The 122842-nt window shown below is 39.6% G+C and overlaps 3 protein-coding genes and 1 long non-coding RNA gene across 31 annotated transcripts; 1 reads left to right on the top strand and 3 right to left on the bottom strand.

The window, feature by feature from the left end:
* Nucleotides 1-2710: 2710 nt before the first annotated feature.
* DNAJB4 (DnaJ heat shock protein family (Hsp40) member B4) lies at nt 2711-28741 on the bottom strand. 4 transcript variants are annotated; one of them, XM_072997828.2, is made up of 5 exons: nt 28398-28704; nt 11747-12341; nt 7171-7745; nt 4193-4334; nt 2711-3082 (listed from the first exon to the last, which is right to left on the bottom strand). In XM_072997828.2, the coding sequence occupies exons 2-5, from the start codon at nt 11955-11957 to the stop codon at nt 3066-3068; spliced, it is 945 nt and encodes a 314-aa protein (XP_072853929.1). In that variant the 5' UTR covers nt 11958-12341; nt 28398-28704; the 3' UTR covers nt 2711-3065. The 4 variants fall into 4 exon arrangements, with proteins under 4 accessions (XP_072853929.1, XP_020650384.2, XP_078249151.1 ...); XM_020794725.3 differs by lacking the exon at nt 2711-3082 and having other exon boundaries at nt 3609-4334; XM_078393025.1 differs by lacking the exons at nt 2711-3082; nt 28398-28704 and adding an exon at nt 23226-23354 and having other exon boundaries at nt 3609-4334.
* A 162-nt stretch (nt 28742-28903) lies between these two features.
* FUBP1 (far upstream element binding protein 1) lies at nt 28904-67188 on the top strand. 7 transcript variants are annotated; one of them, XR_013544992.1, is made up of 24 exons: nt 28913-29140; nt 31099-31189; nt 32014-32076; nt 32851-32892; nt 37839-37878; nt 40175-40224; nt 40311-40382; nt 40630-40687; nt 42657-42819; nt 42903-43001; nt 43093-43194; nt 43730-43832; nt 43922-44022; nt 45784-45925; nt 47443-47603; nt 48263-48414; nt 51855-51934; nt 53950-54075; nt 56464-56538; nt 62185-62244; nt 62330-62475; nt 63939-64031; nt 64854-64899; nt 65730-67188. XR_013544992.1 is itself a non-coding variant. In XM_020794712.3 (22 exons), the coding sequence occupies exons 1-22, from the start codon at nt 29027-29029 to the stop codon at nt 62849-62851; spliced, it is 2049 nt and encodes a 682-aa protein (XP_020650371.1). In that variant the 5' UTR covers nt 28904-29026; the 3' UTR covers nt 62852-67188. The 7 variants fall into 7 exon arrangements, 5 of the variants coding, with proteins under 5 accessions (XP_020650371.1, XP_078249137.1, XP_020650373.1 ...); XR_013544993.1 differs by lacking the exon at nt 62185-62244; XM_020794712.3 differs by having other exon boundaries at nt 28904-29140; nt 62843-67188.
* On the bottom strand, nt 57667-58617 carry LOC144589091 (uncharacterized). Its single transcript, XR_013544994.1, has 2 exons — nt 58467-58617; nt 57667-57895 (listed from the first exon to the last, which is right to left on the bottom strand). It is a non-coding gene; the product is annotated as an uncharacterized LOC144589091 (long non-coding RNA).
* Nucleotides 67189-67288: 100 nt separating the features above from the next.
* NEXN (nexilin F-actin binding protein) lies at nt 67289-118557 on the bottom strand. 19 transcript variants are annotated; one of them, XM_078393013.1, is made up of 14 exons: nt 118370-118557; nt 92597-92680; nt 89935-90126; nt 89709-89787; nt 88469-88617; nt 84909-84953; nt 81743-81940; nt 81368-81547; nt 80206-80394; nt 77329-77526; nt 76322-76543; nt 70521-70706; nt 68563-68923; nt 67289-68476 (listed from the first exon to the last, which is right to left on the bottom strand). In XM_078393013.1, exons 2-14 carry the CDS (start codon nt 92621-92623, stop codon nt 68463-68465), a joined length of 2040 nt encoding a protein of 679 aa, XP_078249139.1. In that variant the 5' UTR covers nt 92624-92680; nt 118370-118557; the 3' UTR covers nt 67289-68462. The 19 variants fall into 19 exon arrangements, with proteins under 19 accessions (XP_078249139.1, XP_020650375.2, XP_078249140.1 ...); XM_020794716.3 differs by lacking the exon at nt 118370-118557 and adding an exon at nt 116959-117100; XM_078393014.1 differs by lacking the exon at nt 118370-118557 and adding an exon at nt 103862-103954.
* Nucleotides 118558-122842: the final 4285 nt, after the last annotated feature.

Raw genomic sequence — 122842 nt, 5'->3', positions numbered from 1 at the left:
GAAGGATACAAGGCTGAGTCAACCTCGGGGTGGCTACCAGGGATTGAACCCTGGGTCGTACGCAGTTTTGGTTACAATACAGCAGTTTAAGCACTGCACCACAAGCCTCTCAGATGTAGTCAGCAAATTGTATGCAAGATGTCTTTTGGATAAGTTCAAAAACTTGGTGTCCTCAGAGAACCTCGTGGCTCTGGAGCAAACTGGAATCCTTGAATATAGATGATAGGTCACTTTGGAGAATCCAAGGACTATGAGAATACCACCTTCTGAGTAAGCCCCAAAATCCAGCCCCAAATTTTCCCACACCATCTAACGGGCAGGAATATATTGGTACTTTTGTATGCGGGTGATGCAGTTCTCCTGTCCAGCACCCATGTGGAGATGTGGAGACTTTTCAGGGCTTTAGGTGCTTATTGTGTCAAGGAACACCTCCAGGAAAATGACACAAAAACCAACATTTTATTCCTTGCCCTCAAGGAGACACTCATTAGGCCCATTTGACAGGGGCAAAATGTCTTTGTTGGTCGTTCTCGATATCTCAGCCGACCATGGTATCCTCCTGGGGAGGCTCTCCAAGCTGGGAATCGATGGTCTGGCATTGGCCTGGCCCCAAACCTTCTTGGAGGACTGTCCCCAGAGAGTACAGCTTGGGGACAGTGTATGGGCTCTGTGGAATCTCAATTGTGGGTTTTCAGAAGGCATGGAGTTTGGCAAAAAGGAAAGGGAGCAAAGGCTCCCCTTCCTTTTTGCTAAAGCCCCATGCCTTTGGAAAAGGCAGTGGTAAAGAGGTGCCTTCTGTGTCTAAAATGACCCTCATTTTTTCTCAAATTATTTAAGAAAAAGGTGTCATTTTATACACAGAAAAATATGGCATCTTGCTCTACCCACTGCTCTCTACAGTCTTCCACTGAGGTATCTACCTCTTGTCCAAATCCACCTTTTCTCTGGTATGTATGAATACATGAATTTATGTCAAGTATGGGTTTTGTAGGTATAAGCTAGCAATTTGACCATATCACACATTCACTGTCACTGACCTGCTCTCCTCTGAACATCTGCTGCTTTCAGCACATCTAGTTCTCAAGGCTTCCCAGGGTAGAACATGTCACCTATGATGGCTAAAGGCATTAGAGATACAACACGTGATTTTTATGAAGGCCATTTTAAACAAAGATTTGTGAAATTATGCATTATGAAAAGTGATGAGAATGTTTATCCTGCTGTAATAGTGCTAAATATTCGTATTATTCATGGATACCTAACACAGCAACTTGGAAATATACTCAGAATAAAGTGATTCTATTGCATACCTTTCAATGTAGTGGAATGATTATTTGCAACAGCTTAGTACTGTAGCCAGAATCACAGTGGGGATCTATGCTAGCAAAAGCATAATTGCATAAATGGCAGCAGCAAATTGCTTCTAATTAATGAGTATTCACTTGTCCTCAAGGCCATGTGCCAGCCACGCACATGATCTGGAATGTAAAGAACGGCTTATTAATTAGCAGCAATCTGCCACAACAACATACGCAATTATACTGATACTAGCACAAATCCACAATAGGATTCTGGTCACTGTCTTATATTATTCTTTGCTACTAGTCTTGATCAGATAAATAACAGGATAGGTCTAAATGACTATAAGATATTTCATGAAACCTCCACATTCAAAGACAGGATTACTCTGAATTATCAGTTACTGAAGAGAAACCATGAAATCAGCTTCGTGCCATATTTCTGAATTTCCTGGAAGAAGAATGCTGGCCCTTGATCAGATCCAGCAAAGCTTTTTGTATTCTTAAGCAAAATGAATCCTACCAATTGTACATGGTGGTCCACCAGGTGCTCAAAACGATTGTGTGCATCTTCTGCCCAACTGGTGGTATAAAACCACAGGACATGAGTGTACTCAGTAGGCTAGAATACATGGCAGGTGGCTTAAATTCAGTTTGCTATGTCACAAGATGGAGTAGACTAGGATCAAACACAGTGTTCTAGTTCCTAAGACAATATTGTTCCAGGACACTATAACTAGGCCATCTATATACCCTACCTAGCTATCTAATCTATCTATACACAAAATGTATGTGTGTGTGTACATATACAGAGAGAGACATATATAAAATAGTATTCAACAGTGTATTTAATTATATTGCAACTACAGCAGGGGTCCCCAACCCCCAGTCCGCGGACCAGGGCTAGGTCACGGAGACAAATCTCCTGCCTCCTGCACATGCAGACACATGCACGCCCCTCCTATGCACCCAAGGCCCCTCCCACGCACAGCCCCTCCCACGTATGGGCACACATATGGCCCCTCCCACACATACACAGACGCCCACCCCACGTGCACGCTAAAACGGTCTGTACAGGCAAAAAGATTGGGGACCACTCAACTACAATATTAAGACTATATATAATTTGTTGCTGGAAATTATATACTCATTGTACTTCACTTGATCTTATAACCTTTTTGTTTTCATTTAATATATAATTAATATAAAGTTACTACTGAATACTGAGAACATGCAACTAACACTATGCATATTTCTTCAGTGGTCCAACTTAATTACGTAGCACTTGAATATAAAATGCACAGGAGTGATTACATTCTTAATACTGTAGCTACAATATAATTAAATACACTGTTGAATACTATTTTCTCAATTCAACCACCCAACTGCTATTAAAAAAGAGAAAGAGAGAGTTTAGAAACAATATTTTTAATTAAAAAACATAAGAAATGCAATACAGACCATAAAGGATTTTAAAATGCATTTAACAATATAAGTAAAGAAAAGCATTAATTTTTCTACTTTCTCATTTACAACGTCATGAACAGCATTCTAGATCCTTTCTGGTTTAATATTTTTCATTTTTTTACATCCTTGCATTGAATTGTAAAAAAACAAAACAAAACCCAGTTATCTTAATTGTGTGCAATTTCTAATATGATTCACCTACTACCATCCACAGGATTGATAAAACTGTTTGGGGTTTTAGATGTGCTAGTGCATATTACGTTCCTCTAAAGAAGCACAGAGTGTTGGTTAACTGCACAATTATCTCGCAGATCTGTCTGTAAATAAAAATACATATTTTCTTAGGAACAAAAATGACTTACAAATATTAGCATAATAGAAGATATTTAAAGGGCAAATGCTGAAAGCATGTCTAGTAGTCTTATTTTTCCATCCAAAAGCACCAGCCCTATAGACAGTTTTGGAAAACTCCAACTGGGTATTTTCTTGCTTGCTCTTCCCTTAAATAATTCATGACAGGGCTACAAGTCCTTTTTTGACTCTGTTACAGCCACTTAATGTTTACAGAACCTGTAAGAGGATCACACTTGTGAATTACTGACATTGTGCTTGACAAAGGCCAAGTGTCTTAATAATTGCTCAAATGGCTTTTCCTCTAAATACTGTATGTTGTCACAGATATTAAATATATCTTATCTGTAGCTGCTTCTATCTGGAAATCTGTTAAACCCAGAACTTTGGAACAGTGTGTCTATTTTCTATCAGACCAGTAAACTCACTAACATAGAAATGAGCAAAGGAATCCATAAACAACTCCAATAATGCAGAAAAAAACTTAATGTCTTTGGGTTTATGAACATTTTAAGTGACCTTTCCTGCCTTCCGCTGTGTGCAATATAAACAGAGCCCAACAATTAAACATACAACGTAAATACTGCAAACCTTACAAATATTCATATCACAAATTCTGATTTCTGATAGTGTTAATATAATACCCTACGTAGCTGAAGAAACATCTGATATAAAGTGCTTTGAAGGTTAAGCACTTTATTATATATGCCCCACAGGAGCTCCCCCATTACATTTTACACGTAAGCAAAATATTGGATAAAATGTTCTGAAAGAGAAGCCCTGATACACAGCAAGTGGTTTTAGCTTTATAATTGATTGCATATCCTCTGTATGTTTCCTCCTATTCTCATGCAGCACTGCATAATTACCTTTCCCACCCCCACACAAGATAAAAGTTCCACAGTTAAAGATTGCACTTTTATAGCATAAACCTGAAAGTCTTCAGTTTTAAGTGAAGTGGAGCAGTCCAGTGAAACTGATTTCTTATGAAACAGGAAGATTTCTCCTGAGCACTTCTTTTGATGCTGGAGCTATACTGTCAGGGAAGGTTACTTCAAATTCTATAATTAAGTCACCTCGTTGGTCAGGATTTTTTGGAAATGGTAAGCCATATCCTATAATTCTTCTTCTCATCCCAGGCTTTACAACTTCATTTACTGTCATAGGTATGGTTCGACCTTCTATTGTCGGTACATTGATTGAAGTGCCGCATAAAGCCTAAAAATATTTGAGAAGTCAGCAGCATGTAGGTATTGTATATAAAGCACTTCAATGTTTATTATGTATACAATACAGAAAGACACATATATCAAAAATACATTATGGTACTCCTACATGTGCACTGTGCTGCAGAGTCAGAAGACCAAGCAGTCATAAGATCTAATCCACGCGACGGAGTGAGCTCCCATTGCTTTGTCCCAGCTCCCGCCAACCTAGCGGTTCAAAAGCATGCAAATGCAAGTAGATAAATAGGGACCACCTCAGTGGGAATGTAACAGCGTTCCGTGTCTAAGTCGCACTGGCCATATGACCACAGAAGATTGTCTTCGGACAAAATGCTGGCTCTATGGCTTGGAAACGGGGATGAGCACCGCCCCCTAGAGTCGAACATGACTGAACAAAAATTGTCAAGGGGAACCTTTACCTTTACCTTACATGTACACTATACCGGATGGATTAGTAAGAATAAAAATATTACAAATAAAAATTACAAATAAAGCCCAGTGAATGGTTGCTAGAAGTAACTCCTGTGGGCCACTGACATGAAGCTTCATGGACAACTAGCACCCCTTATTTCCTTCTTGATGTCAAAATGGCATACACACACGAGTAGAAATTCAACTGGATTCATTCTGTGACAGAGTCCAGTAAAGCTTTAGATGACTCTCTTGGACTTCAAACAACCTATCTGGGGTGCCACAGACTCACACATTCTCTGTAGCATAAGCCCAAGGATAATTTCCCACCTGTTCCTCTCTGGTAAACACACAGCCACAGCTGTGGTTCCCGGTGGTGCGTGCACCCTGAAAATCACAGCAGTGGCCTTTTTCTTTTTTACCAGGGAGGAATAGATGGAAAATTATCATTGGGCTTATGCTATGAAAAGGAGTTTAACCACTGATTTCCTTTTTTAAAAGCACATAGTGATAATCTGTATCAAAATTAACATTAAGAAAAAACATTTGCTTCGATTTGTATGGGGAGAAACTACAGTGGTGCCTCGACTTATGAACATCCCAACTTACGACCATTTCGAGTTACGACCAGCTCTGGCCGCAAAATTTTGCTTCTACTGTACTTGCGGCCGGAGCTTCCACTTACGAACAGAAAAAGGCAGGGGGGAAAGGCAGGAAATTCAAATTGCTAACTGTAGGTGGCGACAAGGCTGTTTCTTTGTAGCACTTTCGGCCCAGCAGTTAGAGAGTGTGCGGCAGAAAAGGCTTGGGACTACCGTGTGTGTGTGTGTGGGGGGGGTTTCGGGCTGCCTGGTAAGGTAAGGTGCTGTTTTCTGCTTTTTAAAAACTGTTCTGGGTGTTTTTGCAGTGTGGTTTTGAGCTGGGGGGGTTATGTATCTGTGATATGATGGGAATTGGGGGGTTGTTTGTTTGGGTTTCCCCCATTTCTGATGGGTCTTGGGGGTTTGTTTTTTGGCTTCCCCCCATTTCCAAAGGGTCTTGGGGGGTTTGATTGCTTTTGGGAGTTTTTTTCCAAAGGGTTCTGCATGCTTCCCTTGCTTTTTCCTTTGTTTTCTTTACATTTCCGACCTGCCCCCTTTGTTCCCTGTGCACTTCCGATCTGCTCCGTTCTCTGTGCATTTCCAATGGGTCTTGCATGCTTGATTGCTTTTCTCCCCCCCACCTTCAGCCGGAATGGATAAATCGTGTTTCCAATGAGGCTAGCAGTGATTTTTTGTGTGTGATTTTTTTGTACCTATCACATCATAGGACACCACCTCTCTTTTTTTAAGTACTTGTTTCTACTGTTTCTTTCTTTGACTCCACTTTGTTCTGAGGGTGATGATCTGTCTGCTTGCATGTTTTTGTTTTGCATAATTAAAAATAGTATTACAGGACATTGCCCAGGTTAGCTGCAAATAAATTATAGATAAGATTTTCACCAATTTATTTACAATGGTTTTATTTTTCTTGTGCAGTTTTAGATGCAACATAATGTGCATACACAAACACAGGCTTAAATCCAATACAATGCTGAAAAATACCAGATATTCCTTCCTTTCCCTGTTTCACCTAACTGAAAAGCAGTGTGTGTGTGTGGGGGGATTTCTCAGCCCTTTAGAGGACATTTTTGGGGTGCTAAGAGGACTGCAATGGGAGAGATTACACACATGCGCACAAATTTAAGCTGAATTCCACTGTTGTGCCTGTGGACATCCAGGAGATCATACAGCAAATAATGAGACTGTTTTACCACACTGGCTTAAAATTAAGTCATTATAGTCCAAGATCAGTGTATCACTGTTCAAGCACAGGGCTAACACAGCGCTGGTTGGCAGAACTATAGTACTTTTGCAGTTTCTGCTTTCTATGTATGTGTGTGTTTGGGGTTTTGTTTCGTTATTCAGTTGTTTCTTAGGAGAATGATTAGGAATAGCAATAGTCTATACAACATTGTAACAAATAACACACTATCAAATTGCAAATTTCCGCAATAATGGGAGGTGCAACCTCAGAAAACCAGTTTCAGATCAGCCAAAAGCAGGTTTAACCAATCAGAACAGGTACAAGAGCTAACTGCAATGGGGAAATCCAAGGATATAACAAGGACAGACTGCTTCATCTATGGATAGCCACCAGAATAATGAAGTATAGGGCTAACATAGGATACCCCCCCACTTTTTTTGGAAGAGCTGCTCTTCTTCCAAATTGTATGAACTGAACTATTCAACACAGTGCTGGTTGTCCATGCAGGTTTGCTTACTTTCATTTATCAACTATATATCAAAGCAGTTTAACTTATCTTTCAGTGCAAAACAATGTAAACAAATCCACACAACTACTAGCAATATAGATCAAGAACTTGACAGAATGCTCACCTCTCTTAAGCTGATCTTGACAGGGTACACAATATTTGAACCATCTCTCTTGAAGTGAGGATGCATTTTATCTTTAATAACAAACACAATATCGGCTGGGATTGTATTCGGTGTTTCATCACCCTCTTTGGGAAATGTAATTTTGGTACCCTCTTTCCATCCTCTCTTGATATCAATAGTAAGGATTTTATCCTCTGTTCTGACACTTCTGCCATCTGGGTTGAGTCTCTTCCGTGAAATTCTCATTCTTTTTGTGCAACCATGATAAATTTCTTCCAGTGATACCTTCAGTTCATGAATGACAGGGGGATCTTGCTTACGCCGGGGTTGGCTACCAACCGTGTTTCGTTCCCTTGGAAAGCCATTCATATTAAAAGTAGTAAAGGAACTAAATGGATCTCCATCCACTTCCATGTCTTCAGTATCCCTACCACCAGGCATTCTTCTACCAAAAAATATCTCAAAAGGATTCGCTCCACCAAAAAATGCTGCAAATGTGGCATGTGGGTCTCCATGAAAGGAGTACCGGAAGGTACCACCCTGCCCATCTGGTCCTCCAGCTCCTCCTTTCAGACCTAAAAATAAAGAACACATATATTTAGCAATTCCCATCTTGAAACTAATACTTGCTAAAAAGTACAACAAATGCAGGTTGCACTCCTATAAAGACTTTCCTTGACAGAAGAAAGAGATCTGTTTAACAACAGACCTATGGCCTGGTTGCCATTCATCAAAAGGAATTTCACACCAGGCTGATGAAGTACTGATCTTTCGCTGTTCCCATTGGTAGCAAATCTTTTTCTTCTCAGCAGTAGCCTCTATTTCCATACTGACTACAGAAGGAGGATTTCTACTCCTCTGCTGTCAACGTGGAAACACATGCTAATAGAGGCTACAAAATAATTTTGCAGGCAACCAACTCTGGCAGAGTTACTCATGTGACTGTACTGAATGGAAAACTAACTTGTAAATAAACAGAGGACTGGGCAGACATTAAATTTTTTTAAATCCAGTTTTATACACATTGATTTGATAATAAGCTCAGCTAAATTTAACTGGACGTATTCCAAAGCAAATGTGAAAAGAACTTTAGCCAAAATGTTCCCAAAATGATGAAACATGGCAAATCATATAAAATAAGCCTTATAAAACACTCTTAAAGTTATGCTATCACACATACGCTGACGGTTACCTAAACTATTTCAAGTCTGGCATTTCTTTCTACATTATGACACCCACCTACCCTCTGTGATTAATTTCGCCTACGCTACTTTCCTAAATTTAAAGTTTCTCAGCTCTCTATGTACAGAACAAGCAGCAGACTTTTCTTAAGACTCAAAGACATCTTAACCCTATAGTGAACTCAATCTATGTCTTAGCAACAGGCATCCTTAACTATCGCATATTAAATAAGGGGCCAGATGCTGTTCATTTGAATCACTTTTAGAATGGTGGACTGCATAAGTGGTTTAACACTTTAAGGGCTTTTGGAAGGAGACATCATATGCAACAATCCACCCCTCTGCCTTGTTCAAGCTGAAGCTCTGTTAATTAAAACAGGCTCTCTTCCTTTGCACACCAAGATGGAGCAGAACTACGTGAAAACATTTACTTATTGAAATCTATGCATTTTCATATTATGAAAATACATGTAACAGAGTTTAATATTGCACACCACACTGATTATACATATACAAACTCAAATGCCTACCAATAAGACCCTATTGCCTTGGAAATCTATAGAACCTGCTAGTCAGTCTAAATTGCCTTTTTAAAAAAGGACTGTTTATGACTGTATCTTGCTTGGACAGTGAAGCAGAAATGCATCCAACCCTTTGAAAGAACAAAAAAGGTTCAAACAAAAGATCCTTTGCAGGAATCAGTGAGAGTTAGAATGATGCAAATGTTAAGTATACTGTACGGACATCTCTTTCTACTTGTTCTAGTGCTTCTGTAAAGGTCACAACAACCAAAAGATAATAACCATTAACTAGTTAAACTTTATTACAGTATCTAGTTCAGTGAATCTGAAGAGGTTTCAGTGCACTAAAACTATTATGTAGCAGGGACTGGTAACAAAGACTAACCCTGTACAGTACAGCAGAGGTCGTCAACCCCCAGTCCGCAGTCTGGTGCCGGTCCATGGCCAGAGTCGGACTGGGCCGCGGAGACAGACCTCTCCCCTGCATGCACTCCCCTCTCCACAGATGCTTTGTGCACATGCACGCATGCCAGCACTGGCATAAGCGCTCCCCCAACCCTTCACGCATGCGTCTGATTGCCAGCGCGAAGGGGTGGGTGGGTACATGTGCAGGTGCTCCTGCGCATGCGCGAAGGGGTGGGGGAGCACTCGCGCCGGTGCTGGCAGGCATGCACACACTCCCCCACCGCTTCGTGCATGTGCCCGATACTACGTATGTGCCCAAGCGAGCATGGGGAAGTGCCCCACCTTCCTCAGATGCTCAGCCGGTCCGCAATCCCAAAAAGGTTGGGGATTACTGCTATATAGTATGAATGAAGACACTGATGCACGCCACTGGAAGGATCGGTTGCACTGGTCAGAGACAGGGGGCACTATAGATGGTAGCAGGGACACCTACCCTTCCACTGACAGAAGCTGTTCTATCAGTGGAATACATTAGACTAGATTCCACCCTTAGTGTTGAACCAGGTGGATTCACTGTAATTACACTTGTAGCAGATCCACTGAAATCACTGGCACTTGGGTACATATTGCTTATTTACACACACACACAAAATAAACATACACAATCATTGTCCAAACAATCTATGCTGAGTATGCTTAAACATGTTTATATCTTGTTTCAAGAATAAAATGTGTGCAATTTTAATTTCAGAAGGGCAGATTGTTGCGTATGTTTATGTTCTCTCTAATACTGCAAGAGGTTAAGAGTTTGAAAGAGTTTAGATTTCCGCAATGTTTATATTTTATCAGAATTAGCAAAACAGTCTTGACAAATTGATGCTTTATCAATTTTGCATATGCATGAGACTGGCCAAGTATATACATGTGGCGTGATTTTAGGATCTATTTTAAATACAGTACATTATATTTTTTTTCAGTCAATATTTCCAAAACCTACTAACACAAAAACTCTTTCCTAGATTCAGAAACCTGACTATAAAATAACACTAATAAAAGGACATTTCAAGCTTAAACCCAGCCTTAGCTGTGATAAGCATGGTGCTATTCACATCTAAATTTACAGATGTAGTGCTAATGGATAATGCCAAGCTTGCTGACAAACCATACCATGTGCTTGTTCGAATGTCACTTCCTAGAATAGATAACAGCTACCTTTTGCTGAAAGGACATCAGGTCTCATAGCTATTAAAAAGCTTTAAATCTACTGCCTCAGTAGATTCTGGAGTGCAGTAAATACTGTCACTAATGTTTATACAAAAATATCTGGACTTTATTTAAAATCAGTGATATGCTTCTATTACTGTCGCCTTTATTATACTAAAAAAATCTGTGTTGCTGTTTGCTGAACAAGAAGTGATTATAGGAGCTTGAACACACAATGGCATACTAAAATGGAAATAACAATGTATGATTACAAGTACTTATAAGATTAGAAAAATATATGGAGGGCTAAAGAACACTCATGTATGCTTTTAAGAACAAAAACATTTATTTTCATTGTGCTGTTTCCTTCCCAAAAGTACAAAGACAGCAATTTTGGAACTGTAAAATCAGTAAAGCAAAACTAGCACATATAATAAACACATTTTTTCAAGAATCATCAGCTTCAAGTCATCAGTAGGATTCATCTATTTAACAGCTACCTATATCTTGAGCATATTTTTGGGAAATGAAAAGTTCTTGTTCCATTTAGAGAATCTGCTACTAAAACACTAGAATCCAATGATTATAATGAAGCTAACTTTGTCAATAGAACAAAGCTTGCTCAAAATCTCAAACAATATTTTAATCATGAAGGCTATAGCTCAGTTCTCAGAGTTCTCAGAAACCATATAAACCATAAATAACTCTTTTAAAGTAACTGTTTTAAACTTAACACACTGTTTCTGGGCTTCATTCCCTTGGCACATTACACTGTTTACAATTAAGCTGAAAAGTTGTCCTGGTATTTCATGACATCAGGCAAATTCTTTCCTTTCCAGTAAAGATGCCAATATTAGCTGAGATCTGGACACTTGGACTCTGGCTGAAGAAAGATAATCTTTTTCATATAAGATTATTTTAATAAGTATATTACATGCCTGTAATATTTTGTGCCACTATGAAACAATGGGACAAAATAATCCCATTCAGCAACTAAGTCATGGCCCAAAAAGGCACACCAATGCAGATGTCCTTAAAACAAAAAACTAGGAAAGAACACGGCATTTTAAAATACAAGAACAAAATAAAAGCTTCATAACCAGTTCAGAGCAAACTCTCAAAGGATTATTTCATTGGATCTTCAAACTATGTTACGACCAAAATCCCAAAGCTGCTCCTTGAACTGTCTTGCACATTTGACATCTAACTAGTTTCTATTTTAAGCCAAAAAAAAAAAAAAAAAAAAAAAACAATAGATCATCTTACCTTCTTCTCCAAACTGATCATAAATCTCTCGTTTTTTGGGATCACTCAGCACCTCATAGGCTTCTGCAATTTCTTTGAATTTTTCTTCTGCATGAGGGGATTTGTTTTTATCCGGATGCCATTTAAGGGCTTGCTTTCGGTAGGCTTTCTTGATGTCTTCCTCCGATGCCCCCTTTTCAATTCCAAGAACAGAATAATAATCCTTTCCCATGTCGACGGTTCAAAAGTTTATTTCCTTTGATATAAAAGAGTCCTATATTTCACCTATCCAACACAGCTGGAAACGGGTAACCAGACGTCACAAGAGCTGTAGCTGTATTAAGCAGCAGGCAAAGTACTCATCGCTTTCTCCCCCTCCCTAATTATTTTCTACAGATAAATATACACAGTGGTAGAGCACTCCCAATTGCACTACGTGTCTTTGCTTCTTCTAGAACAGCAAATGGTATAAGACGTCACTTCCCAAGCTAGCTACACCCAAAAAATCTTCAAGTCTTCTCTCTCTATACAGTTAACTATTCAATGTCCATCTCTCTCTGATGATGAATGAATTCCTCATTTAAGACAGTGTAACCACTTCATCTTCTGTGAGGACCTGTAGATTACACATATTGGTCAGATATTAGGCACTGTGATGAAAAAAATAATCAGTGCTGCAAGATTCACAGTCTTATGCGGTGACAAAGGCAAGACAGAGAAGCCTAAAGCATCATACTGCCACTCGCACAAAACTAGTATGAGCCGATATCCAGCAAAAGCACCTGATAACACCAATGATCTTACTAAAAAGAAAGTCACAAATTAACCAACTGCCTTAGCACAGAAGTGGAAATACAGGTCAAAAACTGGAACATTTAATACTGTAATGCAGCATAAAATGTAGATAGGCTGAAATTGGACAGTCTGGGGATGATGTGATAATAGAAGCGTGATATAGACAGGTGGTGGGGAGATTGAACTGACTGGAGTTTGGGAAGAGAAGAGAGGCAAAAGAGTAAAGCAACAAGAGTCAAAAACAAGACATTGTGAGACAATCTGGTGTATGTGTAGACAGGAGATACGGTACATCCCAGGACATCCAGCGACAATTTATCTTGTGTCTGGATAAAAATATTGGGGTGATTAATTCAAAACAGGTCAAATAAGCAAAAACCAATAACAAGGATGACTCTGGAACAACTGAGAACAACACCACTGTGTGAACAAACTGAGTTATGAGAGCCAGTTTTCAACGTAGACATACAGAATAACTAAGATAAAAACAACCATTAGATAAAAAGCTTTATAGGAAGCACAGTAATAAAGATACAGTGGTGCCTCGCATTACGACATTAATTCGTTCCAACGAAATCGCTGTAGAACGAAAACGTCATAATACAAAATTAAAAAGCCCATAGAAACGCATTAAAACCCGATTAATGCGTTCCTAGGGGTTTGAAACTCACTGTCCAGCGAAGATCCTCCATAGCGTGGCCATTTTCGCTGCCTGTGTAGTGAGGAATCCATCCCAGAAAAGAGTGGGGAGCCGTGTTTTTTACCCAGTGGCCATTTTGAAACCATCGATCAGCTGGCCGAAAATCATTGCTTTGCGAGAATCGGTTCCCAAAGCAGGGAACCGATCATCGCAAAGCGAAATTTCCCCATAGGAAACATTGTTTTGCAATCGCTTTTGCGATCGCAAAACCTTCAACGTAAAGCGATTTCGTCGTAAAATGGAGCGCTCATAATGAGAGGCACCACTGTACTAAGAAACCCTGACTGTTTCCTGCTGTCTACGCAGAGCTCATCAAGATTGTACTGATGGCATTCAAGCTATAAAAAAATTCTTCATAACAACTTGATTTAAGGATTATCTCTGAAACAATATGAGTTGAGAATTATCTCTGAAAGCCCATGGTAACCCCTAGACCAGTGGTTCCTAACCTTGGGTCCCTGGATGTTCTTGGACTACAACTCCCAGAAATCATGGCCAACACACCCAGTGTGAAGGCTTCTGGGAGTTTTAGTCCAAGAACATCTGGGAATTCAAGGTTAGGAACTGCTGTTCTAAGATACTAACCAAATTGGTTCAGTGCAGGTCTAGGGAATCTGCAAACTTGTCCATATAAGCCAAATGTTCAAACAGCTCAGTCTGGGGAGCAAAAAAAAACCAAGTTGTCCCATATTTCAATGCCATTTTTCTGCATTAAGCAGCAAAATAAAAGAATGAAATTTGGCAAGAATATGAAAGCATCCTCCACCACTATGCTGGCTAGGGCTCACAAGAAATGAACTTCAAAAACGTTAGGAAAGCCACAGCTGCACACCCCTGCTGTAATAAAGCTAATAAAGCTCATGATTATAATCAGGAGTCAAGTACTGACACCATTATCACAATTTGCAATCACTTTTCCTTTCTGACAACAGACGATTTAATTTGCCAGTTTTACTACCACTCAACAGCAACTTCAAAGCAGGTTTTCATCTGGCAAATAAAAAAATACGCTGAAAAGATGTCATTCAACAAACAGCTTGGCAAACAAAGCAAGCTGTGTAGCCTTGATAATTTTTTTTGCAAATGTGCTATATTCTTCTCTAAAATGTCAGTTGACTTGACAAAAACCGTGGTCATTTATTCTATCTCTACACTTTTTTGTTGACCTGAATTCCTGCATGCTTGTAGCAAAATGTGCACTTTTCAAGAACATTTTAATGAAAACTGTATTAGAAACAGGCTAACAAGAAGCTTACAAAACATAATCACATAACTACAAACATTGTGAAAATTATGTTCACTCTATTACATTTACTAGTGAGGTATTCAAGCATTCTAGCTTATGTTTCTTTGTTTATTCCAGTAAACATAGGTTCACCCCTGTTCTCTTCCATTACTTCTAGGACTGTCTTATCTTCTCAGAATACACTTGCATAAAGATCATAGTATACAATCTAATGGAAGCCATCATATTCTAAATCTCAAAATAAGGGAAGGATCATACAACTTTCATGGAGGCAAATATGTTCTTATGAGTTTGACTTTGTGTTTCTCTTAATACTCACTGTTATCAAGACGAGAATTTCTTTCTATCAAAGGTAGCAGTTCCTTTTTTCTAAAATTTACAGTGGTGCCCCGAATAGCAACGATAATCCGTTCCAGATTCATCGCTATACGGAACAAAAAAGCCCAAAGGAATGCATTAAAACACGTTTAATGCGTCCCTATGGGCTGTAAACTCACCATTATGCGAAAATCCTCCATACGGCCGCCATTTTCGCTGCCCGGTAAGCGAGGAATGGGCGCAAAAACACAGCAGGCAGTCATTTTAATTACCCGGTGGCCATTTTGGAACCACCGATCAGCTGTTCCAAAAACATTGCTATGCGAAAATCGGTAAGCAAAACAGCTTACCGATCATCGCAAAGTGATTTTTTACTTCCTAAATCATCGCAATGTGATCGCTTTTGCGATCGCAAAAAAGCCATTGCTATGCGGATTCGTCATTAAACGGGACGCCCGTTATGCGGGGCACCACTGTATTTTATTAAATGACCATCAAACATAGACAATTAAACCTATCATCACAATAAATTATAATTATATAATACACCAGTGCCACCTTCACCCTTGGGGTAGTATTAACAATATTTTTAAATTTCATTTGATTCATTTTCTCTCCAAAAATTCATTGTTTCCTCCCTCGGCATATACCCCTTCCCTCTCCAAAATACATATTCCAGAAATACATTCCATGTTTTCTTAAAATCATTGTTTTTTGATAGAGCTCTTCTTATTTTCCTATCACATATCAGTTTATCATTAATTGCCATATCCCATAATTCTCTATACCAGTCCTCTAAATTAATTTGGTTATCATTTTTCCAATTTCTTGCAAATATGAACCTTGCTGCCGTAACCATTATTACAATGAAATCCTTATTTTCTTTCAGCAATTGATCCTCCTTGACCATATTCAATAAAGCCATTGACAGGGACATTTGAATATTTAATCCAGTTATTTTACTTATTTCTTTAAATATTTGCTTCCATTCCTTCTTACTTCACATAATCACTACATATGTAAATAGGTCCCCTTCTATTTTTTTTACACCTCCAACATAATGATGATAATTTTTTTATTTATTGTAGTCAGTTTTACTGGTGTTAAATACCAAATGGTAGCAGTTCCAAGGGGTGTTTTAGGAACCTGTCCCCAACAGCTGTTCCTTGCCAAAAGAGGCAGCTTGCTGAGTCAGTCCTAAACATAAAAGTCCTTGAAATAGTTATCCCTTCCCTTGCCCATGTCTCCTGTTATATACAATCCTTGGCATGTTCTTTACGAAATAAGTTCAAGTGGGTTCTCCAATGAAATTTTGCAGTGTGGAGCACTTCTTCTGAGGATACTGTATTCTAGTCCTCTTCTTTCTTCCCACCTCAATCAATCCTCCCTCCCTGCAACACTCTCCCAGCATTACAAGACCAGTAAGCAAGATAATTTAGCACTGGCTTCCTGGAGGTGGGGCTGTGCCCCTCCTAAATTCTCTTCCTGAAGACTTTTTATACATCTACAAATGTCAGTTCTTGTGCAAGGACATGTGACTTTTGGCTATGTGAGCAATGGAATTCATGCCTGAACATGACAAAATGATTATTCATATGCTCAGCGAGCCCCTATGATTCTAAAAGACAATAAATTCCACTATAGCTTGTTAAAAATATTCTTTAATCGCTCAACATAGAGATTTCTGTACAATTAAGGGAGCTAGTGTATCTATCATCTGTGTTTCCTTCACAGGATTAACACAAAAATCTGTTTCTCATCTTCGATATCCTGAACTACCTGATTCCTTGAGGTGTATAATCATGTTAAATTGATTCATTATAAACATAATTATTATTATTATCATTATCATCGTTATTACATTAAACATGTTCTTTCCACTACTAAGGTGGTTTGCAATCCTACCATGATAAAAACAATAGAAACACAATCAGCCATCAGATCATCAAAATCAAATAAAAACCAAACCAAACAATACAAACTACTAAAATAATCTCTAAACTAAAACAATCCCAGAACATTTTCACGGACAGCTATAAATAGTTCTGATGCAGAGTGGCCTAGAATTCTGTTAAACAAACAGGCATACTAGTAAGAACATAATTTAAGCCTGTGTGTCAGGTATGAATCAGAAGGCCAAAGATCTGTGGACAGTTACTTCTTCTCACTCTGGAACACAGCATTTTTCAAATGCTAGGTATCAGATAATGCATTTCTAGTGAAAGACCCGTACTATTACAGTATTCTGTTGTTTCCATGTTTTTTCAATAAAGGTTTAAAAAGAGAGAGAGAGAGAGAGATGATGATGATGATGATGCTAGGACATTCTTATTTGAATAGGCTTTTCAGATCAAGGATGAAATCTTTTCAGTGGCCAGCAACATGAATTAAAGAGGCATATACTGTATATAACAAGAAGCCAACAAGCCACAAGCCAAAAGGATCACAGCTAAAAAAATGTACAGATAATGAGCAATGTCATGGCAATTATACTAAGAATGAGAACATATCTAAAAGTTCTACAGGTATCTATAAATTCTAATCTATTATGATGACCAGTTATGTAAAAAAAGGTGGTAGGTAGGGGTGGGAAAGTATGTGATGTTATCTGAAGAAATGTTTGATATGTATAGTATTCTTTCTACTGAAAATCATTAACTTTTGGAGAGTAGAATTGAATGACAGGGATCAACAGAAAATTGACAACAAAAAACCCAAACCATATTGAAAGATAGCCTATCACACATAATTGTGCAAAAATGCCCCAGGTGCTTGCAGACAGAGTCTATCCAGAATCACAGTGTGGATTTCGAGCTAATAGATCCACCACTGACATGGTATTCTCCCTCAGACAGTTGCAGGAGAAATGCAGGGAACAACAGTCACTCTTTGTGGCCTTCATAGATCTCACAAAGGCTTTGATTTGGTTAGCAGGGATGGCCTTTTTAAAATACTTCCCAAGATTGGATATCCACCTTGACTCCTTAACATCATCAGGTCCTTTCATGAGGGAATGAAAGGCACTGTAGTTTTTAATGGCTCAACATCAGATCCCTTTGACATCCGAAGCAGAGTGAAACAGGGCTGTGTTCTTGCACCAACCCTTTTTGGGATCTTTTTTGCTGTCATGCTGAAGCATGCCTTTGGAACTGCAACAGAAGGTGTCTATCTCTGGACAAGATCAGACGGAAAGCTTTTTAATCTCTCTAGATTGAGAGCAAGGATCAAAGTCCAACTGAAATGTATGCGGGACTTCCTCTTCGCCGATGATGCAGCCATTGTTGCCCACTCTGCTGAAGACCTCCAACAACTCATGAATCATTTTAGTAAGGCCTGCCAAGACTTTGGACTAACAATCAGCCTGAAGAAAACACAAGTCATGGGCCAGGGTGTGGACTCGCCTCCCTCTATTACCATCTCCACACAAGAATTGGAAGTTCTTCATGATTTTGTGTACCTTGGCTCAACAATCCCTGACACACACACTCTAGATGTCGAGCTGGATAAACACATTGGCAAAGCAGCTACCATGTTCTCTAGACTCACAAAGAGAGTATGGCTCAATAAGAAGCTGATGACACATACGAAGATCCAGGTCTATGGAGCCTGTGTCCTGAGCACACTCCTGTACTGCAGTGAGTCCTGGACCATTTGTGCATGGCAGGAGAAGACGCTGAAGACGTTCCATACGCATTGTCTCCGATGCATTTTTGGTATCACCTGGCAGGACAAATAGACTAGTTCCAGAACGAGCTGGGATTTTTAGCATGTATACATTACTGAAACAGTGACGTCTATGTTGGCTTGGGCATGTCATGAGAATAGCTGATGGTCAGATTCCAAAAGATCTTCTATATGGAGAATTACTGCAGTGAAATTGCCCCAGATGGAGACCACAGCTGTGATACAAGGACATCTGCAAGCGGGATCTGAAGGCCTTAGGAATGGACCTCAACAGATGGGAAACCCTGACATCTGAGCTTTCAGCCATCACGGCCTCTCCCAATTTGAAGAGACCCTTGTCCAGCAGGCCGAGGCAAAGAGGCAGTCACGAAAGCAGCCAAATCAGGGAGCTGGATAGGGGACCGATTGTATTTGTCTTCAGTGTGGAAGGGCTTGTCACTCACGAATTGGCCTTCTCAGCCACACTAGATGCTATTCCAAGTCCTCCATACAGAGCACGTTACCATAGTCTTTCGAGACTGAAGGATGCCTGATCTAATCTAAATTGCAACTGGTACTTCTATGCCAAGTAGTTTAAAACAACAACATTCCCTACAAGGGAACGGGTTCTTATATAGACACTGTACATAACAAATATTAATAGAGAAAAAAAGATACAAGGATGGCATCTGTGCAGAACTGTATAACAGGATTTTAACAAATAGTTGTAATTATCTGAGCTGATCCCTCACCCTCACTATATAAGACATGCAACCACAAGGTACAGAACCTTTTCAACGGTTACATTCACTTTGTTTGATTCTCTGCCAAAAGGAGTTCACTGGGCTACAAACATAGGTCAGTAACCTGTTCATTATTCATATACAGTATCTAGAAATACAGAACATGCCAAAGCCTTGAAAGTGCTTTAACCCCTAAGAGTTAGGTACACTTTTTATAATGTATTTAAGTTTTTGGGAGTGCTGACTCTGCCAACTCTTCTCGCCATATTGAATACCCTTCCAATGAAATAAACAGTTTTCGAAAATGAAAGAAATAAAACAAAATTTGCACTCAAATTTCTAGAGACATTCCCCCATTTTTCGCAGAGAAATATTCGGTACCTTACAGCATTTGTTTGAGCCTTTCAAAACAATTTTTAAAAATCACTGCAAAACACATTTTCAGGACACTTTGGAATAAGTAAACAATATGTTTACAGAATAATTCAAGGTAAGTAAATACGTATTTCAGTAAGACCCAGATCTTTCGAGACAGTATCGCAACCAGAAACCATTGTAGAACGTGTTAAGTAATGCTCACTCTGCCAACAGGTTTAAATAAGTAATTGTGTGAGGATACAGCAACACAATTGCCAAGAAATAGGCATCACTCAAAGATATACAAATACATTAAAAGATCAACAGAAACATGTAGTTCCAGATGTTGTCAAAATATAACAGTACTAATCAAGCCAACCAATGGTAAAGGAGGTTGAAAGTTACAGTCCAACATCACAATGTAAAGAGCTACATCTCATTTCATTAAAGAAGGATGACATATTGCTCTTTATACAGATATTTCTAAGTGGACGCTATACACGGAATCTTGTAGATTAAACTAAAATGAACCCCTAAAAAGGATCTCTAGAGCAGCCATTCTCAACAGGGGCCATATGGGGCCTGGTATATTTTGAAGGAGACCACAGACTGAAAACAATTCTTCACCTTCCCCCCCCACCCATAAACATAAAATGAAAGGCATATAGGTCAAAGCATAATAGTATAAGTTGCACAACAAACCTTATAGGGTAGTATATGAAGAGTTGTTTCCAGTCTGTGGCCCGCTTCAAATGTGCCAGAGGTTCCCAGGGGGTCATATGGCCCCTGCTGAGAATGGCTGCTCTATAGGATCCTTTCTATACAGAAAGGATCCTATAGAAAGAAAAACAAAGTCCTGTACTATTTTAAAGGCTGAAAGGGTGTTTTTTTTTTATGAACTGCAGCCCATTTCTTCAAATGCACCCCACAAATGCTTATGCCAAATAAAACACCAGATGCAATCTACAAATATTAATCAATTAATGCTATCTATTCCAACCTAACGGTGATCCCTTTCTGGTTTTTTTTTTACATACCAAGTAGCCAGAAATGATTTACGAATTCCTTCTTTAGGGGGCACTCTCAGACTGGGCAGCTTGTCTGAGGCTACACAGGATCACTTGCTCCTGGGAGGCGCAGTGGAGAATCAAACTCTGTCAAGGACCCAATTCACTGGGCTCTCCAGCAACCTACAAAAGCTTATGCCAAATAACACTTTTTAGATTTTAAGGAGCCACAAGCCTTTTTGTGAAAGCTGCATTTTCAAAAAAGCACGGGCATGTGTAATAGTATCACTTATCATGGTTAGAATCGTTATGTTCAAGAAGTGCCTTCTATGCTCTCAGGAATATATCTGCCATTGCAGAAGCAATGGCTAAAAATGCACTAAGGAAACACAACACTGAGATACATCATCTCGATCACTGGTTCTTAACCTTGGGTTACTCAGGAGTTTTGGACTGCAACTCCCAGAAGCCTTCACCACCAACTGTGCTGGTTGGGGTTTCTGGGAGTTGCAGTTCAAAAACATCCGAGTAACAAAGGTTAAGAACCACTGATATAGATCATGTTCAATGAAACTGATAACAAAAGAAAAAAAATCCCAATCAGGCCACGAACTGTTTTACATTGTGGCTTCTAATAACCGCTGTACAATTATCATTTGTATGGCGTCAACTATGAAGAGATTTTTATTTTTGATTCAAACTTACAAAAATAAAAGATCAGTTCCCATTTTCCATTACTGTGCTCTATAATAAAAATTTAGGTGCCATCAAGTCAATTCTGACTTATGACAACCCTTTTCACAGTTTTCTAGGTAGTAAATACTTGGAAGAGGTTTACCATCCCCTTCGTCTGGTGGTGCCCTGGGTCTGTGCAGCTTGCCCAAGGCTGGCTCTTCTAGGATGCCCAGGGAGGAATGGAACTCCCAACCAATGGCTCTGCAGCCAGATACCTAGCCCACTGAGCTACCCAGGCAGCTACCAGGTACTACAGGATTCCAATTTTTGTTTTGATATTTCAAGCTTACTCTTGTCATTAGCTAATACCAATGATCAACTGCAGGCAGGGATTTATACCTTTATAGCTAACAGTGTCGAGTGAGAGCAGGAGGATGTGCTCTCCCTCTCTCTTTCTCTAAAGAAAAGGCCTTGATCCTCTCAGGTTGCTGCTGCTGCTTTTGAAAGCAAGTTGGATTGCATACCTGCATCTTACTGAGAAGGATGTAGAACCCCATGAAGGAACAGGTTTTAGAGAACAAGTCATGTTAGCCTGTTGCAGCAGAAATGAAGAGTCTTCTGGCACTTGAAGAAAAAGTTTTAGGATCAACTTTCGTGAACCGTAGCTCACTTCAGATACAATGTAAGGAATCAGACAAAAAACAAAACTAACTTATGACTTATTTTCCTCTAGTCAGATTTTGTAAATAGGAGTTAAAGGATAGAACACTAAATACTATTTCCTCCATTACCACTCTGCTTCCCCACATCACCGTGTTTTCTATTATCTACTTCCTGCACATGCAGAAAGAAGGAAATGGATTTAGGATGGCAAGGCTCCAAACTGCAGTGCTAATAGTGACCACCCTCTATCTTGCATACACTCTACTTTAGATATACAGTAGTACCTCAGTTTGCGAACACCTCAGTTTACGTAATTTTTGGTTAATGAACCGAAATTCGTAAGAAATAAAGCCCCAGTTTATGTTGTGGTTTTTTTTCGCACTACAAAAGGGTTTTCCCGGGGTGCATTGCTCCTGTAGCCCCTTTCGTAGCACAACTGGTTTTTCTATTTGAGAAATTTCTGTACAACGTAACGTCACGTAGAACAGATCCGTTTCACAAACGGAGATACTACTGTATACTAAATAAGGATTTGTTCTATTAACAGCAGACTTAGGATTTTTCATCTAAAGCTTTAAAAACTAAGGAGTAACAGAGTAGTCAGTTCAAAACTTGGTCTGATGTTTGAGAAAATCAGTCAGCATATTCTGTTCTGAGATTCATCCTCTCTTTGATTTTCAATTGCTAAGTTAAAGCACAAATCAGAATCTTTCAAGATCTTTGTTCACAAGTCTAATTTAGAGGCTGACATATCTAATGGTCTTATAAGAGAGTTGACAAATAAGTGTGTGGAAGAGGTGCCTTACTGTTGCTGCTCATGCTATTTGTGTACAGGGCAGAGAATTTTTACTGAGGCACTCAGCCCAATGTCACACAAAGGATACTGAACACTGAGCAGCTGAAATTAACATGACAGAACAACTGCATGGAATCCATGATCAGCACAGAAAGGTTGTGTCCTGAAAGCAAAGAATTTCCCCTTGTTTTATTTTTGGTTGCATGACTGTCACATCACAAAGAGATACCTAGTGAAGAAATTTCCTCTTCCTGCGCTACTGTTTGCGAAGTACTCTTAAAAATGTCAAGACAAAGAAGTAAAACTATCAGGAGAAATGACTTACCTATTTACCTTAATCTGCAAGAGACTGTGTGTAGGCAACTTGCAGTCTCGAGACACTATGGTAACGTGCTCTGAACAGAGGTCTTGGAAGAGCATCTATTGTGGCTGAGAAGGCCAATTCCAGAGTGACAATCCCTTCCACATTGAAGACAAATACAATCTGTATTGCAAGAGACTAGGGCTCTTGGAAATAATAATCCATTTTGGAATTACCTGCTTACTCCATCTTTTTCCACCACCAGCATGGCTGCATAAAATCCTGAAACTTCTCTTTATCATTGTAGATAGCTTGCAATATCATCAGACCTTGGACACAATGAGATTAATTGTACAGTATCCTATGTTTTGAAACAAGCCAATTTTGAGTCATAGTTTTAGGAACTGGTGTGATTCAACCAATCACACTTTAAAGTTCTGATGGTGCTAAACTATGGTTGATCTAAAAACAGAAATATACACTTAGGGTGTTCTTATGGTAACCAATAGAGAAGAATGGGGGAGTGCAAAATCCTCAAGGATTTTTGATGCTCTATTTTGTAACACAAAATTGTGATTCAGCACTACATGCAAATATAGTCAGTGCACATAGGTAAAGGTTCCCCTTGACATTTAGTCCAGTCGTGTCCAACTCTAGGGGATGGTGCTCATCCCCGTTTCCAAGCCACAGAGCCAGCATTTGTCCGAAGATAGTTTCCGTGGTCACGTGGCCAGCACGACTAGACTCTGAACGCCGTTACCTTCCCACCGAGGTGGTACTTATTTATCTACTCGAATTTTAACATGCTTTCGAACTGCTAGGTTGGCAGGAGCTGGGACAAGCAACAGGAGCTCACTCTGTCGCACTGATTCGATCTTACGACTGCTGGTCTTCTGACCTTGCAGCACAGAGGCTTCTGTGATTCAGCACTACATTCAAATACAGCCAATGCACATATAGGAGACTAAAAGTATGATGGCCAAATATAATAGGACTGCAGAAAACATCTTAAACTAGCATGCCACAGGGAATGGCTGGAGCTATTATTGTTTAACTTTTGGATTATCTTAAAATGGCATTTTATAAATTTTATCCAGAAGCACTAAATTTGAAGTATATTTAGGCCATGATCCTGTACATACTTCCCTGGGAACTAGTCTAATTGAACAAAGCAGAGCTGATGTCTGAAAAGGCCTGTGTGGAATTAGCATATAAAAGTGACAGTTTATCAGATAATTTTATTCAAACTAAAATAGTAGGAAATTGATGCTATTAATACTTTACTAAAAAAGGAACAGTATACATTTCATTTGTGGACATGTCATGTATTCCAGGAGGTGGTGTACATTTCTAAGTATCCACGCCAATTAGTTACTCTCAAGGGCTTTTCTCCACCCACACTGTAGAGAATGATTCACAGTACTGAAATTAAAGTTTGCAAGTGATCCAAAAACCAGATTTGGTTGTACTATTAAGTTCAGTAAGAAACAGAGCACAGTGGATTGTTTAAAACTAACGATTAGAAAACTGATAACATGTTACACTCAGTAACAGACAATTCTAGATTTTGAAGCACATTTTCCAATGATACCGCATATCGTCATACAGAAAGAAAAAGGAGTATAACCTAAAGTATCATTTGCCTATTTGCATGAGGTTGCCTGCTGCAGCATTTCAGTTTCCGATACCATTCCATATTATAATAATTAGTTGGACTGCGTTACTTGGCCTGCGGTGTAGATGTTTGTATTTTTAGTGGGGGACTTTTAGTGGGTGGGGAGTGTTTGGGGAATTTTATGTGTGTGCATGTGTCTGGTCTCTGGGTGTCTGTGAATTTCGTTGTATGGGTATACTGTGTATGTACTTACAATGACAACAAATTATTATTATTATTATTATTATTATTATTATTATTATTATTATTATTATTATTATTATTATTATTATTATTATTATTATTATTATTATTATATCTCATAATTGGCCTTACAGATGTTTCAAGAATTCTCATAGTCAGACACATAATAAATAAGAACATATGTTCAGTGCTAGATCTGTCTGAAAGTAAATATAATCCAGCATTCTAATTCACTATAGCTAATGAGATACTCCTGGAAAGACTTTAACCTGCAAAATCAGTGCCAAAGCACCCTCTAGTTATTTTCCCCAATGAGTGATATTAGGAAGAATATGTCTGAGATGAGATTAATATTTCATACCAGCATAACCAGTAACACATTCTGTACTTTTTTCTTTATTCAAAGATATTTCTGAAATCATCACAATAGGAATTTCTCATTATGTAGTGGCCAAAATTCTCTTGCATGACTACACCATCATAATGCTAACAGCCTAACTTCTGTTTTTAATGTTTGTAAGGTCTTATACTTTTTTTTGAATTTTATTTATTAAGCAATTTAAGTTACTGTAGTTGATCTGTGATTTGTTCTATTGATTTATTTTACGATGTCATATAAATTTGTTATGTTGTACCTTCTTATTATTAATTGTGTTTAGTTCTCTGTTGCACACTATCCAGTGTGGCCCCAGGCCAGATGGTGCAGTATAAAAGTATAACAAATAAGCAAACAAGCTGAAGTTATGAAATCGCTATCTGTTGCATGCTAATTCACACAACTGAGTACAGTATGCAACAGATAATATCTTCGCCAATTTTGTAACAATTTTCTTCATACAACTTTCAAAGAAAAGATCCAGCTGATGAGAATTAGTAACAAGACTGCACTATGAAGAGTGAGAAAGAGGAAAACGGGCAGATGCAAATCAACAAATAACCAAACTAAAGGAATTCCTCCTGTGACTGACTTTGCTGTTACCAACACAACCATTTAAATCTTGGGAAGGGAGTAGTGCTCCAAGAGACAAAGTGAGAGAGCTAAACAGAATTGCCACACTTCAGCACTCAGGTCTACGGTCTACCAAAGAAAGCATTTTTGCAACAAAGCACAGAAATCCTTCCGTCTTTTTCATAGATTCTCTCACTTTCCCTTCTAAGACAATAAAAAGGAGGAAAATGGAAGAAAAAAAACCCCACAGAAATTTAAACAACAATGAAGTGGAATGTACTAGTTGCACAAGAAATGAACCCCCGTGACTTACGATATGTTGGAGAAATGTTCCAATCTTACTAACACAGCTTCCTTCTAAAAACAATTATGGCATTTCTGGACTAGTATCAAGAACATAAATGGATTTTACTTTGCTAAAGCACATGTATAAGTTAAGGCATTGTAAAATAGAACGCTGGCCCTTTACAAGACATTTATCCTTTCAGAGGAGGCAGTAGATTTGGCCATCTGTACATAATTTCATCTGTCCTGGCAACCAGCTGAACCTGCTTCCATGCTATAGCTCCCATGTTGCTAACATTCCCTATTGATGTGCATGGCAGGAACATGAATTCCATAACCTCAAACCAATAAAAAAGACCCTGTTTAACAGATAGTGTAAGTGCTTTACATGGCTGTTAGGAAAAACAAAGACAACAGACCTTGTTCCTGATTTAACAAAACAAACCATTTCTTTTAGGGAGTAAATCCATCTCGTACAATATTTGATATTCCCCTTTTCCTACGGCCTTCCACCTTTACAGGCTTTATTGTCTTTTCCACAGAATCCTGCCTAATTCAAAGTATTTTTTTAACTGACCACATGACACAAAGGCTGATGCAAATGGGCCCAGCCCTTTTTGCTCCCAAAGATACTTTTTTCTGTGCCATTGGGGGACTGTGTGTGTGTGTCTACTTTTTCAAGCCAGAACTATTTGAATGGGCTTTTCCCCATGTGGTTAGTTGTGATACATCCTTGTGAAGATGGAGGAGAGCCTGTAGGTGGTGTTTCCGTGACACAGGCAGTTGCAGTGTGATGTTGAGGACCACGGGAACCCACCACCATTCTTTCCTCTTCCACAATTGTCCTCCAATTTTTTTAAAAAAATTAATTACATACACAAGATTAGTGCTAGATCACCCTTTTACAGGCTCCTTATTATTTACACACCATAAAAGGGTCAGCAGGGCCAAGACCACAGAAAGAAAGAAACTGCAATGTGAAACATCTGATATGAATGATGAACATCCAAATCAATCTGTCGCCCCTGTGTGAGCACTGACTGTTATTTCAAATGTCATACAAGCTGGAAATCAAACTGCAGCAAAACCAAATTGCTCTGATTCAGCTTTCCCGTGTAGATGCACCCAAAACTGTACAAACCATCCTCAAGCCAACTTCTTGTGAACTGTCAAGTTTTAGATTGATCTGTTGAGCTATTTTCTGATTATAATGACTGGAGGCTGTTTGCATGACTTCATCCATATTACTTCAAAATAGATAAGATTCCGAATACATAGGCAGGAGGGCAAGAGCTATGTGGCTCTCGCTTTCAACCATCTGGTCTCTTGTGGATGTCCTGTAGAGAAAACCATTAGGCAGAAGAGTAATTTAATTACATGAAGGAATCTATGACATCTTAAAGCTAAAAAGCTTTAGTTAGTGTAAGCTTTGGTAGATTACACGCCAGCTCATTGGAGGTAACTCATACGTTTGCTCAAAGAGCAACAAGAGGGTAGGCTGTGTGCCCCGTCATGTTCTTTCAGCACACATAAAACAATTCATGTGAGCATCCTCAATCTGAAAAGCACTGCAGTGTCACACAATTAAGTTGAACTAAAGACAATGCCCAAAATAAAGCTTCCACAATCAACATGCATGGCACTTCATAACACAAGGTCACCCAACAAGCAAACAGCCCAGTTATTTAGAAAGCAAGTCCCAGCATAACACTTTTATTCCAGAAAAAATGGTTACAGTGGTATATCACAATAACACAGATCCACGGTTCATTTCCCCGTCTCTCCCACACTAAAAGCCCAAATTGGCCACCTATTAATATTGGGTGTTGTGTTATGAAACTCAATGTATTTCCTTGTCTCTCGCCCGCAAAAACCGAAGCCACACGTCTTTGCAGGATCGTTGATAAGCACTATTGATTTAAAAAGGAAAAAAAACCCGAGACCACGATTGCTTTTTAAAAGAGACCAGCGAAGCTGCGCGAGGAGAAACATTCTAGAAAAGCAAGTTGCAAAGGTTTTACTGCAACATAACCCATCTATCTACCCACCCATATTCATCTCTCTCTCTTATATATATACATATACACACACACACGTATACAGACATACATACACATATCCACACATATAGAAAACTCTCAATTTATTAGGGAAAATATAGCCTTGCGTGGTTGGTTATACACGCGTGTGATCCAGGCAGGCAAAATTCGCCCACTTGGGCTACCAAAGCTGGAACTACGTAGAGAAAAATGAGAGGTCCTGCTCGAAACCCAGCGCTGTAAAAACCGCAGCAAAATGATAACGGCAAACCCGAACCTGCAAGTTCCTGCGCCTCGGAAGAAAAGAAGGCGCCCGAGAAAGCGTCCCTCTCCCTCCACTGCTGTGACGCCCGCACTGGCGCAAACACGGTAGGCTAACGATGCCGCAACGACGACGTTTAGGTCTCTCTAGAATGCGGAGGAGGTGGGGAAACAACTCCCACCAATCCCCTCCCCCTCCGAAAGCTGTCCGAACGTGTCGACTGAAGAGACAGCCCAGACACAGAGGAGGGAGGGAGGGAGAGGCCTCTCGTATCAGCCGTCGCGAGATCCACCTTCCTTAAAAGGATTTGGTTGCATCTCGCGCGCTTCCTTCCTCCCTCTCCGTTACAAACATCCCACGGAGCCAACAGCCCCGCCCATCAAGCTTTGGGAAATCTCGAGCACATCATATCGCGAGGATACCTTTTTTTAAAAAAAAAATTGCCCTACTTCTCTCTCCTTGGGGGCCCTCGAACTCTCGCGCCCTTTTTAGAGGGCCATCTCGCGAGATTCCGCCGGCCTCCTCCTCCCCCCCCGTCTCTCGTGGAACACGATGCGACGCAGGAATGTGAAAGGCTCCCGCCCGCCGCCATTTTCTTTCTTTCTTGGCAGGCAGGGAGCGCGGTAGGCAGTGGCGAAGCGGACATGTCGGATTACTCTACGGTGCCCCCTCCGTCTTCGGGCGCGCCCGGGGGCGGCGGAGGAGGTGGCGGAGCAGTTAATGATGCTTTTAAAGACGCGCTGCAACGGGCTAGGCAGGTGTGTATTACGAACGCTGACTCTGTGGTTGGCTTGCTGGCCGGCCGGGCGCCTCAGGCCCTCAAGGAGGCCGCTGGTCTCCGGCCCGCTCTTCGGCGGCCTGCGCAAGGGCGAAGGGGGCACGCCCTACCGCCACCCCTTACGCCGCTGTTCCCGCTCTGTTCAGCCTTGGGGCGGGTTCTGTTTTTCGGACTTTTTTCGGTGCTGCCGCAGTGGGAGCAGCGGTTATCTCGCGGGCAACGGAGACGTGGAAAGAAGGTCTGAGAACAAGACCTTCGTTTCATCCACGTTCAACAGACGACCGGGTTGCCAGTGGGAAGCTTGGAGGCGCCTGGCCACCTAGGGGTGGGCCATCCGCCATCCCGCATCGCATATTATGGGAGAAGTTCTTCCCGAGTTCCTTTTTCTTTCCTTTTCCATCTTTTCCTAATGGCGGCGTCCTTTATACACGGACGAACTGAAGCAACGGCGAGGGCGGGTGTGTCCGCCTTTCTGATTCTTTTAACCGCCCTTTCTCCCTTCCTCGGCCCCCCTGATGGGTTTCTGAGGAAGGTCTCCGGATTTTCGTGCATTTAATTGTTCGGCTGGTTATGTTCTTCCTTATAAGCACTTCCGCCACATATTCGGAAAGGAATTAGAGCTGATAAACGATGCGAGGGGTTAACGTGCGTTAACTTTGAAGTTGTTAGGTTTTCAAGATATCTTCCCCGATTTTATTAAGAATTTCCTTTCTTGCACCCACCCGAAATAGAGAGAACCCAGAATATCATTAACGGACAGAAAAAAAATCGGCTGTCGTTTTTTCTTCCTTTGCTCTCCATTTCTTTCATGATATAATATTTCTTCTAATCCACTTACAGTTGGTGTTTGTGTGTGCTGAAATCACTTTTCTGCAGTCTGTAAAACGACAGTGAATTTCTAAACGAAAACGAAATACTTTTAATTTCCATAAGTACTTACATAAGTAGGAGATACCAGGGTTCTCAGAGAAAATGGAAATCACAGTTTCTGGGTTTATTTGTGGTCTGGAGGAAAAAAGATCCCACCATGCAACCGGAATAGTTGATCTCCATTAATTTCTGCAAATGGGTAATAGCTCAGTGACAGAACAGCATCTCAGGTTCAATTATTGGCATTTCCAGATAGCAGCACGAAAATATGCTAATTATAACTCTGAGAATATTGCTTGTCAGAGTTGGCAGCTAGATGGACAAATGGTCTTACTCAACATAATGATGGTTCTTTTGATCCTAAACACTTACGTTCCTCTGAAATAGTTGAAGCTGTCAGTATTCTTGAGAGTTCTTGATATTCTTCAGTTTATTTTTTTGTGAAATGTTCTTGATTCATTGGAATAGCAAGACTACCAATATCAGGGTGTTGAAGTCAGTACAGTATTAGGGAAGGAGTCCTGTGTCTGGGAATAGGTTGGATCTATATATCCAGAAATTACATATGGCACGCATCTCTCTTTGCACTCCTCATCTCTTGGTTAGATTTTGTAGAATTTTTTTTCATTCTGAAACCAACCATGAATGAACATATTAGCTATAGGTATTGTTGATGGTAATCATGTATATTTAGCACTTGCTTATCTGAATCTCAAAGTGTGTGCTATGTACCATCAAGTTGGAACCAACTTGTAACAACCCTAATAGGGATTTCAAGGTAAGTGAGATATTTAAGGAGTTGTTTTACCTCTCCACACCCTCAATGAAGGTAGCACACACACTAAATATCTAGTTCTTCAGGGAGCTCCCCTTGTTGTCAAATGATGAACATGCAGAACAACAATCTTCTGTCAGTACTGTACAGCTTGATAAGCACAATTTGATGCTTAATGGATAGTCCTTAATGCTAAAGCCGCTATTTGTTTTGTTTCATAATTATGCTTTTATTTGAACCATTGGTATGTAAAATACGAAAATTGTTATCTCTGCCTTTGTCCTTTTTTTCAGATTGCAGCAAAAATTGGAAATGAATCAGGGTCATCAGTCAATTCAAATGATTACAGTTATGGGGGACAAAAAAGACCTCTTGAAGATGGAGGTATGCTGTTAATATATTAAAGATGGTACTATAATGAGCAGAAATATGTATCAGAGTACATATTAATTATTTTCATGATAGTTTCTGAAAATAGTTGCATGATAAAGTGGAATTGTCCATCATAAATGTAGATCTGGTCTTCAGTATGAAGATGTGATAAAATTAATTGAATTATGCAATTATGTCTGTGACTAGAGAATTACATTGAAATGGATATTCATATAATTGATATTATTAGAAATATGTGTTAAGGTAGGTAACATGTATTGCTAAAATGTGTGAGTAGTATGTACTGTGTTTTGAAAATTAACAAGTTCTATAATGATTTCTGGAGAATTTGTTTTTTCAAAGATTAATGAGATTTGGTGTTTAAGTTGTATTGTACAGGTGGAGCTTTTTAAAACAGTACATTTCACTGGAAAGATGTGCATTAAATCTGTTCTCTGTTTTGGAGGAAAATGACTTTAGACTGTTTGAATCCTGATGATATCTTGATCTGATTTTTTCTTCTTCTAAGACACATAGCAATATGTTGCAAGTGTTTTTTTTTAATCTTGTAAGATTAACTGGCTTTAATATAGTTATTTAAAAGTATTGTGTAATATATTTTCAATTCATGAAGATGGTTTCTCATCTTGGAGGATTATGTAGGTTTTGAAGGATTATACTTTTGTTTACATAAAAATTTTAAGGCTCTTGAGAAGGAGTACTTGTGTACTTTATTTAAGTGCCTTTTTATTAGTAGTGAGGGTTTTAATATTCAAAAATGAGCTAATGATGCTTCAAATGATGTATGTAATGTATTCTTTTTATTTTATGTGTAGATGGCTCTTGGACAAGTCCGAGCAGTACAACACACTGGGAGGGAATGCCCTCTCCTTTTAAAGGCAGGAATTTTTATTTATTACCTGTGTTTAGTATGTAAACGTGAAATGAACTAGTGGATCTTTTGAAATGGATGACACAGATATTTCATGGAATATGTGTCTGACTTTTACTGCACTTAATCATGGTGGTTCATCATATATTCCTGAATATGGGGTGGGAAGTACACATTCAAAGTAATTTTTATCAGATATTGGTTATCTACGACTTTCACTCATACTAAACGTATTAGGATAATAGTGGCTTTGAATTTGCTGCTTTGAAACTTTATGCCATGAAATTTTTAGTATATGGCCAAGATGTCTGTGTGACAGTTCCCAAATTGAGATTATATTGCTATGTGATGGTTTGATTTTCTACTCAGTATTGTGGTTGTTGTCAGACTTAATTGTAAAATGATTATTTCTTACAATTGTGGTTGTTTCAGTTTTTGTTACAGAAGCATCATTAGCTTTAGTGTCAAATTACTAATCCTAGATAAATGTTTCTTATAGTTTAGGGAATGGATATTCTTAATAGATGGTGTAAACCCGTATGCTTTATTAAACTGTTGAATACCCTACCTGAGAAATGGAACCACTTTGTTTTTCCCTGACTATACTAACCAAGTGTTAAACATAAAAGATTTTTCCTTGTTTAGATGACCTATTCCCTGAAATTTCAAAAACTTGCTAAAATGCATTGGACAAGTTGCATTTTGCACTTCTGGAACAGCCATTTATTTCAGTAACCTATATTTGGTACCAAAAATGTTTTTAAAATCTTGATCGTTGCAGATCAACCAGAACCCAAGAAAGTTGCTCCTCCAAATAATGACTGTAAGTATTATTAAGTTTGGACTTCCTTTTTGGGATGCTTTTCAGAATTAGTGTGTCGTGTAGATAATGATTGGCATATTACTGTTTATTTGCATGTATTGGTTGCTCATGGGCATCAGACTTCCCCTCCCATATGTACGTATCAGCTTCATTGTAGGATGATTTTGATTGTTCTGCCTTAATTATCGTATTGTACATACTTGGATTCAGATCCCTGCTTGGCCATGGAAACTCTGGTAGAACCACTCCTTAAATTTCTAACTACGGATGAACACAATGTACTTTCTGCCCCTTCATCATAACTTGTCTATGGAGTAGTATAGTTGCTGCACATTCCTTTTCCCCACCCCCACCCCTTGCCAGCATCTCCTTGACCAGCTGGCACTTGTTGCTCATTCCCACTGCACAATCTACCAGTCCAGGCAGGAGCCCAGACTTCCCTTCTGCACCTCCTCCAGCAGCTGGCTACTCAGACAAGGAGGCGGGGAAGGGATTCCTGCAGCACTGCCTTTGAGTGGCCAGCTGCTGTAGGAAGTGGAGAAGAAAAGTACACGGTCCTGCACTGATTGATCATGCAACAGGGAGGGAAGAAAAAACACGTGCTTACTAGTGAGTGAAGGTGCTGGCAAGGGGTTGTGGGAAGGGAATGACAGCTTATGACAAAGAGACATGAAGTACTTCGTGCCCTCACTATCTAACATACTTTGAAAACCCTATTAGGGCATAAGCCAGAATTGACTTGACAGCACTTAACAGTTAAAAGCTTCAGATGACTCAGAGCGAGGCAGCTAGGTAAATATATCCCAAGACTCTGAATCACGGTTAATTTCAGTATTTTTAAAATCGGCATCTTCTTACATTTAGTACTTTTTCAAAATTTGTCTGATTGGAATATAATTGCACACTCCCAACTTTGACCCAGGATCCAATTCTAAGTAAGGATGTGTTCGCTCACGTAGATCCATATTAGATAGTGAAAAGTGCTAGTATGTAGGATTTTATGGGGAGCTGCCTTATACAGTGGTGCCTCGCTAAACGGAAATAAAAAAGCCATAGAAACGCATTGAACTTTGTTCAATGCGTTCCTATGGCTTTAAAACTCACCATTAAGCGATCTTCCTCCATAGCGCCGCCATTTTCGCGCCCTCGGTAAGCGAGGGCAGGGCGTGAAAATGCAGCGCGGACCTTCCGGCGGCCATTTTGGAACTGCCAATCAGCTGTTCTCCCCTGCTTCGTTATGCGATATTCGCTAAGCGAATAGCAAAGCAAAAAGACGCCATGGGGCCATCGCTGAGCGAATGCTCCACTGATGGCCCAGAGCCCCTCGTTAAGCGATTTAATCACTCAGCAGGGCGCTCGTTAAGTGAGGCACCACTGTACTTAGAATGATGCTGTATAGAGGAGGAGGTGTGGCTTTTCCTTTCTAGGGCATAGATGTAGGGACTTGAAAGTATAAAAGGGAAGGAGTATTTAAAATGTAGCACAGAGCTGTACTTTGGAAACTATATCAAAGCCATTATTTATAACTGATTGATTGCCTGAGTTTGCTATCAAGCACTATCCTTTATTGGAAAGGTGGGGTATAAGTGTAATTAATGATAATAATTTTAGGAGAACGACAATCTGTTTCTAGATGTCACTTCATCTCTGAAGGAAAGATAAAAATATAGCGTGAATGAAAAAATGCTGTTTTAATTAATGGCAAGGCAAAATTAACAAAGTAATGAGTTATAAATTTTGCACAGGAAAGTGGAGTCAACAAAAGAGTGACCACTTGTGTAAGCTAATTGTACAAATATTATGTCGAAAATGTGGTTTGTTTACAATGCTAGCTCCACTTGCAACCAAACGTATTACCTAATTTAGTCTAGCTGATAAGTTGCTGGAATTTAGCAACAATTCTTTCAAATAGCGAAGCTGATAATAAGCAATTTTTCTATGTAGTCCTGTCCTTACTCTTATTGCCAACAGTAATAGGTTTGTCAGCAAGAGCCTATACTGAGCAGTAAGATTATCCACTGACAGGAAGGAGTATATGTACCAGAAACAAAATCCCTTTCGGAAATCATACACAGGGTTTTAGGAAATTATGGTTGCTTTAACATTGCATAAATGGAAACTTAACATTTCTATTCTGATTTACTTCCTAAGACTATTATGTAATCCCTTTGCACATCAGGAAGATGTGTGGGCCACAGAAAGCAAGGGAGAAGTCCTCAATTTCTGAAAATTACTGTCATCAGTGAAATCATATTGGCACTGGTGATTTGTTTGGTAATTAAAGACTTTCTCCTGTTCCATTGGTTTCTGATTATGGAAAAGGATGACATGGGAGCCTCTGGATCATCAGAAAAGGAGCCAGAAATATTTAATTTCCAAAAAATATTTGCAGCTGATGACATTCTCAGCCTTACATGACATAAGTAACAGCAACAGGATTTTGGAGTATAGTAGGTCTTGTATATGTTGTGAAGTCTTGAGAAGGTAAAGAGGTTTCTGTGTTTATGCTCAGACTCAGAAGACACACTCCCTCCATTTGATGCTGAAAATAAATAGATAAAAAGATACCATCTGGGAATAGAGGATTAACTCACAGAAAAGCTGTTTTATAATTCATTTAAGAAGTGAGAGTCGTATTATTCCTTCATAAAGCTATATAATGTTACCAATATCTGTTATGAGTTTGAACTTTAATGGACTTTATCTGTCATCAGAACAATGTTTTGAAATACACTCAAAATCAATGACAATGTAAGAGCAGTGTAATATATAGAAAAGTTGAGAGATTCCTTTCGGTTCATTTAAATCTTCAGTGTTCTTAAGCCCATGAGCATCAAAATACACATTTACTATCTCAAGTTGTTTATTTTTTTCAAATGTAGAAACTCGAATGTGCAAGTATTTTCAACAGTTCGTTTACTGTTTAATCATACCACATGCTGATAAATAATTACTAGTAAATTCAATGGGGCTTGCTACGGATTGCATCTTACGTGATTTAAAGATCGCAAGTTCTTGTTATCTGCACTTATATTTATTTAAACTCTTAAAAATCTGAAAGGTTTTATTTATTTAGTGTTATATCCCACTCTGTCCAGAGATTGTTTGAGGCAGGTACGGTATGCAACCAGATGGGCATTGATATAATTGGAATAGAAGCTCTATTTGAACTTTGCTTTGTTAAATAGAATCACCATAGGAATTCCTAGCATCACTTTTTTCCATCATTTTCTCCATACAGAAAGTAGCACATTGCCAGAGGAAATATTTCTGTGTTTAGGCTCTCCATGCAAGTAAGATCTTCAGTATTTTGTGATCCTTATTTGTGTGGAGGGCCTTCACCCAAGCAAGAATGTTTCCTCTGCAAATGCATCATTTTTACACTTGGAGGAAGGCTACAGTAGAGTAGTGAGGAAGTGTTGTGGTGGTGATGTTTTAAGTAATGCCTGCTTAGAACTAAAATAGTTTATCAGAAATTAGAGACTTTCCTTTCTAGGATCATATTTTTTCAGAGGGAAGACTGTCTAGGTTTGCACCCCAGCCAGAATAATGCTTTTTAGTTAAACATTGTTGATAGTTTCTGTTGTCGACCCTTGGGACTGAATTCTGGTTGATTCAAATTTCTTTAACCAAACTTCGGCCCTAACAGCTGAAAACTGGAATTATCAAGGTTTTACAAAAAAGAAACTTATATCATTTTGGCTTGGGAACGAGTCCTACCTTTATTCAGAAATATGAAAAGCTCCTAGTTTGTTTCCATGCTCAAGTTTGAAGCATTGCCTGTAGATAGATTAAATAATGGACAGATATCTGATGAAATACGTCTTAATTAGAAAGCAATTATAAATAAACAGATATGAGCAGTAGAATGAATACCTGGCCAAGTGGAGGTTCTGTTTCATAAACAACAGAATTTTATTTTAGCATTGTAACTAAACATTTCTGTTAGGGTTTTATTGCCCTAGATTCCACCACTAGCTCTTACCGTGTTTTCCCGAAAATAAGACAGGGTCTTATATTAATTTTTGTTCCAAAAAACACATTAGGGCTTATTTTCAGGGTTTTTGGTTTTTTTTGTTTTTTCATGTACAACAATCTACATTTATTCAGATACAGTCATGCCTTCTCCTGGTTGCTGCACAATGGTGGAGGACAGAGTTTCAGTTAACTAGCGCTTATTTTTGGGGTAGGGCTTATATTACGAGCATCCTGAAAAATCATACTAGTGCTTATTTTCAGGTTAGGTCTTATTTTCAGGGAAACAGGGTAATCGTACTGGGTACCACTCTTTGTCACTGCTAGAATTTTCAGTGCCACAACAGCAATCATGGTTCCAGTGGGGAACAAGGCATGTGAGACATGCATGTTTTGTTTTGGTAGGTGTGAAAGATGTAATGAGAACTGAGTATACAAATGGCATGGAGTATGTGCATGCAGTCTGTAGATAGGATGTTTCCTACCTCTGCACTGTTTAGTGCTTTGTTATTAAAGGAGTCAGTCACATGCAAGTCCTACAGTTGTTTTAAAATGAAACTTTTGACAAGCAGGACTTTGGGTTAGATATGTATATGTAAACTTGTGTGGAATGACTTACATGCATGAGGGAGGAAAAGAAAATTTAAGAAGCAGCGAGTTCCATTAAAAGTGGAGATGTAAAGGGGTATAAGGGAAGTACAGAGTAGAAGCATTCACATGCCTTAAATCATAGGCATGTGCCAACACTAGTTTTATAGTTCTCAGTGATAATGTACAGACTCCAACTTCAGTGAGTTCAGTTAGATTACTCTCAGGTAAGTATGCCTTAACTTTTAAGCATGATATTTTTGATTGTTTAGGGAGCCTTAACAATGTCCATCTGTGTCCACATGGCATTCTGTATGTTGCATGATTAGTCATTTGTTAAGCGTTTGGTGAAGTTGATCTAAACATGTAATATTTAATTTTAGCTTTTGGAAATCAGTTACCACCCATGCATCAGCAGCAGAGGTAGGAGCATAAAATTTTTCCCCTTTGGCTTTTTCATTTGAATCAGTACTGCATTACACAAGAAATGACTCCAATATGTTGATATTACTGATCTTATGGATATATGACCTTAGGTTTTTTTTTATTAACAGAAGTATTTATGAATTGAGGATGTGGATGAAAGAATTAATGTATAATTATCTAAGACCCTTAAAAATTGGGAGGCAAGCAGTATTATACCTTTATTAGATCTCTAAAAATTGGACACAGAAGCTAATTTTTCATTCCGTGCAGAGCTGATGATGGTGTAGAAAAAAGTAAAACTTGCAACAACATGCTTGTGAATTTTTTTAGTGGTCTAATAAAAGGTCTCATCCTTACCTTCAGATTATATAAAATGACCAGTCCCCCCCCCCCTTGTTATATGTTGGAATATTTCTATTCAGTGTCTGCTGAACCGTGTATTTATTCAGTATTTTTTATTTTATTTATTTAAAATATTTTTATACCGCCTTCCACTTTAAACGGGCCCAAAGCAGATATAGGCATTGAATCATTGATTGATTGAATTTGTAGTCCGCACCATCTGGCAACCAGGCCACTCTGGGCGGTTAACAGTATAAACAACAACATTAAAACACAGTAAAAATAAATTAATTAATACAACTCAAATAGGGTGAATTAAAACAGACGGCAATAAAGGTGGTAAAAGGGGTGATGTAGAGGATGACAAAAAAGGATGGTAAAAGGGGAGGCAGAGATCTTAATGCTCCGGGAAAGCCTGATGGAAGAGCAAAGTCTTCAATTCTCGTTTAAACCCATCCAGCAAGGATGCCAAGCAGATCTCAATGGGCAGGTTGTTCCATAGGTATCCATTTAATAGGTGCTTAACAGAGTGAAGTTCAGATCAGAGCCTTTGAGGACAATCATAATACTACTGGAGAGTAAAAATTTATGGTGTCTGGATTAGTCTAGGATTCTGTACTGGCTCCCATCAAAACAAAATTAAGATGTTCTGCCATTAATTTGGTGTTAGAGGAGTCTACAGTAGTGCCCTGCTTAACGATTACCCCGCTCCACGATGAATCCACTTAATGATTAGGTTTTTGCAATCGCAAAACGATGTTTAGATAGCAAAAAAAAACCCCACTTTACGATGATCGGTTCCCTGCTTCGGGAACTGATTTTTCGCTTTACGACGATCAAAACAGCTGATCGTTGGGTTTCCAAAATGGCCGCCGCTGTTCAAAATGGCTCCCTGCTGTGTTAGGGATGGATTCTTTGCTCTATAGGGAGCAGAAAATGGCTGCCCTATGGAGGATCTTCGCTTTACGATGAAGTATTTCGTCCATTAGAACGCATTAACCAGTTTCTAATGCATTCTGACAGGCTTTTTACTTTCACTTGACGACGATTTTGCTCTACAGTGATTTCGCTGGAACGGATTAACGTCGTGAAGCGAGGCACCACTGTAGTTCTCTCATATCTGCTTGGGAACATAATATCAGTCCCTTTAAAACAGGGACATCAGGATCCTCCCAGAAACGTTCACCACTAGCTCTACTGGTCAGGATTTCTGGAAGTTATAGTCCAAGAACATCTAGAGTCTTAAGGTTGGGACCACTGGTTTAGAATAATGCAGGCTAGTTGCTGTCTGCTTTAATAGAGGTGTGCATTGCACCAATAACATTTAATGTTGCATGCTTCAAAGAGTATAATTTTTTTACAAAAACTTGTATTACTATGAGGCTTCAGTTTAGAAAACGAAATAAATTAACAAATCATGTTCTTTTTGAAACAAGTGTAATGTCCCTACATTGTAGGAATACAGGAGCCCTTCCTTATACAGGTATTACTGTTGCACAAGTGGAGTGTGCCATTACTAATATGCAGTTTGAACACTTTTGCAATGAGGACCTGAGTAACTCATTGCACTAGTTGTAAAAAAAACAACATACCATTCATACTGTACTCTGTCAAGGGACCTTGACAGTCTGCTGCTTCTGTAGGCTTCCAGCAGTAGCTGCTTCCTTTTGTTGTTGTTACTGTTGTTATTATTATTATTAAAGCAGATAGGGTGGTGCAATCTGACGGGCTGAAATACGATGGGCCTTCATGGGCTTCAGAAAGGCAACTACACTTTAACCCTGTCCTGTTTCATTAAATTTCTTTATGTATTTCTTTTTTCCTTTCCTAAAATATGAATATTTATTTGAGCTTTTGTATGATTGGTGTTGATTAATGTATATATACACAATCCTATATTTCGGCTGAGTTTTAAGCTAGGTGCAAATGGTTTTTGTTATATTTTGTTCAGGTCTGTAATGACAGAAGAGTACAAAGTTCCTGATGGAATGGTTGGATTCAGTAAGTAACATAAACAGACCACAATATGGTAAAAATTCTACCTAACACTGTCACTTCAATAATGACTTGTTTGTCTATTTCTTCAGTAATTGGCAGAGGAGGAGAACAAATATCTCGCATACAGCAAGAATCTGGATGCAAAATACAGATTGCACCTGGTAATTACTTATTTTCCTATTCTGTTGTTACTTTTACTTATGGAATTATAACAATTCATGTTGGAAATCATTCAGCGTATGGTCTTAATATTGAGGAGGAATGGATGGGTTAAATAGACTAAAATTTTGACACATTTTGAATGGTTAGTTTTGAATATCTTTGAAAATATATTTATATTTAATGTGTCTTTTTTGCTTACCGGTTTCTTGTTTACTATTATTGATAATAAGTTCCTTCATTTTATAGATAGCGGTGGGCTGCCTGAAAGATCTTGCATGTTAACTGGAACTCCAGAGTCTGTTCAGTAAGTCTCACATGTAGTGAACATCCGTTTTATAGTATGTGTGTTCCATATCTCATAGCCATACTAAGGGATTACTTTTCTGTAACAATGAGACATCATTGTTGATTCAAAAGGTATGATTTAAATCAGTGGTCCCCAACCTTGGGCCTCCAGATGTTCTTGGACTTCAACTCCCAGAAATCCTGGCCAGCAGAGATGGTAGTGAAGGCTTCTGGGAACTGCAGTCCAAGAACATCTGGAGGCCCAAGGTTGGGGACCACTGATTTAAACGTACATTATTTGCATTTATAGGAATATTCAGGACCTTTTCACATACTTACACTTCATCTGTGCTAGTCCGAAAATCTCAATGCTTGATTCATCTGTCTTCCAGTTCAACTCAGAGAGATTTCTTTCTATCTTTTAATCTGAAGTAGAAATGACAGATGGCACAGTGATTCTCTGAGTTTCCAGTTGCAGCTTTGCCCAGTTACTGGAATGCCAGTGTCCTTGCTTCAAATATTTCATGTTGGACAGTGCTTACAAAATCTCTGTTCATATCTAACACCTAGGCTGTAACTGTAACCATAACCAAATTTGAAATAAATAATTCCACTAATGGATCTTCTTATGGCAGCAGAACTGGAGGAATGGGATGCCCCATCCCCTCTGTGCTTCCCCAAAATAAGAACTAAAAAGAAGAGAGTCTTTCCAGAACTCGTTTTAGCATACAGTATTAAAAAATTGCACTGGTGGCCAGTTGTTTAAAAAAATGTAGACATTGATGCTCTTGAATTCTTTTTAATGCATAACATTTCTATATGTTATACTTATGCTGGAATCCAGCTTGTGTCTGTTAACCAGCTGAAGCCTTGTATCAGCTAAATGGAGCAGGAGAATTAATGAGCATGTACCCCTACATCTTATGCTTTCACATCAAATGTGTTGTGCAGATAGTGGACTCTCAGAAGCAAATGGGGGATGATAGTGGTGTTTGGAGATAATTAAAAAATCTCTGATTTCAGAAGAGAGATACTGGGTGGATTCTGGATAATTCAAGAGTTGTATTTTAAGGAGTGAATATCTGCTCCATTATTTTCATGTATGCGGTATTACATAATTATTGAAAAAAGAATTGATTTAAAAGAAAGATCCCCCCCAGTACTAGACGGCTGCATTTGTTTGGCAAAAATATGAAATTATATTTAATTATAATTAGAATCAGATAATATTTCATGGCAAAAAAATCACAAAATTGTTGTACAGCAGTAAGATTGCTGATGTTTTGATGTTTTAATTCAGTTATTACATACAGTCCCAAAGCTGAATAAACTTGTTATGAAACACAGAACACTGCATCAGTGTATGCTCTGCTATAATATCATGCTGTCGCTATGAGCAGACTTGTGCATTCTAACCACTCCCACCCATATTTTATTTATGTATTTATTTATTTATTTATTTATTTGATTTATATCCCACCCATCTGGTATATTATACCAGTACTAGTTTCACACACACAGCTGTATGAAAACATGGTTAAAAGACCATGTATGTTCTTAAGGCATCAAGTTTATACAGTGGTGCCTCGGATAACGAGCGCACCGTTGAACGATGAATCCGCATTGCGATGCGGATTTCCCCATCGCTAATGCGAGGGCATGCTCACATTACGATGGGGGAACAGCTGTTCGGCGGTTCCAAAATGGCCGTCGGGACAACAAAAATGGCCGCCGGGACATGGGAAAACATCAGAGAATGGTGAGTTTTGGGCCCAGTGGGTTTCCCTGTTCCGCTTAACTATGTTTTCCCATAGCGAAGGTTAATCCAGAACGGATTAACCTCGCTATGCGGGGCACCACTGTATTCAGAAAAATGCAGTTTTCAAAAAGATTGTTTGATGATTTTCTAACATTCTATTTCATCCTGTTTTCAGTTTGTTTGTTTTTTCCAGCCTTGTAACTGTAATAAAACATTGTCTTTTTTCAAGATCGGCAAAGAGATTGCTTGATCAGATAGTTGAAAAAGGAAGGCCTACACCAGGATTCCACCATGGTGATGGGCCAGGAAATGCGGTCCAGGAAATCATGATTCCAGCTAGCAAAGCAGGATTGGTTATTGGAAAGGGTGGCGAGACAATAAAGCAACTACAAGTAAGTGATAGGGTCTTATTTTTAAGTAGATGCATGAAAATTTTAAATTTGCATGATCAGTATGGATTAATTTTGTTAAATAGGAGCGAGCAGGTGTTAAGATGGTAATGATTCAAGATGGACCACAGAACACTGGAGCAGACAAACCTCTTAGGATCACAGGAGATCCTTACAAAGTTCAAGTAAGAAGCAATTTTGAAAGTAAAAAAAATTGTGTTCATGTGAAGTAATTCAAAGATTACAGAATGTAAATTGTACTTAATTCTCTTTTAGCAAGCCAAGGAAATGGTTTTAGACCTCATTCGTGATCAAGGTGGTTTTCGAGAGGTGCGCAACGAATATGGGTCAAGAATAGGAGGCAATGAAGGACTGGATGTAAGTATGACAATACGTTGTGCAGTGTGTCTTTTAGAATCTCTTTGACAAGGTTTATGTACAAAAAGTTAAGGGGGTAAGAGATGCAGTTTTTTAATCTTTTGTTGCAGTGTGAAGGAATATATAATTGTAGAACCACTTCTGTGCCCCTTACCAAGATATCTTACATGTACAAAATAATACTGGGGAGAAACCATGTTCAGTTGCGCAAGTGGTATACATCTGGCTTACCTCTTCTCACACAGCCAGGCACGCAGTCACCTGTAGATAGATACAAGGAAGTTGAAAAGACAGACAGCTGGAGAGGTTGAATTGTTTGCACATTAGCCATAGGAGATTATGTAAGGCAGTAAGATTTTAACTGTTGTTTTTTCTTGATAAACAGAGTATTAAGGGGTTCAGAAAATACATTGCCTTTTTTCTTTTGATGTCCTTGCTCAATTCTGTCCCATCCTCTTCCTTCTCATTGTCTAGTATGTGTGAAAATAGCGACAATTTCGTTTGAGTTGAAATATTAACTATTTTGTTTCTCAAGGTCCCAATACCACGATTTGCTGTTGGGATTGTAATTGGAAGAAATGGAGAAATGATAAAAAAGATACAGAATGATGCTGGTGTGCGAATTCAGTTTAAACCAGGTGGGCAGAAACTGCAAGACTGAAAAATACGGGGATTTCCTTCTGTTATTTTAAAAAAAACTCATAAAAATATCCATTCCTTTTTCCAGATGATGGAACAACTCCAGACAGAATAGCCCAGATCACAGGACCTCCAGATAGATGCCAGCACGCAGCAGAAATTATTACAGATCTTCTTCGAAGTGTCCAGGTTAGTAAATGATTGTTAAGAATGCTCTTCATAGGCTGTGTGCAAGTCTCTTTCTGATTTTTTTTTTTGCTTAAATTTCTTCTTTGGAATTTTAGGGTAATACTAATTTATTTAGTAGTAGCTTCTCGTAGTAACATTTTTATGACTGTTAAATCTTTGAAATTGGAAAAAATAGTGAGTAACAAAACTGTTTCTGCATTTATGATAATTGTTTTTAAAGGGGCTGTAGTGTAAGAGAATATTAGCTATTTAAACTAAGTTTTACTAACCTAACCTGTTTCCCTGAAAATAAGACAGGGTCTTATATAAATTCTTGCTACAAAACGCATTAGGGCTTATTTTCAGGGGATGTTTTATTTTTCATGTACAACAATCTATGTTTATTCAAATACAGTCATGTCATCTTATACTGGTTGCTGCACAGTGGTGGAGGGTGGGGTTTCTCTTAACTGGGTTTTATTTTGGGGGGTAGGGCTTATATTACGAGCATCCTGCAAAATCATACTAGGGCTTATTTTCAGGTTAGGGCTTATTTTAGGAGAAACAGGGTAGTTGCATGCCTACAGCTATGATAATACTTCTGAAGAAAAGAATCAGTTCAGAGTAGACGTGGAATATTTGCATTCATATCCCTGGGATATGAATATCGGCACCACTGGAGCCTGGGAAAACTGGATCCTCTCCCCCCAAACCAGCAGGTCCACTTACCACTTGTTATCCAGCACATGTGGCCAGGATCATTCTTGGCGTGCCTGTTTGGGAAGTAGCCTGGCTTTTCTGCCTCCTCATGGAGCCAACCACGCCATTGAGGAGGTGGGATGAAGAGTCTCCCCGCTTAGATGTTGAGCAGTTGACTGTGTGGGGAGGTGAGGAAGTACTGGCTACGCTGTTTCATGGATTGGCATGAAGTAAATGGCGCTGGTTGTGTATGCACATAGTGAGCAGTAAGTAGACTTGCTGCTTTGGGGTGGGGGAGGTCCGTTTTTCCCAGGCACCTATGGTGCCAATATTGGTATCCCCAAGGATGCAAATACGAATATCTCATGTCTAGTTCAGAGACCTATTACTGTCTAGTTATGATTTTTGCTCATCACTATAAAACGTCAGGAATTTTCACTTTCTGAATCCATTAAAATTATTAACCACACATCTCAGAAATATGAATGAATATTAAACAGGCGTTGAATCAGTTTTGGAGACATGCTTTCACATATAAAACCTAAAGTACTAAATTTTAGTTCTACCATAGGATTAGTTGAACTTTGTCCTTCATTTTCAAAAATTTGTTTTCAGTCAGAAAATGGATGATTTGTGAATGCTCAGTCTTCATAGTAGAGATTTAGCCAACACTGTCTTAGCAAACCAGAATGATAGGTTTTGGCAATACATTTTAAAAGGTGCTGAATGCCAGCTGTTGCACAGTTGAAATAAGATAGGTGTGTATAACTCAACAAGGTTTTTGATCATTGACCTATTTTTGGCTGCAGTGGTAAATCTGTATATGCTAAGTCACTTCGGGCTGCAAGTAAGTCCAACATGATCAACTGTTCTTTCACATGAAGGGCCAACATATAAAATATTAGTATACCAAAAAGATTAAAAGACAATGTACTTACATGACAGTTTTCTAGAAATGTGATCATTTTTATGTGTAGTTTTATATCAGTTATCTAAAAGTTGACATAAACCGAAATAGCCCATATCTCCCATGTTTGCAGTAATTTCTCAATATCAATAATTGGCCTTTTCTTCTCCATCTAGGCAGGCAACCCTGGTGGTCCAGGGCCTGGTGGTCGTGGACGAGGTAGAGGTCAGGGTAATTGGAATATGGGGCCGCCTGGTGGACTGCAAGAATTTAATTTTATTGTGCCCACGGGAAAAACTGGATTAATTATTGGTAAAGGTAATACATTCTATTTGTTTGGCGAGATGACTTAATTTTTTATAGTTTGTTTCTTCTGTTCTCTTATTAACATCTACTGCTTAGAAGGCAGTCACTACATTGTGTGTTTTTTTCTTTCCATTCCAAAGTGTTAGGAATATGTAGTCCATCAGATGTCAATAGACTGTAACCTCTATGAATCACAATTATCACAACCTATAGTGATGGGTGATGAAAGTTGCAGTTCAACTGTATCTTAGTGGGTCACATGTTTCTCATTTCTCTGCTATCTTCTCCTTGTGTATGCTTATCAGTTCTGCGTTGTTATCCAGCTTGTAGAAAAAGATGAAAAGGCTTTTAATAGTTAAATAGAGGCTGGGCCAAATTTGTTTCTGGCCATTTGGAGAAGTCAACATTTGCTGCTTCTGCCACTCTTCATAACTCAGTCCTCTTTTTCTCCTTGTTTTATCTCATTTCCTCACTTTCTCAAAGTTTTGCTTTCTTCCTTTAAAAAAAAGTTATTACTCTTCATATTTCTGCTTTGTGTCTTCTCCTCTACCAGTAAGGAAACTAGAAGAGTCTCGTGGCACAGTGGTTAAACTGCTGTACTGCAGCTAAAAAACTGTGCTCACGACTCGGGGTTCAATCCCAGGTAGCCAGCTCAAGGTTGACTCGGCCTTCTATCCTTACGAGGTCGGTAAAATGAGTACCCAGCTCACTGGGGGGGGGGTAGCCTGCATAATTAACTTGTAAACCGCCCAGAGAGTACTTGAAGCGCTATGGGGCGGTATATAAGCAACACGCTTTTTGCTTCTTTGGTTTGCCTGCAGGAAATTCCAGAAATACATTAGAGTGGGAAAGACATTCTCCCACCATTTCCACTATGGTGGAAGAAATTCTAGGCATTTGCCCTTCCTTCATTGGTACTTCAAATGGCTTGGATCTCATCTGCATCTCAAAAGATTCTTGAGAGGAGTATAGTTACATGTTCCACTACTGGAATTACTCCAAACCTCTCAAACCAACTTAACTTTATGTTCCGTCCATCAAGGTAGCCAATCTGATTATACCAGCTAGGATAATGTCAGAATTTAATTTTCTGTCAGTTTAACAGTCATCCCTGTATTTTTCTCAAGAACAAAGTAATACTCAAAATAGACACCTCCTTAGTTCCATTTTTCATTCATTTCAGGAGCTGATCATTCTCTTCTGCTTCCAAAGTAGTGGCCCTTTTGAGCATTCATGAAACAAGCTACATGTTTAGAATCTAATTAGCAAATGTCATTTAGGAGCAAGAGATTGCTGCTCCTGCATATGTTCTGTAAAATATAATAACATTAGGAGGATGGCACCTGAAATGTAAATACTGACTCATGTGCATGCAAAAAATATTGTAAACCTATCTAAAATGTCTCATTTTCATAGCTATGTTAATTGTCTTCTGGGAACTACAAGTTTATTTAACAAATTTTTACCCTACTCTCTTAATTTAAGACTTTGCATATATGATGTAGTAATTTGTACTTTTTTTATTTCAGGCGGTGAAACTATCAAGAGCATTAGCCAACAATCTGGTGCTAGAATAGAACTTCAAAGAAACCCTCCACCAAATGCAGACCCCAACATGAAATTATTTACTATCCGTGGGACACCTCAACAAATCGATTATGCTCGGCAGCTCATAGAGGAGAAGATCGGAGTGAGTGTTCTGGAAAACTAGATTTATTTGTTACACTAGTTAACAAATAGGTAGGATGAAACTTATAGTAGTTGTGCAGAATGGACATGGAGAATAACATCATGTTTCTAGTTTATTTTTGTGAAGGTTGTGTTGCCTTATAAAAGGGTCATTGGTAGCTTTGAACATAGGTACAAAATATATATTTTTGTGTTGGAATGTCAGGTAGGAAAAGTTGTTTTTCATAAAAGCAGTTGCTGTTCTGGGATAATGAACAACTGTCTTGAATACAAGGTTAGAGTATGAACAGTTATTAGTAAGCATCATATCCATACTTTAAAATCATAGCTCTATATGGGGAAAAAACTTAGAGAAATAGGGATGTGAGTTGTGGAAAATTCAAATTTACTTCCATATTAGAAGCGGTGTGAATAGGCTGTATAGAGGAGGGAGATGGGGTTTCATTTTATTTTTTAATATCTTTTTCTTGCTAGCAGTGGCTGTTTTGCTATCAAATAGACATGTTTGTGTATAGTCAATTGTAGAAGAACTGAAAATTCTGGGATTGCTTCCTTAATGGAAAAATTTAGAAAATAGAACTTGGCTGAATATTGGTACAAGTTTTCTCTTACTCTTAATTGAAAACTAATTCTGTTTTACCATTTTGTCTTCTCTTACAGGGTCCAGTGAATCCCTTGGGTCCACCTGTGCCACATGGACCTCACGGTGTTGTTCCTGGGCCACATGGGCCTCCAGGCCCACCTCCTGGGGCTCCAATGGGGCCTTACAATCCAGCTCCTTATACACCTGGGCCTCCAGGCCCTGCACCTCAGTAAGTAACTCTGTTATTACCTAGGTCACTTGCCTCCAACTATAGAATAGTACAGTACAGTGGTGCCTCACAGAACAATGTTAATTGGTTCCAAAAAAAATCAATGTTGTGTGAAACATCGTTCTGTGAAACACCATTTCCCATAGGAATGCATTGAAAACCGGTTAATCCGTTCCAATTGGAACAGATTGCCGTCCTTGAGCGAAAATCCCCATAGGAAACATCGTTGAGTGAAACAATGTTTCCTCCATTCAAATGTATTGAAGCCGACTCAATGCATTTGAATGGCATTCCGATGTCTTTTCCCTCATTTAAAAGTGCCTTAAACTGTTTGAAACCTGTTTTAAATGCTTGGCATTGATAGTCCAGCTTGTGAAACGTATGCAAACTTAATTTGGTGTTGTTCTGAGTCTTTGTTAATTTTTGGTGATTTTATGTTTTCTCCATTGAAAGCCATTAGACAGACCATTCAATGGCTTTCAATGGAGAAAACAAAAAATCACCAAAAATTAACAAAGACTCAGAACAACACCAGATTACGTTTGCATAGGGTTCAGGAGGTGGGCTAATGATTGCAAGCATTTAAAACCGGCTTCAAACAGTTTAAGACACTTTTACAGGAGCGAAAAGGCACATCGGAAAGGGCTCTTTTATCTCCGTTTCCCTGCTTTTGAAGCTCTTTCCGATGTGCCTTTTCGCTCCTGTAAAAGTGTCTTAAACTGTTTGAAGCCTGTTTTAAATGCTTGCAATCGTTAGCCCACCTCCTGAACCCTATGCAAACTTAATTTGGTGTTGTTCTGAGTCTTCTGTTAATTTTTGGTGATTTTTTGTTTTCTCTCTCATTGAAATGTGTTGGACGGACAGTTCAATAGAGTTCAATGAGGGAAAAACAAAAAATCACCAAAAATTAACAACGACTCAGAACAACACCAAATTAAGTTTGCATAGGTTTCAGGAGGTGGGCTAACGATTGCAAGCATTTAAAACAGGTTTCAAACAGTTTAAGGCACTTTTAAATGAGGGAAAAGAGACATCATTGTGTGAAAATCCCCCATAGGAAACATCGTTGTGTGAGGCGGCAAATTTATCAGAAAAAGCCATCGTTGTGTGAATTCATCGTGTGAGGTACCCGTGGTGCGAGGCACCACTGTAGTTTGCCTACTTATACATATATAAATTACTGAAGCAGTTCTGTGTAAGATACGTGGTCTGGTTTACTCCTGAAAAATATAATCAGAAAACAGTTTTCTGAGAACACAAGAAGAGGAATGATTAGGAAAAAATGTTTTTTTAAAATGGTGATTTCAGAAAGTTTAAAAAATAGGGAAATGATTGTTACAAATGGTTGTTGTAGGATTTTCAGACTGTTTGGCTGTGTTCTTAAGGTTTTTCTTCCTATTGTTACAAACTTTCATTTTTACTTTTTTAGGAGCCACATTTTTCAACAAAACAGTGGTGGAACTTAGTCTGGATGTTGGTTTTATGGATTAGTGCAGTAATATGTATCCATGGAAATTAACGTAGATACAGTGGTGCCTCGACTTACGAAATTACAGTGGTGCCTCGCTTAACGAGCGCACCGTTTAACGACGAATCCGCATAGTGATGTTGCTTTTGCGATCACAAAAGCGATCGCATTGCAACGTTTAGATAGGCAAAAACTCGCATTGCGATGATTGGTAAGCATTTCGCGTACCGATCTTCACATTGCGATGTTTTTTAAACAGCTGATCGGCGGGTCCAAAATGGCCGCTGGGTGCCCAAAATGGCCGCTGCAAGTGTTTTCGCGCCCTGCCCTCGCTTACCGAGGACGCGAAAATGGCGGCGCTATGGAGGAACTTCGCTGAACGGTGAGTTTGGGCCCCATAGTAATGCATTAAACCAAGTTTAATGCGTTCCTTGGTTTTTTCGATCCGTTTAACGATATTTCTGCATAGCGACGATTAATCCGGAACGGATTAACGTCGCTATGCGGGGCACCACTGTAATCCGTATTGGAACGGTGGCCGTAACTTGAAAATTTCGTAAGTCAAAGCACCATTTCCCATAGGAATGCATTGAAGACCATTTAATCCGTTCTGGCCAAAGGGAAAAAATCGCCATAAAAATAAAACTGCAAGCCCCTGAGGTGGCAAAAAACAAAACAAATCCAAAAATTTGCTCTGGACGCTTCCTGGGCTTCCAAAGCACTGGCAGTCGGGGTGGCTTTGGAAGCCTGGGAAGCTGGAACCGGTGGGGGCAGAGGGGACAGGAGGCAGAGGGCAGCGGGGGCAGCTTTGGAAGCCGAAACCCCCTCTGCGCCAGGTGCTGGCTTCCTGGGCTTCCAAAGCCATCCCTGCTGCCCTCTGCCTCCCATCCCTGCTGCCTCCTGCAGCACTGTTTCTTGGATTGGCATAAAGTAAATGGCGCTGGTTGTGTATGTACATGGTGAGCAGTAAGTATACTTGCTGGTTTGGGGTGAGGGAGGTCCGTTTTTCCCAGACATCTATGGTGCCAATATTGGCATCCCCAAGGATGCAAATACGAATATCTCATGTCTAGTTCAGAGACCTATTACTGTCTAGTTATGATTTTTATTTATTTTATTTATTGGACTTATTTATTTTTGCTCATCACTATAAAACGTCAGGAATTTTCACTTTCTGAATCCATTAAAATTATTAACCACACATCTCAGAAATATGAATGAATATTAAACAGGTGTTGAATCAGTTTTGGAGACATGCTTTCACGTATAAAACCTAAAATACTAATTTTTAGTTCTACCGTAGGATTAGTTGAACTTTGTCCTTCATTTTCAAAAATTTGTTTTCAGTCAGAAAATGGATGATTTGTGAATGCTCAGTCTTCCTAGTAGAGATTTAGCCAATCCAGGAAACAGCAGGGACAGGAGGCACAGGGCAGCAGGGGCGGCTTTGGAAGCCCTGGAAGCCCAGAGCCGCCCCAACCTCCACACCTGTGCTGGCTTCCTGGGCTTCCAAAGCTGCCCTGACTGCCGCACTGGGTGCCAGCTTCTCAGGCCTCAAAAGCACTGGCGTGGCGTTCGGGGTGGTGTTGGAAGCCCAGGAGGCTGAGCATCCCTTTTCCTAACTGTTGGGGCAAAGAAGCAGCCTCTTCGCCACCAACAGTTTGAATTTCACACCCTTTCCCCCGCCTTTTTGTTCTTGTAGGTCAAAGCTCTGGTCACAAGTCGAAGCAAAATTTTGCGGCCAGAGCTTTTCATAACTCAGAATTTTCGTAAGTAGGGACGTTCGTAAGTCGAGGCCTCACCGTACCTTTCTTAGAGGGTATTGTAGGCCAGCTAGTCCTGTCCTCAATGCTGGAAATCGAAGCTATAACTTTCCCAGCAAACTGCTGCTCAGTTCCTGCTGGAACACTCTTTAGTTGTCAGTAACAACAATTGTTGAATGATTTAACTGCATGTCATATTTCTGCTTTAGTGGGCCTCCTGCACCATATGCTCCACAAGGATGGGGTAATGCTTATCCACACTGGCAGCCACCAAATCCTCCAGATCCTGGTAAGAAATGGGGTTTGTGTATGTGTGTTCCTAAAAAAATGTTCTTCATGACTCTAAGCATTTTATAGGCTACTACTCTTTGTTATTTCTTGCAATTGTTGGTGCTATCTTTAGGTCTTTGAAACAAATCTAATCACTTAATGAGGGAGGGTTAGTTTTCTGTTGTTGTTAAATGGTGCTATTACATAATATTTTACTATTATTGTTATTATTGTATTCTATTCTGGTCAGTCTAAAACTAATGCATTAAGGCTGCAGTTTGTATACTCTTACCTGGGAGCAAGGTACACTGAAAATGCTAATATTTTCTTGTAGACTGTTATTATTTTCTTATTTTTATCTGTGATAAACTGCCTAATATATATAACAAACTCAGTCGATTAGTTAACTGCTAGTTAGCATAATGTTGATTAAATGGAATGGAACTGATCAGTTTATCTAGGAAACAGAAAATCTGTGAGCTGTTCTTTGTCCTTGCAAAAGTGCTTTCAAAATGCACAGTATCTGTCCAGGTGAAAATTTATGCCTAAATATGTAGGAAGAACTACAAAAATGGGTGAAATCCCATTGCCATTATTGCATATTGCACAAGCTGAATGGTGTCTTCATGCAGCTGTGGATATCTTTTAATTAAATTTTTAAAATTCCTATCTCCCCTTCCCCTTTCTGGTTCCAATGGTTTGTAGAGTGCCCTTTTGCTCTTGGGAAGCCTTTGAGAGCCTCAGGATGGGGGGAGGTTAATTTTGGAAAATTAGGGACTAGGCTTTTGAATATTAAAGGCTTCCAGCACCCATTGCAAACCTCTCAAAGTCTTCCTAAGGGGAAAAAGGTTTCCTACAAAATCATGGAACCTGACGGATAGGAATAGGAAACTTAATTGAATTGAATTGAATATATCTGTTACTGGATGATGATATAACCTGGGTTGTATAGTGTAAATTTGCTCCATCAGGATTTCAGACAGTGTTGTGCTTGGAGAAGAATATATCGGAACGGTGATTTTATGTGGTAATAGAACTAGTAGAATTGCTTGATAGAACATTCTCTCTGAACTTAATGGTATTTACTCCCAAGTCGCTGCATAGGATTACAACCTGTGGACAGGTCATCACATGGTTGTACTTAGAAACCAACAGTAATGAAACTTTTTAAAAATCAAATCATTGAAGACACCCTGATGTACTGAAATATATTGAGCATGTAGTCTTAGTTGAAATATGTGATACACTGAGGTACAAATAGTCTATATTGAAAAGTAAACAGCATGGCACCTTTCTCTCTCTTTTTTAAAGAGGATTGCATAGCTCTGTGATCCTCTGATAAACATCCTCTTATGGAGGATTTAATGTATGTGCTACAAAGCATTGTGCATGTGCTACATTGGGATTCTCTAACATAAGTGAATGTGAGGGTGCCAGACTAAATGCACTGTCCAAGTTGGACACTGTAAGTGCACTGGAAGTGTTAATTTGCTGTGGTCAATAAAGCATTAAAGGGTTTGCTGCAGTTGACCTAAAAGAGTTGTAACATGATCAGTGGTTCCCAAGTTAGGGTAATCCAGATCTTCTTGAATTTGCAGCTGCTGATGAATGCTTCTGGGAATTACACTCCAAGAACACCTGGGTTACCCAAGGTTTGGAACCACTGTTTTAGACAAACATAAGAGCACGAATAGGCATCCTGGTGTCCTCCAGATATTTAGGACTGGAATTTCCATCATTCAGCTAGCTTGGCTAGTGGTCAAGTATCACTGAAGTTGTAAGCCAGAGCATCTAGAGGGCTTCAAATTGCCTGTCCTGACTTGCAGCACTGAAACACACATACCAAAACAGTGGTGTGCGGTATTGTCACATGTGGTAGTGTACATTTTTGGCTTTTCCTATGTTGAAGTAATTTTTATGTTTAAAAACCTGATTGGAGCATCACAGCATCATGCTGAAAAATGTGCAGTCATATTGCAAAGGACAAAAGTTGTTCAAGATAAGTTGAACTGAAGGTAATGTTTAATTTCCTAGGTAAGCCAACAGATCCTAATTCAGCAGCATGGGCAGCCTATTATGCTCATTATTATCAGCAGCAAGCACAGCCGCCACCTGCTGCTCCACCTAGTGCACCACCAGCCACTCAGACCAATGGACAAGGTACTGTACTAAGCCGAATGATATTAACAACATAGTTTCTTGAGATGTGATTGACATTCATTGGCAAGTCTGTTATAATATTTACATTGAAGAGTCTGAAATTCACAGGATTTTATACAGTAAACACAAAAGATTTGTTTTCCTAAACATAGTACATAAATCTTCTCTTGGACCCTAGAATTCGTTCATCTAAATTCTCAGAAGAAAAGTTTCCAAATTCCCTTCATGCAAACTTACGCACTGTCCCTTTTAGCAGGGGTTTTTACACAAAAATTGGGCGGGAATCTCTCAATTACACTGTTAGCCACACTCTATTCAGGAGAAGCTCCTGTCCTCCAGTGAAATTACTTGAGGGATGCAAGTGTATGCAATTGAGAAATTTCTTTTTTATTGACATGATAAATTAGAGCCACTGTATTGAACAAGCTGTCAAATAGTGTGCAGTCATGCCCCATTTTGGCTAAAATTATGAGGATTGCTGCTTTAATACTTCCTTGCTCACAGTGTACAGTTATGCCCCATTTTGGCTAAAATCATGAGGATTGCTGCTCACACTTTTCTGAATGAAACCACTTTCTTTGTGGCCTCCGTGAATCACACATATGGGGTTCTGTTACGTGCGTGCATGAAGCTTCGAACATTCTGGAGCTTAACAAAGACCATTAAGTCTCCTCCCCCCTCCCGGTGCGGATGTATTTGTGTGCAAAAGACCAGCCCCTTAATTCCTTTTAGCTATTGCTGTGGAATCTAGGAAGATTCACTGAGCTTACTGTTGGTTTCCTCTTTTTGATTGCCTTTTCTCTTTGTTGTCTCCTGTCCTTTTTTCTGTTGAAGGGAGGTGGGTTTTTTTCATCCTGGCAGGACTTCTAATTCTTTCTTTTTTACTCCCCCTCTTCCCCTTTTATGGCCCCAGGGGGCCTGTTTGAGAAGTATATGAGTTGTCGTAGGAAAGTCCTTCTCACGGATGGGCACTCCCAGTGTCCTTATTGCCTGGGAGAAACACATCAGTCCTGCTCCGGCCCACATTGTCATAAGTTTTGCCCCTCCACCATTAAGAACTACCATTTTCATCCAAACCACCCACCTTTGGGAGAAGTCCCTCCATCCGAGCGGGCGCAAGGACGCGCGGAGGGGTGACCGGGGCACCCAACACCACCGCCCCCTTTGCTCCCTTGAGGCAGCGCTGGCAGCCAACTCCGCCCCAAGGCGCGCCAACGAGCGAAGACGAGCTGCGGCACTGGCCCCTGGGAGAGCTGGCGGCTATTTTGGAACTGCCGATCAGCTGTTTAAAAAAGTTCGCTTTGCCAGGATCGCTTACCCGCTATCCTCGCAAAGTGAATTTTAGCCATAGGGGCCATCGCTAAGTGATCGCTCCAGCAATGGCCAGAAGTCCATCGCTAAGCGATTTCATCTCAACGGAGCAATCGCTAAGCAAGGCACCACTGTATTACTCTAGTTTGCATTTTCTGCTAGCATTCCTTCCAAAACAAGATGATGCAGAAGCATGGAGAAGACCAAAATCACAAAGAATCTTAGATTCCAGTTCATATTTGAAAGTGCAGAAAGGAGAGCCGAAAATCACTCATTGGTTCAGGACACAGTTCTTGCATGAAATAATTGTCCTAATCTGTGCAATTGTGTTTTGGTCAGCTTGGCAATATGATAGTTTTGTGAGGTTCACTGCAGACCTAATCACTGGTTTCTTAATAACACAAACAGAATGAATATTAGCTGTTTAAGAGGGATATGTTTTTCCCTTACTCAGATTATGGCTGACAGTTTTCTGGGTTCTTTGGAAAATTCCATTGTGGACAAGCTTAAAAGCACATGTAGACACCACAAGATTTCCAGGCATATAGACCAAATATGGAGGCAAATCGAAAGCAGTGAGCTGCTTTCTGGAGATATTGGAGTAGAGGGTTAACCAGAAGAACCATTCTCCTCCTCAATCTTCATACACATCAATTGAATGGATTTTTTTGTTTCGATTTACAAGGAAAAAGGGAATGCATAGGTATTGATGGTATGGGGCACACTCTTAGAGATATCATATGTGATCTGTGCCTGAACCTACATTTGAAAATGAGAAACACCTTCAGGCTTTAAGTGACTGAAAAGAAAGTTGCTGAATTTCATATTAACTAAGTGTGAGAATTTATAAGCTGAAATATTTATCTTTGACAAAATAGAAAAGTAAATGTTCCCTATGAAGGTTTGTGCTAAGTATTTAAATGTATACAGTGTTGTTTACTTTTTCACATTGTATTGGAGGTGGTACTGCAGTTTTTTTTAAATTTCAGCTGTTCATGATTTGTTGTGTGTGTTTAAATTCTGAATTTGAACCTGTTTAAGTATAATGCTTTTTAAAACATTCTTTCTTTTGATTAGGAGATCAGCCAAATCCAGCACCAGCAGGGCAGGTAGATTATACCAAGGCGTGGGAAGAATACTATAAAAAAATGGGTATGTTTTACTTTTGTCTATGGGTGTTTGGGGTTTTATTTTAAGACATTTTTATTATTTGCTTGAAAAAATATTCCTGTTGTATGTCTAATATTAAAAAGCAGAAACAAAGCCACAGTGTACTCATAAAATTTACAATGTAGGCGCTGTTTTTGCTCTGTCACCTGTGGGAATTAAGAATTGGGATGACATTTTGTGAATTTTTCGGTTTAGTTAGGAAATGTCCATTCCATAATCTTATGTTTACACTTGGCATCTTGTAGCAAGAAAATTAGGTAGGAATAGAGTTCATAGTTTAGCTGTTTTACTGGGACAATAGAGTAAGATGTGCTTGGTAGTAAGCTGCATTGTTTCATCTTGTGGAGAGCTCGTGCTTTAACTTTCCCTTGTGGCAGCATCCATGCCTGTTGTCAATAGCCATTACACTAAACCTTCCCATTTCAATGCATTTCTTTCAAGCAGTATTCATGAGCTAAAAAAAAGTGGCAAGTGACACTACCTTGTATGTGATCCAGAATTTATATACAGTGGTGCCTCGCTTAGCGATGTTAATCCGTGCAGAAAAAATCGCTGCTAAGCGGTAACATCGCTAAGCGAAAATAAAAAGCCCATAGAAATGCATTAAAACGTGATTAATGCGTTCCTATGGGCTAAAAACCACCTTTAAGCAAAGATCCTCAATAGCGCCACCATTTTCGGTGCCTCTAAAGCGAGGTATCTGTGCCTGAAAATAGCGGGCACCATTTTGTTTACCCGGCGGCCATTTTGAAACCGCCGATCAGCTGGCCGAAAATGGGGGCTTTGCGATTATTGCTTCCCTGCGATCATAGCAAGGCGAATTTCCCGCATAGGGACCATCGCAAAGCGATCGCTTTTGCAATGGCAAAAAGTCCATTGCAAAGCAATTTCGTCAGTATACGGAGCGATCGCTATGCGAGGCACCACTGTAGTTGGGCTGAGAGAGAACCCATGGCTCCTCGCTCCATAGCGTCTCCCATTCAGTCTTCCTTTTAAAAACTGGGTTGGGAGTTTTTTCAGTCACTTCATGCACGAAAGGAGGAGTGAAGCATGCAGGTTACCAGTAAATGGAAAAACATCAGGGTAATAAAGAACAACTAGAAACCAGCTGGAATTCCATTTTCTCATTGTTTGATCAGAGGAAATCTACATTATAGTTCTAAGTTCATGCTTTGAAAACATAAATGGTGGGCCTAGTTGGCAAAATAGCAGATTGCAACAGAACATGGAGGAGTAATTTCATCTGTCCATTGCAGCCCTCTGTGTGTTCCCCAATACCGTAAATGCTGGAAGTCGCTCCTCAGTAATTTTTTGGGCAATGTAGAGAATTCCACTGCACCTAGGAAAAAGAAATCAAACTCACAGTTACAAGATGGAATATACCCAGCTCAGCAATACAAGTGAGAAGGGTCTCAGAGTAGTTGTAGATCACAAGCTGAATATGAGCCAACTGTGTGATGTGGCTGCAGAAAAGGCAAATGCTATTTTAGGCTGAATTAACAAAAGTATAGTCTCCATATCCCATGATGTACTAGTTCCTCTATATTTGGCACTGGGTAGGCCTCATCTTGAGTACTACGTCCAATTCTGGACACCATACTTCAAGAAGGATGCTGATAAATTGGAACAAGTTCAGAGGAGGGCAACAAGGATAGTCAGAGAGGTGAAAACCAAGCCTTATAAGGAAAGAGGGAAAGAACTGGGTGTGTTTAGCCTTGAGAAAGGAAGACTGAGGGGAAATATAACACTCTTCAAATACTTGGAAGGTTAGCATACAGAGGAGGGGCAGGATCTGTTCTCATCCCAGAGTGCACACAACAATGGGCTCAAGTTACAGGAAGCCAGATTTCGGTTGAATATCAGGAAAAACTTCCTAATTGCTAGAGCAGTAAGACAGTGGAACCAGTTACCTTGGGAGTTGGTGAGTGCTCCAACACTGGAGGCATTCAAGAAAATGCAGACAACCAGTTGGCAGATATCCTTTAATTTGTATTCCTGCACTGAGCAGGGGTTGGACTCAATGGCTTTATAAGACCATTCCAACTTCATGATTCTGTGATTCTAAGAGGAGAGGAAAAATTGCTTTGTGACTTCTAGTGCAATAATGGATTCAGCCCAGTGATCCTAAATTTTTGACCCCCGCCTTATGCTGTCATTTGTGTACTTGAAATCAATCATACGTGTAACTGAACTGATAAAAGGCCTTACTTTTTCAGGTTAAATGCAGCAGTTCAGTATTTTCTTTTTGCAGAGCAACTTTCACTGAGACCTAGTCAACTGTGTTCTAAATATTTTCATCCTATTATATTCATTATGAATATGAACAGTTTTCAATCTGTATTTGACCACAATGATATTCTTAAGTTATTTGAACTCCTTATCTTGCTATGTGACAGATTACAATGGTTTGGATCCAGAGGTCTAGCTAGGGAGGTGGAATGCTTATTCTCATGTAGTTTGGCTCTCATGAATTCATTTTAGAGTTACCTTTGGCACGTTTAGGTAGAGGGTCCAGCAATGTGCAGTGGACAAGCAGAAGTTCCTCCTACCGATGCACTGGAATTTTTCAGTTCATAATGCATTGAATAGTCATGGTTACACTGTGGGCTCCTAAGGCTGTAACTTTTAATTAATGCAAGGATTTTCAAGCATAGTATATTTCCTATCAGAAAGTCCATGTGTCTTGTCTGTTTTTATTTTGACGCCTCAAACTTGCCCTAAAACTGTGGATCATCTAATTTGATGAATTTTTTGCATGTCTCTTAACAAAAATTTACACATCTGCCACTTTAAACTGTGTTTTGCTAAGACTTGACACCAATTTCTTTGATCAATTTTGTGTTATTCATATATAGCCGCCTAGAGTGGTCGAAATGACTAGATAGGCGGGGTATAAATACAATAAATAAATAAATAAATAAATAAATAAATAAATAAATAAATCTTACTTTCCTATAATTTTTCAACATATTTAAAACTTATTTGTTGAAAAAGGTTCAAATTAATAATCATTATAGTTCAGAATTGGATGTAAATGCCTCCACTTACAACTGGAAATTAAAAGTTCTATCTTCTGATAGATATCACTTTAATGTATTTATTTATCTGCCTTTTCTCCAAGGAGTTTAGCAGTCTTTTGCCAAATACTAAATGTTCTTCTTTCTACCTGAGCCATGCCAGTACAGAAATGTTTCAGAAATGGAATTGAGAGAAGGCTTGCTGGCTCAATTTAAGATGCTAGAAAGCTTCAGGACAGTTATCTGGCCTATATTCAGTGTGAATTCAGAGCAGTGGTTCCCAACTTTGGGTGCCCGGATGGTCTTGGACTACAGTGGGGTCTCGACTTACGAACGACCCTACTTGCGAACAATTCAACTTACAAACCCACCCTATAGGGGAAATAAGGACTCGACATACGAACTTCCCCCGAGTTACGGACAGGAAAAAAGTGCCCCCTCCCCTTAGAGGCTTCTGGAGGGGGGGAAAGGGTCAGAAATTAAAAAATAAATAAAAGAAAGTCACTTACCAGGCCTTGGTAGCCCCCAAACAGCAGGAAAAAGAGCAGGAAACAGCTAAAAGCCCACACACACCAGAAGGGAGCCTGGCAGCCATTTTGTGCCCCCCCCCCCGCTCCTGCATCCTCCTCTCGCCACCTTTCAGCTGATCAGCTGGCTCTGAAGAGGCTTGGGGAGGCTTGCTCAGCACCTAAAAAGCCTGCCTGTGTGTCTTTGTGCTGAAAAAAATCAGCACAACATGCTTTAAAACATGATTTAAAATTGGCTTCGTTGAAAAAAAAGATTTCTAAAGTGCTTTGCAAACTGTTCCCTGCCTTCCTCGTTTCCTGGACCTAAGGGAAAAAAAGAAAAAATATCCCCCTCTAGTGGCAGAAGGCAGAATAGCAGCTTCCCATTAGTTTCTATGGACGGAAAAGAGCAGATACAGATTAAATGGTTTTCAGTGCGTTCCTATGGGAAATGCAGATTTGACCTACGAACTTTTTGACCTAGGAACCACCTTCCAATACGGATTAAGTTCGTAAGTCGAGACCCCACTGTACAACTCCAGAAATCCTGATCAGCACAGATAGTGATGAAGGTTTCCCATAGTTTTAGTCCAAGAACATCTGAGGACCCACAATTGGAACCACTGGTTTAGAGTGAAGTAAGGCAGCCCAGTCAGTGAAACTGACATAATGTTGAGTTTAAAAGTTTCCCATTCATTCAGTGTATGTCTTCAGGTTTGGACTAAATGTTGGATTTAAGGCTTTGTTTTCATCTGTTATTTCCCTGTAATTAGAGTGGTCTGTTGTCAAATTAAAAGCTCATATATCAAATATATATCAAGTACATGTTCAAATTCGTTATGAGTAGCCTTAACCAAGAGTGTTACAGTGTGGCTTCAATGTTAAATGAAGTGTTCAATGTATGGTCCCTGATCCATTCTTTGAGTTTGTACAGCGATTTATACATAATGTGGATGGCAAGCATGGGGTTAGTGGGCAGAGTCTGGAACCCTGCATTAGAAACAAGATTAGTGCATAATGGTTTTATTGCTGTCTTAAAGAGTCTAACCACCTCGTGGGATATGTTGTGAATATAAGCAGATACAGTACTTCAATTTATGTCTAAGATTATTATAAAGCAGGACGGTTCTTAATGCGGTATTTCAAAATATTTTGGATGCCTTCTGCCACAATTTTATGTACAATTCACTATTAATGAAAACTGAAGCTTTGTAAATAATTCTTAAATTAGAAGGATCATGAAAAAACAATAACAGCCTTTGAGGGCATAGTTAATAGTGACAATTTTTAGTTTTTATTATGTCACTTTATTATCATCTGTTTTTTTGATTGTTTATTGTCTCATATATACTTGAAAATTCCCACACTGTTGTTTTATGTTAGTGATGACCTTGCTTTATTAAATGTATGCAAAACATCCTTGAAAAAATTCTAAAATGTTTAATTTAAACATAGAAAAATTAACCTTTGATGTGTAGATGTAAAGCAGTGGTTCTTAACCTTTGTTACTCGGATGCTTTTGAACTGCAACTCCCAGAAACCCCAGTCAGGACAGCTGGTGGTGAAGGCTTCTGGGAGTTGCAGTCCAAAATTCCTGAGTAACCCAAGGTTAAGAACCAGTGATGATTGTAAAGGAACTCACGTGGTCACTTTGTATAGATTGTACTTGGAGACAATTTCTGCTTTATTATTCTACGTGCATTCATTATCTACTCTCTGCTGTCCATGACAGGCATACTTTCTGATATGCATTATTATTTCCACAGTGTGAGAACTGATTGGGTTATATGGCTAAATTTGTGCATATGATCTGTAACAACAGATAGGGATTTTGCCATAGACTCAACACTTGAGGGTTTGGGCCTGTGTGAGCCTGTGAGTATTGAGTTCAGATTCAAGCATATGATGCCAAGCAGTAAATCTCAGATTTATGTTAAAACCCTGGAACAATCAGTGTATACCACAAGAAAGTATACTGCACAAACCAGGGATTTAATGTTTCTTATTTGCACAGATGAAAGAGCAAAGAACTCTTCCACTGTATTGTCTGTAATTTTGGTGTACCTGGGAGCTGTGTTTACATTAAAATGTGGGGGGTTTTTCAGGTCAACAAGGGCAGCCACAAGATTATTCAAAGGCTTGGGAGGAATATTACAAGAAGCAAGGTAATATTTGTTAGAAATGAGATTATTTTGAGCTTCTTTTGTCTGTTTCATGGCACCAGAGTTGTGTAATCTGCATTTTTTCCAGGTCAAGCAGTACCAGCTCCAGCCGGAGCCCCACCAGCAGGCCAGCCAGATTATAGTGCAGCGTGGGCTGAGTATTATAGACAGCAGGCAGCCTATTATGCCCAGACAAGTCCACAAGGAATGCCACAGCATCCTCCAGCACCACAGGTATGATCATCGTTAATTATTTGGCTGAGGTTTTTTCCCCCTCCTTCTTCTTTGTGGGTTTTTTGCTTTTTGCTTTTTTGCATGTCTCCCACTTTGATATCTTTCTGGAGTGTGCATTATTTTTCCTGGTAAAGGATAATTAGTAAATGAATGCTCTGATAACTGGAGATCTTTGTCTTTCTTTGCATACATTCAGTGTTTTTGATCTAAAAATTTCTCCTCCCAGGATTTTTCAAAGCCATGCAGGAAGCCACCACCATTACATTAACCAATTTTTCTTTCTTAAAGGCTTCACTCCTGAGTTAGAGCAATTTTAAAAAGATTTTCTTTAACTTTTTGTGTATCTTTTATGTATTTCTTCGCACAGGGCCAATAATAAGAAGTGGACAAAACAGTATTTGCTTCATTATGTGGGGGAAAAAAACGTTTGTTAAATGTATGGATGCAGACGCCTTGATGAAGATCATAATTTTGTTTGGTTTAATAGTGTTTTTGAAAATGTACAAAATATCTATCACTTCTGATAGGAGGTAATATTTCTGTGTAGAAATGGAAATTGGTTTGTTTTTAGTACATTAGTGTAGATGTACACATTCCAGCAAATGTATTTGCAATTATTATGTGGTCAATGCTTTGTGATATAAATGTACTTTTTCAATGTATACTTGATCACTTTTAAATGCCTGTTTTGTGCTTTACAATAAATAATATGAAACCTCCTGTGTCGGTAAGTTGGATATGTGGGTACTCAGAAAATTCAGAATTTTGTTAGTAATGCTGTACATGTACACGAATAAGATTTTTTTCCCCCACTGGAAATTTGAGCTTGACATTGGTATTCTCCCCTTCCAGAATAGTTACATAAGGATCTCTTTCCGTGATTGTGTATTCTGTTTAGCATCTTGCTCTTCTCTTTCTACTTGATTGAAAACTGCATGTATGTGAAGGTGTTTCTTGACATACTTCTACTACGTTAACAGTTGCAATTTCTTTTTTTGTTTTGTTTTGTTTTTGTTTATGACCACTGTCTCAGACCCATGTAGCTGCTATAGTTGACATTTGTTTTTATACTTGATTTAATTCTTTAGCATATTTTTCAGGCATGTTACTAAAATCATTCACTGTAGAAGGCAGAATGTGCTGAGCAGTTTTGCAGCACTTTTCTTCAGAGTTTAGTGTAGTAAGGATGATATGCTTTTCAGTTACCAAAATTGCATTTGTTTTAGAGAAACATGCTTTTGGAGTCTGGGAGTGCTTAACAGAAGGATGTTTTGCAGATGAGGTCTGTTATTAAATGCTGAAGACTAGCCGTTAAGTTATATCTTGAAAAATATCCGTAAATTTTTTTCTTTCAATAATTCATACTGAAAACTGATATTCTGATAAAATCCACTGTTTGCTTTTTTGCATATATTAGATTACATGCAATACAGTCTGTCTTGCCATTGTCTGTTGAAGTGCAGGTTTGATCCAGCCAGTATAGAACTAGCTGTGTAGGGGTGAGGAGGACTGTGCTGTGTATCATCCTTGATTGTTCCTTCAAGGAGCATTGCACTGTAAGTACATCAGAATGACAAAATGATGAACTGCAACAGTATCTTTTTGTCAATGTTCCACATAATCCAAATGCCATACCTGTGTGAATATTATGTTGGAATAAAATACAGTGCTGATATCTTAGAAAATCATAATTGCTTCTTAATCAGAAAACTAGATATGCATAAATATTTGTCTGTATGAGTTTTATGGGTAAGTATTCTTGAGACAATTAGCTTTAGCTAAAGAAACTGTCATTTACCTAAGTAACATTGTTCATTAGGGATTCAGAAATGAGATACATTCAGATACAAACTTGTGCATTGTTAAACTTCAAAATGCCTGTTAGGAGGAAGTTTTGTGTTGCGTTGTCCGCAATGTTTGGTGATATAGGCATATATTAATGTTATAAACCTTTATTAGCCTTATATTTGGAACACCATTTTGTTGTTTTGGCATATGCACTTAGGGTGACTACAAGAAACAAAATGAGGTGTAAAATGAAATAGTTTTACTACACAGATAATTAGAAATGCATTTTGTTGTACTGTAGAATCAGGAGGGAATTATTTTTATCCCAGTTTAGGTTAGGATTTAAATTTTGGAGGAAAAATATTCTAGGAAGTTGTTAAATATATGTAGAGTAGGCTTTGAAAACTCTAAAGCAATTATTTTGCATGATTAGCCTGTAGCTTATTGGAGAATGGTGTAGTTACTAACTAAACAGAACAAAAATTCACCAGATTCTTTATCATTCACCAAATGGAGGCTGTTGATTTTGATTCATTTAAAGTATAAAATCTTTATTAATTGCAAACAGTGCAATTATTTATACTTCACAGTGCCTTCCCAGACCTTCCACCTTAGGTTCTGCTGCAAAAAGCACAGGTAAGCACAACCTAAGGAAGTGTATAAATACATATTTCAGTATATTAATGTTGTCCCTGTGAGATTTTTTGTGCTTGTGTATTCAAAAGCAATCTGCCAATATCTTTCCCCAAATGTATTCTGCTATTCATGGTTTCATTCTAGTGGAAAGTCTGAAACAATATTTACATTTCTGGGTAAATGTGTATCTTTATTTTTAAAAGATTAGTGGATTGCTGCAATAATTTTTGAGTAAGTCACTTTTACTATTTTTCCCTCAGTAGCTGAGTTGTTACAAATGCATAAAAAATATTTTTTCAAGATACAGGAAATTGGTCAGAACTTCAACAGCCTTCAAAAATGCTCTTGCAATGTTAAAGGATGTTATACCCAGTACTACTTATTCAAGCATACTATGTGTTTCTCTTAATCCCAAAATGAATTTAAGTTGTACACCATAAAACAGAAATTAATCAGCTTGCTTATGTCATACAGGGGGAAATTAGACTTGAATTTTGGAGAATAGTTTTAGAAAGCATGTGTGCCAGTGAAATGTTAACAGTTTGGCAGATCTTCATTTTTTATAGCAATCTCCTTCCTACCTTGCTATTTCAGCCAAACTGCTGTATATTTTTGCTAGCTTAAATGTTTTGTTTATGGCTTATCTAGATCAAGTAACTGGTAAAATTCTTCAGTTTAAATAGACAATATTAAGGCACTACCATCAGCTTCTTTTTTTTTTTTTTTTTTTGGTTTGTTTATCACTTAAATGTTTCGGTTTCTATCAAGTCCTGCTTTTCTCTTCAAGAAAGTAAAATATTCAAAAACCCTGCCTTCATTTTCACACACAGTGCTGAAGATGCTGCAAGCACCAAATCATAGCTCATAAAATCAGGTCCTGAGATAGTTACTTCCAATAAAGAGGATTCCTTTGAGTGTATGGCCATGGTGAGCCGATGAGCATGGACCATAGAAGGGCTCCATGTAGAAGGTAAAATTGGCAAAGCAATACCGATTTTAAATGTATCCCATACTTAATGGTGTAGGGTATAATTTGCCTGTTTTAATCGCTTCTCGTTCTTTAAAGTGCTATTTGCTTGACCATAAATGTTCCATACTTTGTTATGTGGTAATAATATAAGCCATCTATCAGTTTGCACTATGCTAAATAGTCAAGCATAGATATGTTTTGCATTTCACAACCAAATTAATAGTTGTACTTGAATTCCCTCAAGCCACTTCATTTTTTGTTGTAGTTTGACATGTCAGATTTCATTTTTATATAAGAACTAGGTATGTGCTGAAGAAATTCATCTTGGTTGGATTGTTTCATCATTTTAAAATAAAGGTTATTTTTGCTACAGCTTTAATAAATGTAGCGTAAATTGAAATTAACTTCAAAGACAGGATGAAATAGAAAAAATGTTGGCATAGGACATGCCGGATGATCTGATATAATAATCTTTATATTTTATTTTAAGTTTGCTGGTAGACTTACAGGTGTCGTCTTGGGCTTAGTTTAGTTCTGTTGTTCAGTCTGTCTGATTTCTCCCAGAAATACTGGGATGGATTGAGATGTTTTTTTTACACTCATTGAGCAGGATATTGGGATTCACTTCATAGATTGTTAGTTTTCCTAAAGCATTTCAGAACAGGAAAAATATGTAAAATTGCAACAGAAAATGCTAGGCAAAAGTCAAAGTAATGAATGTTTTAACATAACATTTTATTTCGACTGATGGTAATGTTTACACATCACCCTATTGTTTGTAGAATATGTTTTGCTAGGTAAAAGAGCAGTTTCTATCTAGATTGTGTGAATTACACTTCAGTAATCTTAGTTACTAGGCAGACTAATTCTTCTGAAAAATATTGTCAGCTGCTAGGAAACCTTTCTTTTGATATACTAGGGAATAGAAATATTTGATTTTCTTTATATAGTAGAGGTTCATAAAGCAGAACATTGGGCTCAACAGAATTTGTACTGTAGAATCACCATTCCTTCTGGTAGCTTCTTGTAAAAACGCTTGTGTTTATGCAACCTTTGTTATATGCATGCAAGATGCATTTTCGTCCTGAGATAGTGTTCTCTACAGAAACTACCCGTGTTAAAAAAAGAAGACTGTCTTTTAAAGGCTACTGTGATGGGAAGTATCTTAGGGAGATGCAGCTTGGACGCGAGGTAAATCAAATGCTTTAAAGTATGTTGTGTTGAGCTTGCAATATTGACATTGTATGTACTCATTAATACTCATTAATTGTAACATTTTTGTATGAGTTCTCAATAAATGTAAACTAATAGATAAAAAATTGTTTTGTCCTTTTTTGGTTTTGTGCATTTGAGTACTTGCAGCTACAACCCTGTGAAGTGTGCCTAATTGCCTTTGTGAAATGAAGAAACACATTCAGCTGTAGGAACTGAACATATTTATTAACCTTCCAATTAATCCAGAATACAAATAGGTGATTTCGGTACATTATCATAATCAAATAAAATCCAGTTACCTCCTGTATAAAATTTAAATCTGGATTATTCTGACCAATGAATACAGTGAGCCAAAACGTAGTAGGAGTCTACAGATTCATTCCATGATCTTCATTCTCCGTTTCCAGTGCACATTCTAGCCTGTATTTGTAGTTTAGCTGGTCATTTATCATATAGCAAAACCATACCTATCTGCTCTAGATGTATATATCAGCTTTATGTATCATTTTTGTACATATTTTAATGAGGTGTATTCATGTACCAGTTATAAAATATGAGATGTAAAGTGAAAATCCATCCACTGTCAAGCTAACACCTTCAACACAAATTATGAAAATATGGTTCAGTATTCCAAACCGAATTCTGGACATTTTCTATCTAATACAAAATAAATGTAAATTTTTATTTCAAAGAACTTGCTTGTGTGCTTTCAGGCCATTATCTTGATTTATTTTTATTAACATAGATTAAAAGGAAAATGTTGAATTAAAGAAAGCACTAATTAAATTAAATCACTACATTACTGTTCAGCTACTTAATAGTTTATCCAAGAACATACTTTTTGCCCACAAGTCTATGAGAACCACAGAAATGGACATCAGCTTTTATATAGAATGAACAAATTGGTCTTTGCCTTTGGGAACAACACTTAAATTTTGCTTTTCAATATGAGTTTGGCCTAATATCACATCTGAAAACAGTGAAATTAAGTTTACAGTCAGTAGCATACTACTTACATGGATTAGCCAGTTTTAATTTTCACATGTATATTTCATATTGACATGGTGAAAAACTAGTGGAACCATAGGCCAAGTTACTGTACACAACAGCTTCATTTGCCTAATAGAAAACCACTGGTACTTGAAGGTGTCATGGCCTAAACTAGCTATCATCAGGATGCTGGTTGCTTGTATACGGTGAAATATTTTATGTCCACAAACTTCTGTTGCCGATGTTCAGTATGAGACCAAGAGGGAATCAAGAAATTGTATTTTATTTGAGGAATGATAAATAACTTCTTGTTGGCCCCACCACAGGAGAGAAAAAGAGATGGATGCAGTAAATTTAGGGGAGGAAGGCTCCAGAAAAAGTAGGATATTTAATAGTCATCAGCTGAAGAAAAGAGAAGAGAAAAAGAGTTAAGAAAAGCTCACTAGAATAGAACCAAAGATTAGAAAAATTCTTATGCTAACTCTTACTTTCAATAGTGAGAATACAGGTGCTAGCTGCTGTTCCTCTACTGTTAACTGCTTTACACATATATTCTCCTTCATCTTCTGGGAAGGTTTCTGGTAAGTATAGGCAGTAGGTTTCTCCTCTTTCAATATACTGATAGTCCTCACAGTCCTGCAACATTTCCCCTTCAAACCACCATGTAACTTCTGGCTTGGGTTCTCCAGTTATTTTAACAGTAAACCTCACAGGTTCACCATCCACAACAGAAACATTTCTGAGAGGCTTCTTGAACCATGGAGCACCTGACCGTACTTGCTGTTCTTCATCTTCATAAACTGAGCCATTAACAATGCTCCCATCCTCCTCTTCCTCCTCTTCTTTTTTCTGCATTTAAAATAAAAGTTATTAAGCAATAAGTTGAAATACCAGTATATATGTGAGATAAAGTGAGTGTTCAACATATTCTGTCTCCCATTATTCTGTCGCTGTACTGGGATGAAGAAACAGGATGGGGCTCTGCAAAACAGCAGATTTGTGTCTCTTCATTACTGTAGATCAGCCAGGTGGCTGGAACTAAACATATTTTTTAAATGATTTGGTTGTTTTAATACAGTTCTCAAACCATGACTTTGTTCTCCAATTATTTCACTGAATGAATGGCGGAGGGTGGAAAACAGGCTATACTCTGAGGAAGTAGACTTGATCTGTGAAAGCTCACATTAAAATATAGAAGTTAGTCTTAAAGGTCCCACAATGTTTTTGTCGGGGAGGGGCTTTTCTGATATACTTGCGCAGGTTAACATGACTACTTATTGGAAAGACTATTATTTGGTAAGAGTTGTCATGTTTAGTTTCTTACTCAACCAGAACTGGAGAATTGGGTTCTGCCCTTCATTCAGCCGTGAAACAGATTGTGTAGTTTTGAGCCAGTGATCTGTAAACAATGGAGCCAGCAAAAACCTTGGATGTTTCCTTTAGTGCCAGAGGGAGGGTGTAACAAAACAAGGGAGAACTCAGCCATGATGAAATTTTTCTCCACAACTATAGGAGAATCACACTGGCATCATCAGCTGTGTTTTCCCCCTATGGAAAACTGCATCTTGGACAAACCCTACCAATTATGTATGGCTTAAGTCTGGCATCTCCAAAAGAGAGCACAGAAAGGATATGTCATATACAGTGGTGCCTCGCTTAACGAGTGCACCGTACAACGAAGAATCCGTATAGCGATCCCTTTTTGGGGATCGCTATACGGAGCTGCCCCAATCGCCGCACTCGCTTTGCGACGATTGGGGCGTCCGGCGGCCATTTTGGAGCCGCGGCTCCAAAATGGCCGCTGGATGACCCGGAATGGCCCCCGTCAGTGTTTTTGTGCCCTCGCTTACCGAGGTCGCGAAAACGCTGCGGGGGGGCATTTCGGGTCGTCCGCAGCCATTTTAATGGCCGCGGATGACCCGAAATGGCCCCCATCAGTGTTTTCGCGCCCTCCCCTTGCTTACCGAGGTCACGAAAATGCTGCGGGGGGCCATTTCGGGTCATCCGCGGCCATTAAAATGGCTGCGGACGACCCGAAATGCCCCCCCCGCAGCGTTTTTGCGACCTCGGTAAGCAAGGGGAGGGCGCAAAAACACTGACGGGGGCCATTTCGGGTCATCCGGCGGCCATTTTGGAGCTGCCGATCAGCTGATCGGCGGCTCCAAAATGGCCACCGGACCGCGAAAACATTGCTGGAGGGGTAAGTTTTGGCGCCTATTGGAATGCATTAAACTAAGTTTAATGCGTTCCAATAGGCTTTTCCTGCCCCGTACAGCGATGTTTTCGCATAGCGAAGGTTAATCCGGAACGGATTAACCTCGCTATACGGGGCACCACTGTAATAGTACAAGTACTTTTTTCACACTTGCTCATTTCATGGATAAAGGTTTTGCTACTCTATAGATAAATCTGATGCTCTTCCTAAAAGGTCACTAGGTTCTGATACCTTTTGCAATGCTGCATCAATCTCCTTCTGTTCAAACTGCATACGTAGCAATTTTTGTTCTTCAATTCTCCTCTGTTCTTCCTCTTCTCTTGCCTTTGCCATTTGTTCAAACCGGGCCTTCATGTCAACCTTGTGTGTGAAAGGAGCTTCAGATTTTGCGGCTGGTTTTACATCTACTTCCTCCTCCTAGAGCAGATTTAAGCAAAAGATTGAGATGGGGGTGAAATAGAAATACTCCAAAGCTACCTCTTCTAAAAATCCAAAGCTATACCTATTTAGAGAGACGTGGCACTAATTTACCACTTAAATCATTAAAAATTAGTTTCATAACTTGCATTGATTGCATTAAGAACTCATCTCTGCCACGGAAACTTATCACTCACTGAGTTCACTCATCACATGTAACAAGTAAAACATTTGCACACTTTTTGCTTGAAAGTTAGGGTTTAAATTGGACATGTCAAAACAGCCTTTATCCAGTGATGCCACTGTGGTAGCGCAACACCAGCCATGGCAGTAGTTGCTGTTTGCAGTTCATGTAATGGTGTCAGACAGTTCAGTTTTTGTTGTGTAAGGGGGCTGTACAGATAGTTGTACCATCTCATGTCCATACAATTTCCTCTTGCCCAGCGATGGGCTCTTGTAGCATTGAGCTGGCAAGGATTCCTGCTGGGCTGTTACGTTGGATTTAGCCCTAGGACTGCAAAAAGGGAGAAGGCAAATTTGTGGTAAGTGATAGAACAGAAAGTATAGTACACATACAGTGGAAGAACTTGGCTAATGGAAGAGTGAAAATACATAGGAGTTAAATAAGTCTTAGTTTGAGTGTTTTAAAATTGTGGACATTTTTCAACTACTTGCACAATTTACTGGCATTTATGACATGTCATAAATTACCTGTTTGCTCTTAACATGTTTTATGTATATCCTTTGCAAATTCGCCATTTACCTTGGTTAGATATTTTTCTTCTTTGGGTCAGGGCAATGAAATGGCATTTATTTCGTCGTCGTCGTTTAGTCGTGTCCAACTCTTCATGACCCCATGGACCAGAGACAGGCCCTCCTATCTTCCACTGCCAAATCCGAGTTGTGTCAAATTCATGTTGGTTGCTTCGCAGACACTGTCCAGCCATCTCATCCTCTGTCGTCCCCTTCTCCTCTTGCCATCACACTTTCCTAACATGAAGGTCTTTTCCAGGGAGTCTTCTCTTCTCATGAGATGGCCAAAGTATTGGAGCCTCAGCTTCAGGATCTGTCCTTCCAGTGAGCACTCGGGCTTGATTTCCTTCAAAATGGATAGGTTTGTTCTCTTTGCAGTCCAGGGGACTTGCAAGAGTCTCCTCTAGCACCAAAATTCAAAAGCATCAATTCTTTGGTGGTCAGCCTTCTTTATGGTCCAGCTCTCACTTCCATACATCACTACAGGAAAAACCATAGCTTTGACTATGCGGACCTTTGTCAGCAAGGTGAGGTCTCTGCTTTTTAAGATGCTGTCTAGGTTTGTCATCACTTTCCTCCCAAGAAGCAGGCGTCTTTTAATTTCATGGCTGCTGTCACCATCTGCAGTGATCATGGAGTCCAAGAAAGTAAAATCTGTCACTGCCTCCATATCTTCCCCTTCTATTTGCCAGGAGGTGATGGGACCAGTGGCCATGATTTTAGTTTTTTTGATGTTGAGCTTCAGACCATTTTTTGGCGCTCTCTTTCACCTTCATTAAGAGGTTCTTTAATTCCTCCTCACTTTCTCCCATCAGAGTGGTATTCTCTGCATATTGGAGGTTGTTGATATTTCTTCCGGCTTGGGATTCCTCCAGTCCAGCCTTTCGCGTGATGTATTCTCCATATAAGTTAAATAGGCCGGGGGGACAATATACAGCCTTGTCGTACTCCTTTCCCAATTTTGAACCAATCAGTTGTTCCATATCCAATTCTAACTGTTGCTTCTTATTTGTTTGTTTGTTTTATTTATATCCCGCCTATCTGGTCGGATCAGGACCACATATAGGTTTCTCAGGAGATGGATAAGGTGGTCAGGCACTCCCATTTCTTTAAGGACTTGCCATAGTTTGCTCTGGTCCACCCAGTCAAAGGCTTTTGCATAGTGAATCAAGCAGAAGTAGATGTTTTTCTGAAACTCTCTAGCTTTCTCCATAATCCAGTGCATATTAGCAATTTGGTCTCTTTGTTCCTCTGCCCCTTCAGAATCCAGCTTGTACTTCTGGGAGTTCTCAGTCTACATACTGCTGAAGCCTGCCTTGTAGGATTTTGAGCATAAACTTCCTAGCGTTGGAAATGAGTGCAATTGTATGGTAGTTGGAGCATTCTTTGACACTGCCCTTCTTGGGGATTGGGATGTAGACTGATCTTTTCCAGTCCTCTGACCACTGCTGAGTTTTCCAAACTTGCTAGCATATTGAATGTAGCACCTTAAAAGCATCATCTTTTAAGATTTTAAATAGTTCAACTGGAATGCCATCACCTCCACTGGCCTTGTTAGCCAGGCTTTCTAAGGCCCACTTGACTTCACTCTCCAGGATGTCTGGCTCTAGGTCAGCAACCACACTATCTGGGTTGTCTGGGATATCCAAATCTTTCTGATATAATTCCTCTGTGTATTCTTGCTGCCTCTTCTTGATGTCTTCTGCTTCTGTGCGGTCCCTCCCATTTTTGTCCTTTATCATGTCTATCTTTGCACAAAATGTTTCTCTAATATCTCCAATTTTCCTGAACAGATCTCTGGTTTTTCCTTTTTTATTATTTTCCTCTATTTCTTTGTATTATTCATTTAAGAAGGCCCTCTTGTCTCTCCTTGCTATTCTTTGGAAGTCTGCATTCAATTTTCTGCAACTTTCCCTGTCTCCCATTCATTTTGTTTCCCTTCTCTTCTCTGCTATTTCTAAGGCCTTGTTGGACAGCCACTTTGCTTTTGTGCATTTCCTTTTCTTTGGGATGGTTTTTGTTGCTGCCTCCTGTACAATGTTACGAGCCTCTATCCACAGTTCTTCAGGCACTCTGTCCACCAAATCGAGTTCCTTAAATCTGTTCTTCACTTTCACTGTGTATTCATAACAGATTTGGTTAAGATTATACCTGACTTGCCCAGTGGTTTTTCCTACTCTCTTCAGTTTAAGCTTGAATTTTGCTATGAGAAGTGGGTGATCAGATCTACAATCAGTTCCAGGTCTTGTTTTTGCTGACTGTATAGAGCTTCTCCATCTTTGGCTGCGGAGAACATAATCGATCTGTTTTCGGTATTGCCCATCTGGTGATTCCCATGTCTAGAGTCGCCTCTTGTGTTGTTGGAAAAGAGTGTTTGTGATGACCAGCTTGTTCTCTTGACAAAACTCTATTAGCCTTTGCCCTGCCTCGTTTTGAACTCCAAGGCCAAACTTCCCTGTTGTTCCTTTTATCTCTTGACTCCCTACTTTAGCATTTGTTTAGAGGCATAATAAAGCCAGAGAATGCTTTATGGCAGCTGACCAAAAAGCACTCTTTTGTCCTTTCGCAGCCTTAAGCTATGGTGGCGCAGCACACATATGGTTTGTGGAAGTTTCCTTTCAGCTATTACTTTGCACTTTCTGGTAACAGTCTCTGTATATGTCTATCATTGTCCCCAGATTTAATTGTTTATTTCTCCTTTGGCCTCAGCAAGGATACAGGTATTTACCACTAGACCTGTCATTGCTCCTCAAAACAACCACTTCCTAAATAAATGGGGAGGACTATATCTTGTCAGGCGTTTATTCTCCCTGTAACCAGCAGACTCAGATAAAAAAAAAAAATCTTGTCCCCTTTTTAACTGGAGAAAACTGGTTTACATGCAGAGCAGATAAAGGCACTGTAAATATCCAAAATGGAATATGCACATTTTAAAAGATGCTGAATATAAAAAAATACAGAGTATGAATAATTGTTCTCTGCACATAAAGTAGGAAAATGTACAAGTATCATCTGATGTATCATACCTAACAGCAGAAAAGAAAAATTCCCTAACATGGGAATCTCGATGGCTCTCGTGATTTGTAACAGTGAGGCTTTCTTGGTTGTTTGCTGTATAAGGTCTGCAGCCATGTCTCCAAGTGTGACCCAACCTCCAATAGATCTACATACTTCCGAAACCAAAACAGAAACTTATCCTGTTTTACTAAGTTAAAAATCTCAAGCAAGTCTGACTGGAGAATGCATCGGAATCTTCAGCATCTCTGACATCCCTATTTCATACTATTGATGCTTTCCTGGACCTGTATCAGTCTTAAACATGAAGAGCTAGTATTCTGTCTGTGATGCCAAATAATGGCATGGCAGAACCTGCTAGCTTACCAGTACGGTATAGCACTAGTCTTTAGATCTATGACAGCTTTTAGCCACTCTCACTCTGTCATTCTTGCAAGATTATCTGCAATAACCACAAACTAGATTTTCCATATATTCATATCTCTAAAACCACAGGTGGCTATCTTCATCGCAGTTAACATTGCATTGCCATTAACCTTCCATTTTCCTCTTACCTATGACACTACAATGTCAATTCCTCTTCAAACTGCATTTTGAAAGGTGGGGAAGTTCCAAGTACAAATGATCCCTACAAGTATGTCTGATTCTGAATTAGTGGGGAACTGTCTAAAAACCTTCTTAAATGCCTCATAATAAGCTGACAAAGCAGATCTTGAGGAACTGGGATCTCAAAAGATTTGACTTTCCAGGTACATGAAGTTTTAAGCTGCTTGGTGAGATTTTTCTCTAGCCATCATTCCACCCAAATGCCACATACTGAAGACAGACTCCAAGACCCATTAATTCTGTCCAGTGTAGTTAAGCGGTAAGCTGTGAAGTTAATAAGATTCAAGTAATATGATTTTATTTTTTGGGGCTCCATGATCACTGCAGATGGAGACAGCAGCCACTAAATTAAAAGACGCCTGCTTCTTGGGAGGAAATTGATGACAAACCTAGACAGCATCTTAAAAAGCAGAGACATCACCTTGTCAACAAACGTCCAAATAGTCAAAGCTATGGTTTTTCCTGTAGTGATGTATGGAAGTGAGAGCTGGACCATAAAGAAAGCTGACCGCCGAAGAACTGATAGCTTTGAATTGTGGTGCTGGAGGAGACTCTTGAGAGTCCCCTGGACTGCAAGGAGAACAAACCTATCAATTCTAAAGGAAATCAACCCTGAGTGCTCACTGGAAGGACAGATCCTGAAGCTGAGGCTCCAATACTTTGGCCATCTCATGAAAAGAGAAGACTCCCTGGAAAAGACCCTGATGTTAGGAAAGTGGAAAGGCAAGAGGAGAATGGGACGGCAGAGGATGAGATGGCTGGACAGTCTGTGAAGCAACCAACATGAATTTGACCAAACTCCGGGAAGCAGTGGAAGATAGGAGGGCCTGGCGTGCTCTGGTCCATGGGGTTATGAAGAGTCGGACACGACTAAATGACAACGAATATGATGAACCAGAATTTGCTTCCTCGATAGGTGTTTGCTTTTTAACGTTAGCTAATGTTTCGGCAATATCTAAATCCAGTAGACACCTGTAACTTTTCCAAGCCCCTCATTTCCTAGCCTACCATTTTTACTCTGACTCCAGTCATGAAGAGGTAATAAACGTGTGTAAACACTCATTTACACCAGCTGTGCTTCAGTGCAATCTCAATGTATTGCTTTCCCTAAAGACAGCACATGGGCAGATCAGTGGATTATAGTGAGACCTGTAAGTAACAGTGGAAAAAGCAGGCCTTTTTACACGTAAAATTCCAGATTGAAGAATTAATTTTTCCACTGTAGGCAGAACAAAACATACCTCTTGGAATTTCTCTGCTTCCCTTTCTTTTATTTCCTGATCCATAGCTCTCCTCCTTGCTCTTTCTTCTTCAATTTTTTTCTGTATTTCTTCTTCAGACAACTGCCCAATTTTTTCAAACTTTTTCTTCAGGTTCTTTGCTTGAATTGAACCACTTCTTTTCAGTCTTATGAGCTCCTCATATTCCCTGCTTAGTTCAAAGGTCTCACACTCTTCCTCCTCCTGTTAAAGGAAAATAAAAATATGCCAGAAGGTTTAATTTCTGGTAGTAAATGATTTTTATAATAAAACACATTTGTATTTCCTAAATAAGAAAGCGTTAACAGTGTAAATTACAGCATATTAATCTGACTATGGCCATTGAATTAAATCTACAACATTTTGCCTGCCATTCATGTTAGTTTTTGTCAGTTCCTGATTGTGGCATTGAATCTGAAGTTAGCCTTCTTTGTGAAGTAATGAGGAATTCTAATTGAGTAGATGTGGAGAGAAGGAGGCAGTTTTTGGTGCTCCCCTACGGCACTTAGCACTATAATCATCGTCACTGTGGTTGTCTCGGAACTGCAGAGCTGGAAGAGGCCCTATGGATCAGCCACCCGAGTAAACTTCGTCTAGAGGGGCGGGGTATAAGTTCAATAAAAGTAAAAGTAAAGTAAAATGAGTCCAGCCCCAGTGAGGTAGGCACAGTGGGGAACTGAACTCCCAACCTCTGGCTATGCAGCCATATATCTACATGACAGAGCTATCCAGTAGTTCATTATATCTCATTCAGTCCCAGAAGGTCCTCAAATCACACATCAGGGTTTTGTTTTCACCCCTACCCCTCTCTTCACTAAAGAGCATCCTATGAGCTGAGTACTTTTCATAGACATTTAGGATCTCTACATCTAATTTTTAGCCTTCAAGAGGAAGTTTGTAAATTAGGAATACTTTTCTCATCCCATAGTTTCTTTCAAAAATAGGTAGTGTGGAGGGAAGGCAGCAGCTTATGTCAAGTAGTGACAGACCTCTCCCATCTCTTGTCTAAGCTGCTCAAACTCTTGTTTTTCCATTTCCAGTTTCTGTTTGCGCTCTTCTTCTGTGCGCCTCTTTTCCTCCTCCATTTTTTGTCTCAGTAACTCCTCAAAGTTGATTTCCAGTTTTCCAGGTGTGAGAGATTCTTGGGATACAGTTTTTGACATAGGTGAAAGCTCATCATCAAGGCCCTGTTAGAAATAATTTATCTCTCATTAGTGATAGATTTAGCACAAATAACAATATTTAAATTATTATTTAGATACCTGGACTTACTTAAATCTGTTTTCCAAAATTATACAGATCAAGTGTCTTGTGGTCTATGCTTAATGGTAGTAGTAGTTTATTTTCTTATCTTTAATTGGTCTCCAAAATTGAAGACAATTTGGATTACCCGTTGTTGTATGGGTATACTATGTATATATTTACAATGACAATAAATTTGTTTGATTTGATTAACATATTGAAGGCTGCTAAACTAAGATATGAGTGATCTTCAGATTGAGCTGGCAAAAAAAAAAATCAGTCATATATTTAGCCTCCAGCTAAGAGTGGATTCCTGTTTTGTCTGAATGAAACAACTTATGAACTTGGAAACAGTCTTTTTTAAAAAAAATGAAATACGCTGTACTAAAATCGAGGGACCAATTTCCTCATAAACAGACTTTATGATAAGGAGGGTGTCCCCCGCATCTCTGAGTGGTGTTAGATGTTTCCATTTCTGTGATGAAATGAAAGATTTAAGACTGGAGTGTTTAGTCTTTTCCCCCCTCACTAAAGAAAACAAATGCTTTTGAGTGAGGTAATATTAAATAGAGCCAGTTCTGAGATCACTTTTTGGCAGAAAACAGATACAGGTATTGGGGTATATCTCACCTCTGTAAGAGTCTATGCTGGTGGGAATATATGACAGGGCCTTCTCTGTGGTTGTATCCATATATGCAAGCTCTCCATAAACTAGTGAGCCTGGTCCATTTCTTTATGGTTTTAGGCAGATAGTTAAAGTTATCTTTTTTTGTATATGTAATAACAAAAATAAAGTGGTGCCTCGCTTAGCGATCGCTTCGTTGAGCGATGAAATCGCTTTGCGATGGACTTTTGGCCATCGCTGGAGCGATCGCTTAGCAATGTCCTCTATGGCTAAAATTCGCTTTGCGATGATCGCGGGGAAGCGATCATGGCAAAGTGAACTTTTTTAAACAGCTGATCGGCGGTTCCAAAATGGCAGCTGCAAAAACAAAATGACCACCGCTGTTTTGCCTCACTGTAGAGGCACCCAAAATGGCCGCCACTATGGAGGAATTTCGCTTTAAGGAAAGTTTTTAGCCCATAGGAATATATTAAACGCATTTTAAAATGTTCCTATAGGCTTTTTAAAATCGCTTAGCGATGAAATCGCTTAGCAATGTTTTATTCAGAACGGATTAACATTGCTAAGTGAGGCACCACTGTATCTGGCTCTACATGGGTTAGGCTAGCTTTAGTTTGCTACTTAGAAGCCTTCAGGCAATGTTATGGAGCTGTCAAAACTGGATATTGTGGCCAAAATCCTGTTGCTTAGCGCAGTAAGTCACAACTAGAGTAGGCCCATTTGAATGAATGAACTTATGGAGGAACTGACTCATCAAATCATTGTTGATCCAATAGGCCTACTACGCTATGGAACAAGATTTCAGCCAATATGTCAGCCCCATCTGGATGAAGCCAGAGCTGCTGTTATCCTTCAGCACATTCATTGCCACCCACAAAAGGAGAGCAGCTCTATAATTTTGTCCTTTGTTTGTCCCCTGATTTTTCAAAACACTTTGATACAGCAAATCTTCCTGTTCAGGAGCAAATCTTCCTGTTGAAGTGGATAAGTAGAGGATAATAGATGGAAATTAACTTCCAACCCATGATTAGCTGATGCTTTTATTTATAAATACGCTAAAATCCTCACTCTGAAATATAGATAATCTTGTCAGCCACATTACCGTAGCAGATCCAAACGTGTTTATTCTGCCATTTCTTTACACAACTACACATGTGACCTAATTTGGCTGTAGGTTCTTGAGTATTTTTTCATTTCATTTATACCCAACCTTTTCTCCCGATTCAGGGATCTAAGGCCACTTATAAAAATGAGGAGCTGGTGTAGTAAAGAAATATAAATGTTTTTTTAATTAAATATGTTTCCCCAAAAATAAGACCTAACCTGAAAATAAGCATTTAATATAAGCCCTACCCCAAAAATAAGCCCCAGTTAAGTGAAACCCCACCTTCCACCATTGTGCAGCAACCAGAAGACGAAGACATGACTGTAAAATAAAACATCCCCTGAAAATAAGCCCTAATGCATTTTTGGAGCAAAAATTAATATAACACCCTGTCTTATTTTCCGGGAAATACGGTATTAAGAGCCCATAACTTAAAGCAATGTTATGCTATTAAAAATTAATGACAAAGATCCCTCTATAACAGTAGTAGTAGTAGCAATCATCATCATTCTCCCTACATTAATTTCAACACCTGGAGCCATCAGAGTCTTTGGTTACAATTGCCAATAGCTGTTAATTTGCTTCCTGAAATTCAAAATTCTGATTTTGCCAAAATGTTACCTCACAAACAAATTTTTAGGACTTGACTCCTAATTTTCAGACTGGAGCCTTAGGTCTGTTTCAATAAACCAGCAATGTTGAGAAATAGGAGGAGGCATAATGAGGAAGAAGAAGAACAGAATCCCGTTAAAGATTCCTTTTTCTGCAGGCCACTTAATTGCCAAAAGCTTGCCTGAAGAGAAAGTCTGGTGGAAATACAACAAAGAAGCAGCCATGTACAATCAGGAATGTGATGCTTATCCCTACAGTAGGTCAGCAACATTACGTATATACCATGCTTTTTCTTGCTTCAGCAAATGCCTTCTTCTCTTCTTCTATACGCCGCCTGGCCTCTTCCTCTGTTTTTCTTTTTTCTTCTTCTTGCCTCTGTCTCTCTAGTTCCTCAAAGGTAAGTCTCAGTTTCCCGGGACGGAACTCCTTGACAGAATTTTCAGTTTCTTGACCATCATCTTCTTCATTTACCTTTCAAAACAGTATACATTTAAAAAACTTTTTAAAAGAAAGTTCAGGGAGAACACACAGAGGTTGAAAAATTACCCCTAAAAAGTACGTTTGTTTTGAATGTGCACATGTAGATGGATTTATTCATCACTAAATATTAATGATCATGGCAAGTAATGTGTATATATTACTAAATAATACAGAAAGAACTGATTGAGACTTTACATAAATAATTAAAGCTTACCATGTCTTAAATCTAAAATAACTTGCACTTAAACTAAGTTTATAACAACCAGGATTTTTGAGTTTTTTACTAGCTAGGGCTTAAATTGAATTGGTAGTCCCAACCAGAGCACACCTATTGAATGTGTTGGTGAATAGTGAATCAACACTTATCCAGATCCCTATAATTTCAATGGGTATGCTCAGTTTGAGATGCAAACTGGATTTAAGTCAAGGAATCAGTGTTAAATAAAAAGGAGAGAATGACATCCAGAAATAAAAAATCTTTAGTCCCTGGAAAGTTTTGATGCACCAATAGAAAGAGAAGAAACAAAATGGTACTGATTGCCCCCAATTCCCTGCAGGCCCCAGCACTACTTCCCACATTCTTCCAAAGGATTTCCCAGCCCTCTGAAGCAGATGTATGCAGGTGGAAATAACAGTATAGGAATTAGGAAACTGGAAAAAGTCACACACACACACAGAGCCTACTACTGCTATCAGGAGCATTTCCTGAGTGCGATGCTCTGCTGGGGGGAAAGCAGTGTTATCTTCATTTAATAAAACTGCTGAATTTAGTTAATTAGCTAGCTAGCTCTGGTAACTGGATATCTCCCACGTCATGTTTCTGGTAAATCTGCTTACATACAGGTGGTAAGTCTTCCACCAGGTAGTCCTCAGAAATGCCGTAAGACAGTTCAACTTACTACATACACTTTCCATGATGGCCATTTTTTGTCCTTGTATGTTGGAACATACCCTTGATACTTACCATTTTTCGTCTTGCTTCCTCAAAGGCACGCTTCTCTTCTTCTAAACGTAGCTTTGCCTCCTCTTCAGCTTGTCTCCTCTGATTTTCTCGTCTTTGTCTTTCTAGTTCTTCAAATGTTAATTTCACTTTACCAGGAGAAGGAGAATCTTTTCTTTCACTGTCCGAATTTTCATCTTCATCCTGTACAAAATGTTTATTGTTCAGAAGCAAACCCTTATGATATTATTAACATGCATATGTTTTCAGCATCAGCTTTCTCTACAATCCTAAGCTTACTCACCTGGAAGGAAGTTTCCCTGTAATTAGTGCAGCCTAGTTTGAAGCGAACATGCTTATGCTCATCATGCAAAAGCATCCCCCCCCCATTTTGCTTACCACATCTGGTGAAAAATATTTGACTTCCCTGAGAGCTTGCTTTTCCTGCTCATATCTCAATCGTTTTTCTTCTTCAAGTTTTCTTCTTTCTCGTTCTTCTCTCTCTCTCTCTAGTTCCTCAAAACTTATTTTCATCTTCCCAGGTGTTTTGCTAGGTTTTACAGGAACTACTGTCACTAGCAATGAATCATCACCTTCCTGTTGTCAAAAACAAATGTTGCCATGAACATTTGGACAGGTCAGCCAATAGTGCCTGTGAGTAATTCAAATCCCATAGAAATATTCACTTCCTTGGCAAGTGGGTGGACAAAAACTGTGGCTGCGATAGAATTAAGCCATCTTTTGATGGTCAGTAAAAAAAGAAAAGAAAGATGTTGTTCCGACTCTGATTACAGTAGCTGGCAAAGAACTTTAATTACGTGTCGTATTTATGTAGCATATTAATGAACAGGTTATTTCCAGACAAGGCCCTCTAGGAATAGAAGGGCTCCTTCCATTTGTGCAAAGGATTCAGATCAAGCAGATGTTGCCACTGGAAGAAGCCAGGTGGCTATTTTTGCCAATCCTCCCTTCAACTCTATAACATTCTGAACTCTGCAAAGAACTCCTTCAAAGAGCCATGAGACCTTTCAGAACAATGTGGAATGTGATGATGGGGGTGTGTGCAATGGAAAAAGCAGAGAAGATGCTTTTTTTTCTTCAGAGCATCTCCTGGGTGGAATTCTACTCAGAAATTCTAGGGCGTACCCAAGGTATATGAAACTTTTTGTCTTCCTTGAAACAGCTCTGTTGCAAGATAACTTCATTATAATTATAATTCCTAATGGAGAGGCTAGATGTCAAGCTAAACAATATGCTTAGCTCTTCTGTAGACACAGTGCTCTCTTAAGCAGGGAAGGACATCTGTTTGTTATAGCACGTGATTTTCTTCACATCATCTTGCTATCTTCTAGTATGCTTTGTTTTGCAACTGGTCATTGAAAATAAATATGGCTTTTCTATTCAAGTTTGATTGCTAAGCAACATATCTCTGAGGAAAAGCAGGCTAAATGTGCAGAGAATATACATTCCTGATAACATCTCGTTTGATCCTGAAAGAGAATGACTCAGTTGAGTCTCATCTGCTACTAAGCACATAGTCCAGGCAAGATTCAAACTTATCTCATTTGTAGATCAGTCTGCTGATCACAGTTATATCTCATGGTGTTTACACACACACACACACACACACACACACACACACACACACACACACACACACACACACACACACACACACACACACACACACACACACACACACACACACACACACACACACACACACACACACACACACACACAAATCACTGTTATATCTCATGGTGTACATACAAACACACAGAGAGAGATAGTAAACTATTGAAAATATCTGTTCTGAAATACCCCTTGAAACACACACAGCAGCCACAATGAGTCTTCTATTAAATGTTGTGTTAAAACTCCTATTACAATACTGTTACTCAGGAGCCATTATCCAACAGCCATTTAGGATGCGGCCGAGGATATGACTGCCAGTCCCACCTCCCTTAGTGCCACCTCTCCATGCTTTCTTCAACCACCCTCCACCTCCAAAAAACAAATCATTCTGTAAGAGCTGCCATCTGATGAATGCTAGCACAAGGGATTTCAATTTCCTGCTATACAATCATGGTAAGATATTTTAAAACTGTTGGTTAAACTCTTTTAAGCTAAAATACAAACACTACAGATCGCGTTATTACTTCATGTTCAAGTTTAAGCACTGCGTAGAGTAATCTGTAACTAATAAATATATGACAGGTATCAGTATGTTAATATATTTACAGTATATCCCATTCTTCATCATGGAGTTCAAAGCAGAATGCATATTTTTATATCGAAGCACTAAGCCAAAGCCTGCACAGTCTCGCCAGGATTCATGGAACCTACCTCAATTTAACCTGGCTGGAATAGTGGTTTAGGTATCAGACTGAAGGTTGGGAGTCCAATTCCCCACCTTGCCTCCTGGAGAAGCGCCAGCATGTGCAGTCATGGGCAAACTGCATAGTCCCAGTGCACCCCCAGAAGAAGGAAATCATAAACTTCTTCGAGGACCACTCGAAGAACCAAAGTTACAGGTAAGTAACCTCTCTTTTCTGTGTATTCCTACTTATAAAAATCTAGAAAGGGGTTGCCATGAGTCAAAATTGATTTGACGGCATGCAATTACGATTATTAGTACCTGAATTTTAATAATCAAAAAGGTAGCCAAATGCTTGAGTGATCTTTAATTATAAAGATCCTGCAAAGAAAAATATTTTTAATAAAAAAACTAAAGAGACTTTATGAAGAAACTCTTTTAAAGCCATCTTAGACAGTGGGGAAAGCCTGAAAGCTAATCTTAGATGATTTTAACATTCCAAGGCTAGTAGACCACTTGGTAAGAAACCTTTTTAAAAAGAAGTTGTGAACAACAGCTGCCTGGCAAATCCTTATTCTGTTGCTTCAAATAGCTAAATTCCAGATGGCATTATGTATCAGGAATAGTGCTATCTGAAGACTCCCAATGGCAGCTTACAATATACAGTAATATCCCCACATGAGTACCGTTGGTAAACACAGTAGATATATTTTAGGCATTCTCAACTGCAATGAGCTATGTAACACTAACTTGTTAATTCCAGTGATGCACCAATAGAAATCTAATTATTCATCTATTAATCCAAAAGCCTATGCAATAAATTGTATCCTGTATCAACCAGCAGATGGCATTTCAGTATTCCCCTCACATTACCATAAAAGTTCAAGTAACCAATTTGAAGCAGATGAAGCTAGACAGAAACAGGGGAGACAGAAAAGTGTGGCAGGTAATGTATGCCAACAAATGCTAAAGAGTCAAGAAAACTTACCACATAAAATAAAATGAAAACAACAGTAATTTTGAAGTTTCATTTAACTCATGGTGGGCACCAAAAACACTGATCAATCTGAAATTATTACAATACAGTATCAGGTGTGAGCTCATGTCTTTCCCAAAATGTTATCTACCGTTTTAGATAACCTAACCTAGTATGTCACTAATACTCACAGCACTTCGGAACACAGCTACTTCTATAGCAATAACAAAGATTTAGGTCAATGTTGCATTGTAAAGAAGTCTGATTACCTCCGACGCTGATTCGCTTCCCGAATTGCTTAACAGTTCATCAATCTATTAAATAAGAATTTTACATAATAAATGTTACTTAGGCTCTTTTCTTTCCCCTTTCCAAAACAGAAAATAAAAATATTGTGCAAATGGGTACATCAAAATGTGGCATGGGTAGTATCCTTCCCCTTCCAGCTTAATCACAAATCTACACAATCCCTAGTCAGATGTCACTTTCCAGAGATGCATCTTGATTCCTTAAAAACTCCGGCTTCAATATCTCCAGCCTCAACTGGAGCAGCTCATAGCCTAGCAGACGAAGTACAGTTCACCAACTTAGTATTATGGCTCTGTTTTCATAGTCATAGGCAAGCAGCAAAAAACCCCAGAAATTTCATCCTGATGTAGTAGCTGCTACTGGACTGTGTTTAGCTCAGTGAACCACATGCTTGTAAGCAAACAGTATTGTGCCCCCTATATTTTTTTTAAAAGTCAAAATTCCATTCTCCCTATACTATCTCCTCCCTCTCCTGTGATCTTTAAAATAACAAGCAGCTCTTTTGGCCAGGGATACCTAGTGTTCACATAACCACCATACAACTCAGCTAATACATCTCCTTCCTCACATCATAATGTCCTTATTGGGTTCAGATTTCTCTCTGGAGAGTAATACTTGACCAAGACTTCAGCCTACTGTATTTCTTTAACATTTGTTACTTCTTCCCTGTTTGAACTGCACATGCACTACTTGTTTGTGCTCGGCTATGGGAATACGTATTGTATATACAGTACATTCTCTTTCCACCAAGACAGATATACATTGAGGCATACATCACTTTTTAAAATGCTCAGAAGCACTCAGAAGGGATCAAGCGTTGGCATCTTAGTCAAAGCAATGTCATTCCTCAGTCTCACGCATGAAAGCCCTTCACACTTGAGAAAATTGTACTCAAGTGTAAAATCCAGGGTATAAAGCTATTCTCATGTGACCATTCTTAGTTCACTGAAAAACACTGAGGTTTAATTGGCAGCAGCCTTTTGCTCCAGTCTATAGAGGAAACTGCTCAATTACACAATTATTAGTGGCATGTAATTAATTTTCCATTATGACAATGTTAATGATACTTGAGTGAAATCCTGGCAGGCTAGGTTACGGTGCTCTCAACAATGAGCATATAGTTGCTTCCTAAAACACATAAATGTCAAGAGGATGAATTTGACCATCGCTGCTTTCCAATTAAAAGTTATGTCCAATTTAAATATTACAGTGCCTACATGGAAGTCACTAAGAAGCACCACTCAGTGACCCATGGGAACATTCCTCATAGCACTTAATTGTAGTGACATGCCTCTCCAATTATATAATCTGCAGTTTAGCAATGCTACCACCAGGAGTATTCATCAATTTAATAGTGGATTCAGGGACAGGGTGTAAAACCTAGAACACCATTGAAGAGGAAAGTTAATAAAGAGTTGACCGGAGTGACTTTATGATCAGAAAACGTCTACTCCAGTTACTCTTCAAGATGCTTTCAATCCACATAATGAATGGGTGGCCCAATTAGCTGCAGGACCTAGTAGGCCTTTTATGGCAGTCTTCAGTGCTGCTAACACTGGCTATAACAAACACTGGAACTCTGTCCAGCCATGACTCTCTGTGAAGACTCAGATGGCTGTCATTGCTGAGACCAAAATACTATCAAATCAGCATAGAGTCACAATAATTTTAATCACTTAGCTTCATTTCATTCTTTGCAAGTGAAATACATATGTACTTTCCCCCCACAAAACCTTTGAATTGATGGGCTGCCAATTTCAAAATTCTGAAAATGCTGTTAATTCTTTATAAATCCTGTAAAAGAACTACAAGTACAACTTACTTTCTATATGGTGTACAGTTTATACTACTGTATATCAAAGCTAATCTTTCATTTCCTACATGCCAACAAATTGTTTGCTTCTAATCGGACCAAAAATGTATTGCATCTCTCCAGTTCTGTACAGCTTTCACTTGGCTCCATCAAACACTAGGAAACATCCATTTATTATTTCAATATCAATGTTTAGATCATGTTACCTGAAAATGGTCACTTTTCTATTTCTAATCTAGCACATTAAATGTTACAGTCTTGCAAGGTGGTATGTACACTAGAGGCGGTTACTTTATCAGGTTTATGATGATACAAGACACATTTGCAGTGGTGCCCCGCAAGACAATATTAATTCATTCTGTGAAAATCGCTGTTTTGTGAAAACATCATCTTGCGAAATACGGTTCCCCATTGGAATGCATTGAAATCCATTTAATGCATTCCAATGGGGACAAATCGACGTCGTTTTACAAAAATCGCCCATATAGAAACCGTTTTGCGAAGCACCGATCAGCTGTTAAAATTGCTGTCTTGCGAAAAACGGTCCCGAAAACACCCATTTTGCGAGTTGCAGACCTAGCTGTCAAAATCGCCGTCTTGCAAAAATCGGTCAAAAAAAACCCCCAAAACATCATCTTGCGAAGCACAGTCCGAAACATTCTATAGCGAAAATCACCCATAGGAAACACTGTTTTGCGAAGCACTATAGTGATCGCAAAAACTCATCGTCGTGCGGATTCGTTGTTTTGCGAGGTAATCGTCTAACAGGGCACCATTGTATACTAATAACCAACCTACTCACATACAATATCCTGGCTTTCATTGAAAATGAAAGCATTAGGAACCTAATCCGAGAGTCTCAGACATTTATATGCTCAGTATTAGGGTTCAGGATTCACATAGGTTATAAAGAGACACCGAAATGACCTTCAGTGTCACTAAAAAGTTAAGAACCTAGAACTTGGTCAAGGTTTGTTCCCAAATTCTGGCTATCGAAAAGCCAAGGGTGGTTAGCATCTCATATTCCCCAAGAAAGCTTATACTTTGATTTAGATCAAGCTTGTCTGTCACTAGAATTACACCCATGGGACTCTCCTGCTGGAGGAGGGCAGAGAGGAGATCTTCACCAATTCCTCCTGTTTCTGTGCCCCTTTAAAAAATTGCTTCACAAAGCTGCTTTCCTCTTCAAGAGAAATTGGGGGGGATTATCTCCCACTCTTTTGTTCCAGGAGCAGAATCCACTGCATCTCAGACCTGCAAACTGATGGAGCTCTTTGCAAGAGGGACACTCTGGATCCAAATATTGTAATTTAAAACAAAACAAAACAAAACAAAATTCAGCAATATACCAGCAAAAATAAATTATTCAGCATGTGAAAGTTCCCTAACCATTTTTTAAAAACCAAGCTCCATGTATTGATAGGTAAATAGACAGTGTATTTCAACAGGACAGTGTAACTGATTGGTATCAAATTTTACATATTTACACACCAAAAGAGAGAAGACCTTAATATTAATTGTAGTAAATGGAGTACTAGTGTGGAATTAAAATAAGTTCTTTTTTTAAAAAAGCTGTATATACAACGCAGTGCTTCAAAGGTTCTGCACTTGTTTTCAAAGCCTAAAGTGAATATTTCCTGTATGTTTACAATTTATTTGGACACTTCTAATATTTAAAGGGTATTTTGTCAAATGTTGTACTCATACCGCTTGTGCCTTTTTTGCCAGTTCTCTCTGAATTTTCTTTTTTTCTATCAAATCTTGCTCAATTCTTCGCTGCCTCTCCTCTTCCATTCTTTTTCTTTCTTCTTCCTGCCTTTGCTTTTCCATTTCAGCAAATTTCCCTTTGACAGTCCCTACGAACAGGAAATGCAACAGAGAATGATTCACTTTAATCTCTGATCCTCACTTTGTTGCCAGAAAAGTAATGTAGAAAATTACATTCTAGACATACAAATTTTTATGAATGTTCTGAACTAGCAACAGTAGCAATCATCACAGAAAAAAAGTTACAATGCACAGACTAAAAGTTAATTCTAAAATAAAAGCGAAAAATACGGATTAAAATCAAAGGGCAAAAGGTGTCCTTGGACCCAGAATACAAAGAATATCAGTCAATGTATTCGCGAAGGCTTTCACGGCCAGGATCTAATGGTTGCTGTGGGTTTTTTGGGCTCTTTGGCCGTGTTCTGAAGGTTGTTCTTCCTAACGTTTCACCAGTCTCTGTGGCCAGCATCTTCATAGGATAGCACTTTGTGCTCTGGTGTAGTCCTTATCACAACAATGCACCCACAACAAGACACACTAATCACCCATCTCCTGAAAAGGACAAAAGCCTATCTTACAGCCATAAATACTCAACTCCCAAGCAAACTTCACCAGAGCACAGAGTGCTGTCCTCTGAAGATGCCGGCCACAGAGACTGGCGAAACATTAGGAAGAACAACCTTCAGAAGACGGCCAAAGAGCCCGAAAAACCCACAACAACCAATATCAGTCAAGTTTTAATCAGGCACTGAAGTGAAGAATAGAAACAATAGGGGGCACCCTGAGCAAGAAGACAGACCTTTCACCTTTTGTAGAACTCACTATTGCAAGAAATGAAACCCAAAATAGCACATCCTGTCTAGTTCTGAGAAGGAATGAGATAAGATAGTGGAAAGAATTTCTGCAAGCACTCAGAACATGGAGAGCTTCAAATGTGCTTAGTAAGAGTCTGAATTGGACCCAAGAGCCTGGAGACCACCAGTGAAGTTGGACCAGTATAGGCTGATGTATTACATCCTGTCAATTTCAGGAACCAGGCCGCAACACAATGCACTAGCTATCGCTCTCAAATTGTTTTGAAAGGCTGCCCCACAGATTGTTGCATTGATCAGTAATTAGCAAAACACAGATGAATGAACACAACTCCTTTATAACATGGACTTTAATGCTTCATTCTCACCTGTCAGCTTTGGAACATACGCTTTCTCTACTTTAGAAGATTTTTCTTCATCATCATCAGAAGCAAGTAGTTCTTTCATCTAAATAGGGGATCAAAGATATTTTTAATGATTCTGAAATCAAAATTCCAGAGCTTTTATATAAAATTAGAAAGCATTTTCTACACCAGTGTTGAAGTAAAAAAAGAAACAAAAGTAACAGAAACAAGTATTTGCAAAGTAAATGACCTCCTGCTTTCGCCTGTTCCATTCTTTCTCTCTAACATATTGTTCTTTTCTTCTTTGCTTTTCTTCCCTAGATCGTCTTTCATTTCTTTCTTCCCTTGCTTTCTGCATGGCTTCAAATTTATCCTTTACGTCACCCTTTCGAAGTTTGGGCACATAGGACTTTTGGATAGGTTTAGACGAAGAAAGCAGAATCTTTGTATAGATGCAGAGAATGCAAAGACAGGAAAAAGATGGGAGAAGCAGATGAAGAGAAATCGTACAGAACGTGAGACAGAATGTAAGATTTATGGAAACAGACTATACAAACACATTTCTGTATTCCAAACTGCCTTGTACAGTCTAAATTTATAGAATTTCTTGAATTAAGAGAAAGTTTCTTGCTTATTATTACAGTATTTCTTTGTCAATAAATGGGGTGACAATCATAACAAAATTTCTGTCACTCCTCTACCCTTCAGTGCTGAGGTTTTCCTCAACTATAATGAACTGGGAATTGCCATGTGGTATTTCATCCTTATGTATCTGCAATCTAGTGATTTTTATTTTTTTTTAAATCTTTGCAGCTTTGGGGGCCAATTAATGTGACCATATAAACTATAACCACCCAATGTGCATCTTCAGTGTATCAAGTTAATTGTAGGTCTGTAATGCCTATGTAAAAATTAGCAGTTCACATAATCTCAGTACAAGCTCTTCTCTGCCATCTTTAATGCTTTCCTGTTCAGTTCATAGTGTATTGCACCTGATTTTGTTAACAAGTGGGGGAAAGGGGGGACTTTGAATCCAGGTAAGATTCTGTAAGTGAAAAATAGATTCCATATAATTGAATTTTCAAGATGTCTCCGCATATACTTTAAATGCTCAATTTAAAAGTCGACAGTGATATGTGTGCATGTGCTGACTTAAAATATTTATACTGTTTGCAAGCTGAATACCTCTGAGGGAATCAGCATCCTAAAAGACACTAGTAATTCCTAATAGACCTGGGTTTAGAATTTATCAAACCGAGGCCTGAGTTTAGGGCTATCAGCAGTTTGCCTAGGACAGTGAGAGGGCAGCCTCAGAACTGACGCAGCCTCTACCAGTGCTGATACCAAGAAATATGGCAAGTGTCACTTTTGTGAAAAAAAATCACAGCAATAATATGCTTCATGTACCCAATTCGTCTGTTCAACTCAGACAGTCATGAAATGTGGCAATTCTACATAGGCTGCCCACATAGCATGTGCAGTTAATGAGTTGTTAATTAAACATCTCATGATTATTGAACTTCTACTTTAATGTAAATATGTAATTGTAATAGTTATGTAAATAGAATAATAATGTCATATAAGAATTCCTAAAAATCCAGTGATTACATAATCAGCTGGAGTAATTTTTCAGAAATCAAATACTCCCTCTACCTTCCCTGAAAGTCCAAAGGCTCCTGTAGAACCGCTTTCACCATGGGCAAGCCATTGGGAGCTGTGAGATGGGAAGGAGTCCTTCATCTCCAAAAACTGCCACCACTGGAATGACTTTCTCATTGGCTGCAGTGTTCTGAGATTACAGACTTCTCCACAAGAAAAGGGATTCCATGGAACCCTTGGGATCTTGCTGGAGGGATCAGAAATCCTTTTTCTTGAAAAAATCACCAAAGCTGATCATCATGAGCCTTACATAGCATAGATATGTGATCAGGATTTCAGTGACGGTAACTACAGTTATTAATAATTTTTTAATAGTACACTGGCCAAAATTGTATTTGTTATGCTTGGTGATATAATGCCATCAGCCAGGAGAAAATTGCTATAAGAAGTCCACATACATATCTTTTGTCACACACCAAGTCATGTGCCTTGTGTTCGATAGAAGATGCCTATGTCTACTTCATGTGACAATTTGCTGCTGAACATTAGCACTAATTATATTAACACCAGTGGGCATAAAAATAGGAATTTAGCCAATACATATATGTTTTAAACATTCTGTGGGTGAAATTAGTCCATGCCTATAAGTATAAATATTTTACACTCTGAAATATTATTGATCTCCTTGCAACTGTGGCCAGAATCCTATTGCTATAACTTTCTGCAACTAACTGATGAATTGTTAGGCTGCATTTTGGTCATGTGACTGGTGACATGTCAATTGTGCAGCCAAGGTGTGCTGTGACATCTAATCAATTAGCCACAGCAAATCATATATGAATACTAGTAGGATTCTGACCTATATTATTTTAATGAAGCAATAAAGTCCCCTTTGAAAGCACTATTTATTTTCCTTGGGAGTTTTATTTTTAAGGCTTTTTAAAGTAGTATATTGGATCCTCAAACCAGATAGCTAACATTGTATCAATTGAAAGTTAGACACTGGAACTTCCCTATACAAAATGCCCCTTCTTCACTCAATATTGGAAGTGTGAATCTAGGTATACTTTCTCTTTCCCCTCTGACTTCATGTGGTTCTCTCTAGATTGGAAAAAAGTAACATTATAACAAGACTGTAAGATTTGTCCCTTTGCTCACTGGCAGCTGCTCTACCTCCCGAAAGACAGCAATGTTGTATCTTGTGAATCTTGCACCTAAGGTGACTTTCCTTATTTTACACGGTAAAGTTAGAATATAGTAAAAGTTAGTGTAATACATTTTATGAACATTTCCCCTTTAAACAACATACATACCTCTGCCTTCTGTGCAACGTCATTCATGGCTGCTTTCTATGATCCAGAAACAAACGTTTGTAAATATTATGTTTTCAGCTTTACCTTTACAAAGGAAAATAAATGGTTGTTATCACCACTTAGAAACTGCATTTTAAGAAATGTTTTTATAGTCATCTGGGGGATAGAATTCATGCTTGATTGTCCACTTGCCATTGGTTTTGTCAAGATTCTTCCTTAGGAAGAATTGCACTCATTGAATGCTTATACATCCAAAAAATGAATGTTTATACATCCAATAAATGCAAAACAATCATTGCTAAGACAGGAAGCAACATTCCCTTCCTTTAATATCTAATGAAAACACAGAACATCTAAGCCAACATTTGGTCACATGTCTGACAGCTGAATGAATGCTTGGAAAGATATTTTCCAAATTGATGATAGGATAAAGCTATGAATGTTATGTTTTATAACCAGTCAAATATGACAATAAGACAGGAAACAAATATATAGGCCTTTGTCAATTCTTATTAAATACACTGTAAAATATATGAACTATTTTATGATAAACTGTTAAATTGTTTGTGTGTTAATAAAATGGCATCTTGCCAAACTTTCTAGGGTAACAAATGTATTACAAATTTTGTTAAAACAAAAGCATTTAATCCTGCTCAGTCGTAATAACTGAGAGGAAAGAGATAAGCTCCTTGCCCCCTCAGTCATAAATAATATTTATTTATTTATTTTATTTTATTTTATTTTATTTATACCCCGCCTATCTAGTCATTTCGACCACTCTAGGCAGCTAATTATATATTATAAAGTTATAAATTTATAAATTATGTATTATAAATCCCCAAACTCAAGATATTTAATTTAGTTTTATTTCCACATATCAAAGGATATATATCTGGTTCTTTCTAAACTTTAGGCCACAGGCAGACAGTTGTAACCCCTGAAGCATTTTGGGACTGTACCTCTCATAAAGCACCATAGTAACAGCTGTAGGGCAACAACATATAGAGCACTACAGATGTCCACCCTTGCTCTAGGTCTAGGACAATGGTTCCCAACTTTGTCCCTCCAGATGTTCTTGGCCTAAAACTCCCAGAAACCTTTACTACAAGCTGTGCTGCCCAGGATTTCTGGGAGCTGAAATCCAAGAACATATGAAAACTCAAGGCTGGGAAACACTGCTGTTGGAGGTCTGTTCTTCCTCTGTCAGCAGCAAGAACAAACTTAATGGGGGAAAGGCCTAGCCAAGAAAATAGCTGATCTGCTTGGCACTCTATACCTCTGTAAGTATACAAAGAATCAATCTAGTTCAACATCTGTCTCAACATGCATATTCTTAAGGAGTTAAACCCCAGTGCTCGTTTCTAAATCTGAATCACCTCCTATGCCTAATATTAGCCCCACAACACAAGGAAAATACTGTACTGGTAATATATAAAGATAACTGTATTTATCCCCAGTATGATTAACAGAAGATTGCGAAGGTTATTAATAAAGAGGATATAGGATAGATCTCTCCAATAAAAAGCATGAGGGGTGGAGATCTATGAAAGTTTTAAACTCACAGCATTGCATCACCTATTACACCTATGTCATGCCCATTTCCAGTCTCCGCCACATTGCTTACAAAAGGGGCTTAGTGCTGAGCAAAGGTAAAGTCCCTGACATCCTACAACCTATACAGGACCTTCAAAGGACACCTGCACTCTATATGCCTGCATTAACTTGAAAAATGTATGGAAAGACGTTAAGGTCTGACCTTAATATGGGTGTTTTATTTGTAACACCTAAGGAGACCAAAAAAGCCGCACAAGGAACCAAGCTTTCTCGGTGGTTTACCAGGCACCATCCCTCCCTCTTTTTAGGAAACTGTTTAAGACTGAATTATACAAAGCTGCCTTCTATTAGTGTAAATTTATCCTGAGATGTTCAAATGGGTTTAATTTGTGGTTTTTAATTCAAAAATAGATTCAACTAGTGACAGGATTATTGGTGTTTTATGGTGTCTTTTGTATTTAATCTATTGTGTTATGTTTTTATTATCTCTTGAAAGCTCCCCAGAATGGCAACACTAATGGGGAGGTATAAAAATGGAAATAAATAAATATATAAATATATAAACAAATATATAAACAAACAAATAAATAAATAATGTTTCATTGGCACCTCACTTTTACTCCTTTTTGTTTAGCCTTACAACAAAGCCATGAGGTAAATAAAGAAGAGGGATCCCAGACTTTGCTCCAGTAATCCCTGCTCTAGCCACTTTCCAGTTGAAATTACTGTTATGAGCTCTAAGTAAGGCTACCCCTGAAGACTGCCCATAAACTTCAGTTGACTCCAGATGTCAATACCATCATTCAGACTGCTGTCAGGCAAACATACAAGATTATATCAATCTTACATCAGTTTCAAAGATGCAGATTTATTTCCACTTAGTTGAAGGTGCTGTTTCTAACCTTTAAAGGTCTTAATGGCCTAGAGCCACAATTTACAAAGAGAGCAAGTGGCAGAGAGGGGGGGGGTAAGAAACGAAGTGTGCATGCCCCCAAGTCTTCCATGGGGAGGTGTCAAAGAGTCCCAAAGATCCAGACATAGAACAGAAGTTGACACTTATTTTCAACACAACTTTATTAATCAAACTAACAAAGTAACTCAACACTATAACAGCCACTCCCATCCTTCTCATATTTGGTTTTTCTTTTTTCCTGCTATCTTCAATTTTTTTCTAGCGTTATTTTTAGATTCTAATTTTCTCATGATGTTCCCAAAGTATGACAGTCTCAATTTCAGAATTTTTTCTCCAGAGATAGTTCAGGCTTGGTTTGCTCTAGGATCCACTTGTTCAACTTTTTGGCAGTTCTTGATACTGTATCTGCAAAGAACTCTTTCAGCACCATACAGTATTTCAAACAATTTTTTTTTCTCAGCCTTCTTCACTATCCAGCTTTCACACCCATACACAGTAATTGGGAATACAATAGTGTGATTGATCTTGGCCTTGGTCCATGGTGAAACTTGATGATCTTTTCTAATTTTTTCATTGCTGCCTTTCAAAGCCTCAGTCTTCTTTAGGTTTCTTAGCTGCAGTCTTCATTAGGATTGACAACTGAACAAAGATATACAATTTTAAAAAATATTTATATTTCTTCATTGTCAACATTAAAGCTGTGTAGTTCTGTAGTTATTTTTCTTCTTAATGTTCAGCTACACTCCTGTTTTGGCACTTTCTTTCACTTTCAAGTCATTTCAAGTCATTGCTGCTTTCTGCCAGTAAGAGGGTGTCATCCACATTTATTTATCCGCATTCATTCATTCATTTGAGTTTTATACCACCCATCTAGCTACCAAGGCCACTCTGGGCAGTTTACATGATAAAAAAAATCTCCTAAATTATTGACATTTCTTCCACCAATTTTAACACTTCCCTTATCTGAATTTAGTCCAGCTTTCCATATAATATGCCCTGTGTACAGATTGAACATGTAAGGGGATAAAATGCACCCTTATCTGGAACCTTTGCCTATAGGAAACCATTCTCTCTCTCCATATTCTGTCCTGATGGTAGCTACAGGTTATGGATCAGGACAATCAAGTGCTGAGGCATACCTATTTCTTTCCAAACTGCCCATTATTTATTATAGAATCACAGAATAATTGAGTTGGAAGGGACCTATAAGGCCATAGAGTTCAACCCCCTTGTCACTGCAGGAATCCAAGTCTAATCAGATCTGACAGATGGTGGTCCAATTTTCTCTTGAATGCCTCCAGTATTGGAAGTGCTCAACATGTCTCGAATTAATTGGTTCCACAGTCATACTGCTCTAACAGTTAAGAAATTTTTCCTGATATTCAGCCTAAATCTGGCTTCCTGTAGCTTGAACCAATTATTACATGCCCTGTACTTTGTGATGGTCAAGAACAGATCCTGCTCCTCCTCTGTATGACTACCTTTCAAGTATTTGAAAACTTATGGATAATTATGGGGTTGTCCAAAATATCCAAAAATCCCTTCCGTAGTGTAAATTAGTGTAAACTATGCTGTGAATCTTCTAATGCACAGACAACCACTATTGTGATTGTATCTTCACTTTTTCCCCTTATACAAAATTCTAAAGTACACACAAACTCAATCTAGGTAATCATGTACCAACAAACATGCTTGTGTGGAAGACTGCACGCAGATATTTTTGACTTGAGTTAAAAGCATCCAGCTCCTCAAAATATGTCATGGAATGTGTTGTTTATTCTTGGTTCTGTCCTCTGTTCTTAAAACAAGACATAATTCTGTATATGGTATAGAGGAGAAACAGTCACCTCTAGCTATTGTGGCCCTCTAAATGTAGGTGGAGTGCATATCTCATTAGTCCTGGTCATTATAGCCAAGGAAAAATGATACTAGTAACTACTTCATACAAAGTATGTGGTCAACTGGTGCCACAAAATCTTTTACCTTAATTGTCATTTTCTATAAGCTTGGTCTCCCCTACAAAGTGCAGAGACACAGGGGAGAATCAGCAAGACACCAGCTTCCCCATAGAAAGTGCTAAAACATTATCCCTCTGAAGACATGTTTTTGCAAAGCTTATGAGTATGCAAAATCAATTTGCAAATAAATTCTGTGCTTGTCAGAAAACTCATTTACACCTTAAATGAAAGTTGAGAAACTTTACATTGGGTTAAATCAGTGGTTCTTAACCTTTGTTACTCAGATGCTTTTGAACTGCAACTCCCAGAAACCCCAGTCAGCACAGCTTGTGGTGAAGGTTTCTGGGAGTTGCAGTCCAAAACTCCTGAGTAACCCAAGGTTAAGAACCAGTGGGTTAAATGATAAAATAAAATTTCTTTTGGGAGCTCTACTTCTAATGATGGGCTCAATGTAACATTAGCTGTGTAGGCAGTTCATAATGACAAAAACCTGCATGCCAATAGCCCTCTACAACTCCAAAATCTAGCACTTTAAATTATTTGGAAAATTAAACAAGAAACAGGACAAAAACTAATTCTGAACATGTATACATGCTTATAAATACTTACATAGTATACTGCATATAATCAAATAAAATTGGTCAGCTGGCACCATTGTATCTAGTTTTTTTGTTTTTTGTTTGTTTGTTTGTTACATCTAAGAGGTAGTGGGCTGACATTTCCTTTTAGTCTTGCCAGTGCTTGCTTTAGTCTTGCCAGTGCTTGGTTTATCATTTTAAATGCTTCTTGTAGACCGAACCTCAATTTAATAACTGGCATAATTTTGGGTGGTGGGAGAAAAACATACTCAGTTATGCATAATGTCAAGATACAATGGTCAGCCAGTAGGAAATAACAGCCCAACATACAAATCCTATTGCAGTGCATAACAACAATAGGAATGGATGCTCACTGAAAATAACAACATAGAAAGGAAAATGTATCCCTATTCTTGTTTCAATACAAGTGACTGCAAGTTCTTTTGGCAAATGGTACTGCCCTAACAGCTGCATGAGGAGATACAAGACCTGAATTGCAGGTTTGTAAAAAAGGCTGGAACATTTTCCTAATTAGGAACCCTACCCTTTTTTCTGGTTTCTATTTTACACTTTAAAAACATCACTTTCCTCTTTTAAGGAAGACTGAAATTCAGCCAAAGGGCTCTTACTAGTTTATTAATGCTGGGCCAAACCACAACTAACAAGTCCTGAAACTAATACATGGATGTTGCCCATATACAGTATTTAAACAAGCAGCTTTAAAGCTTTAGCAGGCTTGTTTTGTTTGGCTTAATTACCAGATGGTAGCACCTCTTTCGCACAGATAGATCAAGAAAAAAGTCGATCTTATTAACATAAGAACATAAGAAGAGCCCTGCTGGATCGGGCCAAGGGCCCATCTACTCCACCATCCTGTATCTCACAGTGGCCCCACCAGATGCCTCTGGGAGCACATGAGACAACTAGATACCAGTCTCCTGATACCCCTTCCCCTGTATATGACATTTGGAGGTACCTTCCTTCTAAGCCTGGAGATTGTACAATCCCCATTATGGATTGTAACCTGAGATGGACTTTTCTTCCAGGAATCTGTCCAATCCCCTTTTAAAGGCATCTAGGCCAGATGCCATCACCACATCCTGTGGCAAGGAGTTTCACAGACTAACAACATGCTGGGTAAAGAAATATTTTCTTTTGTCTGTTCTCACTCTCCCAACACTCAATTTGAGTGGTGGCGCTGTGGGCTAAACCGCAGAAGCCTGTGCTGCAGGGTCAGAAGACCAAGCAGTCGTAAGATCGAATCCATGCGACGGAGTGAGCGCCCGTTGCTTGTCCCAGCTCCCGCCAACCTAGCGGTTCGAAAGCATGCAAATGTGAGTAGATAAATAGGTACCATCTTGGTGGGAAGGTAAACAGCGTTCCGTGTCTAAATCACACTGGCCATGTGACCACGGAAAGATTGTCTTCGGACAAAACGCTGGCTCTATGGCTTGAAGAGCGGGATGAGCGCCGCCCCCTAGAGTCGGACATGACTGGACAAAAATTGTCAAGGGGAACCTTTACCTTTTACCCCTGGTTCTAGCAATGTGTGAGAGGGAAAATAGCTTCCCTCTATCCACTTCATCCATCCCCTGCATAATTTTATACATCTCAATCATGCCCCCCCACATATGCCTTTTTCTAGACTAAAGAACCCCAAACACTGTAGCCTTTTCTCATAAGGGAGGTGCCCCAGCCCAGTCATCATTTTAGTCACTCACTTCTACACTTTTTCCAGGTCCACTATGTCTTCTTTCAGGTGCAGCAACCAGAACTGTACGCAATACTCCAGGTGTGGCCTTACCAGCGTTTTGAACTATTTTGTAACTATTCTACTTAATGAATTACTTATGTTATATGCAGATATTTACTGCCATTCAAACTTGGCCAGAACACAAACTATTTGAATAATTAAGAAGTGATTTTAAGACTTGGATGCAGTGCATACCTTCACTTTTAATGAGAAAATTAAGAGCAGAGATAAGAAAATGATAGATTTATTATCTATTCTAGATTAGAATACAGAACTGGTAGCGAAATTTTGGGCGGCATGCTATAGCAGCAATAGACAGCTAAACCCTTAGACCTTGGTCTTACCTTGCTATATTTGCTGTTTTAGATATTTTACTTTTTGTATGTCTGGTATGGCTCTTTGTAGTGCATGCCAGTCTTTGAAGTTTTGTATTCAATTTTGTATGGCTTGATGCTGTAACAATAAAGTATGTATATGTATTCTAGATTAAGAAAATAAATGTTTTGAAAACATCAAAGTATTTAATGTTATCTTATGCCTCTAAGTTCTTTGTAGATCATTTTAAAAAAAATACAAAATGTGTGTGTGTGTGTGTGTGTGTGTGTGTGTGTGTGTGTGTGTGTGTGTGTGTGTGTGTGTTGTGCCATCAAACCTGAACCAACTTATAGCAATGCAAACAGGGTTTTCAAGGTAAGTCAGACATTTAAGGAATGGTTTTTTATCTGTTCCATGCCCCCAGTGAGTTTCCATGACCAAATGGGGATTTAAACCCTGTTTTCCAGAGGGTTTGTTACCCATTGTTCCATCCCTTATACGACAAGTCATACAGGGAGAAAAACTACATTTTGGTCTGACTTCACTGAAAATATTTGAAACAATGCAGTAATTCAGTGTCCTATCCTGCACATGTTTTACTTAGCACTGGAAGGGGAAAATAAAGGAAAAAATTACAATTTAAAAAATGCTAAAATAATTAGAATTAGTGATTCAGATATAGAAACACAGTACCATATATGTAGATATTTTCAGAGGTATGTTCTGTATTCTTTAGTACTAACTTAGAAGTACCATAAAATTATATAAAAATATTTAGTAATCTCACAGGCTAAACTATAGTATATAAGTGAGGCCCAAAGGTTTATAATGACATTTGTTGTTGTTTAGTTGTTAAGTCCTGTCCGACTCTTCATGACTCCATGGACCAGAGCACACCAGGCCCTCCTGTCTTCCACTGCCTGCCAGAGTTTGGTAAAATTCATGTTGGTAGCTTCGATGACACTGTCCAACCATCTCATCCTTCTCTTGTCCCCTTCTCCTCTTGCCTTCACACTTTCTCATCAGGGTCTTTTCCAGAGAGTCTTCTCTTCTCATGAGAAGGCCAAAGTATTGGAGCCTCCGCCTCAAGATCTGTCCTTCCAGTGAGCACTCAGGGTTGATTTCCTTCAAAATGGATAGGTTTGTTCTCTTTGCAGTCCAGAGGACTCTCAAGAGTCTCCTCCAGCACCACAATTCAAAAGCATCAATTCTTTGGTGGTCAGCCTTCTTTATAGTCCAGCTCTCATTTCCATACATCGCTACTGGAAAAACCATAGCTTTGACTATGCAGACCTTTGTCAGCAAGGTGAGGTCTCTGCTTTTTAAGGTGCTGTCTAGGTTTGTCATTGCTTTCCTCCCAAGAAGCAGGCATCTTTTAATTTTGTGACTGCTGTCACCATCTACAGTGATCATGGAGCCCAAGAAAGTAAAATCTGTCACTGCCTCCATATCTTGAGCTTCAGACCATTTTTTGTTCTCTCCTCTTTCACCCTCATTAAGAGGTTCATTAATTCCTCCTCACTTTCTGCCATTAGAGTGGTATCTGCATGTCGGAGGTTGTTGATATTTCTTACAGCAATCTTAAATCCAGCTTGGGATTCATCCAGTCCTGCCTTTTGCATGATGTATTCTGCATATAAATTAAATAAGCAGGGAGACAAAATACAGCTTGTCATACTCCTTTCCCAATTTTGAACCAATCAGTTGTTCCATATCCAGTTCTAACTGTTGCTCCTTGTCGCACATAGAGATTTATCAAGAGATAGCTAAGGTGGTCAGGCACTCCCATTTCTTTAAGAACTTGCCATAGTTTGTTGTGGTCCACACAGTCAAAGACTTTTGTGAAGTCAATGAAGCAGAAGTAGAAGTTTTTTCTGGCTTTCTCCATAATTAGCACTTTGGTCTCTCGTTCCTCTGCCCTTTCGAAATCCAGCTTGTACTTCTAGCAGTTCTCAGTCCACATACTGTACTGCTGAAGCCTGCATTGGAGGATTTTGAGCATAACCTTGCTAGCGTGTGAAATAAGTGCAATTATACGGTAGTTGGAGCATTATTGGGCACTGCCCTTCTTTGGGATTGGGACGTAGACTGATCTTTTCCAATCTTCTGGTCACTGTTGAGTTTTCTGAACTTGCTGGCATATTGAGTGTAGCACATTAACAACGTCATGTTTTAAGATTTTAAGTAGTTCCACTGGAATGCCATCTTTCTAAGGCCCACTTGACTTCACTCTCCAGGATGTCTGGCTCTAGGTCAGCAACCACACTATCTGGGTTGTCAAGGACATCCAGATCCTTCTGGTACAATTCCTCTGTGTATTCTTGCCACTTCTTCTTGATGTGTTCTGCTTCTGTGAGGTGGAGCTTCTCCATCTTTGGCTGCAGAGAGAAGAGTGTTGTTGGAAAAGAGTGTTTGTGATGACCAGCTTGTTCTCTTGACAAAACTCTTGTAGCCTTTGCCCTGCTTTGTTTTGAACTCCAAGGTCAAACTTACCTGTTGTTCCTTTTCATTCCATACTTTAGCATTCCAGTCCCCTATAATGACAAGAACATCTTTCTTTGGTGTCAGTTCTAGAAGGTGTTGTAAGTCTTCATAGAATTGGTCAATTTCAGTCTTTTCAGTATCAGTGGATGGTGCATAAACCTGGATTACTGTGATGTTGAAAGGTCTGCCTTGGATTCGTATTGAAATCATTCTATCATTTTTGAGATTGTACCCCAGTACAGCTTTTCCCACTCTTTTGTTGACTATGAAGGCTACTCCATTTCTTCTAAAATATTCTTGCCCACAATAGTAGATACAATAATTGTCTGAACTGAATTTGCCCATTCCTGTCCATTTTAGTTCACTGATGCTCAGGATGTCAATGTTTCTTCTTGCCATCTCCTGTTTGACCATATCCAGCTTACCAAGATTCATAGATCTTACATTCCAAGTTCCTATGCAGTATTTTTCTTTGCAGCACTGAACTTTCTTTTCAGTTCCAGGCACGTCCACAGCTTGAGCGTCCTTTTGGCTTTGACCCAAACACTTCATTAGCTCTGGAGCTACTTGTACTTGTCCTCTCCTCTACCTCAGTAGCATGTTGGATGCCTTCCGACCTGAGGGGCTCATCTTCCAGCATCATTTCTTTTAGCCTTTTGTTTCTGTCCATGGAGTTTTCATGGCAAAGATACTGGATTTGGCTTGCCAGTTCCTGCTCCAGGTGGATCACGTTTAGTCAGAACTCTCCACTATGACCTGACCGTCTTGGGTGTCCCTGCATGGCATAGCCTATAGCTTCTCTAAATTACTCAAGCCCCTTCATCACAACAAGGCAGCAATCCATGAAGGGGCAGTTCCAAAGTACTCCTGATCATTTCCTCACTCATTACTTAAGGTTAATTATTCAGCCACAATTGTACAATTCGTATGCAAATTAAATTATCCGTGGTTCCAATACAATTTAGTTCAATTCTGATAAGTGCATATCCAAACAGGCATATAGCTTGCTATTTGCAACGCTTTTAGTGCTGTTTGGTTCAAATCAAATTATGGTGTCTCTATATGTTTTGACTTTGAGCAATCCATCCCACCCCTTTTTAGAGCTGACCCATTCCTTTTTGGGACAGTGCTAGGGCTATACTTAGAGCACTCCTGATTATCATGTTCTGTAGCCCATGCAGATGGTTAGTTCTCATCAAAACAGAGCTGTGGGCAGTGTTATTTGAGCTGACAACCATGTGTCATATTTGGTGAGTTTTGGCATGAACGGGGATAGCAGGAAAAAAAACTTCCCCTATTTTAATCTACTGCATCATTTTTAAAAAGTAATGTATTTTTCTACTGATGCAGCACTAATATAGCTAAATGAGATACACTAGTGGTATTATGTGTACAGTACCATGCTAGGTAGATGTGTTGCTGTTTCACTATGTCACTTTATTTAACAACAAAAAAGGAAAGTTGTCTGAATGACGGCCATGGGAAAAGGTAGGGAAGGGAAGTGCCACTAATCAGAAGGTGGACAAATTGAAGCAATCCAGAGATCTGTCTGGACTCTTCTCATGGAAGAAAAAAAGCCAATCTGTGTGAACAGAAGAATTTCTCAAGAGAGAGATAAAATAGATCACACTAAAGATGATAAATTTTTAAGCACAAACCAGACCCCACTGGACATGTCTTAATATGGATAAAACAAAACCATAGCATTACTTGGGGATGAAGAGTAGTGTCTCAACTGCATCTAAAGGAAGAACATTTTCTGAAAAATGGTTCTACAAAGATGTTGACAGCAATGCCCATTAGAATCCCTAGAAAAAAAACAAACAGTTCCAGTAAATAGAAGGCTTGTAATCTTCCACAGTTCAAGAGGATTTGATTAACACTCCACATTCAACAATAGCCATACCACCGTTATCCTATAGTGGCTCTTCCAGGGAAAGTTCTGGATTAAAAAGAAAAGAGGAAAGCCTTCTCCAGAATGAGGGTTGGCACCTTTAAGGTACTTAGCATAGCAAGTGCTGACTAATGCTGAGAATTAATTCTGAGAAGTCCAACAACATTCAGAAAGCTATCCTTGCTCTATAGATTTATATGGCCCCTAGGCCAGTGGTCCCCAGATGTTTCAAGACTTCAACTCCCAGGAATCCTGGCTAGCAGAAATGATGGTGAAGGCTTCTGGGAGTTGTAGTCCAAGAACATCTGGAGGCCCAAGGTTGGGGACCACTGCGCCTAGGCCACAAAAGGGGCTGATCAAGCTTCTTATACAAATGCCTGGAAAAGAAAACATTAGAGACAAACTCTCAAAGCACCTCTTACTACTCACAGGGAACAAGGGGCTAAGCACCTGACAGAGACTGCGGGCATGCTTAATCAGCAGCTGTCTTGTTTGCCTACAGTGTGCTTATTCCACCCTAGCAGAGTTTCCCAACTTCCCCAGTTAGAAATCCTGAGTCCTCTGGTCCACTTGCATCTTCCTCCCCACTCTTTCTTACTGATATTCTTCTCCCTCCATCTAGATCAGGCTTGTCCAACCCGCGGCCCGAGGGCCGCATGCGGCCCATGTCAGCTCGTAATGCGGCCCAGTGCAATTATTTTTTTAAAAGAAATTCCAAAGTTTCAAGTTACACTGCTGGCGCTTGTGGCTGGAATGTGGCTGGGGCATGTCACAACAGTAGAGGGGGAGAGAGGGAAGGAAGAAGTGGGAGGGGAGGGGACAGGGGGGCTGTGTGACTGCATTGCGCCATCCCCGTCAATAGGTGGACTCCCTCCCAGCCCCATAAAGCCGCCGGAGTCAAAGCTGGCAGCCTCTACTGTCTGAGATTGCAGCTGCTGGTAAGCGTGCTTGGAGCGGGGCTGCGGAGGACGGCTAAGGCTGCCCGCCCCATGCGGCCCAAACCAAATGTATGTGCGGCCCAAACCAAATTTTCATCTTCTAATGTGGCCCAGGGAAGGTGAAAGGTTGGACACCCCTGATCTAGATGTTTATTCAGCATTTCTTCTCTACTATCCCCAAGCTACCAGGCAGCAGGGCTTCTCCCCTTCATTTCTTCTACAACTGCCCGGAGCATTTGGTCTCTGGAGTGGGAAATGCCATGTTGAAATGCAGTTTAAACCCTGAAGAAACTAGTCTCTCAGGACAAACTGCATCTTCCTCACTGCTGATTCAAGCAGGTTTGGCACCTAAACAGTGGTTCCTAACCTTGGGTCCTCAGATGTTCTTGGACTAAAACTCCCAGAAGCCTTCACCAATAGCTGCGTTGGCCAGGATTTCTGGGACTTGGAGTCCGAGAATGTCTGGGGACCCAAGGTTGAGAACCACTGACACAGTGAATGAAGATGCTACTGCAGGCCACAAACAGTTTGCAGTTAACAGCTCAATTTAAAAGAACACAATAATACTAAGGTACACAGCCCTCGGGTGCTCTTGGTTTCTACATTAGGTTTCAGGTTTTAGGTTTTACAGTTTTGGACAGAAACACAAGTAAGGTTATTTTGACACACAGGAAGAGCTGCCTCAAACATCTGTTTTCCCATCATTCCAATTGTTTCATGTAAGTGTCTCCCTGTTCGCTTGTTTAGAGGTTGCTAACTGCTTTAAACAATTTCCATGTGGTCTTTCAATAAACTTTTAAAAAAACATATAGAGCTAAATTATACAATTCTTCTTACAATTCCATATTGAGGGGAAAATATGTTAACTCTGTAGTAATTGTCTAGACATTTCATTTCTAGTGATACATGTATACACTTCCTCTTCCTTAGCAGCTTGTTTTAGAAGATAGTTGCCAATTTCCATTTCACTGCAAACTTACAGCACATAATTTAGAAAAAGAAAAAAAAACAAATGTTGTTCCAAGACTTATCCCTTCAGCTTCTTAAGTAAATTACATTCATCTTCCCTCATCCATATGTAGAAGCCATCATACAACCCACACCATCTTACTCCCGCTCCATTTTCCATCACCTTCTACAAACAGATGTTCAATTAATTTATGATACAAAGGAGAAAAGGCTGCAGAAAAGATACAGTGTACATCAGCTGCCAGTGAAACCACAGCATAGAACAATGAAACCAGCTTTTTTACCTAAGAGGCGAAAGGTTTTTTTCCTCATGTGCCGTTAAGGCAATTCTGACTTACGATGACCCTTTTCAGGATTTTCCAGGTAGAGAATACTCAGAAGTGGTTTACCATCTCCTTCTTCTGTGGGTGCCCTGAGGCTGTGCAGCTTCCCAAGGCCACACTGGCTCTACTCAGGAGACACAGTGGAGAACTGAACTCCCAAACTCTAGCTTTGCAAGCACATATCTAAACCACTGAGCTATCTAGCCAGCAAGAGGTGAAAGTATAAGAATGTGCAAAACAAATAATTTCAATCAAGATTTGGACATGATGAGTTAACCAATATCTAGCACCACTGGATTCAGAAGATGAACTCCAAAGCTCTCAGCAGATAGAATATACCTATTCAAGAAGTGTATCTCTCCCCTGTCCCCCTGCCTTTTTTCTTACAAATAAATAAATAACCCAAAAACCAATTTTTGGTAAATTTATATCATTTTTGGAATCTTCGTTTTTTGGTCTTCCTTGACTAGTCTTACAAAGTTCAATCCCTATGCCAAGATTAACAGAGCTACTTGGTTTCACAAAAGAAGCTTGCTTCAGCCAGAAGAATTTTAACTTTTTTAAAAAAAAAGCAGCTGATCCCCATGTCATAATCAAAAACTGGTTTTGTAACTCCCTTCATTTTCAAAAGGAATTTGCCATTTGGCTCAGGAGAGCTGCTATTCAACAAAAACAAGGCAAACAGTCCAATACTGTGCATGCCTGCCCAAAAATAAGCCCTGATGATTTCACTAGAATTAACTCTCAAGTAGATGTGCAGAGCATTGCTGATTAATGTCTCCTAGGAGACACATAAGTAGTTTCACAGCCTTGGAACTGGCGCTCACAACTGCTGGATACCTCAGTGGTATCGGCCTCTGGCTGCGGAGGTAGAGGTTGAGAGTTTGATTCCCCGCTGTGCCTCCTGGGCAGGAGCTGGACTTGATGATCCATAGGGTTCCTTCCAACTCTGCAGTTCTAAAACTATTTGAGCCAATTATACAATTCTGAGGAATCTGTGACCACTTTTCCATTGGCCATGTTTGTAAGACTCAGTTTAAGAGGTAAAGACATAGCCATGCATGCAGCTGCTTTCTTCATGTCTTTGTGAGAGCCAACTACAAGTCACCCTTCATTAACCAGAGTTTTCTGTCTCATTCAACAAAAAATCTGTGGTTACCCATTTCAAAAGCCAAGAAGTTAAACCATTGTCAGAATTATAGTTAATAAAAGACTTTTTGCAGTTTGCACAAATGAAGGAGTAAGGCCTTTGGGAACTTATTTAAAGGTCCGCTCACATTGTGCTTCCATATGGCTGTTTGTTTAGCATGTGGAGGAAGATCCAGATGCTGGTACATCTTTGCCACTCCTACAGTCACACTGTGGAGCCAGCACACAGTTCTGGGATTAGTAACAGAAGGCAGTGAAGATACCACACACAGCTTCCCTGTGTTCATCAGTTGTAGACCACTTAGCATAGTACTGTTCCTTGTTCCACAATCCCCCTCTTTCCTTGTCTGTTTCTAAATATCAACCATTAATAGTACTGCTTTTCAAAAAGCTACTAATTTTAATAGACTTTTCTATCTTGGCATGTACACAATCTTCCAAAAGTTTGTTTTAAATTTAAAGTATGAATAAATCAATAATCCCTGTTGTGAGATAGTGAAATGGGTTGATCATTTTGTCTAATCCTTATTCTTTATTTATTGTTTCATAATACTTTAATTTCATACAACCTTAAGAGAGGCTTTGCCTGGAAAGACGGTATAGAATTACTTTAAATTTTAAAAATGCTTTTACTTATAAGGATGGCTGCTTGTGTTTTAAGTCTGGGTCCCTGCTAGGGCATTAAGGACGTCATAAGAAGATACAAGTAGGTTAACGTAGAACATGGATGGGGAAAAGTTTATTATTTTATGAGAGCCAGAAGAGGAGTTGAATTTTTCCCCTGTGTTGGGCAACATTTCTAGATCCAGGAATTATTTTCCCCTCCAGAACCAACATAGGAATGGAGCTACACTATGCCACTGCTAATTTTGGCGCAAAATTTCAGCATGCCATGTTGAGAAAAAGCAGCATTTTCATTTATAAGGTGTCTGTTCTTCTTTAGATAAAAAGCATATTCCACTGAGTATCTTGTTCCCACATAGATTTCAGCTCCTAGAAGCCTGCTGGAAGCATGAAAAAAGACATTGTTTTTTTCTTTTCATTATTTAATGTTGCACTACTGAAATTCAGTGGGAAAACTGGCAGAATGGATAGAAAGGTGACATGTGGCCCTTGTCCATCCCCTGTGTCAGTGGTTCCCAGTCTTGGGCCTCTCTATGTTCTTAGACTAAAACTCCCAGAAGTCTTCAAAACTAGCTGTGCAGGCCAGGATTTCTGGGAATTGTAGTCAAAGAAAATCTGGAGACTCAAGGTTGGGAGCCATTGCCAAGGTATATAAACGAAACTGGCAAGTCAACAGGCAGTTCAGGAGCTGGGGAGCAGACAAAATATGCCGATACAGGGATTAGATACATGTAATGGCTGTCCAACCCAGTCTGCGGTCACATAAGGTCACAAAGCCCAGCCTGTACTGTCCTCTTTTGAAGGTGCTCCATCCTAATCCTTGCCTGTCTGTATCAGTATTTCTGAATTTCTGGGTCTCCGTTAAAAAAAATCACTGCAAATAAGGAAACACAAATACAGTAGACCCTCTACTTACGGAATTAATCCATATTGGAAAGGTGGCTGCAGGTCAAAAAGTCTGTAGGTCGAGTCTCCATTGACCTACAATGCATTGAAAACCGATCAATCCCGTAACTGCCCGTTTTTGTTCCATTTTTGTTCCATTTTGGTTTTTTTCTGATCTGTAGGTCAATTCTCAGGCTGCAAGTCGAACCTAAATTTTGCGGCCAGAGAAGTCTGTAACTCAAAAAGTCTGTAAGTCAAGCCGTCTGTAAGTCAAGGGTCCTCTGTAACTGTTACTTGGGAGGTGGGGTTATACCATGTCAGTCACAATTATTACTGGCTAAATGATTTGCCCATTTTGAGCCCAGAGAAGCCAAAATTCACAATTGCTGTCTTCTTCTTCTTCTTCTTCTTCTTCTTCTTCTTCTTCTTCTTCTTCTTCTTCTTCTTCTTCTTCTTCTTCTTCTTCTTCTTCTTCTTCTTCTTCATGAGACAGTAATCATGGCCTTTGATAGCGACATGGCACACCAAGAGAAGGTTCCTGGCATTCTTAAGTAAAGTTCTGACTTAACCATAAGTATGCATGCATTTATCTGAGGATACACACACACACACACACACACACACACACACACACACACCATTAATTCTAGTAATGTAATTTAAAATGTTTTTAAAAATAAGGGGAGAAAAGTGAAGCTCAGGCTACACTAACGGAAGTCTCTCACTTCACACTTACAGCTTTAAAAGGAATGTGGAGAGCAGCTGCTACTGCCTGGTGATCTCACTCAGAGATCCTCTCTCATGCCTCAGCAGTTGGAATAGCCAGGAACAATCTTCAGCATTACTGGGGAATTTGCCTCTCAATCACTCTTTAAAACCAACACAATTTTTCTGATGCTGTTTATTTTCCCTTTCCCCCCCTCTTGCTGCATTTCCTCAAGTCCCCCCCCACACACACATTTTTGACACTAAGAATGGTGGATTAAGCACAAGGGATTCAGGCAAAGTGCTGCTCTACCTTCATGGATGATCAATGTCCAGTTTCTCCACCTAGTGGTCATCACAAGACCACACAAATGGACCAATTCAGTCTGTATTTACACATTCACCTGAAGACACTGCACATCTTTAACAGGTACTGTACTGCAGAGGGCCTAGCCTCAAGGGACAACTTGAACTTGAGTTGAAGGAAGACATATATCCCCCAGCAAATGAAAATTAACATCTTGGCTTGGATAGGAAACAGCTTAGATAACGTTTGGATGAATATCTGTTGTCCATGTTACTTTCATTGCTTGTCATTGATTTAACCCTGGTTTGATGTCTTAATTTTTAGCTGCTGCTTATTTGCTACTGATTTGACCCACAAGAGTTAGTTGGCTGACTCAGCTAAAGGCAAGGATACGTGATACCTTTATTGGACAACTAAAAAATTAATCAAATAGCTAGCTTTCAACCTAAACCCAGTCTTCATCAAAATGTACACCAATATATTGTGGAGAGTGTAGAAAACAAAATACACAAAAGTCCCAATACTAGTCATAGATGTAGGTTTAAAACTCCATCCCCAGGTAGGCCATTGGTTAGGGCTGTGTTGGCTTTTTCTGACTCAGGGGCATAAGTTGGTTGTTTGGTGTGCACCCTCTCTTGGTGAAGACTATAGAATGAAAACATGGTCACAGAGAAAATGGGGGACTCAGAAACAAGACAGCAGTATCCTTGGGGGAATCCAGGATTCAAAAACATACAAGTAAACAAAAATAAAAGAAAACTCATGGGGCAAAGAATCCTCATTTAAAACAAAACAAAACTAAAAGTTTTCAGGTTGTTGTTCTTGTTGTTATTTAATAAATGGTGGTGGTTATTATTAAAAACAAACAAAAAAACAAAAAAACACTGCCCCCACAGAGCCAAGAGAAGAGTGAATAAGTTCCTGGGCAAAAAATGTTGAGTGACAGCTAGAAAATAAAAATGGAAAACCTGTGAGTGGGAGCAAAGAGCGGACTGGAATATCATAGAGAAGGACACAGTTGGCTAGTATCCTGAAGAATTCCGAAGAGAGGAAATGCTGCAATATTATTAACCACCTAACAGTGACCTTGGATGTTTGAGTGCCTTTAACTTTGGAAGCTAGATTACCTCCAGCTCATATAATATATGTCTTTATATGTCCTTGCAAGATGCATTAGGTACCCAAAAGTACATAATGTTTGTTAAATTAAAATACAATGGTATGAGGAAGATACAGCCTTCCAAGAATCTGCAAAGTAATACTGGCGGCAACTGACATTACAGAACAAGAACTTTGGGGAAAGCTCTAAAGAAACTTTACCCCATGCAGACTTTAGCCCTGGTGGGATATATTGCTTTAGGATACAGTTAACATGTGACCAGATGAGGAGCAAGGATGTGTATGCCACTTCTTCTGTTGTCACTGCCATTCTTTTTTGTAATCTTAGGGGCCTGTAGAATTGAGTGGGTAGGGTCAGAGGTTGCTCACACCTTGTGTATATAAATCAAGCTGGTAAGATAGGCGGGCCTGGCGTGCTCTGGTCCATGGGGTCACGAAGAGTCGGACACGACTAAACGACTAAACGAACGAACGGTAAGCGAATAGACAGTTCAACAGAGAGGAAGGTTGGGAGAAAGGTGGCAGTACACATCAAAGGAAGCATTTTATTGCTATTTGGCATCCTGGAAAATAATTCTTTATCTAAATGTAGTAATTTAGTATTTTTTGGAATATATAATTCAAATGAACAATAATAACAATACAGCTATATAGCACTTCAGAATTTCCCCATGGTTTCCTGCCATTTCTCTCAGCATTTCTTCCCCACAGCATTGTGAAAGCGTATCCTGCCAGATGTTGTTCAACTGCAACTCCCAGTATTGCTCACCATTGGCTATGCTACTTAGCACTGCTGGGATTGGCAGTCTAATAACATCTGGAAGCCCACCTTAAGACATTGTGGATTGTTTCATGTTTTCTTAGTTCATTACAGAGGTGAGTTTTGAATGGAAACCTTGTTGTCCAGGAGATAGTTTTGTTGTCTACTACTGACTGATGGCACATATACTTTGAGTACAAAGAAAGAGAGCCACCTGGATGGGTAGCCAGACTCATTTTATTTATTTATTTATTTATTTATTTATTTATTTATTTATTTATTTATTTATTTATTTATTTATTTATTTATTTATTTAATTAATTTAATTTATACCCCGCCTATCTGGCCCACCGGACCACTCTAGGCGGCTTCCAAATATAAAATCAAATAATAAAACATAGACAAATAAATAATAATCAAACAAGAACAGCAGTAAAGATAAAAAAGAAACGTAAGAAAAAATCAAGAGTTGGCTGGAGGGAAGGCCTGAATAAACAGCCATGTTTTTAATTGGGTTTTAAAGGTGCCCAGCGTGGGGGCCGCGCCAATCGCCGGAGGGAGATTGTTCCAGAGGCGAGGAACCACCGCCGAGAAGGCCCGGTTTCGTGTCTTCTCCTTCTGGGCCTCTCTCGGCGTCAGGCTCCTCAGCCTCACCTCCTGACTCGCGCGGGTGATCCGGGTAGACCTTGGTGGGAGGAGGCGTTCCGCCAAATATCGAGGTCCTAAACCGTTTAGGGCCTTATAAGTAAGCATTAAAACTTTGAAGTTGACACGGAAACAGATGGGCAGCCAATGCAATGCGGCCAGAGTTGGAGAGATGTGTTGATATTTTCTCACTCCTGTAAGGAGCCTGGCCGCCGCATTCTGCACCACCTGAAGTTTCCGTGTCAGCCTCAAAGGCAGCCCCACGTAGAGCGCGTTACAGTAATCTAATCTTGAGATTACGAGCGCATGCACCAAGGTAGTGAGCGCCCCCATGTCGAGATAGGGTCGCAGCCGGGCAATCCGCCAAAGATGGAAAAATGCGGTGCGGACTACCGACGCCACCTGAGTTTCCATGGTGAGCGTTGGGTCCAAATATATGCCGAGGCTGCGGACCCCACTTGTGAGAGAGCCACGCAAGCCACCTACCACGGGGGCACCCACCCTCAGAACTTCTGTCTTATCCGGATTCAGCCTCAGTCCGTTCTCCTGCATCCATTGCAGTACGGCCCCCAGGCAACGCTGAAGGGAAAGGACAGCATCACCTGCAGTTGGTGAAAAGGAGATGTAGAGCTGGGTGTCATCGGCATATTGATGACACGAAGCCCCACATCCCCTAATGACCCCACCCAGCGGCCTCATATAGATGTTAAACAGCATTGGGGAGATAATCGACCCCTGTGGAACCCCACAATTGAGACTCCACGGGGCCGAGATGCTCTCCCCAAGCTGAACTCTCTGGGGACGGTCCCCCAAGAAGGAACGGAGCCAGGCAAGTGCCGAGCCACCGATTCTCAACTCAGAGAGCCTCCTCAGGAGGATACCGTGGTCGACGGTATCAAAGGCCGCCGAGATGTCGAGGAGGACCAGCAGGGAGATTTTGCCCCTGTCGGCCTCCCTAAACAGGTCATCGTACAGGGCGACCAATGCCGTCTCAGTACCGTGGCGCGGCCTGAAGCCCGACTGAAATGGATCCAGGGCATCCGTTTCGTCCAGGTGAGCCTGGAGCTGATCGGCCACCACCCTCTCAACCACTTTGCTCATGAAAGAAACATTGGCGATGGGCCTATAATTGCCAATTTCATCCGCCGCCAAACTAGGTTTCTTTCTTATGGGCCTAATGAGTGTCTCCTTGAGGGCGGATGGAAATCTACCCTCAAGGAAAGACTCATTTATTATTACTGTGGCCCATTCTGTTGTTATCGGCCTGGCTGCTTTGATTAACCAGGCCGGGCAAGCGTCCAAGGAGGAGGAGGTGGCTCGGCAGCGGTCAAGCACCCTGGAGACGGAATCAGGCGTTACAGGCTGAAAAGAATCGAAAGTCACTGGATAAGACGGAGTGTTGGACATCTCTGCTCGACTCACTGTTTTTAAAAACGGAGAGAGCTCCCGGCGGATGGCCTCCACTTTAGATTTTAAAAAGGCTGCAAACTGGTCAGGGGAAAAACTGGGGGGAGGCCTATCACCTGAACCAGTTCCAGATAGGTCGCGCACTATACGGAATAACTCCGCCTGCTGGTTGGATGCTTCGCTTATCCGTTTAGCGAAGAATGATCTACATGCAGCCTTTACCTTAGTCAGGTAAAGGTTAGTTGCGACCCTGACAGCTGTCCAATTGTAATCCGTCGGGTTCTTCCTCCACCTACGCTCTAGCCTTCTCCTATGTCGCTTCATCGCTTGGAGCTCCTGGTTAAACCAGGGCGCAGGCCGAGCTCTGAGCCGGAGAGGGCGTTTAGGTGCAATCGTGTCTATAGCCCTAGTGGCAGCGATGGACCAGCTGTCAACCAGAGCCTCAACAGGAGCACCAGCCAGGTCAGCCGGAACACCTCTCATGGCCTCCTGGAATCCAACAGGGTCCAGTAGCCTTCGAGGTCGGACCACAGAAATAGGTCCTTGCTCCCTGCGAGGGGGGAGTGCCACTGAGAGGTTGCATTTTATTAGGTGGTGATCTGACCATGACAAGGGGACCGACACGAGGTCAGTCACCACCAGACCACACTCGCTCCAGTTGGTGGAAAAAACCAGGTCTAACGTATGGCCACCCACGTGGGTGGGGCTGATGACATGTTGGGACATGTTCAAGGAAGCCATGGTTTCCAAGAACTCAAGAGCTGGCCCTGTGGTCTCTGCCCCCGCATGCACGTTGAAATCACCCAAGACCAAAAGCCTCGGGGATCCCAACAATGCCGCGGAGACAAAGTCGGCCAGCTCCGGTAGGGAAGTGGCTGGGTCGCAGGGAGTGCGGTAACCCAGCAAAATCCCAATACCTTCCCTAGCCCCTATCGACACGTGGAGTGCCTCTAGACCTGGCTTTACCACCGAGGAGCGCCTAGTAACCTCTAAGTTGGATTTGTAGACAATGGCTACTCCATTTTCTTCTTTCAAACAAATACCACAGTTCTGAGAAAGGTCAGATTTAAAATGATTTTAAAATAAGTAAACTATACCAGCTATATGGTAACATAACAAGAATGTAATATGCATAACAAGAATTTACTTCCATCCATCTGTTTTTAAAATAAAGTATAGTTAAAGGTAACTTGACAGAACATAAAACACGTCCTTTGTATTTAGCAGTGAAATTTATTCTAAATGTATATGTATATGTTAAAAAAAATTAAAAGCAGTATGTTAAGCACATACATACATGCATTCCATACAAAGGAACACAGACATATTTGTTTAAGGTATGCTTGAATATTCATTTCTTTGTTCATATGTGAACTACACTAGTGGTCCTTGATCTAAAAGTGATGCTTGTACAGTATTTTATTTCATGACTCAATATCTTCTATTTCATTATGGAGTCTGTGTATATTGGGTTTTGCTTATATACTTTTATTTTATTGTAATGGCCTTTGACTATATACAATAAGACACCGCTTTCTTATACAGTATATAATGCAAAGGAATTAAAATGTATTATTATATTTTAATCAACTCACATCCTCAACTCATTAAATTCTTTTAACAAGAAGCACTTGGTTTTCCAGTTTAGGTCCCTTGCAAAATCGTGTAACCACTTCTTGCTTCCCTGGCTTTTTGCCTTTGCATTCTGTAAAATTAGCGTTCTTCATAGCGTACACTGGTGAATCAAATCTGGACAGCGGGTAAGGCCACTAAAAACCTGGCACTTTGGGGAGACAGCTTTAAAAGACATTCTTATGATCTGTGTCACTTGAACAGCTTTTTCAGTTTAGTAAGGGCACAGTGACTTCCACAAGATAAGCAAATGACGAGAGCAAGGGTTTAGAGATCACCCACCCACTTATCTGGTGACTCTATCACCACTGCCACAACTGTGGCTCTAATATTAGCTCAGCACCTTATTCCTCATTGTCATCTCCTTAGCTACTGATCAGTCCCACACCTTTCAGCAAAAGGTTTCCTTTACATTGACCTCTGGGTAGCAGACAGACCTCAGTGTAATCCACGCTGTTCTTCTCAGTTAAACTCCTCTGCCTCTTGCCCTGATTTATTTGCACCGGGGGAAGTGTATTTATTCAATGGTACTGCAATATATAAACCTGAATGGGGTGGGCCTCTTTCTACGTTGTGGTAGATATTTTAGACTGTTGCAATATGTTCAAGTGGAGTCGTTTCAGAATAAAAGGGCTCGCCTTTGAAACGAGGGACGTCTGGGCATTACCCTGTTCAAGATGTCACACCAGGCATAATTTCTTCTGCCCTTGCACAAGAGTTTGGATCTGACCGATCCACCTCTCCCCTCCTCCCCCACCCCCACCGTGGTGAAGATGCAATCCTGTCCTGCAAAGCCTCGAAGTCTAGAATTCCCTCCCAAGTAAGAAAAAGCGCTTTAGAGGGGAATCTTCGCCTGTTGCTCTTTGGCAGAGAAGAAGAAGAACGAAGCTCGTGACGAGGGGATGGGATGGCGGGACATGCGGGGGTGGGGGTGGCGAAGAGTGAAAGAGCTGAGGGGCTGCCTTCCTAAGGAGACACTAAACAGGCGCACTAACTGGCCGGAGAAGGGGTTGGGGAGGGAGAAGCAAATTTCGTCTGTGTCAAAAGGCTGGGCGGGGGGGAGAGAGCGAGGAAGAGCCATCCATCCCTTTTCTGTAAGACGAATACCAAACTAATAGCCAAAAGACAACGCAAGCGGGGTGGCTGGAGAGGAACACCCCCAAGACCACCTCGAACAAGGACAAGCAAAAGCCGACAACAGCAACGGAGGGGGGGGGGTTCCTATTCATTAGAAAACAAAACCAAGAGCTGAGACAGGCTCTACGTTGGAACCGGAGGCACCTTCCCCCCAGGAGACGCGGCTCTCCTCCCTCCCTTTCCCGGCCGTTCTCCCGGAGCCTTCACCTCGCGGCGCGCCAGATGACCGCCTCGAGGTGACCTTTGTGCCCCAAAAAAAACCCCAGCAAACTCAACCCGGCCCCCCCCTCCGCCCCCGCGCGGCTTCTCGTACCTGAGCGCCCCTGTGCGCGTCCCGCTTCGCCTCCAGTTAATCCCCGCGGTTGGGTGGGCGTGAGAAGAGCAAGAGAGCCGTCTCCGCCGCTGCTGCTGCTGCTGCTGCTGCTGCTACGACGGCGGCTACCGCGGCTGCTTGACGCTCGCCCCTTGGCTGCGGCTCCGGCGCCGGGCTCTGCAAGTTTCCATAAAAGTCCCGGTGCGCAGCCCGCGCCTGCATTCCAAGCGAGCCCCAGCCCGGCTGCAGCTGTCCCGACGCGCGCACACGCAAGCACACACAGACACACACACACACACATATACACAGTCGCCACCCCCCCTCCTCTCTTTCCCCCCCACTCAGCGCCCTCTTCCCGCGCCGCATGGGGCCTCTCTCTCCCTCTCTCTGGCCCAGGCGGGTTATTTTGGGCTGGAAGCGCCGTTAGGCTATTAATACCCAGGGCCTCAGGAGGTTGTCGAATTCCCCGACCGAAGTCGAGTCCGGAGGGGAAATGGAAAGCAGAATAGTGGAGACGGGTTGGGGGTTGGGGAAAGGAAGAAGCCCCGGGTATGGTTTGCTGAGGTACTTGACCGGTTATCTTCTTCCCGCCCTTAAGCAGGAAAAGTGGCACGGAGCATATGCGGAGTGACCTTCTTCTCACTGCATATTGTTAGCCTTGATTTTGAGGCAATATCCTTCAACACCGTTCCTGGGCTGCGGGGTGAGGGTGGGTGAGTGGGGCGTGGGACACATTCAAAGCAGAAATCCTGGTCCAAATCCAGTAGTAAATCACAATCAGGATTTATTAATACTAATGTTTTAATGATTGTTTTTAATATAGGGTATTATTATACTATTGCCTATTTTTAATGGTTTTAATGTTTTCAAAGTTTTAATCTTGTTGTAAACCGCTCAGAGACCACTGGTAATGGTGCGGCTAAAAAAAATATTGTAAATAAATAAATCAGGGTAAGGCCATTGAATCACTGGAAGTTACTTCGGTGTTGAGTCACCAAATCCCCAAAGATTCAATGGGTCTACTCTAGGTTTGACTTACCATTGGATTTCAACCTCTGTTTCCAGACAATGGGGACAAAAAGTGTCTTATTTATATTATCCTAGGGTTAGGTAGGTTTTCTAACACCATCAGAGCACTAGCTGTTCTCCTGAGCTAAGCCTTCTGCAATCTGGCGACTCCCAGAGGTGACTACAAATCCTACCATCCCCATCCAGCAAGGATGAACTGATGGAAGCAAATACATGGCTTCTTATATACAAAAACAATAAGTAGAAACCAACCTTCACCTTCAAAATCCACAGAACCTGTTCCAAAAACAGCTTGAATTGCGTCTAAAACATATCCATGTTTCAGTTCCATCTAAAATATATCCATATTTCCATTATTTATTGTCGTTTTAAAATTACTTACTCTTCTATTTTAAATTTGATTTTTTTTCTTCCTTTCCTTCCAGCACACAAATATTTCTGGTCCAGTTGATGGCAGTTCAGAAGTATCAGGTTTGTACATTAGAAAGAATAACTCTTTTGAGAAAGAGAGGGTGCTCTTGGTGGCTTTTTTAATAGCACCAAAGTCATAGAGAGTGAACAACTAATAATAGTAACTTACCAGATAATTGCAGTAACATGAAGTCCAGTCAGCACCAGATTGGCGGAACTACTGGTCTGTTCTCAGTATTTTGCTTACGTATAGGATGGTGTAACATCAGCATTTTCACACTTGCAGTGACTCTTCTGTTGAGGTGAAGTTCATGTTCTAGCATCCAGGATACGCTCTTTCTAATTCCTAGATTTAATTTTGAGCACATATCGGTACAGGGATTTTATTATTTGTCCTGTCTTGTTTCCATCCATGCTTCCAACACCAAAATATGTTAATAAAATGTCTAATGAAAGAGATACCCAGAATAATTTTATTTACCTGTTGTGAAGGATTTACCTCCTGCTTCCCAAACTTTTCACTATGGACAAAAGCCCTTGATATTCTTCCAGTTTTTATACTATGTGGGCAGCCTACATATAGCAACCAGAAGAATAAACCAGCAATGCACCCCAAATTAACAAATTGCATCAATTATGCCTACTAGGTTCTAATTTCTTCATTGTCTACACAAACGCGAGAAACTAACTTACGTAGGTGCATTGTGACTCTGACAGTGTCACCCTGATATCACTGTACATGTCATACAGAAATCATAGCATGCCTTCTAAACTTTTGAGTCCAATGGGGCTGTGTGCAGCAGCAGTGCCATAAATATGGGCTGTTGTTCAATGACAACAACCCAGTTCCCTTTCTTGCTTCAAGCTTAATCTAACCCATCCATTGACCTCAGCTCCATCTATTTCGCTTTGGTTTCTCACTTTCTCTTTGCTCTTGTTTCTCCCCTTTTTATTCTCCATTCCCTTTCCCAAAATCAATCATTTTATTTTATTTCAGTTATTTGTTTCTCCACTATAAACTTTTATTTCCTACTGTCCTTTCTGTGATCGTTAACTAGAACTTTAGATTTAGTAATAAATTCAGAAGACCCTATAAAGTAAGCTTGTTCAGCCTTGAACTACAGTACCTTTCAACTTTAGCCAATACAGTTATTAACCATGCTGGGTGGGAATGAGGACTGGAAGGCACCTGGGTGGGGAAGTGTGATACAGAAGTAAATGCAGAAAGTAGGTAGTATTCCTCTTGCTTACAGACAAATAAGAAACCAACAATTAAAGTAGGTGTGACACAGCAATTATATCAGTGATAAATTTTCCAAGGCTCAGAAAACCAAAATTGCAGATTTATTTCTTCTGAAATTAATTTTTGTACAGAGGGAGAAAGAACAGAGAGCTAAATTTTATAAGGTTACAAAAGCACAGTAACATAATGTCATCTACAAAAGAACAAGGAAATGGATGCCAGAACAGGGAAGAAAACGTACGGATGTAAAATGAAGTAATTGTTACAGACAGTCAGTGGCTCGTTATGTACCATATAGTGGAGTGCAGAAAAAGCTTAGCATTTAATTCACCAATCTGAATTTGTCCATGCTTTAGTGTGAGAAGGTAAAGAATTCCCCATGTGGTTTCTAGAAAATACAGTAAGTTTGTAACAAAGACTGCTGATTGAGCCAGCCTTATCTTACTTTGGGTGCTATCTCTTCAGCCAGTGTTATGAGCTACATTTACCTGATCATGAGTTCATGATTCCTTTTTAAAACTAAAAGTATTCATCCAGTCTCTGCCCACTTTAGTGGTAACTGTTGCCAGGAGGAAGAAGAGCATTGGAACAAAATTCTTGTTGAATTCAATAAAAGCACTGAGCAAGCAAAGTTCTTCAGTGTGGGTAAAAGACCTCTGTATGATGGCTGCTATTTCACCTTGCATCTGATTCCAAAATGGTTTACTGTAAGGCAAGGCCCCACAGAAGTAAGAGCCAACATTTCTGTTCCCAGAAGGACTGGAACACATTCTTCTAGTACAAGCCAACAGGGGGAAGGGGCAGTTGAGGTAGCAGGAAGAATTTTGGTTAAAAAAAAACACAACAGACCAATACTAGCTTCTAATTTAGTAATATGGGGTTTCCATTATAGCAGGGAGTGAGTTAGGTGTTGCTGTTCTTGGGTTCGAAGAAAATTTTGCATAGGGGCATATCCAATTACTTATAATTTTCCTAGAAGCGTGTGCCAAAGAAAAACTGCAGTTGAACTTTAAGACAAAAATCATGACTACAGAATAATTATACAACTACATATAAGTAGATAAAGCAAGAAAACTGATCTTGTCTTGGTGAAATATAAGCAAAGTCACAGATTTATAATGTCACAAAACACTAGTCACCAATCAGGTGGTATTTCTGAAAAAGGTAAATTGCAGTACAATTGAAGCTGGTTGTGTGCTTTTTGGAGCATTTGATCCTCATGATTCAGGAGCCACTGATAATGTTAAGCCACTCTCCCATCTTTCTGTGGCATTTGAGTACTCTATTTTGCCACATATCTTTTGCTAAAATTGCTCTAAATGTATCTGCAAATATAAATGGACACTTATTAGCAAGATGCAAATATTATGGACTTACCTCTCCATGTGCCTTTGCCAAAGGTAAAGCAACAATGTGGATCTAGAGAGAATTAGGTACAGAATTATAACAGCCTCTAATGTTTTGGAGGAGCATATGGGTCAAAAGTATGGATGCCTGAGATAAGTTTTTCTTCCTATGGAGGGCTACCTCCATTACATCTGGTTTCTAGTTATATTGATCACTCTGTAGAGTTTTGGGGAGGTTCTTGGGGAACTGAATAAGGAAGAATTTAAATGACATTTGAGAGTAAGTCTGGTCTAATGGAAAGCATGCACATCTGCAGTGGTGCAGTTGTTCTACCTTGGTCATGGTGTTTGTGTATTTTAGTTCCATTGTGTCTGTTGAGTCCCCCAGCACACAGTTGGGCAACTACAAATTGATGCAGCAGCAGCAGCAGTTCAAAAAGTGATGAAAATTGCATGCTGAATTGAGGATTTACAGTCTTTTCATCATTGGGGCAAGTTGACCATTACACCATAGCCCCAAAATAAACGATTACAGAAAATTATCATAATTCCAAGCATAGTTATTTATGTCAGATTAGGATGGCCTACACACTAGTGCTACTTTCTTTAATTCCATCTATTTAAAGAGGCAAAACATAGGATTTTGCTTTCATAATGCATTGAAGTTATATTGAGGAATACTAATAAATATGGTGCATGGAAAGGACTGCATGGTCAGTCAGTTTCAATGTCTTGACTTCTAGTTCCACTCTGTGTATGCTTACTCTGAAGTGATATCCAGCTATGTTCAGTGGTACCCAAGATTGTCTGCAGTATTTGTTTTAAGGGAGAGAGAAACTACATAGTGGTATGTAAGCATAATTCACATACATAGCATGTAGCATTGCATTACACTGCATCTGCCTGTGTATATTAAAATAGTAAGGATTTAGGAGAACAAACACCAATTCCATTGCAGACACTCATGGCTATCTTTTGCACATGTAATGATGGCAGGCTCTCAAAGAAAAAGAATAATAGAATATTTAATAATTCCATAGGAAGAGGTCTGTAAGGCCATCATATCCAACCCCCTCCTCACTGCAAGAATCTAGATCAAAGCAGATCTGACAGACAGATTCAATATTCTCTTGAATGTCTCAACCGTTGAGCCCTCACCACCTCCCGAGGTAATTGGTCCCTGAAGTTGTGACATGGAAAGATCTTAATCATACAGTTATAAAGTAGATTTCCTCTTGCAAAGTACGTACAAGAGGGGCCTGTTCTCTTCAATTAGTTTTACTTAGAATCACTGGAATTTCACTGTTAGAAAAGGTAGTTTGAAAACACCCATGATAACAGGAACAACGATCATGCAATCCACATGCTCCATATATATGAAGATATGTCATGCACTAGAGCAGTGGTGGCGAAACTTTTTGGGATTGCGTGCCCAAACTGGGGAAAAAAACAGGAAGTGGCAATGGAAGGGGGAATCCCAGCACGGGGTTGCCTCAAGACCCCACTCTGGATCCACTGCCAGCACCAGCTGCTCCAGATCCGCCTGCTGAAGTGCCAGCACTGCGGCTGCAGCCGCCTTCTTTGGTTTGGCTGTGCAGGGGGGGCAGTAGCAATCTGGCGACTTATGGCTCACGTGCCGGCAGAAAGGGCTCCACGTGCCATAGGTTTGCCATCGCTGCACTGGAGAGATGGAGCTAGTACAATGTACTGTATCTAGTTTAGAAGATAACAGAAATGCTAATATATAACATTATGTACAGTGTAGTGTAGTGGAGAGAGTGATGGACTGAGACTCCGGAGAACAAGGTTCAAATTCCTGCTTAGCCATTGAAACTGACTGGGGGAGTGGAACTGG

This window comes from Pogona vitticeps, chromosome 4 (assembly GCF_051106095.1).
Source record: "Pogona vitticeps strain Pit_001003342236 chromosome 4, PviZW2.1, whole genome shotgun sequence".
In the NCBI taxonomy this organism is placed as follows: domain Eukaryota; kingdom Metazoa; phylum Chordata; class Lepidosauria; order Squamata; family Agamidae; genus Pogona; species Pogona vitticeps.
The sequence above is the reverse complement of the archived record's forward strand: the minus strand, read 5'-3'. Positions and strand labels throughout refer to the sequence as shown.

Coding starts and splice junctions, on each gene's coding strand:
- DNAJB4 (XM_020794725.3), bottom strand. CDS start 11,957: ATGGGAAAGGATTATTATTCTGTTCTTGGAATTGAAAAGGGGGCATCG. Junction 7,746..11,746: donor TGATCAGTTTGGAGAAGAAG/GTAAGATGATCT, acceptor CTTTATTTTTAG/GTCTGAAAGGAGGAGCTGGA. Junction 4,335..7,170: donor TCAAGATCAGCTTAAGAGAG/GTGAGCATTCTG, acceptor AAATATTTTTAG/GCTTTATGCGGCACTTCAAT.
- FUBP1 (XM_020794712.3), top strand. CDS start 29,027: ATGTCGGATTACTCTACGGTGCCCCCTCCGTCTTCGGGCGCGCCCGGG. Junction 40,383..40,629: donor CAAAATACAGATTGCACCTG/GTAATTACTTAT, acceptor TTCATTTTATAG/ATAGCGGTGGGCTGCCTGAA. Junction 43,833..43,921: donor GCGAATTCAGTTTAAACCAG/GTGGGCAGAAAC, acceptor TCCTTTTTCCAG/ATGATGGAACAACTCCAGAC.
- NEXN (XM_078393013.1), bottom strand. CDS start 92,623: ATGAATGACGTTGCACAGAAGGCAGAG. Junction 90,127..92,596: donor ACGTTGCACAGAAGGCAGAG/GTATGTATGTTG, acceptor ATCTATACAAAG/ATTCTGCTTTCTTCGTCTAA. Junction 88,618..89,708: donor GTATGTTCCAAAGCTGACAG/GTGAGAATGAAG, acceptor TCCTGTTCGTAG/GGACTGTCAAAGGGAAATTT.